Genomic DNA, 140,285 nt, shown 5'->3' with positions numbered 1-140,285 from the left:
TATTTATGGGGTGCATAAGGTGGAAGGCCTGATTCTGTAATTGCTTCTCTGCTGGACATGGATGTTCCTGTTTATTAAGCAATTTGTTCTGCTTTATATCTTACCATCTTTCAGCCACCAAGTTGCAGATGCTACTATGACACCATCCTGACTTCCCTGGGCAGATGACCTCACCAATGTGTCCTGAAGTCTCACCTCTCCAGAGCCCTGCCCCACTAGGGAAAGACAGGAACAGGCTGGGGCGTGGATGCACCTGCCAACGTCCTTGTCCAGTGGAGAAGCAATGACAGAAGCCGGATCTTCCAACTTTTTTCTCTTAAAGAAACTCCCAAATCAACCACTCAACAATCCAAAATAAATAATTCTTCGGGTCTTCACAAATTTTTGGAATTTATATCTAATAACAAGAGATCTGATGTCATTTACTTCTTAGGAAAAAGTGCCACCCAGTGGACATTTTATACAAAGGTAACTTCTTGCTTAATACCTCAATGGAAAAATGTTTGAAGCCATTGATTCCAGACTATCTGAACAGTTATATATTCTAAATGACCTCGGAACCAAGGGCTAGCAAAAAATAGTGTGGTAGTGGGAAAAGAAGCTTAAAAGTGTAATGTATTAAGTAAAAAAACAATTCATAGAAGTGTGTTTTAAGGGGCCAGGTGGTAGCACAGTGGGTTAAGCGCACATGGTATGAAGCGCAAGGACTGGCGTGAGGATCCTGGTTGGAGCCCCCAGCTCCCCACCTGCAGTGGGGTCGCTTCACAAGCAGTGAAGCAGGTCTGTGGGTGTCTATCTTTCTCTCCCCCTCTCTGTCTTCCCCTCCTCTCTCCATTTCTCTCTGTCCTATTCAATAACTACAATAATAACAACGAGGGCAACAAAATGGAAAAAATAGCCCCAGGAGCAGTGGATTTGTAATGCAGGAACCAAGCCCCAGATATAATGCTGAAGGCAAAAAAAAAAAAAAAGTGTGTTTTTATAATTTGGCAAATACTGCAGGGTTAACTGCAAAATGAGTAGTATGTCTCACAAAGTAAAATCTATACCCCATGCCAGCTTTCTAATCCACTATGTGCGCTTAACTGGGTGCACCCAGCCCCTCAGCTTTCTGATCCGCTATGTGCGCTTAACTGGGTGCACCCAGCCCCTCAGCTTTCTGATCCGCTATGTGCGCTTAACTGGGTGCACCCAGCCCTCAGCTTTCTGATCCGCTATGTGGGCTTAACTGGGTGCACCCAGCCCTCAGCTTTCTGATCCGCTATGTGCGCTTAACTGGGTGCACCCAGCCCTCAGCTTTCTGATCCGCTATGTGCGCTTAACTGGGTGCACCCAGCCCTCAGCTTTCTGATCCGCTATGTGCGCTTAACTGGGTGCACCCAGCCCTCAGCTTTCTGATCCGCTATGTGCGCTTAACTGGGTGCATCCAGCCCTCAGCTTTCTGATCCGCTATGTTCGCTTAACTGGGTGCACCCAGCCCCTCAGCTTTCTGATCCGCTATGTGCGCTTAACTGGGTGCACCCAGCCCCTCAGCTTTCTGATCCGCTATGTGCGCTTAACTGGGTGCACCCAGCCCCTCAGCTTTCTGATCCGCTATGTGTGCTTAACTGGGTGCACCCAGCCCTCAGCTTTCTGATCCGCTATGTGCGCTTAACTGGGTGCACCCAGCCCTCAGCTTTCTGATCCGCTATGTGCGCTTAACTGGGTGCACCCAGCCCCTCAGCTTTCTAATCCGCTATGTGCGCTTAACTGGGTGCACCCAGCCCTCAGCTTTCTGATCCGTGAAGTGCAGGCACTATCTGCAGAATCTCCCTCTCTGGGCGACTGTGAGGAACAGATGAGTCAACAGAAAGTGAAGCTCCTGGAACCGCAGTCACACAGACTTGTCCCTGATGTCACTAGTCTTCTAGCAAGAACTCTAGGTTCTACTGAGGGGTGCACGTCCCTCCTCAGGCCCTGTCAGAACAATCCCATTCATTTCCTTCGGGACCCCCAGCCTCACTCTTGTGACCATGCTCCATCTCCCAACCTTCTCACTGATCCCCTCCCAAGCCTCCGACTGGATAGTTTTTATAGGAATGAGTCACTACATGTGTCTCACTGTGACCTGCTTATTCAGAACCCTCGTCTCAGTGATTAAGAAACCAACTCTCCTAACTTGCAGGCACATTCAAATAAAAGGGGACACTAAGTGCTGCCCAAAAGATATGCTCATGTCCCACTGCTACAAGAAGAAGCTACCAGGGACTCGTGAAGGCCAGGAGGTGGCACACCTGGTTAAGAGCACACATTACAGTGTGCAAGGACCCCGGTTCAAGGCCCTGGTCCCCACCTGCAGGGTCAATGCATCATGAGTGGTGAAGCAGGAATGGAGGTGTTTCTCCATCTCTTTCCTTCTCTACCTTCCCCTCCCCTCCCCTCTTTCAATTTATTTCTGTGTCTATTCAATAATAATTAAACATTTTAGAAAGTCTTGAAGAAGAGGGAGGAAGAGAGGGAGGAGGAGGAGGAGGAGAAGGCAGCAACAGCAGCTACCAGTGGCTGAAACAACACAAACTTACTGTCTTGTGCATCTGGTGACCAGAAATCTCTGCAGGGTCTCATGGAGCTAAATTCAAAGTGACCACTAGGATGGATGTTCTAGAGGCTCCAGAAATGAAACAGTTTCCTTGCTTTTTCCAGCTTCCAAAGAGAAGGTGATCTGCATTCCCTGCCTAATGGCCTTTCTCTCCATCTTCAAAGCCACCAATTCCAGCTCCAGGTCTCTGGCTTCTGTATAACTTCTCTCTCTCTCTCTCTCTCTCTCTCTCTCTCTCAACACAAGGACCTTTATGATTATACTCAGTCTGTCCAGATAATCTGTATTTCCTCTCCCAGTCAAGATCCTTAATTTAACTGCAGCTTTCAAAAGGCATCATGCATGTCAGATAACATAGTCACAGGTTCCAGAAATAGACATGGGCACTGAGTGTTTCCTAGCTATGACCTTGGGAGATTTCCTTAAAAACTTCTGCGCTCTTTGTTTTTCTCATGTGTGAAAAAGGATGATTATACTATATGTAGAATAACTACCTAATTACCTGACACCATCGCTATAACAAGTGCCGGCAAGAGTTGAATTCAAAAATCTCCCGAACGTGATTTCCCACTGCCGTAGGTAGAACACCCCTACACAATTCAAGGAGCCGTGGGAGTCAATATTAAAGCCATCATTCTTCCCAGCCGTTCGTTTTGTGTTTTTACTGGGCTTGGTCCCTTGAAGCGTAAGGCAGTGCCACCGGGTAAAGTGAGCCCAGAGTAATTCCCACTGGAAACAAGACTCTTAATAGTGAGCAAACAGCGAGTGCTTCCAATTAGGCCGCGGCACAAACGTCTTAGAGAATCTGAGCTTCACAGCACCTATCTCCGCATACGGTCAGCATCTGTCCAAGTCTGGGCAAGAGCTTTTTCATGCTCTCACTCCTGACTCCTTGGCATGTCACACAAAGCTGATTTTTTGATAAAGGACAAACTTCTGGGTGCAACGAAATACAACTTCAGGAAGTGTCTGGCATCAGAGCTAAGGGCCTGCAGGGTCTGTAAGTCCACTTTTTGCCTCCAGGGTTATCTCTGGGGCTCGGTGCCTGCACCACCACGAATCCACTGCCCGTGGAGGCCATTTTTTTCCCTATTTTTTTTGTTGTTGTTGTTGCCCTTGTTGTTGTTGTTATTGTATTGTTGCCACTGATGTTGTTGTTGGATAGGACAGAGAGAAATGGAGAGAGAAGGGGAAGACAGAGAGAGAGAGAAAGAGAGAGAGAAAGACACCTGAAAACCTGCTTCACTGCCTGTGAAGCGACTCCCCTGCAGGTGAGGAGCCGGGGGCTCGAACCTGGATCACTATGCTGGTCCTTCCGCGTCGCGCCATGTGCGTGCGCTTAACCAGCTGCACTACCGCCCAACTCCCTTTTTTTCTTTTCTTTTTCTTTTTTTTTTTTTATTTACTTATTTTCCCTTTTGTTGCCCTTGTTGTTTAACATTGTTGTGGTTATTGATGTCGTTGTTGTTGGATAGGACAGAGAGACATGGAGAGAGGAGGGGAAGACAGAAAGGGGGAGAGAAAGAGAGACACCTGCAGACCTGCTTCACCGCCTGTGAAGCGACTCCCCTGCAGGTGAGGAGCTGGGGGCTCGAACTGGGATCCTTACACCGGTCTTTCCGTTTCGTGCCATGTGCGCTTAACCAGCTGCTACCACCTGACCCCATCTTTTCTTTTTAACTGTTTAAAAACTGTAACAGGCAGAAGCCCCAGGGCAGTAAGATCAACCTAGACTACAGCCTCCAGAGGCGGGATACGTGTTCAGAGCAGGTTTTATCATCTTTCTGCCCTGAATTTCTCAGGGGCTGCTCTTGTTTGGTAGCCAAAACCTCTTGTGGCTTCTAAATTAGTTTGGGATGGACAGAGACAGCCTGAAGTCAAGAGGGAAGGGGGTGGTAGAGATGGGAGAGAGACAGAGAGACACCTGCAACACTGCTTCACCACTTGCAAAGCTTCCACCCTGCAGCTGGGGAGCAGGGGCTCGAAACCGGCTCCCTACGCATTTTAACATGTACGTTCAAAGCCAGGTGCAACAACACCCGGCCCCACTTCTCAATTAGTTTCTGCACATAGTAAGAAGCGCAAGGACCCGCTCAAGGATCCCGGCTCCCCACCTGTAGGTGGGGTCACTTGACAAACGGTGAAACAAGTCTGCAGGTGTCTCTCTTTCTCTCTCCCTCTCTATATCTCCCCCTCCTTTCTCAATTTCTCTCTGTCCTTCCCCAATAAAAATGGATAAAATGGACTCCAGGAGCAGTGGATTGGTAGTGCAGGCACTGAGCCCCAGTGGTAACCCTGAAGGCAAGAGAAATAAAAAAATAAAAAGAAAGAAAAGAAAATCAGTGTGGTCCAGAAGGTGGTGCAGTGGTTAAGCTTTGGACTCTCAAGCATGAGGTCCGGAGTTCGATCCCTGGCAGCACATGTGCCAGAGTGATGTCTGGTTCTTTCTCTCTCCTCCTATCTTTCTCATAAATAAATAAAATCTTCAAAAAAAGATAAAAAGAAAATCAGTGAAAGAACTATCTGAGTTTCAGGCAGGAGAGTTAATAGACTGGGAGGTTATTAAAGTTTCAGGAAGTGGGAAAACTGAGTGACCTTTAATGTTAAAAACCACTGTGGTATCTGAAACTCTGACCAGAAGGTTGGCTTTCTGGAAAAATGTTAAACTTCCTGAATTCACAGGAACACACTGATAGGCATTCAGTCACCGGTTTTAACTATTCACTGCTGCTGAGCAAAGAACATTTCATCAGGAGGGCCAGGTGGTGGCACACATGGTTAAGAGCACACATTACAATGCACAAGGTCCCAGGTTCAAACCCCTGGTCCCCACCTGCAGAAGAAAAGTTTCACAAGTGGTAAAACAGGACTGCAAGTGTCTCTCTTTCCCTTTCTATTGCTGCCTCCTCTCTTAATTTCTCTCTGTTTCTATCCAATAATAAATGAATACAAATAGTTTTTTTTAAGAATATTTCATTGGACATGAGAAGCTAGACCAGGTATAAGCAACAGGGAAAGGATCTAAAAGGTCCTAAAAGAATAGGCAGTGTAGAGGGTCTATTCCCTGGCTGGAAGGGCTTGACCACTGGCTGCTAAGAGTGAAGGTTGTCAACTAAAAAGTGTAGTCATTTGTTCACCTTATTAATTCAGTACATTTAAAACATAGGAGTCCGGAAGTTGGGCAGTAGCACAGAGGGTTGAGCGCACCAAGCGGTGAAGCAGGTCTGCAGGTGTCTATCTTTCTCTCCCCCTCTGTCTTCCCCTTCTCTCTCCATTTCTCTGTGTCCTATCCAACGACAATAACAACAATAATAATAACAATAATAAAAAAATTTTAATAAAACACAAGAGTCAGGGGGGGCAGATGGTGGTGCACCGGGTTAAGCACACATGGTATGAAGTGCAAGGACCTGCTCAAGGATCCCGGTTCAAGTCCCAGGCTCCCCACCTACATGGCGGTCACTTCACAAGCAGTGAAGCAGGTCTGCAGGTGTCTGTCTTTCTCTCCCCCTCTCTGTCTTCCCCTCTGTTGGTATGCTCTTCTTTGGCTTTTAGCGTTTGCCCTTCTTCCGTAGCCAGTCCACAGCATCAGGTTGAGCCTGATGTAAAGTTTCGAGACCTCCTTTGAATCTGGAGAGGGGGCAGTCGTTGACTATGTGGGTCATAGTCTGTCTGGAGCCGCAGGGGCAGTTCGGGTCGTCTCTGGCTCCCCAGCGATGGAACATAGCGGCGCACCGGCCATGGCCTGTTCGATAGCGATTGAGGAGGGCCCAATCATAACGTGCTAGGTCAAAGCCGGGTTGACGCTTGCAGGGGTCTGTGATGAGGTGTTTGTTCTTTACCTCAGCTGACTGCCAGCTCTGTTTCCAAGAGACTGGAACAGAGAAGTTCAGTGTAGGCGTAGGGGACCAGATTGGGTGACGAGACGTCAAGCGTTGAACAGGGTGGGCGAAGATATCCACGTATATTGGCAGTATACGGTATGCTCTTAAAAACCCCTTCTGTTTCATTTGGTTTAATCCCCCCCTGCATTCTATTTACATAACACTGTATTCTATTTACATAACCTCTGTTAACAAGCACCACCTTCCCTCCAGGGCATTGGTGGTTTAGTGGTAGAATTCTCACCTGCTCTGCCCCCTCTCCTTGTCATACCCTGATTTTCACCAGTCACTTTTCTCTCCACCCTCTCTGTGTCGCATCCTGTTCCCACCCTACTGGGCTAGTATATTTATAAGGACAAGATTGTTTATAGTAGAGAGTTTAGCTTAGCTTGGTATAGATTGCGCTGCGTCCTGCATGAATAAAGAGATACTGCGTACAACCCAGCCATGAGTCCCTAGTCATCTGTTACCCGCCCATGAAGCCAGCCCAGTGAAAACAACACCCCTCCTCTCTCCATTTCTCTCTGTCCTATCAAACACACACACACACGCCAAATGCCTATGGTAAGGAGTAATGGTCATAATTATGATTGTGAGGAAGATGATAATGATTAACACTTGGCTACACAGGACTATAGGGCAGGTATTATCTGAAGTGCTTTTGTAGTTTTTAACTCTCTCAGTGGTTTAAGTTACTCTGAGATGTAACTTAAACCATTAAGAGGTACAGAGAAGTTGAGGAACTGACCCAAGGTCATGAAGCAAGAAAGCATAAGAGCCAGAAATGAACAGGAGACCTCTAGTTGGGGGGAAGTGGGGAGGTGGGCAGATAGAAGGCAAGTGGGGAAGTAAGAGAAGGCCAGTCTCAAAGCCGGACCCTGTACATGGCAAAGCAGGTGGGCTACCCAGTGAGCTATGCTGTCAGCCCTCTGTTCACCTCTCATGCCCATGAATTCTAAGCATCCAAACAACCCAGAAATCCCAGAAAACTTAGAGCTGCCTAGACAGGTAGATGGAGGGTCGGGCAGTGGCACACTGGGTTAAGTGCACATAGTAGGAAAGGCAAGGACCCTCTCAAGGATCTCAGTTCAAGCCCCCGGCTCCCCACCTGTGGAAGGGGAGTCGCTTCATAAGCAGTGAAGCAGGTCTGCAGGTGTCTGTCTTTCTCTCCCCTTCTCTGTTTGCCCCTCCCCTCTCAATTTCTCTCTGTCCTATCCAATAAAACAGGAAAAATGGCTGCCTGGAGCAATGGATTGGTAGTGCAGGCACTGAGCCCCACTGATAAACCTGGGGGGGGGGGGAGAGAAAGAGAGGTGGGGGGGGGAGATGGTATTAGGAAGGTCAAGGGAGAAGCACAGAAAATACTTGGGCTAAATGCCCACCCACCAGGAACCAGAGTTCAGCATTTCAGCAGAAGGCCATTTAATGGTGTCGTGGGAGCCAGTCTGGTTCAATATCCCCTTCTCCTCTCCCCCCCCCAAGTGGAAAGGAGGTCAAGAGACCCCTAGTGTGCACACAAATCTTCGGGGAGAGGAATGTCTCCCCCATTCAACAGACAGACAGTGGAGGGAACCAGAAATATGTATCTTGTAGGCCATGTATGGAATCCTGTTTCCTTTTGAACAACAGCTTATGTCTCTTCACAATAAAAGGTGACTCAGCCGTTAGAACTCCTGTTCTCTTCCCTCTTCCAAATGTTTTGATGGTGGTGGTTTTGGTTTTGTTTATTTTTACCAGAGCACTGCTCAACTCTGCGTATTGGTGGTGGTGGAGTGGGGACTGAACCTGAGACTTCAGAGCCTCTAGGATGAAAAGAATTCTTCATAATCATTATACTCTCACCCCCCCCCCAACAGTTTTCACAGAAGGTTGTTTTAAGCAAGTGTTTTCATTTGTCACTGATAAACAGTTCACGGAAATTTTCAGAATGCAGGTTCCCTCCCTGTGCCCACTCACACCAGGATCCTGATACTCTTTTTGTTTGTTTGTTTTATTTAGGGTTTGTTTGCTTGTTTTCCCCTTTCCAAAGCCCTGCTCAGCGCTGGCTTATGGCAGTGCTGGCAAATTCACTGTGCCAGAAGTTTGGCTGCTGACAGTCTGCACATTCAATCAGCTTCAATACCTTTACTTTGCCGCGACACACTGGGAGACAAGTCAAGTAGGAAGAGTAGCAGATTGAACGTGTGATTCTGAAATCACACAGTAGAATCAACCTCACCCTAAGACAATTATCCACCAGCTTCAACCTGGAGCCACTTTAGCAGAAAAGGAACCTTTCTTTGTTCTCATGTAACAAGCTCAGTGAAAAAAAAAGTTCTAAGTCCTCCTAAAAGAGGCAAAACATGGACTGAAATTAATTCCAAGCAGTAAAACAACCAAGACCAGCTTCTCTGGGGGGAGAGTCACACATTTTGAGGATAACAGGACACTGCAAAAAGAGTTCCAAGGAAGTCCCATAGGAGAGAACAAAAGTGGTTATAAGTCAACTTCTCCTAAATGAGAACAGAAGCGATGACAAACCCCCCCCCCCATTCATCAGATGGGAAGCACAGGCAAAGCCTGGTGGGTGGAGAGCAGGTTTCTCTGTTTCAATCCCCTCATCCAACAAGTAGGTGGGTAACAGTATCCCACAAGGGCTGCTGGTATGGCTGGTGTCACAACAGAAAACTATTTTTCTTCTGAAAGTTGTACCACTGGCTGCCAAGGCTGTGTCAGTTACAGGCGGGGGCTATTTACTGATTAAAAAAAAAGAGAGAGAGAGAGAGATGCTAATCTCACCAGATTGTTCTAGAGCTGGAAAATAATTACTCTGTGTCATGAGACATTTTTAAAGGTTATTTAATGGGATTTATAAATATTGACATATGAATCCTTAAAGAACAGAACTTTTGTCTTTCTCAGATAAGGTTATTTATAATGTCCTTCTATAATTTAGCTAATGCAAATAAAGACTCTACAATTCAATTTTGTGCTGCCTGCATCATTCACTCTGACATTATTGAATGTTCAGAGAAAGTATGAAAATGAATTACTTAGGGAATGAATTCAGAACCACCAGGCTTGGGGAGATGCAAGGGACCTTGGAAACCATCTACGCTTCCATCCAGAGAATACACATTTCTTGGGTGAGATGCATTATCTCCAGGAAGGGAAAACACTACTTCTTACACAGAGCCCTCTTCTCACACACCCAAGCCTGTGTGTCCCCGAGACTCCTTACAGTGTACTCCATAGTACCCAGAAGGGAAAGGTCGCCTCTGGACAAACAAGAAGCCACAACACAATACAAGGAAACGTGTTATACTGCTACTCACCTATGAATCCATTCTTGACCCAACTACGTAGACACTGGCAATACCGCTGCCAAACTACATTATCTTCCACCCTCTCAAATACCTTTCTTTTCCTTTTTCTTTTATTTTTTACTTTTATTTTTATTTACTTATTTATTTTTTGCCTCCAGGGTCATTGCTGGGGTTCGATGCCTGCTCTATGAAACCACTGCTCCTGGAGGCTATTTTTCTCATTTTGTTGCCACCCTTGTTGTTGCCGTTATTATTGTTGTTGTCATTGCTGTTGTTGGATAGGACAGAGAGAAATCAAGAGAGGGGGAGAGAAAGATAGTCACCTGCAGACCTGCTTCACCTCCCATGAAGCAGCCCTCCTGCAGGTGGGGAGCCAGGGACTCGAAACAGGATCCTTACCCTGGTTCTTGCGCTTCGCGCCATGTGCGCTTAACCCTCTGCGCTACTGCCCGACCTCCTTTACTTTTATTTTTATTGCCACTGGGGTTATGTATGGGGCTTGGTACCAAGCACTATGTAACCACCACTCCCGGAGGCCATTTTTTCCCCTTGTTTTTTTCTTAATTTTTGTTTTTTTTAAATATTTTATTTATTTTATTTTTTAGAGAGGTGAGAGAGACAGAGAGGAACACCAGAGCACTGCTCGGCTCTGGCTTATGGTGGTGCGGGGGACTGAACATAGGACTTAGGAGTCTAGGGCATGAGAGTCTGTTTTCATAACCATTATGCTATCACCCCCGCCCTTTTTCTTAATTTTTAATTTGTTTTATTAGATAGGACAGAGAGAAACTGAGAGAGGACAAGGAAATAGAGAGAGGGAAAGAAAGACACCTGCAGACCTGTTTTACTGCTCATGAAGCAGATCCCCTGCTGGTGGGGAGCAGAGGCTCGAACCCCGGTTCTTGGGCTTGGTAATATGTACACTTAACCAGGTGCACCACCGCTTGGCCCCCCCTTCTTTTTCCTTCAAAGCACATGTATGATCGAAAAGCGTTACACTGCCATTATTGTTACCACAGATGGCTGGCATGGTCCCCACCAGCATGTCACTTCAGAACTGCTCGGGCTGTGTGTCCAGTCACATCAAGCCCACAGAACCTTAGTCCACACCTGGTGTGTTTCTGACAATCACGAGCCCCTTCTAGGCCCACATCCCACGGGATGGAGGTAAACAACTTACTCTTAGGTGGTCATGCCTGCACGATGAGATCAGGAATCCTGGAGAAAGAGTCTTTCTCTGGGTCCACAACTTAGATGAATGCTGGGAGCGGGAAGTGGCCTTGCCCACTAGAGTGAGAAGAGCTGGAGGAAGACGCCAAGGGGACACTAAGAGGGCAGCAGTAGCGTAGCAGGTTAAGTGCACATGGCGCAGAGCACAAGGTCACAGAAGGACCCCAGTTGGAGCCCCCAGCTCCCCAGCTGCAGGGGAGTCGCTTCACAGGTGGTGAAGCAGGTCTGCAGGTGTCTTTCTCTTCCCCTCCTCTCTCTATTTCTTTCTGTCCTATCCAACAACAACCACAGCAATGGCAACAGTAACAACAACAAGGGCAACAAAATGAGAAAAAATGCCTCCAGGAGCAGTGGATTCATAGTGCAGGCACCGAGCCCCAGCGATAACCCTGGAGGAGAAAAAAAAAAAAAGAAAAAGAAAAATGAAAGGAAGAAAGAGAAGTAAGTCACTTATTAATGTATTGTGTGGCTAGAGCCTAAACCTAAAGTAGTAACTTGCTTAGAATCCCATCTTATATGGCATCATCACAGCAAAGAACAGTAAGAACAATACCTGTACAGAGAAATGATGTTAGGGGGGAGGCAGTGGCGCACCTAGTTAAGCAGACACATTACAGTGCACTAGGACCAGAGTTCAAACCCCTGCTCCCCACCTGCAGGGGGATAACTCCACAAGTGGTGAAGCAGGGCTGTGGGTCTCTCTCTCTCTCTCTCTCTCTCTCTCTCTCTCTCTTTCTCTCCCTATCTCCCCCTCTCCTGTCAATTGCTGCTTCTATCCAAAAAAAAGAAAAGAAAGAAAGAAAGAAAGAAGAAAGAAATGAAGAAAGTATAGGAGGGGGCAGGTGGTGGTGCACCTTGTTAAACATACACATTACAGTGCACAGGGACCCAGGTTCAAGCCCCTAGTCCCCATCTGCAGGGGGAAAGCTTCTCGAGCAGTGAAGCAGGGGCCAGGTGGTGGTGCACCAGGTTAAGAGCACATAGTACAAAATGCAAGGACCCACTCAAGAATCCTGGTTCCAGTCCCTGGTTCCCCACCTGCGGGGGTAGGGGGCCCACTTGACAAGCTGCAAGTGTCTTTCCCCCCTCTCTATTTTCCCCTCCCCTCTCAATTTCTCTCTGTCCTACCCCCTCCCCCAAAAAAAGTAGTGAAGCATGTGTCATTCACAACCAAAAGAACCTCCACAGTGAAGGTTAGAGAGGGTCAATCACAGCTGTGGTCTGTGCTCTGTGGTCTGTGGTCTGTGGTCTGTGGTCTGTGGTCTGTGGTCTGTGGTCTTGCTATGGCATCTTGGCAGAGGGAGTTTTGAGATGTCACTTGATGGTCGTCAGGTTTTTTTTAATTAAAAAGGAACAAAACCAAAAGAAGGGGGCACTTATTAATCACTGACACAACTTATTTATTACTGAGGCAATGTCTAGAAAAATCAATTTATTGCAAATGTTTCCCGCAGGTTTGCAGATTTGGGGCAATTAACAAAAGCTGCTATAACTCACACAAAAAGAACATCCATGCTGTTGCCAATAACACGTTTTGATAAATTGGACCCGGATGGTATTGGATTTTGTGAAAAGTGGGGATTTAAAATTTCAGGCTTGCACTGTCTGCCACTGTGATCAGCTAGGGAAGCTGACCCCTGTACCGCCTCTGGAGCCTGCCAGGATGGCCAAGATATGTGAGAGCAGTTTGCTTGGGGTTGGGGGTCTTCCTAAAATTGATACTAGATGATAGTGGATAGGCAGTAACAGCATATCATGCAGGAGATATGTCATTAAAATTAAAAAACAGGGCCAGGCGGTGGTACACCTGATGGAGCACATGTTACCATGTATAAGGACAACGGTTGAAGCTCCCAGTGCCCAGAGAGCTAGTTTATTAAGTACTGATGCAGTACTACAGATGTCTCCCCCTCTCCCTCTCCCTCTCCCTCTCCCTCTCCCTCTCCCTCCCTCTCCCCTCCCAATTTCTCCCTGCCCCTATCTAAAAATAAAATAATAATAATTATTCATAAAAGCTTGCCTCTTTTGTGGAAGCAAAGGAACCCTCCTACACTGCTGGTGGGAGTGTCAATTGGTCCAAACCCTGTGGAGAGCAGTCTGGAGAACTCTCAGAAGGCTAAAAGTGGACCTACCCTATGACCCTGCAATTCCTCTCCTGGGGATATATCCTAAGGAACCCAACACACTCACCCTAAAAGATGTGTGGATACCTATGTTCTTAGCAGCACAATTTGTAATCGTCAAAACCTGGAAGCAACCCAGGTGTCTAATGACAGATGAGTGGCTGAGCAAGTTGTGGTCTATATACACAATGGAATACTACCCAGCTATTGAAAATGGTGACTTCACCTTCTCCACCTCATCTTGGAAGGAGCTTGAAGGAATCATCTGAAGTGAGATCAGCCAGAAAGAGAAGGATGAATATGGGCTGATCCCATTCATAGGCAGAAGGTGAAAAATAAGAACAGAAGGGAAAACACAAAGCAGAACTTGGACTGGAGTTGGTGTACTGCAGCAAAGAAAATTGGGGGGGGGGGAATGTGTTCAGGTCTTGGAACATGAAGGCAGAGGAGGACCTAGGAAGAGGGTTAGAGTGTTAAGTACAAAACTGAAATTGAAGTGTTACAGATGTACCGAGGATATTTTACTGTCAACTGTAGACCACTATTCCCCCAATAAAGAAAAAAAAAAAAACTACAATATTAAGAGGCAGGAGGTCTTCCACTTGACTGTATATGATTTTACTCTTCTATTTCTGTGGCATGATGGGTAACCTTGAACTTTGCTCTGGATATTACTACCCTGCAATAACATAGGTTCATTACTACTCAAAAAAAAAAAAATCTGCCTCTCCAGAACCAGACCTGGTTGGTACAGGTACCTCAGCTGGGCTCTCGAACCCCTGCAACATGAGTTACTCCTGGCCCACATGTGCACTTAGAACAACCAGCCTTCACCCCACCACCTGGGGCCCTAGTCGGGGTGACCTGCAATTCCCACACAGACATGATGGGCCTGGTCCCCTAACAGATCCCTCTCGCCGCTGTCACTGGTCATCTCCATCAGGAACAACATAATGAACCCCTTTGTGGGCCCCTATAGGACCCTGTCCTCAATGTGGATCAACAAGGGTAGACAATGTTCCATCCTCCGAAGAGAGGTTGGCTAGCATACTCGTACCTGCCACCCAAGAAAGATGGGTCCTGAAATGAGTGCAGTCTGGAATATTCCTAGCCATGACCACAGAATGCAAACTCAGACCTACAGGGATGCAGACATTACACAGGCTCCTGTGTTGAATATGGGGATCAAATCAATGGGGTTTACCATTAACAATATGTATATACTTGCCCCACATTTGGGAGCTACTCTCTTCCCTGATCCAGCTTTCTAGCCCTTATTTCCAACTATAACATCATCTTCCCAGACAATAACCTGGGTCCAACTGCATATTAGATGTCAGGCTCAGGCAAAAACTAGGAAAGTCATGGGTCCCTTGTAATATACCTAAAATAGACCTACTAGCTTTTCCAAAATGGAGACCCCAAATCTTCATCTGCACTATTCCAGCCTTTAGGTTCATGATTAGTCAACAATTTGTTCTGCTTTATATGTTAACTCTTTTTCAGCCACCAGGTTCCAGATGATACCATGAGGTCAACCGGACTTCCCAGGGCAGACGACCCCACCAATGTGTCCTGGATCCCGGCCTCCCCAGAGCCCTGCCCCACTAGGGAAAGACAGAAACAGGCTGGGAGTATGGATCGACCTGCCAAGGCCCATGTTCTGCGGGGAAGCAATTACAGAAGCCAGACGTTCCACCTTCTGCACCCCATAATGACCCTGGGTCCATACTCCCAGAGGGATAAAGAACAGGGAAGCTATTAGAAGAATAGGGAAGCGGGGGTCGGGCGGTGGCGCAATGGGTTAAGCGCATGTGGCGCAAAGCGCAGGGACCCACGTAAGGATCCCGGTTCGAGGCCCCGACTCCCCACCTGCAGGGGAGTCGCTTCACAGGCGGTGAAGCAGGTCTGCAGGTGTCTATCTTTCTCTCCCCCTCTCTGTCTTCCCCTCCTCTCTCCATTTCTCTCTGTCCTATCCAACAACGAACAACATCAACAATGGCAATAATAATAACAACAACAAGACTACAACAACAAGGGCAACAAAAGGGGGACAAAATGGCCTCCAGGAGCGGTGATTCATGGTGCAGGCACCGAGCCCAGCAATAACCCTGGAGGGAAAAAAAAAAAAGAAGAATAGGGAAGCTAATAGGAAGGGGATTGGATACAGAGTTCTGCGGGGGGTGGGCATTGTGTGGAAATGTACCCTCCCTCTTTTCCTATAGTCTTTTCAATATCTCCATTTTATAAATAAAAATTAAAAAAAAAAAAACAGCCAGCCTGACACCTCACCATAAAGAGTTGTCACTTGAGAGTTGGGCAGTAGCGCAGCGGGTTAAGCGCATGCAGTGCAAAGCGCAAGGACCCGGCGTAAGGATCCAGGTTCGAGCCCCGGGCTCCCCACCTGTAGGGGAGTCGCTTCACAGGCGGTGAAGCAGGTCTGCAGGTGTCTATCTTTCTCTCCCCCTTTCTGTCTTCCCCTCCTCTCTCCATTTCTCTCTGTCCTATCCAACAACGACGACATCAATATCAACAACAATAAAACAACAAGGGCAACAAAAGGAAATAAATAAATTTTTTTAAAAAAAATTTATTAAAAAAAAAAAAAAGAGTTGTCACTTGCCCAGTCATTCTAGTAATGCAGGTATTCCTGACCTTTTTTTTTTTTTTCGGGGTGGGAGGTGATATTCCTAACTGGGTAGGGCTTGAGATCAGGCCTTCACCCCAAACACCTGAGCATCTACCCACCTGCCCCTGCGCAGCCCCACCCTAGTCCCAGCCCGTGGAGCGAGAGAAGGTGGGAGGGCCAACTGCCAGGTCTCCAGGGTGGAAAACAGCCCACCCCCACCCTGTTGCCTCAAGCAACAGCTACCAAAGCGCAGCAATTCAGTCCCCATTTGACGCGCCACTTTATGGGGTCCTAGCTTCCCCAATGACCATTGCTCACTGGGGTCTCCGCTGGGGTCTCCGGCAGGAGGACGCCCCCCACCAAAAGTGGCGCGGTTATAGGATGGGGAGGGGGCTTCCACTACACACTCCCGGTGTCCCTGCAGAGCCGGGTGCTGGGAGCCCACCCTCGCAAGGTCCGAGGCCCAGGTTATCCTGAACCACCAGGTGCAGACATGGCCTCCAGCCACAGGACGGCCTGGACCTGGAGTGGAACCCAAAGCTACCACAGGCGCCCAGGGGGAGGGCGCCACCCCACGGAGGCCACACGGAGATGGCAGTGACCAGCCCGGGTCCCCTGCAACCGCAGGTCCTTACCTGGAGAGGCAGCGGGGCCTCGGGGCTGGTCCTCCAGGGCGCCACGGGCACCTGCCTGAGACAACGCTCCCCACCTGTTGGTGGCTCAGCCCCCAGCCCGGACGCGACTGGGCATGCTCACGTCCAAGCATCTCAGGGCATTGGGGGAACCTTGCAGGTGGAGGGGCCGGGTCAAGGGAGGGGAGTGCAGGGGGGGATGTTCCTAACAGGGTCTCATAAGTCCCACCCCTTTGCAACCTGATGTTGCCATCACCCTGCTGGTCAAGGTGGAGAGACTTGGAAGTCTAGCTGGGGAGGGGGTTCAGGAGAGGCCTGGATTACAGGGGGGTGGGGGAGAGCTTATGGGGTACAAGTGCACATGTGGTTTCTGGACAGCATCCCAAGCGATGAAAATTACCTGACCTTATACCTGGTACCAACCAGTGGGGTTGGGGTGGAGGGGGAGCCCAGCGTCTGCTCATTCCCAAGTCCCACCTGATCCAAGCTTCTTCTTTTTTAAAAAATTGTTTTTATATTTATTTATTTTCCCTTTTTTATTGCTGTTGTAGTTATTATTGTTGTTACTGATGTCAGTCATTGTTGGATAGGACAGAGTGAAATGGAGAGAGATGGGAAGACAGAGAGGGAGAGAGACAGACACCTGCAGACCTGCTTCACCGCCTGTGAAGCGACTCCCCTGCAGGTGGGGAGCCGGGAGCTCGAACCAGGATCCTTCCACCGGTCTTTGCGCTTTGCTCCATACACGCTTAAGCCGCTGCGCTACCGCCCGACTCCCCTGATCCAGGCTTCTATTCATCTGGCAGCCAGGTGTTCCCCCAAAGTCTGAAGCCCTGATTGGGAAGAAAGACGGGGGGGGGGGGGTTGTCCGGGAGTGGCAGACACCTATGCTTTTGAATACTGGGATTCAGGAGAGGACGGTACCATCTCCTTGGCAATATCACAGAGAGATGGAGTTGTAGGGCACCCCCTAATTCCTGAGAATTTGGTTTGGAAGAATTTGGCAATGCTTTTAGGGGTTCGAGGTAGCCATCATCATTACAGAACAAAATGCTGGAGAAGCCAGACCACTGGAGTGGGTTTTCGGGGGACACAGAGTAACAATCTAAATCTTGCTCTACCTAGCCTAGTGGAGGCTATACCCTTGAAGGCAGGACTGAGGGGAGGGGACCCCCAAACTCTAGGAGACCTTTTCATAAGAGAATTTGGCAGGGAAGTAGGGTGGTCACTGGAGAAGCCAGGAACAACAGTTCAGCCAGCCTGACCCTGGGGCCAGGTGGTGCTTGGATCTGGGCTGTTGGACTCTGTTTCCCACTCTTGGGGGACGGAGACCTGTGAGTGATCCTGCCTATCTGTGCTGTTAAGCACACCAACAAAACCGTCTGTGGCAAGGCCTAGTGGGCGTGAAGGCCAGGAATTGGGGACCCTGTGAGAGACTGGTCTCACAGAGACTGAGGTTCTTTTTTTTTTTTTTTTTTTTAATTTTTTATTTAAGAAAGGATTAGTGAACAAAAGCATAAGGTAGGAGGGGTACAACTCCACACAATTCCCAACACCCAATCCCCATAACCCACCCCCTCCCCTGATAGCTTTCCCATTCTCTATCCCTCTGGGAGCATGGACTCAGGGTCGTTGAGGGATGCAGAAGGTAGAAGGTCTGGCTTCTGTAATTGCTTCCCCACTGAACATGGGCGTTGACTGGTCGGTCCATACCCCCAGTCTGCCTCTCTCTTTCCCTAGTAGGGTGTGTCTCTGGGGAAGCTGAGCTCCAGGACACATTGGTGGGGTCTTCAATCCAGGGAAGCCTAGCCAGCATCCTGGTGGCATCTGGAACCTGGTGATTGAAAAGAGAGTTAACATATGAAGCCAAACAATTTGTTGAGCAATCATGGATCCCAAGCTTGGAATAGTGGAGAGGAAGTGTTAGGGAGGTACTCACTGCAAACTCTAGTGTAGTCCTGCTTTCAGGTATATATTTTGCAGTAGTTTATGGATACGTGTGCACATAAGCTCTCTCTCACAGAAACTGGTGTATATCTAGGTTATGGGACTTTGTTGGAAAGTGAACTACCTGAGATGAAATTAGAGTGTACTATTAAAGGAAAGGTCTCACCCGAGTAATGAAGCTGAAGGGTTGTCATTCCACACGTGAAGTCTCTGGATACATTCTGGGGTGAAGCATGTTGAGGTAGCAATCGTTGCTTTGGTTAGTTTGTGATCGGCAGATGCAATGTTATTTGGTTTGGATTGGGAGATGCATACGGGAAAGTGGGCCCTATCCAAGGGTTCCAGGACTGGGGGAAGTAGGGGCTCTATAGTGAAGATGTGAGGTTCCTGCTGTCTTAGGGTTCAAAAAGACAATCGATAGTTAATATTATCATCACATTATTTGTTAATTGGGTTAACTTTGAAAAGTCCCTTTGTTATGGTTTCCTGGACAGTACCCAGTATCTTGTATATAGCTGTGCTATTGGAAGCTTCTAATCTACTTGGTCTAGGCTTTTGAGAGAGTCCGCATATCAAATACATAGCCTATATATTAAAAAGATTCAGTTTGTCTTTTGAGAAACTTTGAGACATACAATTGATTTCCCCCTCTCATATTAATTAACTACTGATTTATATGTCTACATTTTGCTAGGAGTGTACATAAACACCATTCCCACCACCAAAGGACTGTGACCCATCCCTCCCGCCCACTTCCACCCACCACTGGCCCAGGAAGCTACATGCCTACCCCTCACCACTGGGTTTTTACTTTGGTGCCCTACTGAGACTGAGGTTCTTATCACTGAACTGTCAGGAAGCTCCAGGGAAACAGGGAGGCAGAGTCTTCTGTCTCTTCAACTGACAGCATCTACAATGATAGCTGAGGTAAAGGAGATGCTCCAATGATGGCACAGGGCTGCTGCTCACAAGTGCCCGCCCCCTTAGCTGTGTCTCCTCCCCCTCCCCACATACACATTTATCACTGCCCACTGCCTATATTAGCATCCCAAACTGTGGAAGGCCTCACAGCCACCATTTCTGCTGTGTCCCTCGAATGTGCATTTGAAATTACAAAACAAACAGATGAAGATCTAGAATGCCTTTACTGGGGGCTGGTGGTGGCACACCCACTTGAGCACACAGGATACCATGTGCAAGGATCCAGGTTCGAATCCCTGCTCCCCACCAGCAGGGTGGAAGCTTCACCACAAACAATGAAGCAAGTCTACAGGTGTCTACCTTTCCCTTTCACTCTCTCTTTCCCTCCTGTCGCAGTTTCTTTTTATCCTATTCAAGCCGGGGCGGGTGGGGGGGGGAATGTCAGGCCTTAAGCCGGCTCCCCCCTCTATGCTCCATTGCTGATAGTATGGCCTATTTACATAGTCAATGTTTTGCCTGAAAGATCCCCACATTTGATCTATCTTCTTTCTACCTCGAGACCCGCTCTGCCTGCAGGGTATTAATTAATCTCACCAGTTAAAACCTTTGCAACAGTTGCTAAGGGAGTTTCTACCATTAGCTCACTCTTTTTCTCCACCCCCTTTCCTAGCCATTTCCTTTTCCAACTTGCCACTTCCAGTTCTAATATATAAAAGCCTTGTCTCTGATCAATAAAGACACATTGCGTTCTGCTCTGCCATGAGTGCCTGGTCTCTCTCCCTCGTCGCTGAGTAAGCAGCAGCCCAGGTTGGCTCCAGTTGAGTTCTCTCCAACCCAGAGAGCACGTGCCCGGAAAGAAACACCCTCATGCTAGCCCGGCAGAAAAAAAAAAAAAAACACACTGGTGGCATTTTTTTTTTAATAGCTTTATTTACTTTGACAACTGTAGTTTCTTTCTCTCCTTTGTTTACTTTTTAGGTGGTGACAGAGAAGCAGAGAGGGAGAGAGTGAAAGAGACCACAGACCAAAGCTTCTTTTAATGTGCTGGGTGCTTGTCTTGAATCAGAGCCATGTGCATAGCAAAGCAGTGCACTAAGTGAGCTATTCTGCGAGACCACAACTCTAGTTTTTTAAAAAGTTACATATTTATTTATTTATTTATGAGACAGGAGAGAGACAGAGAGAGAGAGAACCAGAACATCACTCTGGCATATGCAATGCAAGGGATCAAACTCAGGGCCTCAAGCTTGAGAGTTCAAGGCTTGATCCACGGGGCCATCTTAGAGGCTGGAATCCACTTTTGAGTTCTGCTCAGGAACACTCGCTGCAGAGCCCTGAGTCCTGGCTCCATACTCCGGGCCCCCAGGCTCCAGATGACTCTTTTCATTAGGAACCCTGGACGGTTGGACCTTTGGTCCATTCCCATCAATTTTCTGGTATGGAGAAAGTTAAAGAAAAGTTAAAAACTCAGTATTTCTTAATGTCCCCTTCTTGCTGTCCCCAACAGGGTGTCACATACCTTGTTTTGTGACCTATAATACTCATTTACCACATACTGGTATTTGGGCTGATCAAGACCAAAGAAGAATGCAAATCGTTCCCCAAGGGATTCGCATGCTAAAAGAAAGAATAAATACTTTAGCAACAATGAACCCTGACCTAATGTTTTGAGTTAGTGGAGGTGTTCTTTTACTCCACTTAAAATACTGAATAAAAGGTTTCAGTTGCTCTGGATTCAAACAATTAGGACACAAAGGAAGTTTGCTCACACTTCTGTTGTTCCATGGGGTCACGTCTACGCTGCACTGTCCAGAGGAGACTATATCAGGAGAGGGCTTCATATTGTTTATGTTAATATAGGCTAGGGAAGTGGACTCAGGGTGTGTGTGTGTGTGCGCACACACGCTACTTGCTGAGTGGCCACCTGGATCCAAGTTTTATTTCTTCTTTCTTTCTTTCTTTTTTGCCTCCAAGGCCATCGCTGGGACTTGGTGCCTGCACACAAATCTACTGCTCCCGGAGGCCATCCTTTCCCTTTTGGTTGCCCTTGTTTAACGTTGTTGTTGTAATTGTGTTGTCACTGCTGTTGTCGTTGTTGGATAGGACAGAGAGAAATGGAGAGAGGAGGGGAAGACAGAGAGGGGGAGAAAATGATAGACACCTGCACACCTGCTTTACCACCTGTGAAGCGCCCCCCCCCGCAGGTGGGGAGCCAGGAGCTCAAACCAGGATCCTTACACGACCCTTACACTTCGTGCCATGTGCGCTTAACCCGCTGAGCCACCACCCAGCCCCCACCAAGTTTTCATTTTTTATTTAGAGAGGAGAGACACCAAAACACTGTTCCACCAACCATGGAACTGCCCGTAATCCTGTTCATGATGAACCCAGGTGGTGCAGGAACTCAAACCCAGGGTTTCCCGGATGCTAAGAATCACTCTTTATTTTTTATTTTTTTAATATTTATTCATTCCCTTTTGTTGCCCTTCTTGTTTTATTGTTGTAACTATTATTGTTGTTGTTGGGTAGGACAGAAAGAAGTGGAAAGAGGAAGGGAAGACAGAGAGGGGAGAGAAAGACAGACACCTGCAGACCTGCTTCACTCCCAATGAAGCGACTCCCCTGCAGGTGGGGAGCCGGGGGCTCAAATCAGGATCCTTCCTCCAGTCCTGGTGCTTTGTGCCACCTGCGCTTAACCCGCTGTGCTACCGCCCGACTCCCCACTCTTTATTTTTTTAATTACCATCAGGGTTGTCTCTGGGATTGGGTGCCAGCACTACAAATTCACTATTCCCAATGGCAGAGAGAAATTGAGAAGGAAGAGGAGATAGAAATGGAGAGAAAGATAGACACCTGCAGACCTGCTTCACCGCTCGTGAAGCACCCCCCCCCCACCCCGCGCAGGTGGGGAGCCGGCACTGAAACCCGAGTTCCTGAACTTGATATGTACGCTTCACTGGGTATGCCACTGCCTGGCCCGGGAAATCACTGTCTACATCTCCAGTCCTCTTGGATTACTTCTTAGCAGGCACAGCATGGGTCCTGAGGGATCAGAATAGATGCCACCTACATCACTGGCCATCAGTGTGCGTCTACTTGAGATTATAAAGTTGCTACCACAAGTTGGAGAACTGTGACAGCATGGGTATGAAGATGTAAGATTCTCTGCCTTTACCAGGGTTCAAGCACAGATCTAAACAAAAGGTGAAGTGACCACCTTTTCCTGGAGGGTTATTCACATCTTTGGATGTTCCATCCGAGGCTATTTTATAGAGTCTATATTTAGGAGGCGGGGGACAAGGAGAGTGGTGGTACTTACCAGACACCGAGCTGCTTGCTAGCTGCCCTGCCCAGAACCACAGGTAGGATCCCCATGAAAGTTGACACTGGAAAACCAACAGAGAAACAGACATGAAATCAAGTTAACCAGTAGCAGGATTGATCACTGTGAAGTCTTTCATGTAGAGTTTTCAAAATGCTTTCCTATGCCTTCCATTTTCTTTCATTTCTTCCTTTTTTTATATTTATTTATTTTCCTTTTTGTTGCCCTTGTTGCTTATTATTGTTGTAGTTATGGGATGCATTGGATCGACCTTCTCGTGGTGCATCCCGTGAGGACCCATTCATTGGGGAAACTGACGATCCTTCCTAGCCGACTGAATCCACATGGATCCCAGTCACTTTCAAAGCCAGCAACAAGCAGCTCCTGACAGCTTTCAACCTGACCTGTTGACTGGCTACGGAAGAAGGGCAAACGCTAGAAGAAGAAGTAGTTGTAGTTATTTGTTGTTGTTATTGAGAGAGAAGGGAAGACAGAGAGGGGGAGAGAAAGACAGACACCAGCAGACTGGCTTCACTGCCTGTGAAGCGACTCCCCTGCAGGTGGGGAGCCAGGGGCTCGAACCGGGATCCTTAGTCGGTCCATGCAGTTAGAGCCACCTGCACTTAACCTATGGCACTACTGCCTGACTCCCCTTTAAAAAAAAAAAACTATGTGTATTGAGATAGAAACAGCCAGAAATTGAGAGGGGAGGGGGAGATAGAGAGGAAGAGAAACAGACACATGGACACATGCAGCACTGCTTCACCACTTGAGAAGCTTTCTCCATGCAGGTGGGGACAAGAGGTTTGAACCCGGGTCCTTGCACATTGTAATATGTGCGTTCAACCAGGTGCACCACCGCCACCCCTGCCTTCTATTGTCTCTCTCCTAGATGAGAGCTTAGGTTGCCAAAAGTATGAATTGACTACACATCGAGCTAGAATGCAAACCAGGGAGAACAAGACATTGGCTTAAAAAGTCTGATCTGCAAACCTTGCTGAGTTAATGCTCACTCACGTGGCCTTCTTGCTCACTAAATAGGTGCTAAACTTACTGGGTCTAGTGCTGGATTCCTCTGCTCTTCCTCTTCCTCCTCTTCAGTGCTGTATTGTTCTTCCAAGGTGTCACCGTTAGCAAAGTGAATAATCTTTTTAGGAGTAGTCCTGGAAGATCCACATTCTTCTTGCTGCTGGGAAATGTCTTTTTCCATAAGGAAACAAGACAACTGCTCATTTAAACACCAGGTGGGTTGTTCAGGGGAGCTGCTGGCCTATGAAGGTGGCTGGTATGGTGAGCAGGGATTTGAACATGGGTCCTTGTGCTTGGTACAGTAGGCCGTCTGGGTCCTTCCTTACTCCTTATGAATCATGACTCCTGCAATGCTGGGAATAAGGACTATCATGCTCAATCATTTCACAAAGTACTGAGTGGCAACATATGCAACGCTTAAGCATACAGGCTTTGCACAAATGCGAGAAGGTTTTTGTCCAAATAAAGGATTTGTTTTCAGATTATGTGAACAGCCGTTGAAATTTAATATGTTTTAAAAAGCTAAATTATAATCTAGACAGCAGTGGAGTTAGGCCAGTGGCATCACACAAGACTTGCATGCAAGAGGTCCCAGGTTCAGTCCACGGCACCACTAATAACCAAAGCTGAAAATTCCTTTATTTCAAAATATACAGACACACACAAAATTTGAATGTTTTATTATTATGGCCATAGATTTACATTATCAAATAAACTCAGGAAAAGATAGTCAGTGTTATTAGTCATTAGGAAAGGCAAATTGAACCATACTAAGATAACTGTACTCACTAGAAGACTAAAATTAAAAAAGACTGATAATACCACGTAATGAGAAAGAAATTAAACTAAAAAAAGGCTACAGGGAATCAATCAGTCAGGAGGGTGGGGGAGACAGCATAATGGTTATGCAAAAGGACTTTCATGCCTGAGGCACCAAAGTCTCAGGTTCAGTCCCAACCCCACTCCCAGGATCACAGTGGTGTCTTTCTCTCTCTCTCTCTCTCTCTGTCTCTCTCTCTCTCTCTCTTTCTCTCTCCCTCTCCCTCCCTCCCTTCCTCCTTCCCTTTCCCTCCCATTCTCCCGCTCTTCCACTCTCATTAATATACACATAAACACATAAACACACCTCAGCGAGGAACAGTTACCATTTCTAACCCCAAAGACCAACACAAAATGAATAAATACTTAAATTTCCTGTTTCCAACACTGGCAATCTAGCATTCATAGCACTTTCACAAAAGTAAAGAGTACTTGTCGTGAGAAATAAAGCACAAGACGGAACCTGTTTTCAAACTGCAACTCACCTACATAATCTCTTCCTTTTTCTCCTCGTGCCTCAGCTGGGGTCGTGTTTGGTTTTAACTGTGGTGCAAAACTTGGTGCTAGAAGGTGTGTGGTAGGCGACTCACTGAAACCAGGCTGAGGCTGCAGAGAGCTGCTGGGTCTGCTGACGTGGAGTATTCTCTTGGGAGCCTTGCATGTTTGAATTGGGACATGTTTGCGTTGTGGGAAGGTCAGTTATAGTTACATATTCAGCCAGAAGTGAGCCCAGCCACTCCCAAACTAGTCTTCCTTTTAGAGTCTTTGGGGGTAGGAGAGGTTTCTAAGAAATTCCCAGACCAGGCTACATTCCAAACGACTTAAGTGACAGCCTTGGAGGACATGGGCATCTGTGTTTTTTCAAAGACCGACTCAATTATTTACTTATCTATGAGAGAGAGAGAGAGAGAGAGAACCAGAACATCACTCTATTACATTCATACTTGACACCTCACCACCTGTGCCACCTCCCAAACTGTATTATTTATTTATTTACTTACTTATTATTGTTGTTAATTTTTTATAATTTTTTGTATCTATTTTCCCTTTTGTTGCCCTTATTTGTTTATTGTTGTTGTACTTATTGTTGTCATCGTTGTTAGATAGGACAGAGAGAAATGGAGAGAGGAGGGGAAGACAGAGAGGGGGAGAGAAAGACAGACACCTGCAGACCTGCTTCACCACCTGTGAAGCAACTGCCCTGCAGGTGGGGAGCCAGAGGCTCGAACCAGGATCCTTACGCTGGTCCTTGCATTTTGCGCCATGTGCACTTAACCCACTGCGCTACCGCCCAACTCCCTGTTGTTAATTTTTATTGCCACCAGGGTTCTCTCTGGGAGAGAAATGCTCCTGGTGGCCATTTATTCCTCCCCCTCCCCTTTCCATTTTATTAGACAAGACAGAATTGAGAGAGGAGGGGGAGATAGATAGATAGATAGATAGATAGATAGAGGACAGGGTTAGATAGCATAATGGCCATGCAAAGAGACTCTCATTCTAAGGTTCCAAAGTCCCAGATTCAATCCTCAGAGCCATCATAAACCAGAACTGAGCAGTGCTCTGTAAAAAATAATAATAATAATGAAAACATGCAGACCTGCTTCAACATTCATGAAGCGTCCCCGCTGCAGGTAGAGAGCAGGGGGCTTGAACCCAGGTCCTTGCACAATATAACATGTGTGCTTAACTGGGTTCACCACTGCCTAGCCCTTTTATTTTTTTAATTTTTAATCTGTCTGGTTAATTCCAATATCCAAGTTTGGGGACCAGGACCCCAAGAAAAGTAGAAAACACACAACTTCTAAATGAAAATGAGTTGTGTGGTTCAGTGACTCTCGGTAATTTGCTGTGTCTCAGGAAGCTGTGTTCTGGTTCGAGCTAGGATGTTGTGTCTGTTGTTTTTCTTTCTTTAAAAAATTTCTTTATTTAAAACTGAGCAAGAGGGGGGAGGGAGTCAGAGAGAGAGAGAAGCAGACTATCATTCTGTTACATGAAGCACTGGAGATCAGCGTGGGAGCTCATGCCTGCAAATTCACTGCTTTAACCATTGTACACTTCCCAGGCTACTTGTCTGGCTTATTTATTATCCCCTCCACCAGTGTTGCTTCTTATTTCGCTTTCTAACCCTCCTCTCTGCCCCACCTCAAGCTAAAAAGTTTAAGTTTCAAATTTAAAATTATGGCTGACAGTCTTGTTATTGTTAATTTATGCATCTGAAAACCATCTCCCAACTTTAACGTTTCCAGATGAAATCAAATACTGAGACACGTACCCCTTCCTCCCTATTTGCTCACCCTATTACACGTTCTGAGTAAAATGCTAATATCAGGGCCAGGCAGTGGAGCACCTGGTTAAGCACACACATTACAGAGCATAAGGAGCCAGGTTCAAGCCCCTGGTCCCCACCTGAGAGATGAGAGCCTCAAGAATAAAAGTTGTTTTTGCATAACCTTAAAAGCTGTCTCCCAGCCCACCGTAGGCTTTTAAAATCGGAGGGTCCTCAGGAAGGGGAAGAAAGTGGGAGACTGGGGATTTAATGTTTTTCCGCCACCTAGTGGACACTTTAGGTTGTGCAACACAAGTTTCATTGCAATGACAATGCCTGGTCATACTGAGGAGCACTCAAGGCAGAACTTTTTTTTTTCTTTTTTTAATGAAAACTGCAGGGCCCCTTTTATGCCTGGGCACCAAAGGTCCCAGGTTCAATCCGCAACACCTCTATAAGCCAGAGCTGAGCAGTGCTCTGGTAAAATAATAAATAAATACAATAAATAGAAAACTCTTCAGGAGCTAGGTGATAGTGTAGTGGATTGAGCAGCCATGGCACGAAGTGCAAGGATCCTGGTTCCAGCCCCCGGCTCCCCACCTGCAGGGTGGTCGCTTCACAAGCAGTGAAGCAGGTCTGCAGGTGTCTGTCTTTCTCTCCCGCTCTCTGTCTTCCCTTCCTCTCTCCATTTCTCTCTGTACTGTCCAACAACAACAGTAGTGGTAACAAGGATAACAGAATAGGGAAAGGTGGCCTCCAGGTGCAGTGGATTCGTAGTGAAGGCACCAAGTCTCAGTGATAACCCAGGAGGCAAAAAAAAAAAAAGGAAGGAAGGAAGGAAGGAAGGAAGGAAGGAAGGAAGGAAGGAAGGAAGGAGGGAAGGAGGGAAGGAGGGAAGGAAGGAAACTGCAGGACTATTGCCACTTCATGCCACATATCTCAGCATTTTGCAGTCAATCTCATAACTTGCTCTGCACTTCAGTTTAGTTCCTGGAAGGCCGTCTACTTTTTCTTTCCCAAGAACCCCAAGACTCTGGGACTGGGCCGTAGAGCACCTGGCTGGGCACACACATTACCATGCTCCAGGGCCTGGGTTCAAGTCTCTGCACCCCACCTACAGAGAGGACCACTTCACAAGTAGTGAAACAGGGCTGCAGGTGTCTCTTTTTGCTCTCTCCCTCTCTATGTCCCCCTCCCCTCTCAATTGCTTTCTCTCTGTCCTATCAAATAAGATAGAAAGAAAAAAGAAGAGGAGAAAGAGAAGAAAATGGCCACCAGAGGTGGTAGATTCATATCATGGGCACTGAGCCCCAGTGATCACCCTGGTGGTAATAAAAATAAAAAATAAAACTCCGTGACTAGGTTATCAAGGGATCAAGAGTCATTCCTAAACAAGTAAATAATGGAATTAACAGACACATAATTTCTCTGACACTTCAGCACTGGAGTAACCCTGGGCTGTACCTTGATCATCTCAAATAGTATCTACACATACTTTAAAATATTTGGTTAATTGTTTTAACCAGAGCACTGCTCAACCCTGGCTTATGGATTGAACCCAGGACCTTGAAGGTTTCAGGTATCAAAATCTGTTGTGCAACTTCGGTCGCTACCTCCCTGGCCCTGTAACATTTCATATCCAGCATTTTTATCTCTGGGTCAGTCTTGACCTCAGCATCTCAGCTCAGCTGTCTTACTTGATGTAGTCTCTGGGACATCTAATTGGATCTTTTTTATTAGTGATTTAATAATGGTTGACAAGATTGTGGGATAAGAGGGGTACAGTTCCATACAGTTCCCACCACCAGAGTTCCATGTCCCACCCCCTCCATTGGAAATTTCCCTATTCTTTGTCCCTCTATGGACCAAAAAATTTTATGGGGTGCAGAAGGTGGGAGGTATGGCTATTGTAATTGCTTCTCTGCTGGATGGGTCTTTAAAAAAAAAAAGACTATTGTTTTTATTTATTTGATAGAGACACAGAGAAACTGAGATGGGAAGTGGGAGATAGAGACAGTTAAATACAGACACCTGCCACACTGCTTCACCACTCATGAAGCTTCCTCCCTCACAGGTGGGGACGAGGGCTTGAACCTGGGTCCTTATGCATGGTAATATGAGTATTCAACCAGGTGTGCCTTTGCCCAGTCCCTCTAATTGGATCTTAGTTTTTTTTAAATTTTCCCTTTTGTTGCCCTTGTTTTTCATTGTTGTGGTGGTGATTATTGTTGTCGTTGTTAGATAGGACAGAGAGAAATGGAGAGAGGAGGGGAAGACAGAGAGGGGGAGAGAAAGACAGACACCTGCAGACCTGCTTCACTGCCTGTGAAGCAATTCCCCTGCAGGTGGGAGCCAGGGGCTTGAACCGGGATCCTTTCGCCGGTCCTTGAGCTTTGTGCCATGTGTGCTTAACCCACTGAGCTACTGCCCGACTCCCCAATTGGATCTTAATCTCTATCTCCCCATCTCTGCTCAGGCTTCAACATACTCTCCTCCTTCCTGTGGCCCCTAACACACACACACACACACACACACACCCATCAGCCACTCTAACAATCTCTCTTTTCAATAAATAAATGGCAACTTCATTCCAAAAAAATACTGCTGTCATTCTTGACGCCTCTTTAATCACATCTCACCTCCAGTCCATTACAAAGTCACTCTCAATATTTCTGGCATCCTCATATTGCCATCCCACTGATGTGCTAGGTCATTATATCTCACCTAGGTTTCTGCTGTGGCCTCACAATTGGCTCCTATGGGCTGTACTCAAAAGCAGCCAGAAGTGTTGGGCAGTGGCGTACCAGGTAGAGTGCCCAGGTTACCAGAAGCAGCTAGAGCTGTTTTATCCCAAATCAGAGCATGTCATCTCTCTGCCTAAAACGACCCCGGAGGGTTCCACCTCCACATAGCAAAAACCTCAGCCCTTGCCATGGCCTGCGAAGGTGTCCATCTGTCTCTGATCTTTTTCTTGCTCTTTGTCCTGACTCCCTAACCACAATGGCTCCTGCTGTCCTTCCCTGAAAAAGCAGCGCTGTCTGCAGGGTCCTTTGTGCAGCCTGGCTTCCAGACTAATTTTTTTTCAGACTTTTTTTTTATTTCTGATTTAATAATGATTAGCAAGATTGTAAGATAACAAGGGTACAATTCCATACAGTTCCCACCATCAGAGTTCTGTATCCCATCCCCTCCACTGGAAACTTCCCTATTCTTTATCCCTCTGGGAGTATGGACCAAAATTCTTCATGGGGTACAGAAGGTGGGAGGTCTGGCTTCTGTAATTACTTCTCTGCTAAGCACTGACAGGTGGATCCATACCCCCAGCCTGTTTCAATCTTTCCCTAGTGGGGCAGGGCTCTGGAGAGGTGGGGTTCCAGGACACATTGATGAGGTCATCTGCCCAGGGAAGTCAGGATGGTGTCGAGGTAGCAGCTGCAACTTGGTGGCTGAAAGGTGACAAGATAAAAAGCAGAACAACAGGCGGTAGCGCAGCAGGTTAAGCACGCGTGGCGCAAAGCTCAAGGACCAGCAAGGATCCTGGTTCGGGCCCCCGGCTCTCCACCTGCAGGGGAGTCACTTCACAGGCAGTGAAGCAGGTCTGCAGGTGTCTGTCTTTCTCTCCCCCTCTCTGTCTTCCCCTCCTCTCTCCATTTCTCTCTGTCCTATCACAACGACAACAACAATAACTACAACAACAATGAAAAACAAGGACAACAAAAGAGAAAATAAATAAAAAATATTTTTTAAAAAAGCAGAACAAATTGTTTAATAAACAGGAAACCAAAGGTAAGATTAGAACAGATGGGGGTAGGGCGGTAGCGCAGCAGGTTAAGCGCACGTGGTACAAAGCGCAAGGACCAGCGTAAGCATCCCAGTTCAAGCCCCCGGTTCCCCACCTGCAGGGGAGTCGCTTCACAGGCGGTAAAGCAGGTCTGCAGGTGTCTGTCTTTCTCTCCCCTCTGTCTTCCCCATCTCTCTCAATTTCTCTCTGTCCTATCCAACAACGAAAAACATCAACAATAATAACCACAACAAGGCTACAACAACAAGGGCGACAAAAGGGGGGAATAAAATGGCCTCCAGGAGCACTGGATTCATGGTGCAGGCACCGAGCCCCAGCAATAACCCTGGAGGCAAAAAGAAAAAGAAAAAACAGAGCAGATGAAATTAGGCGACTTTGTGTGGGAAGAAGCTAGGAAGTCTATGTTAAGTCTAAGTATGTTCTAAGGGGCTCATGACTTTAGTAATTTTTGCCTGAGCCTGATAGTTAACATGCAGGTGGATTAAAAATATTGTCTCAGAAGATGGTGTCAGAGTTGAGACTAGGGCTAGAAGGCTGGATGAGGGAAGAGAGTGGTTTTCAAACATGAGAGACACATATAAATACCACTGACTGTTCATCCCATCAATCAGAGCTCAGGCAAACGTATTCCTATTATTAGGAGCCTGTGTGACCTGTCCCTGCCACCGAGCTCACAGTCCATCGCCACAGCTGGGAACATTCTAGGCTGCGCTCATTTCAGGACCAGTCTTCCTCCAGTGGCTCTTCCCAGAGACTTTGTTCTGTCACCACCTTTAGGCCTTGCAGATGGTCAAGGAGGGCTGAATCCTTAGTGAGTTCACCGAGCATAAAACAGCTGGTGCAAACGTGAAGTCATTTTAAAGGCTCCTGTTAAGAATCCTTATTGTGCTTTTTACTAAATCTGTTGCTGATTTAATCAATGTGAAAATACTTATTAAAATTTAACACCTGTCTGGTTGTGTTACTCTTCTACCAGCGAGAGGCAGGAGCAGATATGGGCCTTTGTTCATCCTAGTTTGCTGCCTGAAATGGTGGCCAGAGCTGGCTCATGCTTGGGGTACATAAAGGTAAAACCCCAGGTGAAGCTAGCAAATAGCTATGCAAAAGGACTTTCATGACTGAAGCTCCCAAGTCTCTGGTTCAATCCCCCACACGTCACGCCATACTGAGCAGTGCTCTGGGTTTTTTTTTTTTTTTTTTATAAAGAAGGTATCTTGTTTCTTATTAGAATAAATTGCTCACCTTCCCTATTACAGACATCTTTTTTAAATTTATAAAATGGAAACACTGACAAGACCATAGGATAAGAGGGCTACAATTCTGACCACTAGAGCTCCGAATCCCATCCCCTCCCCTGACAGCTTTCCTATTCTTTATCCCTCTGGGAGCATGGACCCAGGGTCATTGTGGGATGCAGGTGGAAGGTCTGGCTTCTGTAATTGCTTCCCCGCTGAACATGGCGTTGACAGGCCGGTCCATACTCCCAGTCTGCCTCTCTCTTTCCCTAGTGGGGCAGGGCTCTGGGGAAGCGGGGCTCCAGGACACATTGGTGGAGCCGTCTGTCCAGGGAAGTCTGGTTGGCATCATGGTAGCATCTGGAACCTGGTGGCTGAAAAAGAGTTAACATACAAAGCAGAACAAATTGTTGACTAATCATGAACCTAAAGGCTGGAATATTGCAGATGAAAATTTGGGGTCTCTGTTTTGGAAATAGCTAGTAGGCTTATTTTAGTTATATTCCAAAGGGCCCATGACTTTCCTAGTTTTTGCCTGAGCCTGACATCTGATACGGAGGTGGACCCAGGTTATTGTCTGGGGAGATGATGTCATGGCTGGAAAAAGGGCTAGAAAGCCAGAACAGGGAAAAAGAGTAGCTCCCAAACATGGGAAAAGTGTATAAACATTGTTGACTTTTTTTTTTTTTTTTTTTTTTTACCAGAGCACTGTTCAGCTCTGGCTTATGGTGGTGCGGGAGATTGAACCTAGGACTTTGAAGCCTCAGGCATGGGAGTCTGTTTGCATAACCATTATGCTGTCTACCCCTGCCTTGACTGTAATTTTTTTGAGGCCAGGTGGTGGCGCACCTGGTTAAGCACTCACATTACAATGCATAAGGACGCAGGTTCAAGTCCCTGGCTCCCATCTTCGGGAGGTTAAGCTTCATGAGTAGTCGAACAGTGCAGCAGGCTGTGTCTCTCTTTTCCTATCTCCCTCTTCCCTCTCAGTTTCTTTTTATTTTTTTTTAAATTTTACTTATTTACTGAGAAAGATAGGAGAAAGAACCAGACATCACTCTGGTACATGTGCTGCCAGGGATTGAACTCAGGACCTCCTGCTTGAAAGTCTAGTGCCTTAGCTACTGCGCCACCTCCTGGACCACCCATCTCAATTTCTGTCTCTATCCAATGATAAAAAAGTAAAATGTGTCAAAAATAAAATCCCAAGGCTAGGAGGTGGCACACAAGGTTCAGTGCATGTTAACATGTACAAGGACCCTGGTTCAAGCTCCCAACCCCAGCTGTGGGGGAGAAAGCTTCATGAGTGGTGAGACAGTGCAGCAGACGTCTCTATCTCCCTACTCTTCACCTGTCAATACCCAGTAAATAATAAAGTAGTCCTGTAGGTGGCACAGCAGATAAAGCACTGGACTCTCAAGCAGGAGTTCAATCTCCAGCACACCACAGGGCATGTACCAGTGATAGCTGGTTCTTTTTTTTTTTTTTAACTTTATTCCCTTTTGCTGCCCTTGTTTATCATCGTTGTTATTGCTGTCGTTGTTGAATAGGACAGAGAGAAATGGAGAGGAGGGGAAGACAGAAGGGGAAAGATAGACATCTGCAGACCTGCTTCACCACCTGTGAGGTGACCCCCCTGCAGGTGAGGAGCCTGGGGCTCGAAGCGGGACCCTGATGTCAATCCTTATGCTTTGCGCCATGTGTGCTTAACCCACTGTACCACCGCCCGGCTCCCCTCTCTCTCTCTCTCTTATTTGGATAAGACTGAGAGAAATTGAGAGAGGATGAGATAGGGAGGGAGAAAGACAAGAGACTCCTGCATACCTACTTCAATGATTCAAGCGACCCCTCTGCAGGTGGGGAGCTGGGGGCTTTAACCTGGATCCTTGAGCTTTGAACTGTGTGAGCTTCACACGGTGTGCCACCGCCCAGCCCCCATCTGTTTCTCTCTTCCTATCTCATTAATAAATTAAAAAATATATGAAAACAGTGTTAACATTGAAATCCCAATGCAGTTTTAAGTAAAGTTACTTTTATTTTCATAAATAATTCATTATGCAAACAACAGCAGGATGTTAGTTCATTCCTGATTTAAAATAAACATGGAATGTATGTAGTAACCAGTGACCTTTCTCTAGATTTGTTAACCCCCAATCTCCCAACACCATTTCAAAGATTTTATATATATATATATATATGATATTTTAGTCACAAGAGTCATCTTTGATGAGTCACAGAGTATTTATTATGTGCTTATGTCAAAGCTGTCAATGACTGGTTAAAAGCAATTACCAGTATTGACTGCATATTACAAAGCACTGAGCTTACTGTAAGCTTTCATTCCAGATATGGTAGTGGGAAGTGTAAAAATGTAGAGGTGAAAACTTCTATGTGACCAGGCTCATGGGCACAGGTGCCTAAGGTAGGTAGGTCCCCCAAGTGGACAGAAATAAACAGGCATCAATGCTGTTTAAAGGCTGGTCAGCAGAGGCATACAGCAGACTGAAAGACAGCTCATGTTTTTAGTTATGTATCACACAAAATACAGTGAAATTTAAGACTTTATTTTTCTGTAGACAGCAAAATGTTACCACTCCACTAACTCTGGCAACTGTGGATTAAAATATACTGCAAGCAGTGATTAAATCAACATTTTCATATATTAAAAAAAAAAATCTCACTGATACTATGCAACATTTTTAAAAGTGTCAACGATGACTTGTCATCACCTACTTGATTACAGACTGATTCTGATATGCAGTCTACTTATTCTCCATGATCAAAGCTTACTCCTAGAGTTCAATACTTTATGTAGGTTTTCCTCACAGGGTCGCTGTGTGGATCCAATGATTCATTAAGTGCTCAGCACAGTTAACTCTCAACATAGACTATTATGACTTCTAATAAGTGAACCGACCAGTCAGTCACCTCTAATAGGAAAACTAGTTAATGCCTCAGGAGGTAATCAAAAGATAATCCTACAGTCGTTTTACGTTTGTTAAAGTACTACATAAATCCACTATTCCCCAAGTTTATATATATATGCTAAGCTAAGCTAAGCTTCAAGTATTTCAAGCTATCTTTAAGATCAGACTATGTTTGCTCTCTTAAGTTTTTGCTCTGGAATCTGGCCTCAAACAATACAGCTCTGTGAAGTTATGCCGATGACAAAACTGTATGAAAACAACATATATAGAAGGTTGACAAATGCATTTACTGTAACTTCTGTGACAAAGAAGTCAATTGCCAGTGTAATTCAGGACAACTTATCTCTTTTAGGTTACAGGTATTTTAATTTACATGTGATTCTTTGGTTTCTACAAAAGCATTTCATTCTGTTTATTCTCCTGTAGAAACACCAAGAGCTGTGTCCTTAAAAATAAATAGAAAAGTACTTGTAAAAAAAAAATCTTTGTAGGTTTACTGAGACTGAAATGAAGTGTAGAACTACTAAGAGTAAGTTCTTGAATAGTCTTGATATACCTGTGATTGAGCTTAATTATGTATTCTAACATATCTAAGGGATCTGTTATGAAGATTTTATCTTTCATTGTAAATGCTTTTTTCACCAGAAAAGACAACAAAACATGACAAGTTTGCCACAATCCTGGCATCTAACAAGAAGAAGAATAAATGCCCTTTGTGAAGACAGAAAAACGTAACTGTGGGCTGCGGAGATAGCAGAATGGTTCTGCAAAAGACTTTCATACCTAAGTTCGTTCCTGGGTTCAATCTCACCATCAGCCAGAGCTGAGCAGTGCTCTGGTCTCTTGTTCTCTCTCTAGACCTTTTTTCTCATTAAGATAAATAAGATATTTTAAAAAAGAAAAACAGACTCTATTATCCTAAAGACATTACTATCTAGTGTTTGAAAGGGGAAAAAAAAAAGACAAGTCGCCACCACCCCCAACCCCATGCCAATGCCGATATGCCCTTCAGAGGCCCAATGAACTCTTGCCCGTGTTGTCCTGAATATCTGGAATATCTCCACTATCCAGGAAATGAAGAGTAAGCTGAAGGCAGACTCCCACTGAATGCACCAAGTCACCCCGTAGGCTTCAGAGAGACCATCCAAGAGAGGGCAGGTGGTGTTCCCGGGCCGACGCCGCCATCTCGCCTCTCCCAGCAGAGACAGCAGTGACCATCTAGGAGACGGTGCAGCCAGTGTCCTTCTGAGGTTTGACATCTGGCTCTTTCATAGGTTTCACTGCTTCTTCTGCTTTGGGTTTGGCCTAGAGAGAAAGGGGGGAAAATGCAGTGTGAGTTCATACACTGAGACACAGCAAACTCATACTGGCTTCCTTTCCATTTACTCAGCACTGAGGTTAACAAAGCCGTCAAAAGATTAACAACGCCTTAGGTGCTTGCATCTAAGCCAGGGAAGATAAAAGCCCAGGTGGCAGGGAAGTCAGAGGAATGACTCTTGCTTGCTCTGGGCCAGGAGAGGGATGGAGCTAATATAGAACAGTAAATCTGAAATAACTTACGATAGTCATGAGGCAGCTTATAAGGCATTATTTGAAAGACTAAACAGGATATAAAGACGGTCATGCTAAGAAAAAATGGTTGCAGTGTGGGCTGGAAATTATCTCTTGAAGGGCCGGTTAAGTGCACGCACTACAGTGTGCACAGACCTGGGTTCAAGCCCCTGGTCTCCACCTTCACAAGTGGTGAAGCAGAGCTGCAGGTGTCTCTGTCTCTCTCCTCTCTATCTTCTTTCCTCCTCCTCTCACTTTGTCTCTATCCAATAATAAATAAAAATCTTTAAAAAAAAACTATTAGAAAAAACAAATTATCTTGCTCTTAGATGGTTTCATAAAATGTCGAAATGGTCAAATCCTCAAACATCCTGTATGATGCTAGATCAAAGGAAGAGTAATGCCATAACAATACAAACAATGGTGAACCAGTTTTTGATTCTCTTCCCACACTCTTCTCAAAGGAAAGACTAAGACATTGTCAGAAGGTAAGATAGAATGTTAAAAATATCAGTTAGTTATGTAGAGAACCAGAAGATAACTTAAGGCATAGAGACCTTACCTCTGAGAGTTCTAGAGCAATTAGATAAACATGGTATCTACTTAGATAATTATTAAAGTGCTAGGTCAGAACTATCTTTTTAAATTCCAGAGTTTTATTTTTAATTTACTTATTTTTGATAGGATAAAGAGAAAGTGAGGGGGGTAGAAGGCAAAGGAGAATAAGAGGGAGAGACCTGCAACACTGCTTACCTACTGGTGAAGTCCGTCCTCCCTCTCCCCTCAGCCCTGCAAGTTGGGATCGGGGCCTTGAACCTAGGTTCTTGCTCAGTAACGTGTGTGCTCAACCAGATAGGTACTGCCCAGTCCCTGCATTCTCTTTTTAAACTTCTGTTAACAGAAAAACAACAGACACCCAATCTCATACACTGTCATCCTTGGGTCTTCTGGTGAGATCAAAAGCTGCCAACATCTCTGGTGTCCAGTTTGTACTTGTAGGAGGAAATTCGAAAGGGACAGGTTCTACAAGGCCGTAATTTGCTTTGAGTTCTAGCTGTGGGGCTTCCGCGGGAACTTTTTGGAAGTAACTGCAATTAAAAAAAAAAAAAAAAAGCTGTTCATGTTGTCACTATTGAGTAGCTACTGTGCTCAAAGTCAGTGTAGACCATGACAGTCAGTGCTCAACTCCAGTGCGACCTGACAGAGTCTCCAGGAGCAGAAACTAAGATATTACTGAAACCTACTCAACATTTAAGCTGTGTAGTTATATATATATATATATATATTATTATTATTATCATTATTATGCTGCGGAGTTGGGGCCTTTTGCATGCACAGTGGCACTGCTCTGGGAGGCTTTTTCATTGAGACACACGCACATGCACATGTACACGCGCGCATGCGTGCGCGCGCACACACACACACACACACACACACACTCCCAAGATGCTGCAGCACCTGCCCTGTGGAGCTGGAACCCTGGCTGGCCTGCATGGCAAGGCAAATACCACACCCAGTGAGCTCTCTGCTCAACCCCCTTCCATGAACAATTACCAATTAATACTGAGCTGTACTTACATAAATCCATTTTCTCTCTGACATTTTTCTAGGGTATTTTTCACAAGACTCCCCAGTTTCCTAAAGAACAAGTGTCCTGAGGGTTTGACTGTTGGCCCAGGCCCTTTGGTTTCTCCGTATTCTTTGCATAATGCTTCTGCCTTGGCGAAATCTGCATGTGAAAGGAACATAAAGTTGAGTTGTAATTATTGGTCTCTACTAAAAAGGCTTTATGTAAGAGATGGCAGAAAATCTTACAATGCTTCACCTACTGTGATAGCAATACAAAGGATAATGTAAAGGGAAAGGGGTACTTAGAAAAAAAAACACAACTTTTTTATTGTCACCAGGATTATCGCTGGGGCTAAATGCCTGCCACACAAATCTACTGCTCCGGGCACCCTTTCCCTCCACTACCCTCTGACAGGATAGAGAGAAACTGAGAAGAGACAGGGAGATGGGGAGGGAGACAGAGAGACACCTGCAGTACTTGCCTTAGCGATCATGAAGATTGGCCCCTGCAGGTGGGGAGCCGGGGCTAGAACCGGGATCTTTACGCTGGTCCTTGTGCTTTGCGCCACCTGCACTTAACCCACTGCGCCACTGCCCGACCCCTGAGATGACTATTTCTATAGATCTGAGGTTTCTGAAACATTATTTTTTCTTTTCTCCAATTACCTCATTCATTCCCATTTCATGAAATTAGCTCAAATGTCTTCAAACTTCCTATTCCCTGTTCATGATAAAACATTTCTTTTTGGGGCCACGTGGTGGCACACCTGGTTGAACACACATATTACAGTGCACAAGGACCCAGGTTTGAGCCCCTGGTCCCCACCTGCAGGGGGAAAGCTTTGCAAGTGGTGAAGCAGGGCTGCAGGTGTCTCTCTGTCTCTCTCCCTCTCTGTCTCCCCCTACCCTCTCGATTTCTGTCTCTATCCAATAAATAAAGATAACAATAAACTTTAAAAAATAAAATAAAACAAATAACGTATTCAAAAAAAGCCATTTCTTTTTGAGGTACAGTTAATATTCTGGTAAGAATACTTACATTTTTCTGCTTCTTGGAGAGATCTAACTGCTTCTCCACACTTATCACCTGACAACAGGGTCTGGCCGTGATAGCAGTAAGCCTGATTAAAGAGAAAAAAAAAAAAGTGCTTATTCTCTCAACTGGTTGATGCTTTCAGTACTATTCTACATGTGTGTCAGCCAGTCAAATGCCTGTCCACTACTTGAAATATGGGTACAACCCCTTACATTTCTTCACTTGAATAAGCTTTCTCATACCTGTTAGTATAAAACATGATTTTACATAGTATCCTTGAGTCAATCTCGCCTAATAACCCTGGAGTAAGAACAAGCAGTATTTGATGAAACCTGTTTTTAAAAGTTAGCACATAATGGAAAAAAAAGGAAATTACAGTGCTGAACAGAAAGGGGGGAGAAAAGCGGAGGGGACAGAAAAGTGTTGGGTTTTGAAGTTAAAAAATTAAACAGGGTTTAAAACAAATTTATCAGTCTAAAGCAAGACATGTTCCCTCTTTAAATTATCTCCATCAGGGAGTCGGGCGGTAGCGCAGGGGGTTAAGCGCATGTGGCACAAAGTGCAAGGACCAGCATAAGGATCTGGGTTCAAGCCCCAGGCTCCCCACCTGCTTTACCAGTGGTGAAGCAGATCTGCAGGTGTCTTATCTACCTCTCCCCTTGTCTTCCCCTCCACTCTCCATCCATCCAACAACAATGACATCAATAACAACAATAACTACAACAACAATAAAAAACAGAAGCAACAAAAGGGAAAATAAGCAAATATTTAAAAATAATTATCTACATCAACAGAGAGACTATGTGTAGTATCACATAAGAAATACAAGTATCAGGGGCCAGGCGGTGGTGCACCTAGTTAAGCGCACACAACATCATGTGCAAGGACCCAGGTTTAAGCCCTGGCTCCCCATCTGCAGGGAGAACACTTCACAAGTGGAGAAGAAGTACTGCAGGTGTCTCCCTCCCTCTTTCTCTATTTCTTCTTCCCTTCTCAATTTCTTTCTGTCCTATCAAATAAAAATAAATAAAAAAATTTTTAAAAATTGCCACCAAGAGTGGTGGATTCACCATGCAGGCGTGGATCCCCAGCAATAATCCTGGTGTAAATAAAATTGGGGTGAAAAAGAGAAAGAAAGAAACAAAGAAAGAAAAAGCATCTATACTCAGACCTTAAAAAAAAAAAGGGTTTTTTTGTTGTTGTTGTTGCTGTTTTAATGAGCTTGCACATCTTATGTTTATCTCTGGGTATATCAGATTGATAAGTAGCTTCCTAAAGGCGTTAGTTAATGATCTATCACCATCCCAGGGGACACAGTGTGTCATATTAAGACTGGAATTGATCGCTACCTTTTTTGATGTTCAGGCCAAACAACTGAAAGAACTCGTTCTCAGTAAATGAAAGGTTCTGTCTTGAGAGCAGACCTGAGTCGAGCAGCCCCATTGTTGCAGCCCAGTCTTACAATTGGACCTCGTCCCTTTCCACCCTCTTGAGCTCACAATGGCTGCACTGACAGGAAAGTTTCTGACTGCTGAGTTGTGAATGAACTCCAGCTAACTGACGGGCCTGGTACTCAAGGGGTGGGCAGGACAGTAACTGGCACTGGTTTTGACGACATAAGACACTTACGTAAGCTGTGTAGAAACACATTTTCAGGTGAAGATATTTCCTCCACTTCGCTGAGTATGCAGGGTCCAAACTGGATAAAGTATGATCTAAAGTTACATTTTAAAAAGCAAAATATAATTTCACCTTGATTCACTAAAAGGTTGCTTTAGTTCATGTGTTCAGAAGAAAAAAACATTTGAATCCAAAACTCAAGCATACGTACCTTTAAAACCTTGCTTTATTTACAGTAGCTTGTCTGCCGAAAATGACATTCAACTATATAATAAGACTGGCTGAATAACAGGACAGCTCTGTGGTTTAGTAAGTTTAAGACAAAGATGGGGCTCGAGAGGTGGCACAGTAAGGCACTGAACTAGGAAGCATAAAGTCCTGAATTTGATCATTAAAAAAAAAAAAAAAAAAGACGATAAAAACTTGAAAGGTCAAAGTCAGTTACCATCTCCCTCGCTCCTGAAATGTATAGCCTCGTCACCCGAGTCACACAGGGTGTGGGGGGGGCTCCTCTGCTCCCACATGGAACACGGCCAAACACATACAGGCACACAGCCTGCCAAATCTCTCAACACTCTTCTTTCTCTCTCTTCATATCCTCCTCTGCTGTCTTAGTCAAAACTCTCATCATTTCTTCCATGGACAGTAACAATCATTTCTTCCTCAGTGCTAAGCAAACCAGCCTTCACCTGCCAAATCCATTTCTCATCCAGAGAGGGCCTTCTTAGATTTAAATCTAATCACATCAGACTTCCTTTCCATCAGTTAATGGGTCCCAACTACCCACTGGGTAAAGGTCAGAAATCATCGTTAGGCCCATGCCTGCACAGGACTTTCCCACCCTTTCTCCTATCACTTGCCCTGTGTCAGCTCAAAGTTTCTGTCTAAAGGTCCCAGCCCGTGCAAAGTTCTTTTTTGTCTCTATACATACTACTTAAGTGTTCTCCTCACCCTATGCTTTTTTGGCCTCCAGGGTACATCTGGGGCTTAATGCCTGAACTATGAATCCACTGCTTCTAGCGGCCATTTCACCGTTGTTATTGCTGTCACTGTTGTTGTATATGACAGAGAAATCGAGAGAGGGGAAGATAGAGAAGGGGAGAGAAAAATAAACACCTGCAGACCTACTTCACCGCCTGTGAACCCCCTGCAGGTGGAGAATTGGGGGCTCGAACCGGGATCCTTACGCCGGTCCTTGTGCTTTGCGCTATATGAACTCAGCCAATGCTGTAAAACTCAAGTTCATGTCTCCAGAACATGGTTTCATTGGGGTACACGTCCTTAAACTATCAAACTGTTCTACTGATACCCAGCAGCTAAAATAGCGATCATCCTATATGTAGGAACACAGAGACATTTTTCCTAAGAAGTGAATGAAGAGAAGCATGGTTAATTCAGGAGACCCGAGTTCTAGACCCAGCTTTCCCCTCTAGTAGTTAAATCACAGGCCAGTTATATTCATTAACTCTTTGGATTTTCATTTCTTGTCTAAATAAGATTAGTAACTGTATGTTTGCTATAAAATTTCTAAAACGTTATTACCAGTTAGAAAGTATAGCAGCTTCCTTCCCCTTAGGAGTTATGCAGTTTATTAACTAAACAGCTCAAGGTGTTATTTTTTTAAATGAAATCAGTAAATCAATGCAGAGGATCTATTTTTCAAATCAAATTATCTGGTGTTGATTTTGTTTCATTTTTTTCTTGTGCCAGAAGCAAATAAATCTGAAAACATAAAGATGCTAAAGACAACATGAAGTTCTTTGCTCACCAGCTTTCTGATAGAAATTGGCTGTTTCATGAGCCAGCGCAGCAATTAGTCCTGGGGCGTGTCTGAGTTCGATTGCCCGAGCAATGGTCACTGTGGCCAAAACACAATGAAGTGAGTGCATTCACCTCAAGTTCCTCACAACAGCATCTCAAATTGACTTGGGATTTTAACAAAGTTGGTTAAAACATTTTTTTTTTTTTTTTTAGCAATTTACAGAGCATGCCAACATGAACATTGAGCATATTCAAAACTTTTTTTTTTTTTTAATATTTATTTATTCCCTTTTGGTGCCCTTGTTGTTGTAGCTATTACTTGTAGTTAATGCTATCGTCGTTGTTGGACAGGACAGAGAGAAAATGGAGAGAGGAGGGGAAGCCAGAGGGGGAGAGAAAGATAGATACTTGCAGACCTGCTTCACCACCTGTGAAGCGACTCCCCTGCAGGTGGGAAGCCGGGGGCTCGAACAGGGATCCTTATGCCAGTCCTTGCGCCTTACGCCACTGGCACTTAACCCGCTGTGCTACCGCCTGACTCCCCTTTTTTTTTTTTTAATGTTTTACTATAATTATTTAATTTGACAGCACAAAGAGAAATTGAGAGAGAATGGGGGAAGACAGACAGAAAAACCTGCAATACTGCTTCTCCGCTTGTGAAGCTTTCCCACTGTAGATGGGGATAAGTGGCTTGAACCTGGGTCTTTGTGCATAGTAACCTGTGCACTTAACCTGGTGCGCCACTGCCCAGTCCCTCAGAAACCTATTCTTAAGTGCTCTCATTACAGAAACCTATTTCTTAAATAAGTCACCAGCCACCTGCTAGGTAATCCCATAAATTATGATGGAAGAACAGCAGCAACAACAACAACAAACATACTTTCAGAGCACTGGAATTTAAAGAAAGAAAAAAATGAAATCCTACAAAGTATTTTAGTACTGTTTTTGCTTAAGTCTTCATTTGTATCACACCATTAAAAAGGTGATGATGTCAAGGTGAGTCTTCCACATAGTGGAAGAGGCCAAGAAGTTAAGTGAGGTGCAGAGAGAGAGAGAGAGAGAGAGGAGTTGGGAATAAACTGTTATCAGGAATGGCAGGGAGTCAAAATGCTCATACAGAGTCATTAAACTGCTTTTTTCTTTCTGTTTTTCCAAGCTTTATTTACTTTTCTAATTTAAAAAAAAAAAACAACAACACTTTATTTATTGGCTAGAGACAGCCAGAAACCGAGAGGTTGGGGGAGATAGAGAGGGAGAGATAAGAGACACTTGTAGCCCTGCTTCACCACTCGCAAAGCTTTCCCCCACAAGTGGGGGATGGGGGCTTGAACCTGGGTCCTTGCACACTGTAACAGGTGTGCTCAACCAGTTGCGCCACCACCCAGCCCCACAGAGCCGTTAAACTGTAAGGCCTTTTCTTACTAACTAAAAATGAAGACAAATGCTAGAGGTGAATACTTACTCATGACAAACTTCTCAAAACTTAAAACCCAGCTAATTCTGTTTAAAAGCAGAAAGAATTACATGCCAGCAGCCTTTCTAAAGCAGAGAAATCTTACAATATTTAGAATACCTTCTTGAGCTTCAGCTTGACACTGGACAACATAAGCTTCTATCAGCCGTGCCTCCAAATCTCTCCCCTTCTCTGCAGGCGTGATAAGGCGTGGGATGTGACTTTCCTAAAAGGGGAAAGTTTATGAAGGACTCCCATTTAAAAAAAATTTTATTTATTTTCTCTTTTGTTGCCCTTGTTTTTATTGTTGTTGTCATCGTTAGATAGGACAGAGATAAATGGAGAGAGGAGGGGAAGACAGAGAGGGGGAGAGAAATATAGACACCTGCAGACCTGCTTCACTGCCTGTGAAGCGACCCCCCCTGCAGGTGGGAAGCTGGGGCTTGAACTGGGATCTTTCCGCTGGTCCTTGTACTTCGTGCCACGTGCTCTTAACCCGCTGCACTACCGCCCAACTCCCAGGACTCACATTTTATTTTAACCCAGAAAATGTCACTGGAAGTTACAAGACTTTCAACTTAGAAATTTAGCAAAAATTTAGAGTACAGACAGAACTTGTCTGAGAGGAAGCAGTATTAAATTCACAGCAAACCAAAACTCCCACCAATTTAACACTTAAAGGTTATTATAAGCAGGGGCCGGGCCAAGGCTCACCGAGTTGAGTGCACATACTCCCATGCTGTCTGCTCAAGGACCCGGGTCTCAGTGCCGGCTTACCACCTGCGGGTGTGTGTGTGTGTGTGTGTGTGTGTGTGTGTGTGTGTGTGTGTGTGTGTGTGTGTGTGTGTGTGTGTGTGTGTGTGTGTGTGTGTGTGTGTGTGTGTGTGTGTGTGTGTGTGTGCGCGCGCGCGCGCACGCACACACGCGCGCGCGCTTGAAGTAGGTCTGCAGGTGTCGAAACTTCTCTCTCCTGCTCTATGACCCCTCCCTTGTTGATTATCTGTCTTAGCAATAAAAAGGAAAGGAAAAAAAAAAGGGAAAAGATGGCCACCACCAGGTGTGGTGGACTCAGTGCCAGCAACAAGATTCAATAACACTGGTGGCAATTAAAAAGAAAATACATATTTGTGTGTACACCTGTTATTACTACTTTACCTTTAAATGTTTGAAAATTCCAGCCGCAATTTTGAGGCTGCGATGGACTTCTTTTGCTTCATCTTCTGTTATGCTTAAAGACAGTGATTGCAAGAGTTAGAGGATGAGTCTCATTTCTGGTGTTAAAAATCAACACCAACATTACCGTCAGACCATGATTTAAGCAGTTAGGTTTCACACCATCAATTCTCTTCCTTTTAAAGAAAATCTAAAGGGGCATTTGAGAAAGTAACAAATGTTTGACAACATCCAAAGAGATGAAATGCAAATCAAAAGAGGAAGTAAAAGCTTGGATGGTGCCCAGCGGTGGTGCACCATGTAAATGCACGTGTTGCCATGAACAAGGACCTGGGTTCAAGCCCCCGACCATCATCTGCAGAGAGAAACCTTCGTGAGTGGTGAAGCAGTACTGCAGGTGTCTCTTTCTGTCTCTCTCTTCCTTTTCATCTTCTTAACCTCTCAACTTCTCTATCAAATCAAATAAGTAAAATATAACTACGTGTGTGTGTGTGTGTGTGTATTTATATACTTATATATATATATATGCTCCTACCTAGAAGTATAACCAAAGTTGTCTCTTATTTTTCCTGCCATATCCTCTATGTTAAATAAGCACAAAATTTTGGCACATCTGATTGAGCACACGTCACAGTACGTAAGGACCCAGGTTCAAGGCCCCCAGTTCCCACCTGCAAGGGGAAAGCTTTGCAAGTGGTGAAGAGGTGTTGCAGGAATCTGTCTCTCACCCTATCTCCCCTACCCTCTCAATTTCTGGTTACTTCTATCCAGTAAGTATAATAAAAAATTTTAAAAATAAGCACAAAATTTTATTATTTTTTAGAAATTTATTAATTTTATTATTTTTTAGAAATTTATTAATTGCGCCATGCACGCTTAACCCGCTGCGTTACCTCCCAACTCCCTGCTTATAATACTTTTTAATTTTTTTAATATTTATTTTCCCTTTTGTTGCCCTTGTTTTTCATTGTTGTTGTTATTATTGCTGTCACTGTTGTTGGATAGGACAGAGAAATAGAGAGAGGAGGGGAAGACAGAGAGGGGGAGAAAAATATAGACACCTGCAGAGCTGCTTCACTGCCTGTGAAGTGACTCCCCTGCAGGTGGGGAGGCGGGGGCTCAAACTGAGATCTTAACTCCAGTCCTTGAACTTTGTGCCACCTGCACTTAACCTGCTGCGCTACGCCCGACTCTTGGTACTCTTGTTTAGCCAGCTCTTCAATCTTCTCCTTTGGTTGTAGGTCTTATTTTCCCAAGAGAAGTTATTAAATTTCTTGACACTGGGCTCAGACTTCTGACAGGTGAAATAGCTGAGGCAGCACCTCATTTGTCAGAAGTGATGCTTTTCATCAACAGACTAAATGTCCTGATAATGCAGCTCCACACACTTAACAATTATTTCGTGTGCACAGCCCTTCCCATCTAACTTACTTTTCCTTTCCAGCCAGCCTCGAAGCATATTTGGTGTACCACAAAGCAACATTGAATCCCATGGAAATCAACTCAAAAACAGCATCCTGCTGGGCACTAGAATTAGAAACATTAAATTCAGTCAATGACCGAGCCATCTCTATTAGAATCTTACTACACATCCAAGACAAAACACTGCTGCAAGATCTATGTGAATTCCAAGTCCAAGTCCACAGGCCTTTCCCAGTAAAGCCTGCTCTAGTCTCTTAGCAATCCCCCATCCCCTCATTTACGATTCTGAAGCAAACTGAGAACATATATGAGTCTTGAAATAACCCAATGATGTAAGAAGAAGAGTCACTAAATAAAAATTTGCCACCACTGAACTGTTTCCTGTTATAATTAGATGTCTTGCACTTGCTCAAGTGAATGATGGCACAGTTCTGAGGAGAAGTTTTTAAAAAAAAGCAGAAGCAGTGAAGAAAAACAAGGAAACACACACTGTGAGTCAAAAGAAAATAACAGAGTTGAGGTGAGAAAAGAACAAAGACTTTTGAACTAGCCATCAAAAAAAGAACGGAGGGGAGAAACCAAAATTCTGTCCTGAGTGAAAGAAGCAAGCAAAGACTGAAAACTAGGTTTGGATTCTAAATTCTCAAACCATTCTATAACTTTTAATTATTAAAAGGCAAAACTTTTTAGTTCAAGTTATCATTTACACTTAGTATTTCAAAAACAGATTTGATCCAGAAAAAGCGAATGATATCTTAACAGGATGAAAAATTCAGGTCAAGGGAGCCGGGTGGTAGCGCAGCGGGTTAAGCGCAGGTGGCGCTAAGCGCAAGGACCGGCAACCGGCATGAGGATCCCGGTTTGAGCCCCCGCTCCCCACCTGCAGGGGAGTCGCTTCACAGGCGGTGAAGCAGATCTGCAGGTGTCTGTCTTTCTCTCCTCCTCTCTGTCTTCCCCTCCTCTCTCCATTTCTCTCTGGCCTATCCAACAACGACAACATCAACTACAACAACAATAAAAGGGCAACAAAAGGGAAGATAAATAACAATCACCAAAAAAAAAAAAAAAAGAAAAATTCAGGTCAAATATTTTCAGTTATCTAGAGTTTCCTGATAGGAGAAAATGTTGTCCAGCTTGTATTTTATTCTTCAGATACTGAGGGTAGGAGTCAATCACTATTGGCACTGCTTACCTTGGAACCTGTCCTTGTAATGTATCGGTCCACTTGAAGTTCTGAATATATCTTAATTTGCTTTCTTGGGTAGATTCATCTAACGAATTTATGAAACCTGTAGGATGGTACAAAGTATTTCAGTTTTATAAAAATACAAAGTAGGGCTGGCAAAACAGCTCACAAAGATAGTGCACTGCTCTGCCAGCCGGCCCCCACCACATTCAAGGAAGCTTCAGTGCTGTGGTCTCATTCATTCTGTCCCTCTACTTCTGTCTCTACCTAATTAGAAATAAAATTAAAAAAAAAAAAACCTTCAAAAGAAAAGGGGGTCAGGTGGTAAGCAGGTTAAGCACACATGGTGCGAAGCACAAGGACCAGCATGGGGATCCTGGTTCCAGCCCCCAGCTCCCCACCTGTGTGGGGGGGTTTGCTTCACGGGAGGTGAAGCAGGTCTGCAGGTGTCTGTCTTTCTCCCTTTGTCTCCCCTCCTCTCAATTTTTCACTGTCCTATCCAACAACAACAGCAGCAATGACAACAATAATAATGACAACAACAAGGTCAACAAAATGGGAAAAATGGCCTCAAGGAGCAGTGGATTCATAAGTGTAGGCACCGAGCTCCAGCAGTAAGCCTGGAGGCGAAAAAATAAAAAAAGAAAGAAAAAAAGAAAAATGCAGGATATTATATTTAAATGATTTTTAGATGAGCTTTTACAAGTATCTGAGCTCCAAGTCCCTCTTATTTTATTTTATTTTTTAGATAGAAACAGAGTAGCTGAGAGTTAGAGACCACAGCAGTAAAGCTTCAATGCGGAGGGGCTGGGCTCAAACCTGGGTGGTACACACGACAAAGCAACGCACAGTCCAAGTGCTCAGCAGCCCACCTCTCTCCCTTCTTATAACTCAGCCCCTTCTCCTAGCAGAATATGGTTAATTTTCAAAACTTAAGAAGGTTACACACCACTGTTAAGAGTTGCCAATCACTGAAGCTCGAGCATACCACAGAAAACAGTCTAGAAAAATCAGAGAGTCTATACCTGAGAAATCTACAACTGTTTCTTTCACCAGAGCACTGCTCCGCTCTGGCTGAAGGTGATGCTGGAGACTGAACTTCACTAGGACCTCTGGCATCTCAGGCATCAAAGTCTTTTTGCAGTACCATTAGATTACCTTCCTGGCCAGCCCCAGAACTGAGAATTTCTGTCCTTTTGAAGTTCCTACCATTTATCTAAATGACTAACCTTGTAAAAGTGAAAAATAAGAGTCCGCTGCATTCTTCATGGTTTCTGGGGTACAGTTCAAGTCGGTGAACAGTTCCAGTAATCTTGCTCTGGATGATCTCAAGTCACTTTCAAGAGACAGAAAGCCAGTCAAGTTAATCAGCTGCTAAGGCGGGTTCTGGAGCCCAATCCCCAAACAGAAAGGGGCCATTTTCCCCATGCCAGCAAGCAACTGACACCCACTGGAGGCTCTTTTTCTTTTTAATTGGGAAGGATTCATGACTAATGTACATGCAGTTGTCTGCACATGTATAAAACTTCAGTCTTCTGCCAAACTCTGCTGCAGTCAGCCCTCTCCCGCCATCAAGCACCAGGACCTGAAAGCTGCCTCCCCCACTTGGTGCACCAGCTGCAGATTCTACCACTCAACTCAGTGCTGACAGCGCTGAACAGGGAGAGGGAGAAGGGCCACAACGTGCTCAACAGGATGCCCCTTTCCGCACATGCTCACCAACCAGGAAGCTCTCTAAGACCCTGTGCCTTTGCAGATTTGTTTGGGGCGTCCCCAGGAAGTGGGTCAAACCAGGCCCTGGCTCATGGGAATATGTGCACCCTTGAGGTCTCATTTATGTTTGCACATGGCTCAGCTTCGTGTCCAATCCTAGACTTAGACCACCAGCTCTAAGCCTCGGGCCAATAACTGGACGTATTCCTATTCTACATCTAATTTCAGAAGGGCACTTCGTCAGGGTTCCAGAAGTCACATAACAGGGACAATGACTGTAGACATTCCAAGTGTATGTCAACCCCTCACATGACACCATATAAAAAGTCAAAGGGTAAGGGCTGTTTGTCACAGACTCAGACCCCAAGAGGTCTGACCAGGAGGTAGACCAGGAGGGCTTGAGGGCTCGAGTAATATCTGCTGAGACTGAACAGGACCCACCTGCACATTTTTGAAGCGGAAGGGCCAGTGACCACACCATAGTAGTTAAAGGAGACAGGCGCTGTGGCTTTTAATGGGTTCCTATGAAACCAGTGTGTCATTTTCTCTGGGTATTTTCTAAAAGGAAAAACAAAGTGCACAAAATCTAAGAACATCTAACGGTAACTCATGTAAACAATAAAAAAGCCCACACAGGGTATGTACATTTTCATGTGAAATAGATGAAACATAACAGATGTGGGCACTGGGCGGTGGCACACCTGGTGAAGTGCACAAATTATAGTGCACAAGGACCCGGGTTCAAGCCCCTGGTCCCCAACTGCAGAGGAGAAGCTTCAAGAGTGGTGAAGCAGGGCAGCATGTGTCTTTCTGTCTCTCTCTCTCTCTCCCCCTCTACTTCCTCCCCTCTCAATGGCTCTCTGTCTCTGTTATAATAAAAAACATATAATTATAAAAAGAATTTAAAACAAAATATGCTTCGTTGCTAAAAGTCAAATCTCTTAATCATGTATAACTAGTCTTTAGATTAAGCCTATAAAAAATTAAATCTGGGAGTGGGGCAGTAGCACAGTGGGTTAAGCGCAGGTGGCGCAGAACGCAAGGACCAGTGAAAGGATCCCGGTTCGAGCCCCTGGCTCCCCACCTGCAGGAGAGTAGCTTCACAGGCGGTGAAGCAGGTCTACAGATGTCTGTCTTTCTGTCCCCCTCTGTCTTCCCCATCTCTCTCCATTCCTCTCTGTCCTATCTAACAATGATATAAACAACAACAATAACTACAACAACAGTGAAAAACAAGGGCAACAAGAGAAAATAAATAAATAAATGTAAAAAAAAATTAAATTTTAGGGGGCGGGCGGCGGCACAGTGGGTTAAGTGCACAGGGCGTAAAGCATAAGGACCGGCATAAGGATCCCGGTTCGAGCCCCTGGCTCCCCACATGCAGGGGGTTGCTTTAGAAGCGGTGAAGCAGGTCTGCAGGTGTCTTATCTTTCTCTCCCTCTCTGTCTTCCCTTTCACTCTTCAGTTTTTTTCTATGCAAAAACAATAGCCATGGCAACAATAACAACAAGAAGCACAACAAAATTGGAAAAATGGCTTTCAGGAGCAGTGGATTCATAGTGCAGACACTGAGCTCCAGCAATAACCCTGGAGGCAAAAAAAAAAAAAAATTCAATTAAATTTGAAATTTTGAGGACATGCAGCCAGTTGAGTGCCCATGTTACTAAGCACAAGGACAAGGGTTCAAGCCCAGCTGCAGGAAGGAAACATCGCCAGGGGTGAAGCAGTGCTGCGGGTGCCTCCCTCACACATGCCCCCCTCTATTTCTCTCAGGCCTATCAAATAAAATAAATATAAAAAGTCAACTAAAGGAATTCAACCAGAGTAACTACAATGTTCACTGTACAGACGAAGAATGTCTAAATTTACTGTGTCGAATCATCTCCTGCTGGGAGGCAAGGACTTAGATGGTGATGTGTTGGCCCCATGGAAATTCAAGTTTAAACAAAATCACTTCCACATAGCTTGGTTTTGTTTCCAATGTCACCTGGGGCATCCCCTGTCACTACCTCCCTGAACCAATGTTAGAACAATCCACTGATTATAGACTTGATTTGACAGCGCAAATGAGAAGGGCACAGGACCAAATGACAGTGACTTCCAAAGCAGGCCGAATGCCTACTTGAAAGAAAAATTTAAATGACTTGTGAAAGCTAGTGATAACCAGTATTTTCAAGTAATACTATACTTGATCAACAACCTGACTCTAAAGATCATTTGAAAAACTACCTAAATGAAATGCCAATTTAAAAATTCCCTATGATTTTTCTAAGGTCTATTTCCTATTTTTTTATTATCTTTATTTATTGGATAGACAGCCAGAAATCCAGAGGGTAGGAAGAAACAGTTAAGGAGAGAGCGAGAGAGACAGAGAGACACCTGCAGCCCTGCTTCACCACCCGCAAAGTTTTGCCCCTGCAGGTGGCCAGACAGGAGCCGTGTTCCCTGCCTACTGTACCGTGTGCACCTAAGCAGGTGCGCCACCGCCTGGCCCCAGATTATTTATTTTCCTTTTTGTTACCCTTGTTGGTTTTGTTGTTGTTGTTATTAGTGTTGCTGTCATTCACTGTTGTTGAACAGAACAGAGAAGTGGCGGAGGGGAAGACAGAAAGGGGGAGAGAAAGATACCTGCAGACCTGCTTCACAGTTTGTGAAACTTTCACCCTGCAAGTGGGGTGGGGGCTTGAACCTGGGTCCTCGCTCCCTAGCATTCATGCTCTACCAACAGTGCCACCACCCGGCCTCAACTTTTATTATTGAAAATAAACATAAACCGTGGGCTGCACAGTATACAAAACACTCACTCTAAGCACCTCCCTAACAGCAAAACCAGCTATCAAGATCAACAGCTATTTAAAGGATACAAAACGCACTTTGGATGCATGCAAAAGAAAACCGAGCAGGCTCATTGACGACTCAAAACCTTTACCACTTCACAAGCAGTTTATACATATATTTATTTATTATTGGAGAGACAGTGAGAAATTGAGAGGGGAGGGGGAGGTAAAGAGGGAGACAGAGAGAGACACCATCACCACTCGTGAAGCCCCCCCCCCCCCCGCAGGTGGCTTGAACCTGGGTCCTCAGGCATTGTGATGTGTGCGCCAGCGCCTGGTCCCGCAGCAGCATCTTCTAGCCCTCGCTGGCCCTCAAGTCAACTCGTGCAGCATCGAGAGCCACAGTGACCAGACCTTCTAAGATTCAAGGCACACGAACCACTTGATGCGGTGAAACTTCTTTCTCTAAATACTCTTTTTAAAAATATTCATTTGGGGCCGGGTGGTGGCGCACCTGGTTAAGCGCTTGTAATACAATGCGCAAGGACCTGGGTTCCAGCCCCCGTCCCCACCTGCAGGGGGAAAGCTTTATGAGTGGTGAAGCAGGGCTGCAGGTGTCTCTCTGTCTCTCTCCCTATCATCCCCTTCCCTCTTGATTTCTGGCTGCCTCTGTCCAATAAACAAACATAACACAAAATTTTTTTTAAATATTTACTTATTCCCTTCTGTTTGTTGCCTTTGTTGTTTTATTAGTGTAGTTATTGTTGTTATTGATGTCATTGTTGTTGGATAGGACAGAGAGAAATGGAGAGAGGGGAAGACAGAGAGGGGGAGAGAAAGACAGACAACCTGCAGACCTGCTTCACCGCCTGTGAAGCGACTCCCCTGCAGATGGGGAGCCGGGGGCTCGAACCCGGATCTTTCCAGCGGTCCTTGCGCTCTGCGCCACCTGTGCATAACCCGCTGCGCTACCGCCCGACTCCCCTAAACACTCCTTCTCTTGTCTATTTCCAGGGCACTGCTCGGTTCCGGTTCCCGCTGCTGCCTGGGATTGAACCTGGGACCTCCAGTCATGAGAGTCCTTTACCCTAAACCGTCACCCCCGCCCCTGCAAATACCCTTTCCAGACGGGCTCTCACTTCCGCGTTGACGACAACTCGCCTGTATCTCCTCTGGGCCAGTGCTGCTTCCTCGGCTCCTGCCCCCCTGTCTGCAGCCCACCCCCAGGTCCAGCACCCTCACTTCCCAGGAATTCAAGGGCGTGGAATCAGACACACTCACCCACAGGTTCCGGGGTTGGGGGGCCTTCAGAACCAGACTGAGCCGGACACCTGCCTCGCACCCCGCCTCCAAAGGAGTCTGATCACCAACTAGGGAGTTGCCACCCAGGCGAACCCGGCCCTCTGGCAGATACCACCTACCTGAGCTGCACGCCCAGCTCCAAACATCCATTTCCTGTTTACCTCCAGCCTCTTCCGGCTGCGCCAAGCCCAGGCCAGGGGGTGGCCGTGCTGCGCAGGCGCGGAAGCCACGGCGCGCCTCTTTCCCTCACAGGCATTTTTATGGAATGCCGATGCTATTCACCGGAGCGGAATGCAGAATGGCCCCCCCCTTATCTTACAAGGCCCTGCAGCTGACTGTACGGAGAAGCACAAGAGATCGGGCCGATCTAGTTGTTCTAACGCTAGATTCCGGGAGCAATGATGGGGTTCCTTTTCCCTTTCTCCCAGGGACTTCTGCGGGCGACGACCCCGGAGTGTCTAGCGATGGTGTAAGAGGGGTGTGTGTGTGTGTGGGGGGGGGCTGGCCCTCCGGCTGGGGGCCACGGGGAAACGTTGCCATAACTCACCGGGTTTCCCCGTGTGGGCGGCGGCACTGCGGAGGGGAGCCCGGCGTCGTCCAAGTCCGCAGGCCAGACTGCCAAGGCGCCGCCGAAGCGGGAGGGGAGGGCGGCCGGGAGCGGCCGGAGGGCGGAAGCGCGAGCCGGGTCACGTGGGCGCGGCCGCCATGACGGCTCCCGAGGCGGAAGTGCGCGCCGCTCCGCGCGAGGGCGGCCGCCCAGGCCTCCGGGTCTCTCCGGACGCAGCCCTTGCTCTCGGTCCTCCCCGTGACGAGTCGCCCCTTCGTCACCCCCCCTCCGGCTCGTGCTCGGGGATGGGGCGCCGGCGTGGCGGGTCTCCCCGGCCGCGGCGGGCGCCGGCGTGGGGAGCGATGGCGTCCGCCGCCTAACGGGGCCGGCCGGGGGCGGGGCGTCGGGGGGCGGCCGCTCGGGCGCCGCCAAGTTTGGCTGTGGCGGCAAACGGGCTTGGGCGGCGGCTCCCGGGCGGGCGGCGGCGGGAGTGGGAGCGGCTCCTCCCGGCGCTGTTGATGTCGGGGCCCGGCCCGGGGACCATGGCGCCCTAGAGCGCGGGCAGCCGCCATGGCGGAGGGCACCCGGGGTCTGCTGCAGCGCTGGGGCGCCAGCCTGCGGAGGGGCGCCGACTTCGACTCGTGGGGCCAGCTGGTGGAGGCGATCGACGAGTATCAGATGTGAGTGCCGCGCCCGCCACCCCGCCGCCGGTCGACAGGTCGCGCCGGCTGCCTTTCCGGGCGCCCCCGGCCCCGCCGTCGCTGCCCCTCCCCCGCCGCCCCCTCGCCCCGTCGGCAGAACGGGCTGTCGTCCCCCCTCCGAGGACCCACGTGGCGGTGACCCGGGGTGACCCCCGGGGGGCGCCCCGAGCCCCTGTGGGTGTCCGGGGGGCCGTGAGTCGCCGGGCTGCGCGCCTTTGGGTGGGGCCGGCGCAGGATGCGAGCAGGAGGGGCGACCGTGCTCTCGGGGGGCTCCCCTCCCTCCCCTCCCTCCGGGCCGGGGGGCCGCTGCAGTTTCGGGGTGCAGGCGAGCGCCCGCCCCCGCCGGGGTCCCACCCCCGGGTGCCGTCTGGCTGCCTCCCCGCCGCCGCCGCCCCCCCACGCCCCCAAGTGCTCCTAGGGTGTTTTTGCGATTCAGAGACGGCATCTACGCAGGGTTTGGGTTTTGGTTTTTTTTTGTTTTGTTTTGTTTGTTTTAACAAAAGGAAAGAAAAAAGAAAGGCGTTCTGGGCTGCTGCGCCCCGTGCTGCAAATGCAAAGCCGCGCGGCCATCAAAAAAGCCACGGTCGCCCCCCCCCCCAGTGATGTCGGGGGGGGGGGATGGAGAGCAGGTTACGGGACGGGGGGGGGGGGGCGACAGCGGCCGCGTGTCCCCGACACCCCGCAGATGGTGTCCCGCGTGCGATGCCCGCAGACAGCCGCGGGGCTGGGCCCCTGGCGCCGTGGCCATTATGGTTGGGCCACACGGTTCTGCCGCTGAAATCTGTGTTTGGGGGGGGGGGGGTGTGGGGGGTGTGTGTGTGTGTGTGTGTGTGTGTGTGTGTGTGTGTGTGTAATATATTGATTGATTGATGGGTCTGTTTCCTTTTTATTGCCCTTGTTGTTTTATTGTTGTGGTTATATTGTTGTTATTGATGTCGTTGTTGTTGGGTTTGGGTTTTGTTTTTTAACTCCAAACCCCCACGTGCCTGGCTTCGGGATGTCTGAACCAGGCACTTGAAGGCAGGTGCCTGGCAGAGAGAGAACTGGACGGACACACGACAGACAGACAGACGGGTTGCTCGCTCACTCACTGGCTGATGAACCAGGCTTCTCACCCTGGGCACGACCGTAGCCATGGGGCTGGGCCAGTGCAGACGGGCCGGGCGGGTTTTCTAGCCTCATCCCAGCGGAGCAGCAGGCAGGGGACCTCCTGGCTCGGGGTGGTTCTGAGTCACTGACTGCCAGGACCCTTCAGCTTTGTAGACACACGGGCTGTACGTGAAACCAGCTCGGGTTCGGAGCCATCTGACTGCCTTCAGCTTCAGCACGAAGGCCACTGGTCTGTTGGGGAGTCAAGGGTGCATTTGGGGCTCCGGGAAGGGTGTGAACAAGGACCGACCTGATTCAGCCATCGCCTTCAAGGGCGAAGCAGGAGGAGGCCACTGGGGCAGTTGGCACTTCTTTTTTTTTTTTTGGCCTCCAGGGTTATCGCTGGAGCTCGGTGCCAGCCCTAGGAATCCACTGCTCCTGGAGGCCGTTTTTCCTATTTTGTTGCCCTTGTATTTGTTAGTGTTGTTGTTATAGCTGTTGTTGGATAGGATAGAGAGAAATAGAGGGAAAGACAGAGAGGGGGAGAGAAAAATAGACACCTACAGACCTGCTTCACCACTTGTGAAGCGACCCCCCTGCTCCAACCGGGATCCTGACCCGGGTCCTTGTGCTTTGCACCATGTGCGTTTAACCCGCTGCGCTACCGCCGGGCCCCCATGCAGTTGGCACTCCTAGGTGGGCAGGCAGCAGGGTCTTTGTCGTCAGGCACGCAGGGGCAGATTCCCCCCGGGAATAAACAAGTTCGCCCCCCCTTGGGACTGTGGTGCACCAGGTTAGATGCACATAGTATAAAGGGCAAGGATCCCAGTTCAAGCCCCCGGCTCCCCACCTGCAGGGAGGATGCTTCACAAGTGGTGTAGCAGGTCTGCAGGTCTCTTATCTTTCTCCCTCCTTATCTTCCCCCTCCCCTCTCAATTTCTTTCTATCCCAAAAAATGGAAACACAGGAGTAGTGGATTCATAATGCAGACACCAAGTCCCAGTGATGACTCTGAAGGAAAAGAAATAAAAAATAAGGTCACCCCTTAACAAATAAGAGTTAGGGAGCCATCTGGGTGCTGCTGTTACAGACATACAGGCTTTAAAGAAGCTTGTGGGATGTCCGTTGAACTGTTTTATTGGCTTCTCCGCTTACTGAAGATTGCAGAGCCCACAGCCACTCGCAGTGCCTCAGCCGTCGATGCCTGTCCACCTGCCCAGAGTGTTTAACCCACGTGACTTCAAAGACAGTGTTATTTGTGTATGTCTGTCTGTCCCGTTCTCCCTCTAGAATAGAATGTCAGATGTTTGAGGACATGGTTTCTGAGGGGTTATCTGTTTTGTTCTCTTAACATCAGGACACTGTTCTGTTAACCAGATAGAATTGTAATTGTGGCATTCTGTTGAAATGATTGATTCAGGGCGCATTATGGAACCCAACTCAAAATACCGTCAGAAGGTCTAAGCAAACAATGTCCAAATTAAACCTGTTACCCAGGACACACACAAGATGAGAGAGGAACAGCTCTGTTTAACTGTCACCTTCACCTGCCCAAGAACATGCTGGGGTTTTTCTTTACTTCCCCAGGAGGGATTCTCTCAGGGCTCCACAGAGCTGGGCCCTCAGCCAGAGGCTGCATAGCACCCCCCAAGACACCAAGCTAGTGCGAGCACTAAACCCTGGTCGAGTGAGCGCATGAGTTTGAAGGCTGCGTAGTACCTGCATTTAGTCATCTTTATTAGACTTCTTAGAGCAGCATTGTAAGAAAAAGAAGGGGTTTCCAGTTTTGGGTGGGGGCTTAATGCTTAGGAGAAATTTAAAGTAATGTGGAGGAGCTGTCCTTACTACAATCTTAGGGAAGAGCTTCTTGATGGGGGGCGGGCCCTTCGTAAACTAGAGACGATTAAATAGATTGAATTGTACACCTGATCTTTTTAAGAATTCTTTTACATTATCTGAATTTATTGCATATAGACAGCCAGAAATCCAGAGGGGAAGGGGATAGTAGAGAGGAAGACAGAGAGACACCTGCCACACTGTTTCACCACCTCTAAGAATTTACCTAAAGCCTAGATGCTTTTTTAAAGTGTGAGTTTAATTGAACAGGACAGGGTTTCCATGTCTGGGTGCTGGGGCTGTTCTTTACTTCCCATGGGGGAAAGAGGTTTTCAAAATTATAATTGGTAGCACTTACTTTGTTATATTTTCCAATGTGTACTAATCTTGTCATCAAATTGATGATAGAATGATAAGCTCTCTTTACTACTGTTATTAGGCTGGTTGGAACTGTTAAGTTGAATCTGGACAACAGTTTATTGGCTTATTACTAGGGGGAGAAATCTATGCTTACTGTAGCATTAGATGGAATATGAGAGTCTTTTCAGTTCCAAGGCTGTTTTCATTGCTTAGAGATGAAATTTATTCCAATAAAATAGCATAACTGGTCTGCATCTTACTTTCATTGTCTTGAATAAAGTATTTGACTCTAAAAATAAGGCAGCCTTATACTCAGATGCTTCATAAAAGATTCACAGTGGTTGGGGAAGTGTTAGGGTTGCTGAGGAGTGTTGGGCTTCAAAACACATGAGATCCTGAGTTTGATCCTTGACATTGCAGGTGCTGGGCTGATGCTCTGGTTCATTTTTTTCTCTTTCTCCCCCCCCCCCCCCCCGTGAATAAATGACTAAGTAAGTAAATTTTTAAAAGATGTGTGTGGCCTAGGTCATGGCATAGTTGATAGTGTTGGACTGTCAAGTATGAGGTCCCAAATTTAGTTGCTGGCATTGCATATGCCAGAGGGATGTGGAGACTTTGTGTGTCTCTCTCTCTCTCTTCCTCTGTCCCCCCTCCCTCCCCCCTCTCTCTCCCTCTCTCCCTTTCTCTCTCTCTCATAAATAAATCTATAAAGCCAAAGGCTTGTGAGTCGGACAGTAGCACAGCGGGTTAAGCGCAGGTGGCACAAGGCGCAAGGACCAGTGTAAGGATCCCGGCTCCCCACCTGCAGGGGAGTCGCTTCACAAGTGGTGAGCTTGTTTCTGCAGGTGTGTCTCTCTCTCTCTCTCTCTCCCCCCTCTGTCTTCCCCATCTCTCTCCATTTCTCTCTGTCCTATCCAACAACGACAACATCAATAACTACAATAAAACAAGGGCAACAAAAGGGAATAAATGGATATTTTAAAGAAACACAGGCTTACATTGTTAGGTCAGGGATAAGCTCACCTTGGAATGTGCCTGGTTTGCCATGGGTCAAGCCCTAGACACCACATTGGAACACTCAGCCACTCGGCACCGTGGTGTCTCTGTCTCTCTTCTTCTGGAAAAGTCACAAGAGAGTCTGGTAAAGCTCCAATTACCCCCTTTTTTTTTTCCCACTTGAGAATTAAGTTTCCTTCCTTTCTGAGAATGTGCTTTTCCTTTTTTACAGATTAGCGAGACATCTGCAAAAAGAGGCCCAAGCTCAACACAATCACTCTGAATTCACAGAAGAACAAAAGGTACCATAAATTGTAGATAATATAGCAGATCATAATGGGTGAGATGCCGCGTGGAAAAAGTTCTGGGGGCTGGGTGGTGGCGCACCTGGTTGAGCGCACATTATAATGCGGGAAGACCTGGGTTCAAACCCCCAGTTCCCACCTGCTGGGGGGAAGCTTCACAAGTGGTGAAACAGTGCTCCAGGTGTCTCCCTGTCTCTCTCCCTCTCTGTCTCCCTCTCCCCTTTCAGTTTCTCTGTCTCCAAAATAAATAAATGAATAATTTTTTTTTTAAAAAAAGAAAGTGTTCTGTCATTAGTCCATTGAGACAAAAGTATGACAATTGAGTACAGAGAATGATCCTGTTATACTCTGCCCCAGAAGGTGAGGCGGTTCATTAAGACGGAATGGATCCCTTTACACAGCCACTGAGAGCTTCCCTTGGATCTGAGTGGGGGCCCCAAGGTCAGGGTTTATTATTGTTGTTGTTGTTTATTTTCCCTTTTGTTGCCCTCGTTTAATGTTGTGGTTATTGATGTCCTTGTTGTTGGATAGGACAGAGAGATGGAGAGGGGAGGGGAAGACAGAGAGGGATAGAGAAAGACAGACTCCTACAGACCTGCTTCACCACTTGTGAAGTGATTCCCCTGCAGGTGGGGAGCCGGGGGCTCGAACCGGGATCCTTACTCCGTCCTTGCACTTTGCTCCACGTGCGCTTAACCTGCTGTGCCACCACCCGACCCCCCCAAGACTGGGGTTTGATGGGGTTGCGTTGATACATCATATTCACTCTGTAAAATAGCTCACTTGGATAGTGGACTGCTCTTTTTCTTCCCGCAAGCTGTTTTTTAAGTTTGTCGTTAGTACTGATTTATGAGAGTATCAGATTCCAGGAGATAGTCCACACTGCACCCCCAGAGTTGTGTGCGCTGACCCTGTGATAGCCCACGTGCTGCTCTGCCATGTGGCCCTCACTGCCTTGAAGGACGCTTCTGTGCTCAGCTCTCTCTCAGTCTTTTTCTGCCTGTCTGTCTTAAACAAATAAATAAATAACTTCTATTTAACTCCTCTTTATCTCCTTTCAAGAAAAGACACCAAAAGTCAAAATGGCCATGCATACGAACACCACTGGTTAAAAAAAAAAATTAAGAAAAAAAAAAAATTAAGTCAAAAATTTGGCATAACTGGTCATTAAAGAATAAACTTACAAGGTTTCAAAATGTTTTCATTGGTGCTCTTTCTCCTTGAATTAAAGTTTGATGTGTCACGTTGATATCCTGAACTGTGAGGAGTAATGCGTGCAGGGACCAGATAGAGCTCACACGTTATCATGTGCAGGCACACAGGTTCAGCTCCAGGAAAAGCTAATGCCCATACCGTTATATGTACAAAGTCCTGGGCTCAAGCCCTGGGCACCACATGTGAACAACATGCACAGCACCAGGGAAAGCTCCATGAATGGTAGAACAGTGCTGTGATAATTCCTTTCTATCTCCCTTTCTTCATCTGAAAAATTGAAAAAGGAAAATAGATAAATAAATTCACTGAGAGCAGTAGAATCATGCATGCCATGGCCCCAGTAAGCAAAAGCAAGAAGAATGTGAGAAGAAATGGGAAGAAGTGGTTTTCTTTTTTTGTTTCTAGCTCAGTGTCTAGTATGAAGTCAGATTTGAGCCTCATAAGTAATGAATGAAATGAGTGTGTATTTTCTTTTTTTATATATTTATTTTATTTATTTATTCCCTTTTGTTGCCCTTGTTGTTTTATTGTTGTAGTTATTATTGTTGTTGTTGTTGGATAGGACAGAGAGAAATGGAGAGAGGAGGGGAAGACAGAGAGGGGGAGAGAAAGACAGACACCTGCAGACCTGCTTCACCGCCTGTGAAGCGACTCCCCTGCAGGTGGGGAGCTGGGGTTCGAACCGGGATCCTTACGCCAGTCCTTGTGCTTTGCACCACCTGCGCTTAACCCGCTGCGCTACAGCCCGACTCCCGAGTGTGTATTTTCATCTTGTGGGAAAGCTGTGGTGACATAATCTGCTTTCATTCATTCTTTGCATAAAGGTGACCTCAGGAGTGACTTTTTTTTCTTTTTAATTTTTAAAAAGAAAACAGCATTTCAAACAGTTTTGGTTTAAATGTATTTTTTCTCATGCTAGTATTGGCCCTGGAACACAACTCAGATCATTAAAGCAGCTTTCGAGCAGGCTTAATCTCTGCCCCCCTAGGAAGTAATTAGCACCGAGGGAAATGATTTGTAAGGGCCGAGGAAGACTGCCTATCTTTTACTACCTCTTGTCTATTTGGGACCTGCCCACAGGAATTGGTTAGGAAGCGCCCTTAGGAATTGAGAGGTCAGCACCGATTTCTTTATGTGTTCATTATGTGTTCATTTGCCACCAGGATTGTTACTGTGCGACAGGCCCACTGCTCCTGGTTAGCCGTTTTCCCCTTTGGGTTATGGCAGAAACAGAAAGATGGAGGGAGAGAGAAGGCAACTGCACAGTTTGTGAAGCTGGGCCCCTGCAGGTGGGTGGGGCCTAACCCTCACCCACACCCACCTGCACTTTTCCAGCTGTGCTGCCTCCTGGCCACAGCACCTTAAGTGTTTACAGAAATTAACGGCTAGTGAGGTGTGTTATGGATGTAAAAACTAAAGGAAACCTTAAAATGTTTGTGGCCCGGGAGGTAGAGTGGTCACTAGGGTACTGGACTTGCAAGCCTGAGTTCAGTCCCTGGCATCACATAGGCCAAATTGATGCCCCTGTGTTTTTCTCCCCGTGTTACTGATACATGTATTTGAAAATATAAAGACATTTAATCACCTCATTTTAACTGCCTATTCTCCTTGAACTACTGACATGCTTCATCTTCATCTTGTGTTTAGGTATAGATACACACCTATGAGCAAAATGGCCTGACATCAAGGTGATTTGGCCTAACAGTTCAAGAAGAAACAGCAGGAAAAAATGCATTTGGTAGTAGCACCCCCAGACTTTCATTCCCAGAGGTCCTGGGCACCACTTTTTGCCAGAGCTGAACAGTGCTCTGGTCTCCCTGGGATGAAATATATATATGAAATGTGTCATTCTGTGATGATTAGCTTCATCTGAGTTTTGTTTTTTGTTTTTTAACTTTCTAAGACTGAAGCTGGTGTTTGAGAATACTGTTCTTGGGGCCGGGTAGTGGTGCATCTGGTTGAGCGCACATGTTTAATGCTCAGGGACCCGGGTTCAAGCCCCCAGTCTCCACCTGCAGGGGGAAAGCTTTGCGAGTAGTGAAGCAGGGCTGCAGGTGTCTCTCTCTCACCCTCTCTCCCACCCCCTTCCCTCTTGATTTGATAAAGATAATAAAAAAATTAAATAAAAAATAAGGATACTGTTCCTCGGTGGCATCCTGTGGGTATCTTGTTTTGGTCCACGATTGCTACACACCAAAAGGCCCAGGAAGCAGCGCATGCCTTGGACAAGCCTGAGATCTGGAGTCAGAAGTCAGGATCCGTTTCTGCCTTTGGGTCTTACGTATGCCTGAATGCGTGAACCGATGGATTAGCTAACCTAGAGGATCTTACAAGGTATCCCTGATATATTAATGACTCGCGTCTTTGGAGTGCTCTGCACTCAACCTGGCCCCCAGTCCCCATCTAGTCCTGAGATGTGGTTTTAGAGGTCTTTATTATTCATAGCATCTGCCTGGGGAGCATTTGTGGCTGCTAGTGTGACTGCCTCCAGAAGAGCTTGTGCCTGCCTGTCCAGACCTTGACTCAGAGAAGGGCCTCAAAGTCACTCCACTGCATTAGGAATACAAAACAACTTGTGGGGGGGGGGGGCAGTCTGTGCACCTGGTCAAGTGCGGCTTAAATTACAGTGCAAGAGCTGGGGGTCGGGCGGTGGCGCAGCGGGTTAAGCGCAGGTGGCGCTAAGCACAAGGACCAGCGGAACAATCCCGGTTCGAGCCCCGGCTCCCCACCTGCAGGGGAGTTGCTTCACAAGCGGTGAAGCAGGTCTGCAGGTGTCTGCCTTTCTCTCCCCGTCTCTGTCTTCCCCTCCTCTCTCCATTTCTCTCTATCCTATCCAACAACAATGACATCAATAATAATTACAACAACAAAACAACAAGGGCAACAAAATAAAGAAATAAAGAAAAAAAATAAATAAAATAAAAAGAGCTGGGCTCAAGCTCCTGCCCTCCGCACCCCTGCAGGGGGAAGCGTCCAGAGTGGTGAAGTAGTGCTGAATGCATCTCTCTGTCCCCCTTCCTCTCAATTTCTGTTTTCTATCTAAAGATAAATAAAAAATATTTTTAAAAATCATTAAAGTCAATTAAAAAAACAACTTGTGCACTTACAAATTTAATTTCCTTCCTCTCATTTTTTTTTTTTTTTCCAGAGCACTGCTTAGCTACGGCTTTTGGTGGTGCAGGGGATTAAACCTGGGACCTTGGAGCCTCCTGCATGAAAGTCTTTTGCATAAACATTATGCCGTCTCCCAGGCCCCAAATTTAATTTTCTTTAACAATTCAGGTGAAACTCACACTGAGCCAAGCCAATATAACTCACGTGTAGGCCATATCTGAACTTCACATAGACAGTTGGGGGGCTGGGCAGTGGCGCAGCTGATTGAGCACACGTTTCATGTGCATGTGTGGAAGCTTCCTGAGCGGCGAAACAAGTTCTACAGGTGTCTGTTTCCCCCTCCTCTGTCAGTTTCTCTCTGTCCTCTCGAAGGAGGGAGCAGTGGATTTGCCATGCAAACACTGTCCCAGTGACAAACCTGGTGTCAATATAAAGGGGAAAAAAGCGTAAGTCTCCAAGTTGAAAAAAAGAAAAGTGATTAGCAAACATCGGGTGGTGGCACACCTGATTGAGCGCACATGTTATAATGCTCAAGGACCCAGGTTCAAGTCTCCGATCCCCACCTGCAGGGGGAAAGCTTCACAAATGGTGAAGCAATGCTGCAGATGTCTCTCTCCCTCTTTATTCCCCCACCCCTGCCCTCCCACTTGATTTCTGGCTATCTCTATCCAATAAATAAAAAGAAAACATTAATTTTTTTCTGGGTGTGTTCTGTGAACAGTGACCCTGAAAAACTAAATTGTTACTTGAACAAAGAATTTGGCTTCCCATCGCTGACAATGTACTACTGTGAGTGTTGGATTCTTGGAGATTTGGTGTGTTGAGGAAGTGTTCAGTTTGTTTTCTTTTGGCAGTCCTCTGCTGCTTACACTTGATGAGTCTGATGTTGCAAAGACCCCATTGACGAGAGTTTGATTCCACGTGTCAGGGCTACAGAGCAGGTAGAATGCTAGACCTGGTGGAGAAGTTCAAGAAGTTGAGTGTGTCTTCCAGGAAAGAATGTGACGGAAGCTTCTGATATTATTCTAAGCAAATTTGTTCTTTGTCTTGTACCATATTCTTTTTTTTTCTTTTTTTCTTTTTTATCCAGAGCACTGCTCAGCTCTGGCTTACGGCAGTGTGGGGGAATAGAACCTGGGACTTGAGAGCCTCAGGCATAAAAGTGTGCATAACCATTATGCTATACCCCCACCCCGTACCATATTCTTTATGCCTTTCCTAATTTTTGTAGCAGTGACAAATTTTAGGTTTATGCCAGCCATTCAGGAGATTATAGAACTCAGAAAGAAAATTTTTAAGAACCAATTATAGTTCTGCGATATTTTTTAAAAGAGACTTTTTAATGCCTGGCTTATAGTAAACTTTCAGAAATTTTAATGAGTAAATGCTTTGCTGGATCTTTGGTTACTGATAGATTTACTCATTTGTAACTACTTTCCTAAGTTTTGATGAACTAACACACATCTTCATAAAATTCCATATTGAAAGAGCTCTGAAGTAGTATACTGATCTCTCTGAACTTTATTAGTGATAGCAAGCATTAAGTGTTCCTCTGAATTTTTTCATAATGCATCTAAAGATTTCTGGTGGTAAAAAAGAAAGTTTTGGGGCCGGGTGGTGGCGCACCTGGTTTAAGTGCACGTTACAGTGCACAAAGACCCAGGTTTGAGCCCCAGGTCCCCTCCTGCAGGAGGAAAGCTTCACAAGTGGTGAAACAGTGCTACTAAAAGTATCCTTCTCTCTCCCTCTCTAGCACCCCCTTCACTCTTTGATTTCTGACCGTCTCTATCCAATAAATAAAGCTAATCATAATTTTTAAAAACCTGCGTGGCAAGAAAAAAATTCTTATTCTTATTTTATTAAACTCCCTCCCTCACGACTGTCTGACTTTGCTTTCATTCTGCGGTTCTCAATCGTTTTTCATTGTAACACCCGTGCTTTGTAGCCAAGGAATCCAAAAAGTTTTTGTTCCATGAGATCCTCTGCTTTGGTGTAGTAGATTTTTCATCTAAGATTCTGGACAGAATAAAACATCCTGTCTCATGATGCTTAGAACGTTTTTCCCTGTTTTGAATTCAATTTGGTGCTGATGAGAATTCCAGAACTATATGCTTGTCGTATATTTTCTAGAATCCCCCTCCTGCCACTCCTTTGCCTCTTCCTGCGCCCCACCACCATTACTAGAGAGGAGCCGGCGGTTTAAATGAGAAATTGTCTGGATAGAGACTGGATTAAGGGCGGGGGTGGATAGCATAGTGGTTATGCAAAGAGATTCTCATGCCTGAGGCTCCAAAGTCTCAGGTACAGTCCTCTGCATCACCATAAGCCAGAGCTGATAAATGGTAAATGGTAAATAATAAACAAATAGTAAATAAATAAGAGACTGGATCAGTCTGTATTTTTGCCTTATATAAATTGGAGATGCTTTAGCAAAATTAACATCGCTTTTAACTGTCTCCCCCCAACCCTCCCTTTTTTTATTCTTTTAACTGCTCATTTGGAGTTGAAGAGTTGAAATCTTTGTAAAAACCAAATTTCAGTTGCCTTCAGCCCTTGGTCCTTTTGTATTGTAGAAATACATTGAATTAATAAAGAATCCATCCATTAATCCTAGTGTACATTGGTTAGTAACCAGTGCTTTACTTGGGCGCAAGTGGCCTTGAGCCTGTGTTTCTTCTGAAGACTTTGTTTTCAAGAAAGATGAGACTGTTACAGTTAGCAGGCTCTTGATTTTTGACAGGAATAAATGCTACATCTTTTAAGTCACTGCAACAGCTGAAAGTGATAGTATTTCACTTTTTTTTTAAAAGCTGATGTTGGGTGTGGCCCCTTAAAATAGTTATGAATAATTCCTGTTGGTATTTTGCCATGGCCCAGTAGATTCTGCGTAGAGAGCTATTGCTTCTGCCCTTGAAGACATGCTTAAATAAAAAATGGGCTACTAAGGGGCTCAAAGATGTTAAAATACATTTTATGTTAAGTGACAGAAGCTTCAAATCAAAAAACATGAAGGCTAAGGCTAGGGAGATGGTTATGCAGAAGGCTTTCATGGCTGAGACGCTGATGTCCCAAGTTCAGTTCCCAGCACCACTGTAAGTCAGAGCTGATCAATGTAAAATATTTTATAAAAGGTGGTCAAATGCTATTTAAAAATTTTATTGATCCAGAGCACTGTTCAGGTCTGTTTGTCAGTGGTGCAGGGGATTTAACTCGAGACCTTAAGTAGTATATCGTCGATGCGATTTGTGTGTGGTGTTATATAAGAGGCATTCATTCCAGGGCAAGTTATCAACTTCTTTTTTATTTATTTATTTAGTTAGTTAGTTTTTAATATTTATTTATTTTCCCTTTTGTTGCCCTTGTTTTTTATTGTTGTAGTAGTTATTATTGTTGTTATTGATGTCATTGTTGGATAGGACAGAGAGAAATGGAGAGAGGAGGGGAAGACAGAAAGGAGAAGAGAAAGACAGACACCTGCAGACCTGCTTCACCGCCTGTGAAGGGACTCCCCTGCAGGTGGGGGGCCGGGGGCTCGAACCAGAAACCTTAGGCCAGTTCTTGGCGCTTCGTGCCACGTGCGCTTAACCCGCTGCACTACCGCCTGACTCCAAGTTATCAGCTTCTGTGAAATGATCACATCTGACTCAGGATGATAGTGCAGCTCCCATGAGTCAGTGGGTGTCAGTCACTCGGGTGGACCTCAGCTGATTAGTGCTCAGTGGCTGTTGGCCATGCTGCCTGTCGCACTACTTATGTGTAAGGTTGTTTACTGATTGTGTCAATGTCCAGTGCTCTGAGCAGTAGTTCTTTGGGGATGTTGGGCTGTCAGTAAAAAACGCTGCTGCCAGTCCCTGTGCAACAGCTGTTTGTTGAAAATGTCAGGGGCCAGGTGGTGGCGCACCTGGTTGAGCACACGTACTACAATGCGCAAGGACCCAAGTTTGAGCCCCTAGTCCCCACCTGCAGGGGGAAAGCTTTGCAAGTGGTGGGTAAGGCTGCAGGTGTCTCTCTTTCTCTCTTCCTCTTTATCTCCCCCTACCCTCTCGATTTCTGACTGTCTCTATCCAATAAATAAAGATAATAATAAATAAATCAGACTGTCTTATCTTAGATGCTTCTGTTGCCACTATGTTTAAAGGCTATCTCTAAATGTAAAATTTCAGAATGCAGTTGGGCTTTTTGTAAACTCTCATATTGAGATTAAAAAGAATTTTTTTAAGGTCTTGGAGTTAAATATTGTTACGGACTTGGCCCAGAGTCAGCTGCTGCTCGTTATTGGTTTACTGTGTGAGTTGTTATACTGTAAATTGCCCATTCTCTTGAGATTTTTATTGATTTAATGACAGAGAGAGTTACTCACAGAAAGACCAGAGCATAGCTCAGCTCTGGCTAATGGTGGTGCTGGTGATTGAACCTGGGACCTCATAGCCTCAAGCCTGAATGTCTTTCGTGTAACCATTATGCTAAACCCCCAACCCTACCCACTGTTAATTTCTAGCCTCCTTTACTCCTTTTCCACAGGAACTTGACAAGAGAAAACACTACCAAATTCAGTGTACTAGACGTCTACAAGTCATCAAGACATTCAGTAAAGCATGTCTCCTTTTACTTTGACCACAGTCATTCACACTCCCGATCTGAGTCACTGTTGACCTGCACTGTTGAAGATGAGCCTGGTCTTTTGTCTTCTCTCTCCTCTACTTCAGGCTACAATACACAGACTATTGTCACAACGGTGGATCTGATGGTCATCTGGTCAAAAACAGCTTCCTCAGCTCCTCATTCAAATTCCCCTTCAGAATTGACTCTCTCCGCTTTGGTCCTATTTCATGTTTTAAACCTATCTCCCCTGCTTCGGCATGGGACTTTAGACAGCTGAACCACGATGGGTCTTAGGACTTGATTCCTAATACACACAGGTGCTTGTCCTGTTTCTTCAGGACAGACAGTACTTTATACTGACCTTACAGCATCAAAGTCCTTATTTCTAAGGGAACATGAACTTATTAACAGCAAGGACCATTTTATAGCTTTTATTCAAAACACCTATGACTAAGATTTGCCATTATACATCACAAGATTGCTTTATGATTTTCTTTATTTTTAAAAATATTTATTATAGTTATTTATGTTAGGGACATTGAGGGGTAAGTGGGAGTAAAAGAGAGAGACCTATAGCACAATTTGTCTTATTAAAAACTATCTCTTACCATAAAAAGTAATCTGGTTTTTTATTGACATTTTAGCTTTTTCGTTTTTTTTTTTTTTTCCTGCAGAAAACCATAGGCAAGATTGCAACATGCTTGGAGTTGCGAAGTGCAGCTTTACAGGTAAATAATCTTTTTCCACTCTCTAATACAAAGGAAGGAGATTAAACTGTTGTTCAGGACAGTAGGAATTTATGCTAATACAAGTATTGCCTTGAGAAAGATTCTATAGCAAAAATGACTCAAGGGCCAAACTCAAAAGATTTAGTACTTGTTTTCATAAACATAAAGTGAGATTCAGTGTTTCTTTCTATAGCCCAGTTTCTTCCAAAAGTACAAAGTTATTTAATAAAAATAAATTTGGAACTTGTCATTTTTGTCTCCCCTGAGGACAGATTTATTTCCCATGATTCCTGCTTTGATTCTTTACTTGTCGCCACTTCAAAGGCAGATATAGGGTGCAGGGACATCTTTGTAATAAAATTATGTAATCTGCATATTTTAAATTCAGTCCACACAGTCCCAAGAAGAATTTAAACTGGAGGATCTGAAAAAGCTAGAACCAAGTAAGTTTAATTTCATATTTTAAGTGATGCTTGGAAAACTAAATACTGGATTTTCATGGGTTTTTTTTTTTTTTTTTTCTTAATTCATCATTGATGTACAGTATGGTGAAATGTCTGTCAGCGATATGAATTTACCTAATCTGCTGTAGCTACTAAGATTATTTGTCATTGATGTGGGCTTGATTTCATTTGTTTTGTGCTTTTATAATTCCTATAGTGTTTATAATAGCTGTCGCTTGGTTTACCCTCGCTGAGAATATGAAAGGTTATTTGGTTCTGTATTCCACCTCATATGTATTTTTCAGCCTTTGTATAGTTCTGGTCACGTTACAAACAAGATGGCAGCTACCTTGGTAGACAGAGAACTGAGAGCTGTAGCCACTGATCCGACGTCCGACATATGCTGCGTGCTCTTAGAAACTGGTCCAACCATTTGGGTCTCTCTACAACATATTTCCTTGTCTCCATTTTTCTTTTCCTTCCTGAAAACTTTCTTGAACAGTTACCCTAGATGTCTTGCTGGGTAGAGTACTCCTTACAGAAAATTTTTTTGGTGTTTCACTTGAATATTTTCTGAGAGGAAATGTTTGCAATATAGGCAATGGCTCAAGTGTTAAATGTCACATTTTAGGAAGTGTTCCTCACCTCAGAACGAAGTCCCAGTCTTCAGGCATTCCCTCCCGGCAGCTAGCTGTAGGAACTACTAATCTACTTTCTATCTTAAGGCTTTTTCCTATTTTTGGATACTTCAAACATGTAAATGGACTCATGTAATATGTGGTTTGGAGAGCTGGAAGGTGTTGTGCCCGGTTAAGCACACACATTACCATGCAGAGGGAAGTGGTACAGCAGACCAGCAGATGTTTCTCTTTCTCCCTACTTCCCCCATCCCTCCTAATTTCTTTTTTGTTTTAATTCTTTTAAAAAATTTTAATTTACTTTCCCTTTTGTTGCCCTTGTTTTTTTATTGTTGTAGTACTTATTGTTGTTGTTATTGATGTCGTTAAGACACAGAGAATGGAGAGAGGAGGGGAAGACAGAGGGGGGAGAGAAAGACAGACACCTGCAGACCTGCTTCTCCGCCTGTGAAGCGCCTCCCCTGCAGGGGCTCAAACCCGGGATCCTTAGGCCGGTCCTTGCGCTTTGCACCACGTGCGCTTAACCTGCTGCGCTAGCGCCTGACTTCCCACCCCTCTTAATTTCTATCTGTTCTGTCCAATAAAGAAAGAAAGGAAAAAAATAAAAAAGGAAAAACTGGCCACTGGAAACAGTGGATTTGTTCTGCAGGCACTGAGACCCCAGAAATAACCCTGGTAGCACTTTTAAAAATACAAATATATCTCTCTCTTATTTTATAATGGATGACAATGACAGCCCAGTCTGCAATTATTTTGAATGAGAAAAGAGTGGGTTTTTCCCCCCAAAATTATTCCCAAACTAAATGCCTACTCGTAATCATAAAGTAGTGAGAGAGTATGCCAACAGTTTTCTTTTCATGGCATTGACTCTTAGAAAAGAAGTCACTCTTGCCGTGGGCATTTTTCTTCTTTATTTCTTTGTTGTTATTGTTGTTCTTGCCACCAGGCTTATCTCTGGGTGTTGGTGTCCATTTTTTCTCTTTTTAATAGAGAAAGTGATAGTTGAGAGGAAAGGAGGGCATAGAGAGGGAGAGAAAGGGAGACAGCTGCAGCCCTGTTCCACCGCTGTGAAGCTTCTCTCCTGTAGTTGGGGACCAGAGGCTTGGCCCTGGGTCTTGAGCCCATGCTTAATGTGTGAGCTCTGCCAGGGGGCCAGCATTCATCTCCTGAGTTTGTGAGTGTGTTTGTTTGCTTTTCTTACATTAATAATGTTCTATACATCTTTGAAGAGTTCTTTCCCCCTTTTAGCTATTTCAAAATGAGATTGGATTTTTTTTTTTTTTCCTCCAGGGTTATTGCTGGGCTCGGTGCCTGCACCATGAATCCACCGCTCCTGGAGGCCATTTTTCCCCCTTTTTGTTGCCCTTGTTGTTGTAGCCTCGTTGTGGTTATTATTATTGCCATTATTGATGTTGTTCGTTGTTGGATAGGACAGAGAGAAATGGAGAGAGGGAGGGGAAGACAGAGAGGGGGAGAGAAAGACAGACACCTGCAGACCTGCTTCACCGCCTGTGAAGCGACTCCCCTGCAGGTGGGGAGCCGGGGGCTCAAACCAGGATCCTTACGCTGGTCCTTGCGCTTTGCGCCACATTCGTTTAACCCACGGCACCACCGCCCGACCCCCGAGATTGGATTTTTGGTGTGAGTGATACATGGTCCGTGTTTTTGGTTTTTGTCATCCACTCCCCCATTCTCAGGGTGTAGCTCAGCACTGTGAAAATGACTGTTATTTATTGAGTTGAGTTAATAATTAATTAACCCCTCACAATGCACAGTCTTGCACCTGCTTTCAGAAGAATCCTCTTATCATTTTAAAACTAGTAGTGCTTTTTAACTGAGACCTGAAATGCCAAGATTCTAGTCACAGTTGCCTGGGAAGGCTAGTAACAGGGTGAGCGGCCCTAGAGCACTGTGGGCCTGTCATGCGCATATGGAACTTTGGATTTTACCAGGCAACTTCACGCACCATATTTGCTGTGTGTACCAAGTGCTGTCCCTGTTAGTGGATATGGGAAACTAAAATCTATAATGCTTAAGTGATGCTCCAGTTACTGGTAGAACTGTAGGGCTAGTTCTAATTTCTCTATCTTCTAACTTTCATCTTTGACCATTTCCTCCTTGCTTATCAAACTGTCAGCCACATGGCTCATTCTGTACCTTAAACGAGCTGAACTAGTTCTCACCTTAGAGCCTCTGAAGTTGCTCTGCCAGTTCTCGAATACTTGGGGAACCCTTGCCCCAGACCTGCTCGTGGAAGGATGCTCTTATCACTCACGTTCAGCTGCCTTCAGACAGTGGAGTTCTGGAAGGCCTGCCCTGCCCAGCTCACATTAGCTGGTGGTCTCCATCCCCTCCACTAGAATAATCATCTTGTTTCTGCTTCTCCTAACACTGACTATAGTTCTACAGTATCTTTCTTACTTAAATGTTGACTCATTTTCGAGCTGAGGTGAAAGAGAATTAGAGTAAATGAGAAACTCCACCCAGGTCTCAGAGTTCTCTCACTGAAGAACTTTAGAACATCTCTGATCGCCCGAGGACTCTGCTGCTGAGTAAGTCATGGTAGTTGAGCCTGTGCACTGGGAAGACAGTGTCACATCTGCCTTAGTTCTGACCCTCAGGATTGAAATCAGAGAGGCTGAATAAGCTGTGCACAAGATCACAGGAGCCTCCTCAACTGCCCGGATAACGCCATCACATCGCCTTCACCTAATTGCAGATAGTTACTGCGGACCCGAGAGGCCAGATGATGAAACAGGATCACTGCTCAGACCGCCACCCCCAGGGGATTGTACGTCATCTCCCTTACGTTTCCATGTCAGACTGTGATCAGCTGCGAGACGTGTTGGCATCCTGGTGCCCTTCTTTTCACTGGAGCTCTCCAGGGAGAATATTTTCCCTCTCGTTGCTGCCACATGCCTCACCTAGGCCCTTGCAATAGGGCTACTTTAGGGTCGGCTTTCTGCGAGGTCTCGGAGACTCTCAGACTCACCTTTCTTGGAGATCTGACATTGTTCCGAAATTACTGGCACTTGGGTATTTTCACTTTACAAAACCCCCCAGTTAATAAATGGGTTTTGTCTCTAGGTGATGATAAGATTTGGGAATTTTAAATATATATAAAACAGTTATGGAAGGGTGATTAACAGTGTCAATATGCATAGTACAATTGAGTCACTTACTATAAAAACTTTTAGTTTCTGTGTCGTGGGAGAATTCACGTGTCTTTCTCTTTTCATTCTAGTCCTAAAGAATATTCTTACGTATAACAAAGAATTCCCATTTGATGTTCAGCCTGTCCCCTTAAGGTAAAAAAACAAGTACTAGTGTTTGTCTTAACATTTGATTTTGTTCCCATTTTATGTTTATTAAAAGGGGGTTACAGTATTTTAATTTTAATATTCCACACCCACCACCGAGGTTCTGTGACCCCAAATCCCGTCTCCCAGAGATAAGTTCTCGTAAGTTTTAGAAATTATTTGCCTGCTTCTTTTTTTTTTTTTTTTTTTGCCTTCTTTTTTGGACTGCTGATTCCTTATATCAGCACTGGTGTCATAGATATCCGTGGCGTCTTTAGGGTCCACATTAATGTCAGTCAGGGAACCAACAATTGGATAAGTTGTGATCTTACATGGGAAATGAGGCTTCATTGGCATATTTCATTCTGTAAGTCACCATTCTGTCTGTCTTTTTCTTTTCTCTCTCTCGTTTTACCTTTTTTTCATGTAGAAGAATTTTAGCTCCTGGAGAAGAAGAAAACTTGGAGCTTGAGGAAGATGAAGAAGAGGGTGGTGCCGGAGCAGGCTCTCCTGACTCCTTTCCTGCTAGAGTCCCAGGTAGGCCTTGCTCAGCGTGGGTCCCAGTCAGAGTTTTCAGAAATGATTTAGGTGTTTGCTAGTCGAAAGCCCTCTCCAGAGCCCATGCCAATCCTAGCATAAATCCAAGCAGATTTTTATGACCGTTATTGGCAGCAGTGTCTTTATAAGTATAGCCTAAAGGCCTTAGACACTGAAGATCACGCTTGGCGTTTGGTGATCCAGGAGGACTCTTGGGCTCGGCAAGTTGTGCTCACTGTACTTGGTCCCAGCAGAGGCTGACCACAGACTCAGTAAAGGGAAGAGGCGCCGGGCAGAGTAGAGAAAGCTGTCTCACGGGGTCCTCTCCCAGCAGAGTCACAGAGATAGTGTTTCATTCCTCCAGCAGCAAATCATAACAACACATGAAATGTCTCCAGGGGAAGCTCTTTAGAGACTCGGTGCCTCGAGCCATTTTGGGGGGCTGACCACATCAACGCTGTTTTCTGAGCCCTGCCCAACACTTTGCACAGCCAGGAGGAAAGCCCATCTCCTGCATGGGCCACTTTATTTCTGGGGTGGAGGCTATCTTACCTTCTGGGCACTCCCCTTACCACGCTCAAAGACCTGGTACAGGTCCTGGCGCCAGTGAATGCAGGAAGGGGCAGAGTAGAGGGGCCAGCTCCAAGGCTAGAGCATGCCATGGTTTCTCCACCTCTCTCTCTCTCTCTCTCTCTCTCTCTCTCTCTCTGGGGCAAAAGGAATGCAGATGTTGGCTGGAGGTGGTGAACTTGCACATGCGCAAATTGGGCACCACTAAGTAAATAAACCATATTGTTTGCCGTTTGGGCAAAGTGGCCATTCTTATCAGGAGATGTTGGGAACCCTCCCCAATCCAAGGTCTCAGGCTAATCTGGGGCTGACCTTGCAGGCAAGTCTCTAAAAACCAGAGGCTTGTGCCTGCTTTGGGAACTCGGTGTTAAACAGTTGGCTTAAGTTGCTCCTTTAAATCCAGAATTAGATTTAGTCGTTTAAAGGCAACTTTAGTAGATTTCTTTTAAATAAGGGATATAGAGTTACAACTTGTTGTTTGTCTTCAGACTGGCAAAAAGCTTACTGAGCTTTTCTGGTTCCTGCATTTCTCTTCTCTAAAAGTAAGTGTATGTGATTGAATTAGCCTGGTGTTACTCCAGTGTGGACTTGGAGCCTTTCTGGTAGCCAAAGTTGTCCTGTTCTCACCATCACCAGCATTTATAGACTTTATGAGCACTGCAGTGTGACTTTTACTGACAAAATGTATAGACTCATTAGAGAAACTGTTCTTATAATCACAAAAACCTTTTTTAGCGTTACAAAATATCGAAATAGTGGCAAACGCTAGAAGAAGAATCGAAATAGCAACTTACTTTGTAGTTTGAGAGTGGAAACTTGTCAGTCTGTTTTTTACTTTATTTCTGTGGAGTCAGAGAGAGCCTCAGGCACGTGAAGTCGCACCTCTCTGCCTTTTCATTGGAGACACAGGAGAGAGAACATCACACCAGAAATCCCCCCTGGTGCCGTGGCGTCTCCACCGTGGTGCCGACTCCACTTGGAACCAGACGCATGGCAAGGCATATGCCCTCCTGCGGATTAGCTCGCTAGCTCTCCACTTCATATAGGACATTTTATTCAAAATACCTGCTGGCAGAGGAGAAAATGTAGAATATGAATGTTGTAGGAAACGTCGTGGGCCAACATTAGGAGTCTCTCGCTGACTGGTTATTTTTGACAGGGGCATCAACTCTGCTACTGATTTACTTTCTAAACCTTTTAAACTAAGTTGAATTTATACATAGATATATTTTTTAATATTTTATTTCTTTTTAATGAGAGGGATACAGTGAGACCAGAGCACTGCTCAACTCTGGCTTCTGGTGATGCTAGAGACTGAAGCTGAGACCTCGGAGCCTCAAGCATGAAATTCTTTTTGCAGAGCCCTTAGCTGTCTCCCCAGCCCCACTTTTTAAGAAGAAAAAAAAATTAAAAAAAAAAAAAATATATATATATATATATATGACTATTAGAATCTGAAAATCACCAGCCCAAAGACTTAACGGTGGCTGTGATTTGTGCTTAAGTGAACTTCCAGTGTTTCTGCCTCCACGGGTGCATTTGTAAACCATTTCCCAGGACGATGCACCGCGGAGTGGGACAGCTAGGTCGGCAGCAGCCTGTGTGCGGTCTACCGGTGGTGGCCGTCAGCAAGATGAACTTCTGCGCGAGAGCAGTGAAGGGGCTGGAGCCTCCCAGCCAGTGTCACCTTATCACCGCACACCGTGGACTGGGACACCGAGTCTGCTGGTGCACTGGGGAGGTGGGCGGGGAGGTGAGAGGAGGCCGAGCCCGAGCTCAGGGCCACTTGGTGCATGCAGGGCGTGGCTCAGCAGCCAGGAACCTGCCTTAAGGTGACCGACCTCCAACCTGGGCCTCCTGCCCACGGGCACGAGAGACTCCGCCCCCGGCGTGCCGTGGACACGCCCTCTCGGTGCGCACAGCTCCACAACTCCGCCCCACGGCTCAGGCATGCTCACAGGAGTCTCCAGAGCCCTGCTTGGGGAATCCTGGTCTCGACAGTTTGCCGCAAGACGGGCCAGGTGGTGGCACACCTGGTTGAGCGCATGTTACCATGCACAAGGGCCCAGGTTCAAGCCCTACCTACAGAGGGGAAGCTTCATGAGTGGTGAAGCAGGGCTGCAGGTCTCTCTGTCTTCCTATCTTCCCTCTTAATTTCTTTCCTATCAAGTAAAATAAAATGAAAATAAAGATAAGAAATGTACTGTAAGTACGTGTAAAGTCCATAGTATGCATCATTAACTATGTCTTATTTTGTCAGTGGACTTCCTGAGTTAAAGTGATGTCTTTTCTTCTTTATTATTGGATAGAGACAGAAATTGAGTGGGGAGGGAATAGTAGAGAAGGAAAGAGACAGAGAGACACCTGCAGTCACCACTCGTGAAGCTTTCCCCTTGCATGGAGGAGCTGGGGGCTTGAACCTGGGTCCTTGCCCACTGTAATGTGCGCACTTAACCAGGTGCGCCACAGCCCAGCCCCTGTGAGTTGAAGTTTTAGCAACCTCGAAGCAAACACAGTTATTTCTGCTCTGGGGGCAGATGCAGCTATGAGGGCAGGTGTATCTTGCAGTGTTGGGGAGTTGGGATACCACAGTAAGGCCTGGCTGGGGCTGAGCAAGGCCGTACAGCTTCTGATCTCTGTGAGGCCATTAGCGCTGCAGTCAGTGGAGCTCAGGCTTCCTGCTGTCGTGCTGTCACCAGGCACTTTGTTACCACGCTTGCCCTCGGAGCCTGGGATGACCTTGCTCACTATCAGAATCGAGAGAATTGGCCTGAAGGATGCCGGCCAGTGCATCGACCCCTACATCACAGTGAGCGTGAAGGGTAAGTCTGTGTGTGTCCCTCTGGGGACTTTCAGCTTGTGGTCTCGCACTTGGGACGGTTTGCAGAGTGGGGCGGAACAGTTGTATCTGTGGTGATTCCTTTCAGTCCTCCCCTGAGTGGGCAGCATCCCTGGGAAGGGGAGAGTCTTCTTCCTCCCAGCATGGCGCAAGGATTCACCAGTGACTCTCCTGTGTAGAGTTTACGCCCACATCTGAGTGTTTTCTGTATGTCTGTGTTCTTCAGTTCTGTCCATCAGTGTGCTGACAAGGCAGTCACACTGTCTTTAGCGGCAGGCCAAGCCTTCACAAAACAGGTTGAAAATGTCCCGCACTAACTAGGGGGTGGGGGCTCCTCTCCACCCCTGCTGGCCCTCTCCCTCCTGTGGAAAAGAGAAGCTTCTCTAGGAGAGGCCTGCAGAGGCGGCTGAGTGCCAGGCCCTTGCTGAGGCAAGAAAGCAGCTATTCCAAGTTTGTTTTTGATTTGATAGAACAGAAAGAAATTGGGGGGGGGGGGGGGCTTCACTACTTCAGCACTCATGAAGCTTCCCCCCCATAGGTGGGGACTGGGGACTTGAACTGGGACCCTTGAGCATGGTAACAAGTGCACTGAGCCAGGAGCAAAACCCTGAGCACTTCAAGTTTGTCTTGTCTGCCACCCAGTGAACCACAGCATTCACTCCTTGCAAGTGACTTTTTCCGACTTTCAAGAGGGACCACAGTGTATAGATTCTTTTGTTGTTGCCTAACATGTCACAAAGCAGTTTGTCTGAAGAGTTAAAAATTAATTGAGTTTAAAAAAAAAATAACAGTAGAAAGGTAATTGAAACATAATCGGGTGACTAGGAATGGAGTTGTCATACTATTTATTCAGAACTAAGTTACAATTAATGTGGCCTATACTTAGTCTGCAGTTTGAGGCAAATCAAATAAACGAATGTGAGTGGAAGACACAGATTGCAGTTAAGGAACTTTTGACAAGTCAAAGAAGTGAAGTCCGACCCTCTGGTTTATGAGCAGCAAATTTTAAAAGAGAGCAGATGTGCAAGGATCCAGGTTCGAGCCCCCAGTCCCCACCTGCAGGGGGAAAGCATTGTGAGTGGTGAAGCAGGGCTGCAGGTCTCTCTCTCTCTCTCTCTGTCTCTCTCTCTGTCTCTCTCCCCCTTGCTGTCACCCCCTTCCTTCTCGATTTCTGGCTCTCTATCCAATAAATAAATAAAGATAATAGAAGAGAGCAGGAAGGACTCAACCACAGAGGAAATGCTGGGATAGTGCAGTGCCTGCCTAGCCTGTTCTCTCTGTTGCGTTGCAGTTGAACTGCGGCACTTACCTCTAGGAGCTGCGAATTAAATGTACTAAATGGTTTCAGGTTCCACCAGATGGGTCTATTGAATAGTAAAGACGATCATTAAATGAGTCCATGTTGAATTTGATTAAACTGAAGATTCTTGATTTCAGGAGATTAAAACCATTTACTAGTGTCCCATCTGTAACTCAGGTTAAGTGAGTTTGTTATAAAGCAAATACAACCAGAATTTAGGTAATTTGAATTTTTCTGTGATAGAGTTGGGTTATTGTGGTGTGAGGGACTACACCTGGGACTTGAAACACCGGAGCCTTGACATGGGAGTCTTGTATAATAACCATTATGCTGTCTCCCTCCCTGGAAGAGCTTTCTTGGAAGCATTTATACATTGGTTCTCTGACTTGATTGCATCAACAGAGGAATTCTGAATTAAATGTGTTGGTACTTGAGCAAGGCTGGAAGGGGGGGGGTGTCATATTACCCACATTCCAAATGCTTAAAAATATCCCAAGAAAGAGAAGATGTTGTCTTCTCTCAACATCCAGGGTCCCATTTTATCGTAGTCATACGACCTAGCAAAGCTGCCTCCCCCAGCTCCCACTAGACTCCTCAGCCCCCCACCCCCTCTGGAGCCAGAACACCTCCTGGTCCTGCCCACGCACGGGGCACAGGATTTCCCTCAGCCTGAGCCTCTCCTGCAGCGCTGTCTCCTCAGGAAGCACAGCCCTCTGAAGCTGGTGTGTTGTGTCTGTGTATTTGAAAGTTCCTACGTGCACAGTTACTTCTCTCCTCTCTAGATCTGAATGGCATAGATTTAACTCCTGTGCAAGATACCCCCGTGGCTTCAAGGAAAGAAGATACCTATGTTCATTTTAATGTGGACATTGAGCTCCAAAAGCATGTTGAAAAGTTAACCAAAGGTTTGTGATCATGACTGATGAGTGGCCTCTGGCCAGAGTCCTTGCCTTACGCGCGCACACGTGTGTGTGTGTGTGTGTGTGTGTCCAGTTGACTGAGTACAGTGCACAGAAGCGAGTATTACCGCAGTAGACCACAGCAGATGTCACATGAAACTTACCGAGTCAAGCAAAATAGTCCAGTTTCTCAGAATCACTTCAGACTCACAGCCCCAGTGTGCCCTGGCTAACTTTAATGTAGTCTTTTTGTTGTAGGAATTAGGAAGCCTGCCATCTAGCTATGTAATCAGTGACTTGTAGAATCTGATGTTGTTTGTATAAAATATGTGCATACCTTTGAAGGAATGCCACAGTCTCTAGAATATTTGCTTTGGGGGGAGGTGTTTTGGCCAGAGAGATGCTCAGCTCCGGCTTAGGGCGGAGCCAGGGATTGACCCTGGCCCCTCTGAGCATCAGGCATGCAAAGACTGCTCTCTGAGGTGCTGTGCCATCTCCCCAGGACAGTGTTTGCTATTCTCCCTCAAAGAGAACCGGGCTCCTCTGCCCTGCTCTAAGCCAGTGTGGGGATGCTTCTGAGAGCAGTGGTGCTCAGCGTCTGAGCAGCCGACCTGCAGAGACACGGAGTCGGCTCACTGTGCTCCGCTTTTATCCCCTAGGTGCAGCTATATTCTTTGAGTTCAAACACTACAAGCCTAAAAAGAGGTTCACCAGCACCAAGTGCTTCGCTTTCATGGAGATGGACGAAATCAAACCCGGGCCGATCGTCATTGAGCTGTAAGTGCTGCGCGCACAGGGTCAGCGCCAGCCTCCCGCGCCTGCTGTTTCTTCCTGGTGTGTGTGTGTGACCTTAGGCCTTGTAAACAGCGGTTTTCCTGTTGTGTTTTCAGATACAAGAAGCCCACGGACTTTAAAAGAAAGAAATTGCAATTATTGACCAAGAAGCCACTTTACCTTCATCTACATCAGATGTTGCACAAGGAATGATCCCAGCACGGACAACCTGGAACTTAGGTGACTCGTACCCCTCGGTAGAGACCAGCCCAGCTGTGTAGCACGTCTGTCAGGCAGGAAGCCGGCGAGCCAAGGCACGAGCCCGTCGCAGAGCTGTACCACGGGATCACATCTGGCACGTCACCAGCGTATAAGGCTCATCTGGAGACAGGCTTATTGTAGATTTTGAGATGTTTTTTAGCCTTTTTTTTTTCTTTCAGTTATTAATTGTGCAACTAATAGCCTCTCATCTAAGTTACCACTACGTCTGCCTGCGTCCTGGACCAAGGCCACAGAGGGTGGGATGTGGTCATCTCCAGGCTTCACACAGCAATAAGAATGTGCTAGAGTTTACAGACCTCTCACCTCGGCTCCAGCAGGCTCTTGCCGTGTCTCGCTCCTGTCAGACGTTGGCTTGGCTGAAGTGGGTGTGGGAGAGAGTGCAAGTGTGTTGAGAGAAACTGGACCAGTTCTGCTGCCCCAGGAGGTCGGTGTGAAGCGTTGTGCTGCTCCTGCGCCAGGGTGGCCCGACTTCATGCCGACCTGTGGTCTGCCTGCGTAGAAACGGTGCCTCGGCCAGGGCGGGAGCCCGCACGCGCACGTTCCCAGATGGCAGCTGCCATTTTTCCAGATGACCAGATTGTTTTTCTGAAAGTGAGTTTGTGTTGTTTTTTTTTTTAGTTGTGGTGATTGGCTGTGCCTTCTACATCACATTGTTCCTTCTGATAGTGGTCCTGAGGGTGACGGTGGAGCCATCTCAGAATAATCACATTTTTCTGTGGGTTTAGGATGACTTATTAAATTGTGTACTCTAAAGGTGTTGTGGGTCAGATGCTAATGAGACCTTGCAGGGGCTAACTGCTGTTTTTCTGACAACTGATTGTGAATCCTGAAAACCTGCATACATACCTCTTCTGAGCACGATGAGTATGCACAACCTGGAGATACTCTATTTTTTATATAGATAAAGGTAGACAGAACTACCATTTATTTCCTACTTAGATATTCTGATCTCCGTGTGGATATATGCAGGTCATTAGCTTGACTCTTCTCATTACTTTTGACTTACGAATAGGGCATAAATAAGGTTTTCATAGTACACACAGGTGGGTGTTTGATACATTCATTAAGATCTGGTGTAGGCTCGCTCTCTGGGATGGAGATAGTGCCCACGTGATATTTAATGTCCATTATTTTAAATGGCCGGTGCCGGCATGAGGGGAACGCGACGCCAGAGTCCAGCCCTTTTTTTAAGCTAGCACAGTAATTCCAGTCATACAGCTCAGTGTTTTTGCTTTTTCGAGTAACCACAATGAAGTCGTTCTAGCCCCTGCACATCAAGAGGCCTAGTCTTTACTCCCACTCGTCTGCTACTGAGCTAGATGCTAAAAAAGTGACGTGTGCCTGAAAGAGTTGTCAAGCAAGGTCTTGATTTGATGAGTTCCAAGTGATTCAGTTCAGTGGAGGTGATGGGGAATTTGCCTTACGTTTCTCCCTGGTTCACCAGCTCTAAGACTGGAGGATATCTGCCTTCCCCTGCCCCCTAGCCTGTAATTAATCTCCATGGGGCGAGAACCCTCTTCTCTGTCATGTAAATTTCTCAGGTGCTTGGCAGCCCTCTGCACCCTGTGGAGTACTCAGTATCTTTTGCTTGATGTTGCTGACAAGACTTTTAAAAAAAAAATCCTTTTAAAAAAACTATTAAAATGTAGCAAACCGATACTGTTCTTCTTTCTTGGGCCATAAATGTGTCAGTTAGAATTTGCAGCGGCATGGCATCTGCTACCATGCACCTCAGCTACCAGCTCCTTTTCAGTCTTCTAAAGCTCAGGTTGCACCTGGTGTGATTGGCTTAATTCAGAATGGCAGGTAGTCGCCTGCCTTCAAATGCTAGACGCACAACACTCACCACCCCCCAGATTTACTTCCCAGTGTGGGAGGGAAAAATAACCAGCCGTGGAACAGTGTTTTCAGGCTGAGGTGTTGCTGCTTTCATAGATGTGATGGCTTAACTACCGAGCATACAGCCAGGGCTAACTTTCCCATCAGATCCCTTTTTTTTTTTTTAACCAGAGCACTGGTATGGTATGTGGCAGAGCCAGGGACTGAGCCTGGGTCCTCAGTGCCAGGCAGGAAAGTGTTTTTGAATAACTATATGTTCTCTCTCAGGTCCCAGATGTCACCTTTGAGATGGTGAGTCTGATGAAGCAGGAACGGTACACACTTTCCATACGTTACTTCCTGTGTATTGATTGGCAGTGCCTATGTCTCTGGAGTGGTCCAGCAAGGGGGTTCTGGAGGTGTTTGTGGCAGGTGCACAACTGCTGAGATCAGCAGAGCTGCTGTTCCTCCACAACTCATGGGTTTTCCAAGAGTAGACAACACATACAACGCATGAAAAAAAAATATCGAGAGAGACCCTTGCTTTTATTTGAAAGATACAGTTCCCTTTCTTACCTGGTTATCTCTGTACTTGTTATGTGTATTTAAATGTTGTTTAAAATTAGAAATTGTTAACTCCATTTGTATTATCAAGAGATTGATATATTCAAAACTTGTGACTTAGCCTTATTTCACACAGTTAAAAAATAACTTAATGCTAAGTTTGGAGTCTTCCTCAAATTTTCTTCTATTCTTGATGTTGAGGAAGAGGACAACAAGATGGACGTCTCTTTGTGAAGAACTCCTTACATAGGCTCTGCTTTTCACTAATGAGAGAACCAGAGCACCACTCTTGGTACCTGCTGTGCTAGAGATCCAACTTGGGGACCTCACACGAGTCCTGTGTCCCCTGCTTTATGGATTTCGGAAGAACTGCCTTCTAGCAAAGTAGCCTATAGAGTGAGCCCTTTTCAGAGGAAACAGTTTGCCTCACAGTGAAGCCTTGACTCTCTTCACTTTGCCTCCACTTGTTGGGGCTCGGTGCTGGCACTGCAAATCCATTGTTCCTGGTGGCTATACCCCCCACCCCCTTTATTTGCTAGGACAGAGAAGAGAGGATGGGGAGACAGAGAAAGACACCTACAGACCTGCTTCACTGCTCATGAAGCTTCCCCGCTGCAGGTGGGGAGCAGGGCCTCGAACCCAAGATCTTAATGAATTAAATACAAGTCACAAGTCATGGCCTGGGTTTTAGTAATATCACCTAGGATTTCAGAAACTAGGACAGAATAGCAGTTAAAATAGCAGCCTTTTATAATTTTAACTTTATCTAATTCTTGAAATTAAAATGTGTTATAAAACACTATTAAGATGTCTGAAGAAACTGTTTAAAAGTTATGGTAATGGAGCTGTGACTAAGTATCTTAAGATACTCTGAAAGATCTTTTTTTTCTCCTCTTGCATCCAAGGTTATTGCTGGGGCTCAGTGCCACACTACCAATCCACAGCTCCTGGCCACCATTTTATTTGATAGGACAGAGAAATTGAGAGGGGAGAGGGAGATAGAAATAGAAAAGGACACCTGTGGGGGCCGGGCAGTAGCGCAACAGGTTAAGCGCACATGGCACAAAGTTCAAGGACTGCTGTAAGGATCCCGGTTCAAGCCCTGGATCCCCACCTGCAGGAGGGTCGCGATTCACAAGCGGTGAAGCAGGTCTGCAGGTGTCTTATCTTTCTCTCCCCATCTTCCCCTCCTCTATTTCTCTCTGTCCTACCCAACAACAATGACAGCATTAACAGTAATAACAGCAACAATGAACAAGGGCAACAAAAGGGTAAAATTTTAAAAAAAGATTTTTTTAAAAGGCCTCCAGGAGCAGTGGATTTGCAGTGCAGGCACCGGAGCTCCAGCGATAACCCTGGAGGCAAAATAAATAAGACACCTGCTTCACCACTTGTGAAGCTTCCCTGCTGCAGGTGTGGGGCAGGAGCTCCAACCCAGGTCCTTGTGCACAGTACTGTGTGGACATGCCAACTTCTTGGAATAGACAGACATGCTCTTACCCAGTAGAGCACACATTAGTTACCACGTCTGAGTTGGCCGCCACTGGGAGCCGGCTGAAGGGTAGGCTGCACTAATGAACACGCAGTGGGTGGTGCTGTGGTCTCTGACCCTCTGCTTGAGGGGAGGGAAACACCTGCTAGAAGAGGGGCTACTTATATACCAGCGTTGAAGCTGCTAGTTCTGGAGAGGCATGAACCAACAGAAAGAACGAGTGCAGCCAGGCTGCTAACCTACAGCCTCAGATGATGCTTTGAACAGTGACACTTTTTTGCCACATTCCTTCAACATCAGTGGCAACTGTGCAGCCAGGCCGCCCTCTGTCTTCGGTTCTGCAAACCTGAGCTGCCGCTCTCCAAGGTGGCACAAGGCTCATGAGAAAACAAGGACTCAAGAGACACTTGGGAAATATTAATAACCAGGTTTTTATCAACTATTACTACAAAGAACTTCAGCAAGAGGGGCGTTCAAGTTTAGTGGTCTTTTAGTAAACATATGTAGCGTAACAGTCTTTGAGACCAGATTTTTAAAAAAACAAGCTTATAAACACCATTGCTGTGCATCTGACTGGTACACACCAAAAATAGGCTGGTAAATGGAAATAAGCATTCTTAACAAGCATTTCCACAGGAAATGTTCATAGTTTGCATAATATTCTAGATCATTTAGCGGTTACTAGTGCTACATGAACACACAGGTATTTTTTTATTGCACATTTCAAAGTTGTAAGAAGGCTCAAGCTTGGGAGGTGATTTTTATTCAAAGGAGAAAATGAAAGTTTTGAATGGTTGGGCTCAAAAATGCACATTTCTGGTACAGCTTGTTTCTAAAAGTGAACCTCTTAAATTGAACTTCTCAGATTTTTAAAGCCAGTGAGAACTTTAACACACAGTCCAGGCCGTCTCCGCAGTCTGGGGTCACAGTTAAGGGCTCTGTTTGAAAGTCGGCGGGGAGTCCTGGTTGCCGCTCTGAGCAGCCGCAGGGGGCTCTGGTCTGGAGCCAGGTGGTGGCAAGTCTCTGGCAGCAGGTAACGGTGGGTGATCCTGGGGGCCGTGGGGAGGAAGCAAGAAATCCTGGGGGCTGTGTGGTGGAGGTGGTAGCCGGGGACCAGGAAAATAGTACTCTCTTGGGCCAAGAGGGCCTAAGGGCCTAAAAGGCGCGTGTCCCGGTATAAATTCTCGAGGGTCAATCGGCACGTCCCGCTTTCCGGGTGGCATACGTGGTGCGTACTCTCTCATGCCCAGTGGGGGGCGCAAGGCAGGGCCTGGGAGAGGAGGAAAGCAGCTGTTAAGACGGGTGCATAGCAACATGACTTCACAGGGGCACGGACGGGTGTGTTCCGCCTGACTCAACCCTGCAGGTCGCATGAGGGCCCCACTTCACTGCAGTGTGCGGAGGCTGGGCGGGGGCTGCAGTCACGTGCCAGGGCCGCCAGCCAGAAAGCACCTGCATCCTCCCCACTACCATACGCTTCTGCCGTCTTGCTCACAGGAACTTGGGTTGCCCTTGGGAATACTGAGTATCCTACCATGAAAAGAGGACGGAATCAGAGTTGCACCACAACGAGGATGTTCAGCTTCTAGCAGCCGTGACCACCGTTAACGGTCACCCAGCACGTTCACTAGGGAGCATCAAGTCCTGCTCTCACTGTAACCTTACTTCAGTTAACTCCCAGGGCCGCAGCCCACTTCCCTCTGTTGCTCTTGTGGCCCACTGGCTGGGTTTCCACTGTGATGATCACAATGTGCGTGTCCTGGGAACCTCAAGCTCTTGCTCATTCTGTCTGCAAGAGCCGGGGTTGGAGCGCCCCATCTTCAGTAAACAGTCCTGTTGGGGGCTTCCTGTAAGTATTTTTCTTGGCCTACCAGAGAGAAATGCTGCCCATCCTTAAGTGTAAGGACTTTACACGAGGAAAAGTCCAAGGGAACTCAGCCAACTTTGCCCTTTCACTGCACAGAGAAAAGATACTCAAATTTCACTGCTCAGTCATCATACCAAATGGTGGTGGAATCGGTGGCGGAAGCGGAGGCCCAAAAGGTCTGCAGAGTTGAGGTGGAGGTCCGTATCGGATGGGCGGTGGCAGAGGGCCCCCCATGTGGGAGCTCATGAGAGGCGCCCCTGGGAAAGGAGGGGGCCCTTTCACAGCCAGAGGAACCTGCAGGGCAGAGGCGAATATGGTTGGCGAACACCTGACGAGATGACACACTCGACAGGATGAAAGCACCGACACCAAGGGACGCTGGAACTCACGAAGCAGATGTCAGATGCTTGTCAAACAGCAGCACCACAGCAACAAAGCACCACCTCGCACAGTCCCACCGACAGCTTAGGCGGGTTAGAAACACAGGAGGGACCAGCGCCACCGGAAGGGTATGGCCCGTATGTACAAACGGAAGGGACAGCAAGAGGGCTGTCTAAGGATGTCAACAGGTGGTGCTTAACCCACCCGGGCCGCTCACCACTGTAAGAGCTCGTCATTTCCACACGGATGGAGAGCAGGGAAGGGGGTGGGAAACCCATTCCCCTACACGTGACAACTACAATTCCAAGTATTTTTGTTAGGTTTTTCACTCGAATCTCTAAATCATGAAGTACGGCCATCTTTTTTTTCCCTCCTTTTTGCAATACAAAGAAACGGGCACAGAGTTGCTAAGAGACCTCCTGAAGACTGCTCAGCACATGAAGCCGAGCTAGAACTCAACCTCCGGTCTGACTCCCAGTCCACACTGCCGCAAAGCAGCCTCCGCACTGACAAGGGAGTCCCTGCTCCGAAACCTTCTAACTGAAAGGGGTCCTAGGTCTTCTCCAAGCTGTGAAACAAGGACGTGCTTCCCAGTCACACACAGGCACAGCTCTGAGTTGATTTCCCGCGCCAGTAACACTGCAGGATACTGACTGGTCCTGCTCTCTGGAAACCCGAGCTAGTCTCAATAAGGAAATACACGTTTCAATCTAGAAAAGCACTGTGAGTGTGAGGCCTCAGCAGCTTTAACGCCTATGCAGGCGGCAAGACGGTGCTTTCATGTGGACATGATTTCAGGTGACTGACTGATTACCTCTTCACTGCTCAGGGGTTCTCACTCTCAGCAAACCGTCTTATTGCTGACAATCTGTGATTTCAGATTATTCCAAAGAGTCTGCCTGGCGTACAACTGGAGATATTCTAAAACGGCACACTTTGAGCCAGCCAAATAATTGAGTTCTGCTCTATGTTATTTTGCTTCAGAGCACACACACATTAAAGCACCAAAGACAGTGAGGACTTCCCACGTGCTTTAACCAGTCACAACTGATGCTCCAGCTAGTCAGTCACCTGACCTTCACAAAACAAGAAGAAAACAGCAGCCGGCCCACCAACCAGTCAGATCGCAGCACCCAGTGGCACTCTCCCGTGTCAAAGCAAGGGGAAGTCAGTGCTGCTTGTGCGGCTCAGCCGAGCGGGTCAGTGTTGACCTCTCCTTTCCAGAAGCAAGGCAAGGAGAAGCCCGGGGAGCCTGCCACCTCCCAGTACTTACTGCTGCTGGGGGCTCAGCCAAAGCTGGAATGCTGGCAACTGAAGGGTCTTCAGACTCTTGGGGAACAGTTTGCTTTTTAAAAACAAATAAATGAGACAGGACCGATATAACGTAACCCACACACACGGGATGGACGAAGCAAAGAGGACATGGTCCAGAGACGTGTGGAAGGAGCCAGGTCCAGGTGTGAAGGGTGGGAGAGCTTACCTTGGCCTCGTCCAGCCCCTTGCTGGGGGAAGCACTTCCGGAGTTGTTCATGGGAGCTGCACCGGATCCTGGATCTGCTGAAGGCCAGAGGACGGCTTTAGAGTTACGCTCACGTCTCTCCTTGAGGAAGAATTAAAATCCCTCTGCCTACGGCCCTCGAGAGTTTACACTCTGGACATACTCAGGACCCTGCCAGGGGCACAGTGTTTCCAAGACCCGTCAGATGAGCACTGGGCAGAAGGCCCTCAGGAAGAAGTAACAGGTCTTCTGAGGAGTCTTTTCAGAAGAAATAATCCAGTTGTGGCCAGGTCAGAACTCAACTATACCCAGGCAGGAACATTAAAAATGGGTATCCCATTGGAGTCAGGCGGCAGCGCAGCGGGGTAAGCGCGCGTGGCGCAAAACGCAAGGGCTGGCCTAAGGATCCCGGTTCAAGCCCCCTAGCTCCCCGACCTGCAGGGGAGTCGCTTCACAAGCAGTGAAGCAGGTCTGCAGGTGTCTATCATTCTTTCCCCCTCTCTGTCTTCCCCTCCTCTCTCCATTTCTCTCTGTCCTATCCAACAATGAGGACATAAATAACAAAAACAGTAACTACAATGACAATAAAACAAGGGCAACAAAAGGAAAAATAAATAAAAATATTAAAAAAGGAGGGTCGGGTGGTGGCGCGGTGGGTTAAGTGCATGTGGTGCAGAGCGCAGAGACCGGCATGAGGATCCCCACCTGCAGGGGAGTCACTTCACAGGCAGTGAAGCAGGTCTGCAGGTGTCTGTCTTTCTCTCCCCCTCTCTGTCTTCCCCTCCTCTCTCCATTTCTCTCTGTCCTATCCAACAACGAACAACATCAACAATGTTAATAATAATGACCACAATGAGGCTACAAGGGCAACAAAAAGGGGGAAAAAATGGCCTCCAGGATCAGTGGGTTCATGGTGCAGGCACCGAGCCCAGCAATAACCCTGGAGGGGAAAAAAAAAAGATTAAAAAAATGGGTATCCCAATACCCCGGTATCACTAGCAAACTGTAGCGGCTTAGGGCAGGAAAGTAAGTGCTGGGCTGAAAGGGCAGCTGTACCCCCACGTGCTGCCAGTGCTCAGTCGTCGGGGCACTGCAAAGCCTGCTAGACTTCTAGAGGCAATTTTTTTTTAATTCTTTTTTAACATTTTTTTTTAAAAAAAACTTCAATATTTTATTTATTTTCCTTTTGGTTGCCCTGGTTGTTTTTATCATTGTGGTTATTATTATTATTGTTGTTACTGATGTCATTGTTGCCAGATAGGACAGTGAGGAGGGGAAGACAGAGAGGGGGAGAGAAAGACAGACACCTGCAGACCTGCTTCACCGCCTGTGAAGCGACTCCCCTGCAGGTGGGGAGCCAGGGGCTCGAACCGGAAACCTTGCGCTTTGCACCATGTGCACTTAACCTGCTGCGTTACCACCTGACCCCCTTAAAGTCTATTTTCATGAGTGGAAGAGACAGACACCCTAGAGCACTGCCCAGCCTTGGCTTACAGAGGTGCTGGGGGATCAATGAACTTGGGACCTTCAGGCAGGAAAGTCTTTGCACATAACCAGTATGCCATCTCCCCAGCTCGATATGGTTTTCAATTTATGTAATGATGTGTAACCACACAGTCCAACTCTCACCCAGTTTTACAAGCACATCTGTGACTAGAAACAGACACAGCATTTGGTGCTCTGCTGATGAGAGTGAATGTGTGCGCGCCAAGCTGTGGGTTTTTGTTTCTTTGCAAGGCTCGGGCCTGTGCACATGCAAGTCACAGCTTTTTCATTCAGAGAAAGACACAGAGGGAGAGACCCCACATCACTCTACTGCCAGGGCAACTCCGACGCCGTTCCAGGATTCAAGCCTGGGCTGTGCACACTGCAAGACAGGCACCCTACCCAGTGAATTATTTATCAGGCCCAAGTGGCAAAATGTTACTTTTACAATATTCATGGTGGCACAACTGGTCTAGTACATACATTACCACATGCGCAGTCCTACATATAAGGTCCTGGCCCAGTGCTATACAGATCAAATGTAAAGGCGTCTGTGACCCAGTCAGTGGCTAGAACACTGGGGTTTCTAAGCATGAGGCCCCAAGTTCAACCCCTGGTATCAGATGTGCCAACGTGATGATCTGGTTCATTAATAAGCAAACAAATCAGGAGTCAGGCAGTAGCACAGTGGGTTATGTGCACGTGGCGCCAAGCGCAAGGACCAGCAGCGTTAAGGATCCCAGTCCGAGTCTCCGGCTCCCCACCTGCAGGGGAGTCATTTCACAGGGCGGTGAAGCAGGTCTGCAGGTGTCTCTCTTTCTCTCTCCCCGTCTTCCCCTCCTCTCTCCATTTCTCTCTGTCCCATCTAACGATGACATCAATAACAACAACAATAATAACTACAACAACAATAAAATAAGGGCAACAAAAGGGACAATCAGTAAATATATACATAAAAGTAAACAGATCATTAAAAAAAGTAAAGGTAAAGACTCAGGACCAAGAGATAGCGCAACAACTAGAGTACCTGGCTTCCTGCGTGTGAAGCCCTCGCTTCAATCCCAGACCCACAAAAGAACAGGACACACAGCAGCAAGGGAATGCCGTGGCTGGTACTCCTCCTTCTCTCCTCTGTCTGTCTAGCTCTCCCTTGCACACGCTCCATCCCTTCCTCCCTCCCACCGCCAATATCTACCTCCTCCTTTTTTTTTTTTTTTTTAAGCATGCAGAATTAAAAGATTAGGTCAGGAGGGTGCTCAGCAGAACTGCACACGTGAGGGGCCCCGTGGTCACGAACAGGTCTGTATACTTGTTTCATCTGCGTCTCAGTGCTGTGGGTGATAATGCTTTCTGTTCTAAAACAAAACGTGCAGCAGACTTTTCAAGATCAGCTAAGGAATTCTCTTGTGTGCACTGGACAGACTCAAATCCTAAAACACAGTTTGCGACGGAGTTCTCCCGTAAAAGGGGTTTACTGCCGGGTCCGTGAGTGCTCACCAAATTCGCTCCTGGGCGTCTCTCTCCGGCCGAGCGTGGCGGACAGCGGCCTGGCCGGCGGCGGGTCGGCGCCCAGTGGAGGAGAGCACTCGCCGCTCACGGGAGACGGACCGAAAGAGCCGTTCTGGCTCAGCGGGCCTGAGGAAGGAAGACAGTGATGTGTGAAACCGCAAGGCAAGCTTCTCGTTCTTCTTCTCTTCTTTGCAGCATGTTAGGGCTTCGGAAACTAGTACATGCAGACTCTAACAAGTACATTTCTACTCCCGAAACTAGACCGTTGCCCTGAGAACCGCCCTCTACCTCTTCGGGGAAGGTTCTGTGAGCTGGGTCTTCCCGGCATCGGCTTGACGATCACAGGTTCCTCCTGCAGCATCGCCATCTTCTGCGTCAGCTCCAGCAGCCTGCGACCCAGAGGGAGGTGGACGTGAGTATGAGACAGAAAAGCGACTCCTTACTGGGCGCCAGCAAAACCAGCTGACTCGGGCGTCAGGGTCACCCACTTGTGTCTCAGGTTGGCTGCCTCCCTCTTCTCCTCAGCCATGGCTCTCTCGGCCGCACGCGCTTTGAGCTGTTAGGGAGAAAAAGAGCCACATGTAGCTGTGGGGGATCTCTCTCTCTTACACACACACACACACACACACACACACAGAGAGAGAGAGAAGAAAGGAGAGAAAAACGAATTCCTACCCAGTTTTCATGAGCTTTCTTCTCATGAGTAGCAATCTGAAGAAGAAAACAGATGAAGAGGTAAATATCTGCAGGGATCCGCTCTACTAGCATAGCTCGTGCGAGGTAGCAAAAAGGCTTCTGCAGTAGCCCGTACCTGGTTTTTAAAGGAGCGTTCTGTTTTCAGGAGCTCTTCTTCCATTTCTTCAATTCTCCGCCTGGGATCATACTCGCTTTCATTAGTTAAAGCCCCCTAATGGCACCTTAAACAACCGTACCAACGACCTGCTCCCGAGTCAGCATCATTTCCTCACTGTGCTTCCGCGTGCTCTCAAGTGGTCTGATCTCGGGCTTTCCCTCCGTGGGGGAGGTTCCCCAGAGCTCTGACTGCTGCTTCTACCAAGTGGAGGAATCCCGGGGTGTTGGATACGTAACATAACAAACTTCCCGAGAGAGCGCGCACGCAGAGCTGCTGCCGTGAATCCCACGCCCTCAGTCTGGCCAGGCAGGCAGCGCTGCGTGTAGTGGACCTTTTGCTAATACTTTTTCTTTTCTACATTTATTGTTTCTCCTCTCTGAACTGTCTCATCTCCTCTATTCATATTTCTGTGCTATCTTGTTCTATAAAAAGTAAAAAAAAAAAATCAGTGCACGAAGGCAGCCTGGCTGCAGCAGAGACCCGCTCTCCTGACAGCTGAACTCACTTGTAGGTTCTCACTTCCTCTGCAGCCAAAACCGCCTTCTCATCTGCCGCCGTCAGCCGCTGTTCTCTTTCTTGACGCTCGTACTCTTCTTGACTGAGCTTCCTAAGAGTAGAACCGGTTGTCAAGTGAAAGGTGTTTCCCTTGCTCCCCAGCACTTTGAATATTCTTTTTATCAAGATGTTATTTCCCTGGCCGGGCCGTGGCCCACCTGACTAAGTGCCCTTGTCACAGTGTGCAAGGACCAGGGTTCAAGCCCCTGCCCACCTGCAGGGGGAAAGCTTCAAGTGGTCGAGCACTGCTGCAAGTGCCTCTCTTTTTTCTGTTATCTCTCACTTCCCTCTTGATTTCTTTCTGTTTCTATCAAATTAACTAATTAATTACCTAAAAATGTTATTTCCCATGGACTGGGGAGAAAGCGTCATTAGACAGAAAGATTTTGATGCCAGAGACACCAAAAGTCCCAGGTTCAATCTCCAGTACCACCATAAGCCAGACTTGAACAGTGTCTGGTAAAAAATTAATTAACTAATATAAAATCTTATTTCCAGGAGTCGGGTGGTAGCATAGCGGGTTAAGCACACATGGTGTGAAATGCAAGAACTGGCCTAAGGATCCTGGTGCAAGTCCCCGGCTCCCCACCAGCAGGGGGTCACTTCACAGGCGGTGAAGCAGGTCTGCAGGTGTCTGGCTTCCTCTCGTCTCTGCCTTCCCCTCCTCTCTCCATTTCTCTCCGTCCTATCCAACAACAACGATATCAGTAACAACAACAATAATAACCACAACAAAAATAAAACAAAGGCAACAAAAGGGGAAAAAATAGTCTCCAGCAGTAGTGGATTCGTGGTGCAGGCACCGAGCCCCAGGAATAACCCTGGAGGTAAAAATAAAATGAAGTAAAATAAAATCTTATTTCCCACCCTCTCTAAAATACATATTCTACAAGGAGAGTCACAGAGAGGATCGCACATATGCCATGGAGGACTGAAAATCAATTTCTGACTTGAGGCCAAGTCACCTACATTTCCTAACTTCTCATTATTCCCTGGTTGCCAGTATAAGAAGTCAACATTTTACACACACACACACACACACACACACACACACACACACACACACACACACACACACACGAGCAGTGTCATTTGAATCTTGAAGCTGAACAACAAAATTCCAATATGGGAAGTCATCAATGATCAACCTAATATAAGTAAGATAACTGGGACAAAATAGGGCACTGCTTCTCTTAAAATCAATTATTTATAAGAGGGAAATGGGGGTGGAAAAAAAGAGAAAATCAGTCTGGCATCCTGTGATGTTAGTGATCAAACTCAGGTCCCAGACTTGAGAGTCCAACAATTTATCCACTGTGCCACCTCCTCCCAGGCTGCTCATTCCTTCTCTCCTTTCTACCACTGGGAGACCTATAATCACTTCGCTTCCATCATGGAATACTGTTTCTCAACCCAAGATTGGTATTCCATGACAATCATAGTCAGCCAAAGAGTTTTGTGGGGGCAGCATGGAACGTTCCTACTCATGACCACAGAATGTGAGCTCAGATCTACAGGGATGCAGAGGTCACATAGGCTCCTAAGCTGAATATGGGCCCCAGATCACATCAAACCAATGGGGTTTACAGTCAACAATATTTATACCCCTTTTCCATATTAGGGAGCAACTCTCTTCCCTGACCCAGCTTTCTGGTCCTTTTCCCAGCCATGACATCATCTCCCCAGACATTAACTTGGATCTACCTGCATATCAGATTTCAGGCTCAGGGGAGAAAAAAAAACTAGTATAGCCACAAACTCTTTGGAATATAACTAAAATATGCCTACTTGCTATCTACAAAATGGAGGACTACCCCCCAACTCTTCATCTGCACTATTCCAGCCTTTAGGTCCATGACTGGTCAACAATTTGTTTGGCTTTGTATGTTAACTCTCTTTTCAACCACCAGGTTCCAGATGCTAGCATGATGCCGACCAGACTTCCCTGGACAGACAACCCCACCAATGTGTCCTGGAGCTCCGCTTCCCCAGAGCCCTGCCCCACTAGGGAAAAAGAGAGGCAGATGGGGAGTATGGATCGACCTGTCAACACCCATGTTCAGCGGGGAAGCAACTACAGAAGCAGACCTTCCACCTTCTGCACCCCACAATGACCCTGGGTCCATGCTCCCAGAGGGATAAAGAATAGGAAGCTATCAGGGGAGGGGAGGGGATACAGACATATGGTGGTGGGAACTGTGTGGAGTTGTACCCCTCTTCTCCTATGGTTTAGTCAATGTTTCCTTTTTATAAATAAAAAATTTTAAAAAGTCTTTTGTGACTTATCTTCTAACTGCGCAGTTAACCACAGAACATTTCCACACAACATCTAGAGAACCAATCATGCTTACTTCCATAGAATGGTAAACATCAAAGAGGAAAACCTCAGAATTGGCAATTTCTACCAAAAAGAAAAATAATCCAACTTTCATACTCAGGGAATTACACTCTACTAGAAGCTGTCTTCCCATAACCTTCAAGCCCATGATACCAAGCCAAGCCAGAAAAACAGATTACAATGCCCTAAAAATACGACTCTGATATTACCCCTATACCTCTCTGCCTGTACAGATCACTCATGATGTACTTAACCTGAAACTCAGCCAAGCAGGACTTCAGCAGACGCTTTACGAGTGGTCATGATACGTAAGAGGAAAGCTCAAGATAAAGTCCGGGCAAAGTACCATCCACGCTACCAGAGTCCACAGTTTAATGTATCAAAGATGAAGATGACAACGAACAAACTCTGACTTGGGCTTAGGAACAGATGTAAGAAAATTGGGTCCTGAACAAAGACCAGAGACCTGGCCAACTCTCCACAAAAAAAAAAAAAAAAAAAAAGATTGGGGGATTTTCAAGGGAGAGCAAGATTAGGAAGGGACACAGAGTAACCACGGTGGAATATTATAACTCAACTATCAACTGGCAAAATGGTGCTGAAAAGTACAATCGGAGCAGGTGCCACCAAGTTGCAGACCCTACCCTAATGCCAACCCGACCTCCCTGGACAGACGACCTCATCAATGCATCCTGGAACCCTCCTCCTCAGGGCCCTGCCCCACTAGGGTAAGACAGAAACAGGCTGGGGTTGTGGATCCACCTGCCAACTCCATGTCCAGTGGAGAAGCAGTTACAGAAGCCAGACCTCCCACCTTCTGCAACCCATAATGGCCCTGGGTCCATATTCCCAGAGGGATAAAGAATAGGGAAGTGGGGCCAGGCAGAGGCACCTGGTTGAGCGCACATATTACAGTGTGCAAGAACCCGGCTTTGCGTCCTCAGTCCCCACATGCAGGGGGAAAGCTTTGTGAGTGGTGAAGCAGTGCCACAGGTGTCTCTCTCTGCCTCTCTATTCCCCCTCCCCTCTAGATGTCTGGCTGTCTCTATCCAATAAATAAAGTTAATAAAAAAAAAAAAATCCCAAGAAAATTTTGAATCCGGTAGTGAATGAGTTAGTCTCTGAGCACTTAGAACATTGCACAAGAATATAAAAGAAGGTGCATCAAGGTACCAGGGAGCTCGGCTATTATTAACTGAAGCTCAGTAGAAAAAGGAATCTCAGAATTTTAAGTCTGGCCCCTGAAGCTACTTTGCCCCACAGTTCATCCACACACTGAAGGTAATGAAGAGAGACAGAGCTTCCAACAGACTCCTGGGTCCTAGGAAAACCTGAGCGGAACTCAGGGCCGCCAATGAGTGGCGCCTAACCTCTGGGAGGAAACTACGAATGGCTGTGCCTGTGGAGGCCCCAAAGGCAAGAAAGACGGTGTTCTCCGAAGGGACTGTAGTACTCTCAGTAGTCGTAATGGCTGGCCACTGGCTAGAGGTGAAGCCACATATTTTCTATGGGCTAAAAACACCACCCTAGGCCTTTAACTGCCCCACAGGCGTCACATAGGACACCTGCCATTCGGTCAAGATGGCGGCATCACTCTCAACAGCAAGGGGGCAGCCTTACTTCTGCAGCACCATCTCCTTCTGCTGGTAGAGCTCATTCAGGATCTCCACCTTCTGCCTCAGGGTGTTGCACTCATCCTCCAGCCCCGCCTTGGCAGACTGCAGTGAGTTTCGATCGTCTTCCAACTTCTTTATCTGGTCTGTAAAGGGTAAAACATGAGGGGTGTGTGCGCGTGCGTGTGTGTGGTGGGTGTGTGCGCGGTGTGTGTGTGTGTGCGTGCATGTGCGTGTGCACGTGCGCGTGTGCATGTGTGGTGTGTGTGCGCGCGGGGTGTGTGTGTGTGCGGTGTGTGTGTGCACGTACAAGAACCTGAGAATGTGCTGGAAAGGGAGGGGCTCAGAGGGAGAAACAAGAAAGAGAAGCCACACTCTGTCTTTCCAAAGGATTCCTCAGGGTAAGCAACCTACCTTCTAGGCTACACTTGGTGGACATGGTGGCTCGGAGTTTAGCCTGTAAAAGCTTTAGATCCTCCTCAACGACAGACATCGCGGTTTGTGTCTACAAGTTACAGAAGAGAAAAGTCTTCTTACAAGTGAGCCTGCTAAGAACCCACGAGCACTTGTGGTACCTTATGAAACAAAGGCTTGTACCCGAGAGATATCCATCATCTGCTTGATTTTATTTTTCATCTTCTCACTCTGGTTACCTGAAAAAACAAAGGGGGTTCCGGTGACTTTTTTCTCTGCCTTCTCTAAGATTTTGAATTTATCAATGATAAGAGCCAGAGCAAGCACAGCGCCGACACAGGTGATGTCGGTTATGAAACCTGGGGCCTTCCCACGGTGTCACCAGCCAGGCACCTGCACCTCCGTGTTTAACTCTGATTTTCTTGCATTTGCAAAAACTAGACAATTGTCCCACTCAAATACTCAAAAGAAAAAGAAAAAAAATTAACCAACAGGAGTGATATGGACACTTCTACAAAAATTACACTTTTTTAAAACAGACTGATTCATGTGTTACACAGGAAAGACACAGCTTCTCACGAGTCAGAGCAGCCAGAGCACCACCTTGGTAAATGCAGCCCTGGTTTGAACCCCAAACCCCAGGATTACAAGCCTGATGCTCTACCAATTGAGCTATATTCCCCCCAGCCACAAGAACTGCACTTTAATTCAAACAGTGAATTCCCAGCTTATGCAATAAAAGCATTTGCCGTGTCATCATTGAACCATGAGGTAAAGGTGATTCTTTGCTCTCAGACCTAGTCCAGCTGGCCAACTACTTGATTTAGCAAGAGAAGGGCTCCCCCTTCGCTCTCCCACGCCTGCAAGTACAAGCGGTCCAGCACACAAGGGAAGCAACATCCACCTTGGGAAAGGGCTTTTCTGCATCCCTGAGCACTGCTCCCCTCCAGTCTCTCCAGCTCATGGTCCCACACCTCGAGGCTCTAGAAGTCGGCTGAAGGTCAGTACCCACAGAGCTACAGAGGTGAGCATTAAATTCCGATGTCACCTCCAGGAAACACACACCGAGAAACAACTTTCTCCCACTGAATAGCGTTCAGGTATTAGGATGTAGTGGATGCTGCAGCGTTTGAGTGCACACGTCCTGCCATCAACAGGACAGGAAAGCAGAGTCAGCGCTCAACACAGCTCTCTCAGCCTAGCGGGCACCTCTGCCTCGTGCGCACGCACACCTATCTACAAGTGCCCACATTCTGGGAAACTGCATCCACTGGACGGTGGTGTGGGTTCACTAAAGATGGGGGAGCAGAAAGAGGTCCTCCCTCTGGAAGGCGGCTCTTACCTCCGACTTGGCCATTTGCTAGTTCATCCGACTCTTTTCCTCCAGTATTCTCAGTCCCAGGATCAGACTCACAGTCTAGCCGATTCAGCTGGGTAATGCAATTGTTCAAAGCCTAGAAAATAAGCCAGTGGGTTTTATTACAAAGGACCTCTTAATTTTAACCAAGCAGGTTTCACAAGAATCCATAAAACACTAAGCAAACATGCAAGAGAATTAACTTACATCAATATTATCATCTTTGTGAGTGAGAGTTGTTTCCAAATCTTTCTGAGACTTCTCAAATAATTTGATTTGCTCACTGAGCTTTGAATGTGATTTGCTCCAGTCTTTGATTTCTTGCTGCAACTGAAAAGACACTAAATTGTCAAAAGTTCGGTGCCTTGTACTAGGACATAAGAATGATATAAATGAGACAGAGAAGTAAGGAGATATTCTCTTTGACTGCACTTGGCTGAGGGAGACAGGACAGTGTTTGCTACTCTCAGAGTAGCAGTAAAAACAGGAAATCTCTCGAGCAAGTGGACCTGGTTTTCTCAACTTAAGGAAACCCCAGTAAATTCAAATCATTCACTTCTAATAGAAACAAAAAGAAGGGCACAGCTCACTACTCATACGTCTAGATTCCAAATCAGGTAACATTCCCTTGATGAGCGAAGCATAACTATCCAAAGAAAAGACTATATAGACCTGATTCTTAGATTTAAGTAGCCACAGAATGCCCCTGGGAGTTATTTAATAATTGTTCAGTGTCTCACATGAGAAAGCTGTAGCACTGGTAGCTACAAGAAACTGTACAGAAGGGAAGAAACCATTGAATAAATGGGGAACATACAGATGCCTCCAATCTTATATAATCTCAACTCTGCTGTGTTAAGAACAGAATCCTGGATACATTTTTCCTTAACCTTTAAAAAAAAAAAAAATCTCAATTACAGAAGCCAGACCTTCTACCTTCTGCAACCCTCAATGACCCTGGGTCCATGCTCCCAGAGGGATAGAGAATGGGAAAGCTATCGGGGGAGGGGGTGGGATATGGAGATTGGGCGGTGGGAATTGTGTGGAGTTGTACCCCTCCTACCCTATGGTTTTGTTAATTAATCCTTTCTTAAATAAAAAAAATAAATAAATTAAAAAAAAAAAAATCTCAGAGAAGGACATAAATAGAGCACAGACGTTACTGTGTCTAAGGAAAGGGGTTTATGGGAGCACCTGCGTGGTAGAGCCCGAACAAGCAGTCGAGCAGCAGAACAATGCTGTGGCGTCTCTCCTATGTCTCTCTTTCTGTGTCTTTCTCCTTCTACACACACACACACACACACACACACACACAAACACAAACACATACACACACTCCCAGAAGAGTGAAATCACAGGCACAGAACCCCAAGAGATACCCCTAGTGGCAAACAAGGAAAAAAACAACCCAGGTCTCAGAAGATCTTTAAGAGGCTAATGACACTGGGTCATCTCTCGTTCATATGATCTGTAACATTAACTGTTTCTTACCTGTTCTTTCTTCTTCTTCAGCTTTGCATTTTCTTCTTGAACCCGTTGACATTCAGACTTCACCTTCTCTTCACTAAGTTTAGCCTCATTCAGGGCAATTTGAACCTATGCAAAACAATCCTACTAGTTAATTCAAAGAAAAGCAAATATATTTTCACAATTAGACAACCCTAAGTATTTATTAGTCTTTGTATATATTTTAGCATGCATCAAAAGTTTGTTCCTCAATAAAAACAATGTTGATATTGTATCAATTATAAAAAACTTTACCTCTGATAATTCTGAAGCATTCATTAAAATAACATCTTTTAACTTTTCTATGGATTTCTTATTTTCCAGTATCTGGTCATGTGGAAAGAGAACACAAAATTTTGTTAGGATTTTAACAGAAGTACTGGGACATACTCAAAAAAGTAGTGGTGATAGTTAGGGAGGTGGCACAGTGGATTAAGTACTGGATTCTTTAGCATGATGCCCCCAGTTTGACCCCAGGCATCACACATACCAGAGTGAGGCTCTCTTTCTTAAGTAAATAGATTTAAAGGGAAAAAAAAACGATGAAGGAACATTAACAAAAGATACCCTAAATCCATTCCCTTTGTGCCAGGTAAGAGGAGGCAATCTTGTTTTGGTCTAGGAGAAAAGTTCAAAATTTAAAGTGAAAACAGAATTAACTGAAAAATATTTCATAGCACCCATAACCTTCCTGGCTGTGGCCAAAAAAAAAAAAGTGGCAGAGATAACCAGACAAAAGGTGTAGAGGGAATGAGTAAACTTTCGAGTGAGTGGAAAAAAGTCCCTGAGATCACGTCAAAATCTCTCTTACCCAAGTTGAAAATGGACAGACTTGAAAGTCAATAGATAATTCCCACATACATAGAAATCCCAGTATTTATGAAGCAATGCCGTCCTCAAGGAGGTGGAGGACAGTCTCCACCCCTGGACTGTGAGCTGTGCTCAGTGCCTCCCTCCCGAAGAGCACAGCAGCCAGAGGGTGGGGGAGTGCGAGGAGAGAGCCCCTCCCACCTCTGCACCATTTATGCCCATTCTGAAACTGCCCTGTAGCCCTCTAAAAAACAAAGAAAACTAGGCAAAATCAAACAAAATCAATACTCTGTGTAACTGGGCTATATATATATGTCTTCTCAGTTGCTCTATGAAGTTCCAAAGGGCAGAATAAAGCAATCAAGAAATTCCCCAGGGCTGAAGACAGAAATACCTTTATTACTATAAAATCAGTAACTTACGGTACTAACATTTAAAATTCTACAAAAATGAGCATAGGTTAGGGTCTGATTCTGATTCTCAATCAGACTCTAGTTGTAGCATGGAAACAATACAGAGTTCACATCATTTCAATCTCCTAAAGTCAGGTAACAGTTATAGTCAACAGCAAAATTATCATTACTATTATTAGTATCCTTTGTTTACTAGTATGGAAAGAGAGAATCAAGGCATCACTCTGCCACATGTGATGGTCGGGCTTGAACTTGGGACCTTGTATCTGAGAGCCTAACGCCACAATCACCACACCACCTATAGGGCTGCACTGTTTTAACAACAAAATTCTTACCAACTCCTGATTCTTTGCATTCTGTTCTCTCTCAGATGCTAACATATCACGCAGTTTCTTAGTCGTGTCACCCAGGGCTTCATTACATTCTTCAAGCTTTTTCATTTTATCCTACAGAGAGATATTGATTACTCATTGCTCTTCTTTGCCTCTAGAACATGATCTCAAAATGTGAGTTTTTTTTTTTTTTTTTTTTTCCTGTACCTTAGAATGTACTGCGCTATCAGAAAGAATCAAGTTTTGCTTCTTGGCTTCTTGGATGTGCTTCTTTGACTCCTTCATCTATGTGAAATACAGTATTTGAGAATTAGAAGCATAAGCTGCGGTGCATCAGACCTCTCTGAAGAGGTGAGTCCTTAAAGATGAAAACTTCTCTGCTATTTACACATATGATGACTGCTGTAGAATGGTGGGTTTACAAGAAATGAACGTTTAAAGGTATTTCTTAAAAAACACTATCATGACTCAACTCTAAGAAGAAAATGTAAGTCAAATGAGGGAACTGAAAGAGTAACTATACCTTCTGTTCATAATTTAACAATTTTTTCTGAAGTTCAGCATTTTCTTTCATGATATTCTTGACCTTCTCGGAAATTTGCTGTTCAGTGACTAAAAAAAGGGGAAAATCCTTAATGTTAGTTAGCCACTAAATAAAATAAAATAAGAATCATTCAATATACTAGTAGCACAGGTATGTTTGGTATTGTGTGTTTGGTATTGTGGGGAAAAATATACTAGTAGCACAGGTATGTTTGGTATTGTGGGGAAAAAGAACTCAAATGTAATTATTATTGTATCTTTAAAAACCAATCTAGTGGGTTGGGAAGACAGCATTGTGGTCATGTAAAGAGCCTCTCATGTCTGAGGCTTGGAGGTCCCAGGTTCATCACCATAAGCCAGAGCTGGTCAGTGCTCTAGGAGGAAAAGTAACAAAAACAAAAAACAAAAACAAAAACACTTTGACAATGTGCTGCTTTGTCATGTTTGCTTTGACCCAAGTTCAAGACTGGCACCCACAACACTGAAGGACGTTTGTGTGCTATGGTTTCTCTTTACCTTTCTCTCTGTTTCTGTCTGAAAAACTCATCCGTAACAGTGAAGCCCCAAAAATAAACAAAAGAGATAAAGATCAGTCTATAGTTGGTAGCAATAAAGTATAAAATGCAATAAAATTTTATGAAAAATTTAACCTCTTTCTTATTTTTATATTTTATTTACTTATTTTTAATTGAGGGGGGGAGAAGGAGATACTGACCAGAGCACTATTCATCTCTGGCTTGTGGTGGTGCTGGGATGAAACCTGGGGAACTGGGACCTCAGAACGTCAGGCATGAAAATCTTTCACAGAACCATCATGCTATCTCCTCAGCCCCCCCCAAACATGACTTCTTACTGTGAGATCCCAATTTGTCTTCTTTCATTTTACTTTTTTTTCTTTTTCTTTTTATTCTCATTTCTTTTTTTTAAGATAGAGATACAGAGGCAGAGAGAGAGAGGAAGAGGAAGAGACCACAGCACTGACAGTGCAGTGGGGCTGGGCTCCAGCCTGGGTCCTGCACATGGCAAAGCAGTGCGCTACCCAAGTGAACTATTCCACCAGGCCTCCAATCAATAGCAGAGACAGGAAGTCTAACAGAATATTTTAGCTCAATGTTCCCTCCCTCGCTCCCTCCGTTCCTTCCTGTTTTATTGGGGAGTAAAGGGCTTACTTGACATGGGTGCAGCTTCTTGTCTCCCTGGAGCAGGTATTTGCAGAACACTCACTCCCAACTTCGGATCTTTTCCATCACCATAAATGAAGATGCCAAGACACTTCTCACCCCTCTCAACCCCTCCCTCCCAGAGTCTTTTACTTTGGTGCAATACACCTTACTCATCCCAAGTGTCACCTTGTGTCCCCCTTTCTAGCCCTGTGTTCTTCAAGTTCCACCTGTAAGTGAGCAAAGACCCAGGCTCAAGCACCTAGCCCATGTGCACAGGGGGAATGCTTCATGAACTGGCCAACAGTGTTGCAAGTGTGTCTCTTTCGCTTTCAATGTCTGTCTGTCTCAACCGAAAACAAATAAATTTAAAAAATTATAAAAACAGTTTTTGAGAGAGAAACAGAACTTTCTCTGATACATGTGGTGCTAGGGATTGAACTCGGGCCTCATCTTTCATTTCATTCTTACCAAATACGATCACTTCAAAAGTCATTTACAAAGATAAACAACTGGGAAGATGCAGGTACACTGACTTACATCTCTCTTCTGTAAGCCATCTATTTAAATATTTACTGTATTGATAAAGTTATTAGACTACGCTACTTATACGCAACATCAGCATTCAAAGTCAATCTGCCCCAAGTTAAGGGAACTATCTTCTCCCAACACCCACAATCCCTCTGACCAAAGCTCTGTTTTGTCACCTGAGAAGCAGCAAAACATTTGGGAGTTCACAAGCCCACAAGACTGTCAGAAGTCAATATCCCTACTATTGAGTTTACACAAAACTTATATCCAACACCAATACTGAGGGAATAGTAGAAATAACAAAATGTTTACCTTGATATATTTTACTCTTTACCTAAAAGAAGAAAAAAATAAATCTAATGTCAAAATATTTTATTAACAGAAGTATTACAGATGTAAACACAACAAATAGTACTATGGAATACTGGTCTGACACAATTTAATGTTATCAGTGATTTACTATGGATTTACAACATTATGAGATAGCAGGGGTATAACTCCACACCATTTCTACCACCACAGTCTGTGTCCTCATCCCCTTCACTGGGAAATGCAGTGGTTCTCCCAAGGTCACAGAGATGAGCTGACTATTATCTCTATAACTGTCTGCTATCTATCTTTTGGCCCATTTTTTTCTTAAGTCCTGCCTTCTCTTCCTTCCTTCCTAAGTCACACCACCTACTGCTACACCTATTGCTGTTTCTGAATATCCTTCCTCTCTCTCTGGGTCCTGATGGCATTGGAAGTTTGCAGCCCTCTGGTTATCTTTCCCTAACATTAACCCATCTGAACATATGGATCAAAATTATTCATGGGGTACAGAAGGATCTGGCATGGTTTAACAGTCCATAAATTAAAAAAAAAAAAAAAGCCTAAAACACAACTCAAGGGGGCCACATGGTGGCACAGCTGGCAGGGCACACACATTACCACGTGCAAGGACCTGGGTTCAATCAAGTTCCAGGTCCCACTTGCAGGGCAGAAGCTTCAGGAGCAGTAAAGCAGTGCTACAGGTATCTTGTTTTTGTTTTTGTTTTTTTTTACTATTTATTTATTCCCTTTTGTTGCCCTTGTTGTACTGTTGTAGTTATTATTGTTGTGGTCGTTGTTGGATAGGACAGAGAGAAATGGGAGAGAGGAGGGGAAGACAGAGAGGGGGAGAGAAAGCTAGACACCTGCAGACCTGCTTCACCGCCTGTGAAGCGACTCCCCTGCAGGTGGGGAGGCAGGAGCTCGAACCAGGATCCTTATGCCGGTCCTTGCGCTTTGCGCCACGTGCACTTCATCTGGTGCGCTTCATCTGGTGCGCTACCGCCCAACTCCCTACAGGTATCTTTTTCTCTTCTCTTCTCTTTCTCTCCCTCTCTCTCTCTCTCCCATCTCTCCCATTCAACTTCTGTCTCTATCATAAAAAAGAAAGAAGAGGGGGGAGGAATTGACTGATGAGAACAGTGACATCATCGTGCAGGTACTAAGCCCCAGTGTCACTAAACCTCAGTGGTAACCTTGGTGGGCAAACAAAACAAAACAGAATACACAAATATACAACACTCCCTCAAACTTAGGGTGGGGGGAAGATAGCAAAGTGGCAGAGCACTAGACTTTCATGCCTGAGGCCCAGAGGTGAAAGGTTCAATCCCAAGCACCACCATATGCAGAGCTCTGCTATCTCCTCTCTCACAGAAGTAAAAATCTTAAAAAAGAAAAAAATTAAAGAAAGAAAGGAAGAGGACCAGCACATAGCTCACTTGGCTCCCTGGTATCTATGTACCCCAGGTTCAAGCCCTGCCCCCACCACACTAAGGGAAGCTGAGGTGCTGAAGGTTCACATGACAGAGCTGAGTCGTGGTCTATTAAAAAAAAAAAAAAAGATTTATACTCACTCATTTGTGTGAGAAAACACTACTAGCAATTTGTTTCATAAAATTAAAAAATCAGGGGAAAAAAATCACAGTTACAGAAAACTACATCTAACCCTTCTGGACACTTTAACTGTTTTACTTCAAATGAAACCATAAATGTTTCATCTGCAAAGTTCATTTGCACACACTAATTTATGTAACATATCACATACAATTATGTTACTTACCTATGAAACAAAGACATGCAGTATCACTACAAGCAACTACAGGTACACACAACAGACAAAAAAAAAAAAAAAACCACAGGGTGTCTTTACATATTATATAAGCTGGATTTGCAATAGGGGAAAAGACTGAAAAAAATCCCCACGAACAAATGCTTTTCCCACTCTGTCTACTTTTTAGCAGCGTTGCTTCTGTGCGGATGTACATACATTACTTATAACATACTCAGTTTCTCTACACTCTAAAGTCCAAGTTTCTGTTTTTGGAACTGACATTGTACTATGAGCAGTTTCTCTGTCTCAACATCTTTGAAATATGTAGATTTTAGAAACTGTCAACCTTTTTTACAAGTCTTTTTAAAAAAGATTTTACTAATTTATTCTGGATGGAGACAGAAGATGAGGGGAAGGGCGAGGCAAGGAGAGAAACACATTCGGTCACAGCACTGTTCCACTGCCCGTGAAGCTTCCCACCGTAGTCCCGGCGCACAGTGACATACGCCATCGACTGGGTGAGCCACCGCCCAGCCCCTTGTCAAGAACCCATTCTGGGGGTCGGTGGTAGCGCAGTGGTTAAGCACATGTGGCGTCAAGCTCAAGAACCAGTAACGATCCCAGTTCGAGCCCCCAGCTCCCCACCTGCAGGGGGGTCGCTTCTTTTTTTTTTTCTTTTTTTTTAATATTTATTTATTTTCCCTTTTGTTGCCCTTGTTGTTTAACATTGCTGTGGTTATTGATGTCATCATTGTTGTTGGCTAGGAGAGAGAGAAATGGAGAGAGGAGGGGAAGACAGAGAGGGGGAGAGAAAGATAGACACCTACAGACCTGCATCACCGCCTGTGAAGCAACTCCCTTGCAGGTGGGGAGCCGGGGGTTCGAACCGGGAACCTTACGCCAGTCCTTGCGTTTTGCGCCACGTGCGCTTAACCCGCTGCGCTACCGCCCGACTCCGGGGGGGGGGCTTCTTAAGCGGTGAAGCAGGTCTGCAGGTGTCTGTCTTTCTCTCCCCTTCTCTGTCTTCCCCTCCTCTCTCCATTTCTCTCTGTCCTATTCAACAATGACATCAATAATAACTACAACAATAAAACAACAAGGGCAATAAAAGGGAACAAATAAATATTAAAAAGTCAGCTACAAGTGCAATGCCATATTTAAAAAAAAAAAAAAAAAGGATCCATTCCATAACTTCAGAGTTCCCTAGCTTGTGACATTTCTCAGCTCTTATAAAAACTGCTCCAATGAATAACCTAGTGAAATATTTTTACACATAATTGGCTACTTAGCATAGATCACAAGATGTGGTAATACAGCATAGAAAGATATGGCATTTTTAGGGAGTGGGAGGTGCTGCACCTGTTTGAGTGCACAGGTTACCAAGCACAAGGACCAAGGTTCAAGGTGCCGGTCCCCACCTGCATGAGTGCTGCTTCCCTCCCCCTACCTATATCCCCCTCCTCTCTCCATTTCTATCCTATTTTAAAAAAGAAGAAGAAAAAGCAAATAAAGAGAAAAGATGTAGCCATTCTGATACAGGTTAAGCTGCTGTTCAGGATAGCTCTAAGGAGACAGGCAATGGATCAGCTGGTTGAGCGCACACGTTACGACACACAGGCACCAGCTTGAAGCCCCCAGCCCCCAGCTGCAGGGAAGAAGCTTCACTAGTGATGCAGCCGTGCTACAGGTCTCTTTCTCTCCCCCTACCACCTCTCCTTAATTTCTCTGATCCTATCAAATAAATACTTAAAAAAAAAAAAAAAAAAACCAACTTTCTTAAAGAACTGCCAATTATACCAGCAGTAATGTTTAGGTTCTGGCATAAATGATCTACACGTTGAAGTTTTTCCAACTGAGACTATACATGTGTTGTCCTGTTTACTTAAGCTTTTCATCATCAAAGTTTAAAATGAATCTCACAAGGTTAGCGTGGATCACGAACACTAACTTGTGTTCGTGTTAGTAGCTGACAAAGAGGCAACATGTCTACTGGTGATAAAATACCCCTTAGAGCCACGAATCAAGGTATAACCTGGTTTACTCACAGCAAGAATAGTTTTCCAGAAGAAAATGACAAATGAAGCAATCCCCAAGAAAGCAGTGATAAACACAGGTTTCCACGGCAGTCCATAAATGTCAGGTCCAAGCTGGTCGTCGTCAGACAAGGTAGCCATTAGCTAAAATGTAAATATTAGAAATCATCAGAAGGCTTAAAAGAACTCTAACTTCAAGCAGTAGAAACAGCCCATTGGGGGGTGGGGGGGGCCGGGGCTTCACAGCGGTGGAGCAGGGCTGCAGGTGTCTGTCTCTTTCCCTATCCCCCCTCCCTGTGTCTCTATACAATTAATAAGTTTTAAAAAATAGACCATCCACAAGTGTTTTTTTTTAATATTTATTTATTCCCTTTTGTTGTCCTTGTTGTAGTTGTATTATTGTTGTTGTGATTGGACAGGACTGAAAGGAATGGAGAGAGGCGGGGAAGACAGAGAGGGGGAGAGAAAGACAGTCACCTGCAGACCTGCTTCACCGCTTGTAAAGCGGCTCCGAGCCGGGGGCTCAACTAGGATCCTTAAGCTGGTCCTTGCGCTTTGCCCCACGTGCACTTAAGCCGCTGTGCTACCAGTAGCCCGACTGCCAGAAGTTCTAAATTAACCATCAGCAACCAGCTCCTCAAGAATCTCAAGTTTTCACTGCCTCAGTAAACACTGAATACTGGCAGCTTCCTATTTCATGATCTGGAGTGTTTTCAAGCTTTATGGGTTTACCTGTCTTTAAGCCTACTTCCGCTTTGCACTGAGCCCTACCACATTTCGTGCTGTTCCCTCTGGACCCGACTTGGCTTAGGTAACAAGGTGACCACAGACAACAGGTGGTAGGTGGCGCGTGTCCTGAGGAAATGTCAAACTGCACCCCTTGGGGTGGGTGGGGGAAAGAGTACAGGTCCAAAAAGGATGACAGAGGACCTAGTGGGGGTTGCATTGTTATGTGGAAAACTGAGAAATATTATGCATGTATAAATTATTATATTTACTGTTGAATGTAAAACATTAATCCCCCAATAAGGAAATTAAAAAGAAAAAAAACTGCACCCCTATGACAGCGATGGTTTTGTGAACCAGCATCTCCTTAATTCAGTGGGGAATGCAGAAAGAAAAAGTCACCCAGGGCGGGCGGTAGCTCAGCGGGTTAAGCGCACGTGGCACAAAGCCAAGGACCCACGTGAAGATCCCCCACCGGCAGGTGAAGCAGGTCTGCAGGTGTCTTGTCTTTCTCTCCCCGTCTTCCCCTCCTCTCTCCATTGCTCTCTGTCCTATCCAACAACGACAGCAACAACAATAACAACAACAATAAGCCAGGGCAACAAAATGGAAAAGATAGCCTCCAGGAGCAGTGGATTCGACCCCGGCAATAAGCCTGGAGGCAAAAAAAAAAAAAAAAAAAAAGTGGGAGGGAAAGGGGTGGGTGGTGGCGCGCCTGGGTGAGCGCACATGTTACCCTGCGCAAGGAGCCAGGTTCGAGTACCAGGCCCCCACCTGCAGGGGGAAAGCTTCACGAGTGCACGAGTGGTGAAGCAGGGCTGCGGGAGTCTCTCTGTCTCTCTCTCTCTCTCTCTCTCTCTCTCCCTCTCTATAATCACCTCCCCTCTCAATGTCTGGCTGTGTTTATCCAATAAGTAAATAAAGATTTTTTTAAAAACTAAAAATAATAATAATAATAATAATAAAAGACTGAGGTAGCCCCAGCAATGACCAAAGAAAAAAGAAAAAGCCGCAGAGATGCGATGCGCTCCCCTGCCCGGGTTCTCTGCTCCGCTTCAGCCGATGCCGGGGAGGAGGGGGTCGCACAGCTGGGGCCGCTGGCCTGGGCCGGGGGCTCGGGGCCCTGCAGCGCTCCCCGAAGTAGGAGGTGGCGGCACCCGCAAGGTGCCCAGGCACCGTCACCCGGGACCCTCGGGTGCTCAGGGGGGCGAGCGGGAGCTGCCATGGGCGACTGCGCGCCCCGTCCCGACCCGAGGCCCGCCGTCACCTCCAGCAGGCGGCCCAGCAGCGCCGCGAACAGCACCGACACGGGCCCCAGCAGCTCCGGGTCCCCGCCGGCGGCGACGCCGGGGACCGAGGACACGGTCGCCGGCACCGAGTTCATGGCGAGGGGTCCGCGGAGTGAAGGCTGCGCTTCCTGGGGGGGGGGGGGGGGGCGGAGGCCGGGCGCTCATCCACCACTTCCTGGTGCCGAGGGAGGGCGGGCGGCCGGCGCGGCGCGGCGCGGCGGTTACTGGCGGTGAACTTCACCTCCGCCGCGGCCTCCGCCTCCCGGGCGACGCGTCACCAGGTGACGCCTCCAGCCTCCGCAAGCTCCTCCCCCGAGGCGGCGGGAGTAGCCAATGGTCGCGCGGCACGGGGGGGGGCTGCGCGCGAGAAACCAATCAGCGCGCGCCGCGGAGGAGGCGGGTCAATACACCTGCAGGGGAGAAACCAAAGGCAGAGGGGCCCGGGGAGATGAGTCAATAGACCAGCGTGGAAGAAACCAAATCGAGAGAGACGGGGTGGAAGAGGTGCACCTGCTCCGGAAGAGAGAGGGAAGGCGTTTTAAAAGCCCAGAGCTGGGACCTGGCGGTAGCACACGGGCTTAACGATCTGGGTTCAAACCCCCAGATCCCAACTGCAGGGGGATGGTTTCATGAGGAGTGAAGCAGTGCTGCAGGTGTCTGTCTCCCTCTCTATCCCCTTTCCCTCTCAATATCTCTGTTTTATCAGATAGAATAGTAGGGGGGAAAGAAGAAATAAAAATAAATGACCAGAGATGAGACCTAGACGGTGGTGCAGTGGCAGAGAACTGGACTTGGAGGCATGAGGTCTGAGTTCAATTCCCAGCAATGTATATTTTGGAATGCTGCTCTGACTCGCTCCATCTGTCTGTCTCATAAAGCAAGTCTTACAAGGCCAAAGCTAAGAAAAGCAGGAGAATATGCATGAACTAGGAGCAAGGGAGAGTCTGGAAGAACTACGATAGACTCTGAATTGTTGCAGGAACCTAATGCCAGCACAGGAGACCATGGCTCACTCCCTCTCGACTCCCCTGCTTACTTTCCCCCTTGCTCAACCCCAGAGCCTCCCCCTGTCTAACTCATTCTTGCTAGGACCTCTTTAAAAATCGTTGTTCTAAGGCTCCCGGTCATCATCACACCTTTGCCAGGGGGCTGATCCAGGTTCCCTAGTGGATGGTAATGTGATCTGCAAGATGAATAAACTGGGGACATTTATTCTGGTGTGTGTGTCTGGTGTGTGTGTGGGGGGGGAGGGGGCAACAGTTGTAGATCTCTGAGGTTGAAGATGGAGTCGATGCAGAAGCACAGTCAAGAAGCAGCAAGGAAATCCTGAACCAGAAGAGCAATGGAGGATGGCTACGGCCAAAGGGAAGGTGCGGGCTGCTCTTCAGGAAAATGGTAGCAGTATGATGCGGGCCCCCAAATACAGAGAGGCCACGGAGTTGAACAGAAAACCCAGAAGCAGACCCAACTAGCACTGGAAATCTGTGATGTGAGAACAGTCAGCTGGGAGAGACCAAAGTAGTTTTGTTTTTGACTAGTGTCTGCATAATTAGATGACCATATGGAAGACGGTAAAGACTGGGTCTTTTTCTCATTGTTCACAGGGATGGCCTTACAGATGAATAAGAAACTGAAATGTCAGAAATGAAAATAAATCATGTACTAGAAAATATATGGCTGAGTTCCTCAGCCATATATTTTGAATAGCCAAAACCTTATTAATGTGCCTCATTTTCCAAGGGGGAGAGAAGTGTCAGATGTATTACTTAACAATAAATTTCCCCACACATACACACACAAAAGCACAAAATAACAAGTGTTACAATGACTACTGGAGAAAAAAAAATACTTGTAACCTTACTATATACAGAAAATTAATCTTTCTAGAGTATAGTTTTACATAAATAAGAGAAGAACTAGCACATCTCTATAAATGGAATTTAAAAAATGAGCAGACAGTTCTCAGCAAAAAGAAATAGGAATAGGTCACAGGCATGAAAACAAATTAAACCTTCACTGAGATGTCACTGTCCACTTACACTGGCAGATAAAACCACTGGAATGATGCAACCACTATGTACAGGAATTTGGCAACGTGCCCCAAAATTACCTGTGTATTTACTTCCTGATGCAACAACCCCACTTCTCGAGATCTATCTCAGGGATACTGGAGATAATGTTGAACAGAAAAATGACAAAACTACTCTATTCCGGCACTGTTCATTATAACCAAAGACTGGAATACCACAATGGCAGCAAAAAAGGAAACCAAATAATTCTATATATTGCCCCCACCTGCAGGGAGGAAGATTCACCAGTGGGGAGCTTGATAAGCTTTAAGTGTCTGTGAAACCATGATACTCAAAAATTAAACCTATTTTTACTCCAAAAGTACCCTTACCCTCTTCTAACCCTACATTCTACGTCGTTGTCAATTTTCATTCCCCCTAAGTGGAATTTCTATCATTACAGACTAGTTTACGTTTCTGAAAAGGGACAAGGACATACAATAATAAACTAGGTTTCTGGGGCCGAGTGGTAGAGCAGCGGGTTATGCTCAGGTGCCGCAAAGTGCAAAGACCGGCACAAGGATCCCGGTTCAAGTCCCCGGTTCCCCACCTGCAGGGGGATCGCTTCATAAGCAGTGAAGCAGATCTGCAGGTGTCTATCTTTCTCTCCCCCTCTCTATCTTCCCCTCTTCTCTCCATTTCTCTCTGTCCTATCCAACAACAACGACGATAAACAAGGGCAACAAAAAAGGGGGAGGGGATGGCCTCCAGGAGCAGTGGATTCGCAGTGCAGGCACTGAGCCCCAGCAATAACCTTGGAGGCAAAATAAATAAACTAGGTCTTCAGTTTCTGTGACTTCCTTTACTCAATATAGCTGGAGAGTCATCATTTTTGCTGTAGGTATCAACAGCTAACTCTTTTCCAAAGCTGAGTAGCATTTCACTGTGTGAATATGTCACAAACTGTATGGTTACTCACATGTTGAGTGTCACTCCCTTTCCCCCCACTCCTCTTGCTTTCTGGCTTTTACATACAGGGCTGCCATGAACACTGATGGACAAATTCTTGGCTCAGTGTTGACCATTTTCTCTTGGGTAAATATTTGGCCAAGGGGTGGCTGGATGCTTTGACAGATGTATACACCTATCCTTCCAAGATAGGAATAAACTGTTGTCCAACGCAGTCAGACCACTTTATACCTTCCCAAACAGTATATGGGACTCCCAGTTTCTCTACACACTCCTAGACTAAGTCATGATACTGTTAGTCTTCTAAACTATAATCATTCCAGTAAGTGTGAAGTGTTAACTGCATTTCCCCGTAAGCGATGATGTCAAGCGATTTTTCATGTACTTATTTGGGAATGTGCAACCAGACTGACCTGGCTCAAAACCTATGTGAATCAAAACAAAAACACTCCTTTCCTACACACCAGTCTGGAAGTAACAGGACTGAGAGGAGTGTTTTGCCTCCAGCTTTGCAAAGTTCAGTCATCCCTCAAATTTAGCAAAATAAAAAGATGTACAATTTCAGCCATACCACAAGGGGGAGCTAAGTCCTAAAGTGCTTCAGGAGACAGAATGAGTATCTCATATAGATTATGTTGCCTTTTGGAAAGACACATCTGAATAAATATTCTCCCAAAAGAAGACTCTTTCTAAGAAGCTAACCTCATCATGTTCCTTTCCTGCTGAAATCTTTCAAAGGAGCTCACTTCTAATGGCTACATGCCACTTGTAGAGCCATGCAATTTACCTTTACCTTTGGCCCCGCTCTCTTGCAAAGACCAGCTTTGCTAACTCTTATGCTTGAACAAGCACCGAAGTTTCCTTGGCTTCCCCTCAGTAACCTTTATTTTCTGTCTCCGTCTCACTGAGTGTGTGCTCTCTCTGTGACTGGACATGGCCCCGCCATGTATAAGGCTGCTGAGAACGTGGCTCAGAGAGCTCTGATAATTCTCTGTGTCATTTATACAAGGTGCTTTTCTACCATCAGGTAAATACTTCTCCTGGTCTGCTACATCAGGTATCAAGTCTCCCTGCTGGACCCTAAAATCCTTGATGGAGAGAACAGTGCAGGTACAGCTAGTTTCTGGCAAATTCCCTTCAAGAGTTGGACTGAGTTAAGGTCCCATCAAAAATCACCCCCAACAAACCAGAGTTCCGTGACTCATTTCAGAGGCCAAATTCAAAGATTTCAGTAAAACCTTTTCATTTCTTCACCTTATTTTGAGTTCTGCATTTCGTGCTCAAAACCAACTTAAAAACCGTAACAGAGAGCCCAGGAGGTGGCTGAGTAGATCAGAGTGCTGGGGATCGGTCCCTGGCACCTCCTCCTATGTCAGAGACGCCCTGGTTCTCTCTCCCTCCTTCTTCCTCATTGACAACAACAGTAATAGTAAAATCCTAACAATCAAACGTCCGTCTGAAGTAACTACATGTGCCCAGACTCACCGGAAAGCAGGAGCGGATATAGGACAGGAAGGAGGTCATGGAGAGCACTGTGCTTTCCAACGGTGCGGACAGCTCTTCGGCTCTGATCTCCGTTTGCTTCTGTCCATCAACAGCGTTGACGGGCGGGCTTTGCGTTGTGATCAGCCCTGGATCGAAAAGGAAGATGAACAGTCTGTGCTTTATGCCGGGACTCAGCCCACTTCATTTTGAATGATTACTGAGTGTCCGTTAGGTTTTGGTCACTGTGCCAGCAAAGGGCGTTCTCTCAAACACAAATATTTATCTCAGAGTCTCCAGCAGAGCCATCAGCTCCTTAAAGTGTAAAATCAAAGTCTCTTTGTTTTCGTGACTGGGGAGGTGACTTGGCAGAGCACGGGACTTGTATGTCCGGGGCTCCAGATGTGATCCCAGGCACTGAGTACGTGGAGAGAAGTGCTCTTGCTTTGCTCTCTCTCTCATTACATAAAATAAAGCAATTGATCTTGTCGAGGTAGGTAGATGGTACAGTGCACACCTTACCATGCCTGAGGCCCTGGATTTGATCTCCAGCACCACATGGGAGTACCAAGGACAGCACCAAAGGATGATGGAGCAGTGCTTTGGTCCATCTCTCTATCTCTCTCTCTCTCCCTCTCCCTCTCTCCTTCCCTATATGCATACAGAATTTTAATAATGGGCTGCGGAAGTCACTCAGGAAAACTCCATGTGAGCAAGGCCTCTGGGTCATTCTCTGACGCAGGCCCACCTGGCCAGCATTTGCTTAGTGCAGGTGACGACCGACAGGAGAGCTCAGGTTCCAGTGAGTGAAGCAGGGTCAGTGTGCAGGCCTGCAGGTGGGCGGCATCATGCCCAGCAGGGTCTGTGCCTGCCAGGCAGTGGGCCACTGCTTGCTGGATGAAAAAAGGCTACGCAAGCGAGGATATAAGGCTGGGAGGCAGCTCACTAAGGAAAGTGCAAGCCTTAGCGTGCATAAGGTCCTTGGCTCAAATCCCAGCACCGCAACACTGGAAGAAGCTCCATTGGGGGGGGGGGGGTGAGCCAGTGTTGTGGTATTTCTACCTTCGCCTTTCTCTTCTCTAAAATAAAATGAGTGTGTGGTGGTAGTGGTGGTGGTGGTGTTGGGAGGGTGGGGGAGAAGGTCTGGCTAGCCTGGGAGCAATAGAATCATCCATGTGCCAAGACCCCAACACTATAAACCAGAGAGACAAAGAGGGTGACCAACACCAGGGGCAATTACAGGGATCTGCCCGCGAAATGGGGGTCTGGCAGGTGCCCTGGGAAAGCGGATCCCAGCAACCCCTCAAAAGATGCCCACGTGTGAGGGTAGGGGGAATTCAGGATGAGTTATGAGTCCCAGGGACATCTGGGAAACTGCTACGAGTCCAGTGAGCACTTCAGGAAGCACAACAAGCTGCAGCTGGGGTCTCTCGCCACCAGGAGTCTCTTCACCAGCGAGCTCTAAACCTGGCCGCCAGCAGTTCTCAATGAGGTTAGCACTCAGTCTGACATTCAGAAAATGTCTGCAAGGGCGATGCCTGTCACTTCGAGGACGGGGTGAAAGATGGGCCCGTCAACCTGCAAGCAGAATTTTCTCACCCGTAGTCCGGGAGGTGGTGCAGTGGAGAAAGCATTAGACTCTCAAGCATGAGGTTCTGAGTTCAATCCCTGGCAGCAGATGTACCAGAATGATGTCTGGTTCTTTCTTTCTCTCTCTCTCCTCCTATCTTTCTCATAAATAAATGAACTCTTAAAAAAAAAAAAAAAAAAAAAGAATTTCCTCCTCACCTTGAAAAGATTCAGAGCACAAGAAAAACAAGTCTTATTGGTGGATGACTCATTCTGAACAGAGGCTCTGGGAGGTAAGAGGGGAGAGGCAGAAACTGTTATGTGCGCACACAAAGCCCTCTGAGCGGGAGGAGGCCTCTCAGACGTGTTATTTCTTCTCTCCCTGCTGGGACAGCAGCTCTGCTCTGGGGTAGGAGTCCACTGCGGCCAGGTCTGCCAATGGAGACCTCGGCTGGTGTACCTGAAGTGGTGGCTGGGCCAAGGACCTATTCCTCATTCTGTGAGCAGAATTCCTCCTGGGCCTGAGTCAGAGCACAAGAGAAATGAGTCTCAGTGGTGGAACATCACAGCCTGAGGCCCGGACCAGACACTCACACATGGTCCTGACATCATGTGTTGGATAAAGCAGCACAGTCGCCTGCTCTGATGTGCTAGTGGCTGAGTGTGCCCCGCAAACACTAGAAGGCTGGTGAGCTGTTACTGCAGCCCGTTAGCAGTCATGAACAGCAGCACCACTCCGCTATCCACAGTGCTCCCGCATGGTGCAGGGTATCAGACCCAGGGCCTCGCCACTACAAGCCGTGTACTCCACTGGGTGGGACAGCTCCTGGGCCCTGACACGCACCCATGCTGTGGAGAAAACCCAGCAAGTTTACCTGGGTCAGCACTCGGCTGTGGGGGCACTTCAGACAGGCCCGTGTCCCAGGTCACAGGCTGGTCCAGGTGGCGGGGCTCCTCCTCAGGAGTCTGCGTGGTGACCGTTTCAATGTGAACGTGTGGGAGGTTTTCCTTAAGGGGTGGTGATGTCTCTAAAGGGCAGAAGAAGGCACAGGGTTGGCGACAATGGAGGGGCGCTCCCCACTCAGCCACACCCACGAGCAGCTCTCCCTCACAACCAGGGATTCAAGCGGCAGCTCATCCTGTGGTCTGGGAGGTAGCCCAGTGGCTAAAGCGTTGGACCCTCAAGCGTTAGGTTCACAGTTTGATCCCTGGCAGTGCGTTTGCCAGAGTGACGCTCTGCTTCCCTCCCCTCCTTTCTCATTAATGGATTAAATGAATCTGAGGGCAGGGGTCCTGGTGGTGGTGTCCCTGGTCGGGCACACACTGCGACGTGCAAGGACCTAGGTGTAAGCCCCCGTTTCCCACCTGCAAGGGGGAAGATTCACAAGCCATGAAGCAGTGCTGAAGGTGCCTCTATCTCCCCTCCCTTCTCAATTTCTGTCTCTATCCTAAATGAATTCATTAAAAAAAATTTTTTTTAATAAAACAAACAAATCTGGTAGTTGGCACGGTGGATAAAGTTCTGGATTCTCCAGCATGAAATACTGAGTTGGAGCCCTGGTGTCAGACCTGCCAAAGTCAGATTCTGGCTCGGGATCCTTTTCTCCCTTCTTGCTCTCACCGATAATAAATACTTCCACATGTATAAATCACAGACATGGCTACTCTGTGTGACAAGACTTTCACAGCTGTCCCTATTCCAAAGTGCTTCATAAGTAACTGTAATATATTTACAGGATTCAACAGAATACATACGAGTGGTAAAATAAATAAAACAATCAGGGCTGGGAAGACAGCATAATAGTTATGCGAAATGACTATCAGTCTTGAGACTCAGAATTCCCAGGTTCAACCTCCAGCACCACCACACGTCAGAGTTGAGCAGTGCTCTGGTGAAAAATAATATATACATATATATATATGTGTGTGTGTGTATATATATATATATATGTGTGTGTGTGTGTGTGTGTATATATATGTGTGTGTGTATATATATATATATGCTCTGATTGGATGCAAACATGGTCCTCTTCCTCCCCAAATCCTCATGAAAAACTAGTGTTGGAGGAGTCGGGCGGTAGCACAGCGGGTTAAGCACACATGGCGCAAAGCGCAAGGACCGACATAAGGATCCCGGTTCGAGCCCCCCGGCTCCCCACCTACAGGGGAGTCGCTTCACAGGTGGTGAAGCAGGTCTGCAGGTGTCTATCTTTCTCTCCCCCCTCTGTCTACCCCTCCTCTCTCCATTTCTCTCTGTCCTATCCAACAATGACGACATCCATAACAACAATAAATTTAAAAAAATAAAAATAAAATCTAGTGTCTACTCCATGGGTTCAAGCCCCCCTGATACACTCTCCTCTACTCTTCATTCGAGCATCTCAGCTTGAAAGTACAGAAAAAGGAGCAGGGAGCCAGGGACGGGCTGCTATCAGGACACAGACTCCCGTGCAGTCAGTGGCCACTGGATTACTTCTCTGAGGCAGGTGCCGGGCTAGGTCATGCCGCAGCCCGGGTCCCTCCTTGATTACTCTGGATGCAGGAAACCAAGGTCCCGTGGAATCTCACTCAATTGAGTGAGTGGATCCACAGAAGATCAAAGCTGAGGCTCAACCAGGCGTCGATTCCACTTATGCCAGTCAGCCCGTGGTCAGCCAGCAGTTATTTTAGGCAGAAGAAGAAATTGTGCCAAAGGGCTGGGGAAGTGGCTCAACAGATGAGCACGGGTTCACGCACTGGGTTCCCAGTTTGAGGCCTGGCTCTGCACAGTCCGGAGCGGTACCCTGGCTTGTGCGTGTCTCTCTCCTCTCTGCCTCGTGTGAACCTCTCAACATTAATTTAAAAAAAAAAAAAATCAAGCTACAGTTCAGGGAGATATTTCGCGAGGTACGTGTGTGCCCTGCCATCAGTGTGGTCCAGAGTTGAGCTCTGCTATCACACGAGTGGCAGGGCACTGGCTGAAACTTGAGTCTTGGGATGTCTCTCTGTCTCTCTCTAGCTGTCTACATCATCAAGCAGCCCAGGAGCACCGAGATAAGGCATGTGCAAAATCCTTGCAGAGGAAGGGAGGAAGGAAAAGGGGGGGGGAGGGGAGGTATGAAGTAAAATGAGATGAGGGATGGACATAAAAAGAAATTATGTTTAATAAAGGCCTTTCACAGTTTTACAGGAAACATGTACTTCGACTCATTGGTTTATGGAGACAGAATGAGAGAGAGAGAGAGAGAGAGAGAGGAAGGATAGAGAGGAGGAGAGAGAGAGAGAGAGAGAGAAACCACAACTGGAGACCATGCGTTTGCAAGTCAGGGACTCCACCTGCTGCTCTAGCTCCTGGGGTACTGCATATAGGCACTAAACAGATACACTCTGTGCATCATTTTCTCCTTTATAGCTTTCCCCCCCTTTTATAAAGATCCCTATGAAAAATGCTGCCAGTCTCGCAGCCCGGACGGTGGCACAGCGGTAGGAATATGGACGTGCAGGCATTTAGTCCTGAGTGCGGCTGTTGCTTCTGCGTGTGCCGGCTGAGTGCCGGCCGCTGGTCTCTCGTTAAATGGAGTGAATTTCAAAGATATGTTATCTGGTAGCACTCTAGTCTCTGTATATGTATCTTTTTTTTTAATATTTTGTTTTATTTATTTATTCCCTTTTGTTGCCCTTGTTGTCTTATTGTTGTAGTTATTATTGTTGTTGTCGTCGTTGTTGGATAGGACAGAGAGAAATGGAGAGAGGAGGGGAAGACAGAGAGGAGGAGAGAAAGACAGACACCTGCAGACCTGCTTCACTACCTGTGAAGCGACTCCCCTGCAGGTGGGGAGCCGGGGTTCGAACCGGGATCCTTATGCCGGTCCTTGTGCTCTGTATATGTATCTTTAAAGAAAGAAAAGAAATTCTTTTCTTTTTGATTTTAAGGATGTTTTTAAAGGTTTTTTTTTTTTAAAAAAAAAACAAAACATTTTTTATCTTTATTTATTAGATAGAGACAGCCATAAGTCAAGAGAGACAGGGTAGACAGAGAAGGAGGGAGACAGAGAAACATCTGCAGCCCTTCTTCACCAATCACAAAGCTTTCCCCCTGCAGATGGGGTCTGGGGCTTGAACCCGGGTCCTTGTGCACTATGACATGTGTGCTCAACCAGGTGCACCACTGCCCAGCCCCCAAGAAAAGAAACTCTTCAAGTTAAGAAAAAAAAAAAAACCAAACAGTTGGATGTATTAAGAGACAAAATTAGGGAAAAACATAGACATTACAAGGTTAACCCGCTGGGCTGGGTAAGATAGCAAATTGGTTCCACAAAGAGACCTTTATGTCTGACCCTCTAAGGTCTCAGGTTCAATCCTCAACACCACCTCATTCCTATTCTCTCTCTCTCTCTCTCTCTCTCTCTCTCTCTCTCTACCAAATTTTTTTTTTTTTTTGCCTCCAGGATTATCACTGGGGCTCAGTGTATGCACTATGAATCCACTGCTCCCAGAGGCTATTTTTCCCTTGTTGTCTATTGTTGTTGTTATTGCTGTCATTATTATTGGATAAGACAGAGAAATGGAGAGAGGAGGGGAAGACGGGGGAGAGAAAGATAAGACACCTGCAGACCTGCTTCACTGCTTGGGAAGCGACTCCCCTGTAGGTGGGGAGCGGGGGGCTCGAACTGGGATCCTTCGCCGGTCCGTGTGTTTTGTGCCACCTGCGCTTAACCCGCTGCGCTACCGCCTAGCCCCCCACCCTAACCCCCCCCCCCGCAAAATGTATTTTTTAAATGCTACCACTCCTCCTTATCCACCCTGCAGCCTAGAAGTGGACTGTCATCAGCTGTGAGCGGAGCTACAGAAGCAAGTCAGTCCGGCAGCATGTCTCTCCCTCCACGCACGCCCTCTGGGCCCAGCGGCTGCCTTACCTTCCAGTGTTTGGTCCCAGCCTTCCTCTGGAAGCTGAACCACTGCTGGGGCTGCACTGCCCTCTGCCAAGGAGTGCTGGTACCTGACGAAGTAGATCAGGTCTTGGATGTCCTCCAGCACCGCCGCCTCTTCAAAGATGTCGCTGTCTTTCGCCCCCAGGTCTCTCTTTTGGGTCACGCGCGCGTCGAGCATCTTCTCTGCCTCGATCAGGATGTGCGACTCGGAGGCCCGGAAGACCTTGTCCAGGGCCTTCTCCACGTTGGAGGGCAGGCTGTCCCTCTGGGTGGCCTGCAGCTTCGACGACATTTCTTGGAGCAGGGCCTCCAGCCTGGGCACGTCAAAGTACTTCTGGAAGCGCTGGCGAGACTGGAGGTTCTGGAAGAAGCTGCTGATGATGGGCGAGTCCTTCGGGCTGGCCAACGGGGGTGTCCGGTGCCGCTGTTCGTCCTCCTGCTCCTCCGAAGTGGACCCCTGGCTCTCTGTGTCCGTGAGCTTCTGCTGGCTCTCCTTTAAGAGTTCTCTGAGCCCAGGTTTCTGGGTGAGCCCTGGGGCCTTCAGGGGCTCCTGGGGGCCGAGTCCTTGAGGAGGCTCCCGGTCTTTACTGGGAGACGCCTCACCTTCCTCGGGCACCTGACTGGTTTTCTTGTCAGGAGAGCTGCTGACTTCAGGTGGCCTTGGTGCTTCCTTCGCTGCGAGAGGGCCGTCTTCATCTGTGAGCACCCTGTGGCCCACTTGCTTGCCCTGTGGGTCGGCCTCTCCGGCCCCCGTTTCACCTTTTCTCTCAGTGCCCGAGGGCACACTGGCTTCTATTCCTGAGGCAGGATGACTGGCACCCAGAGCCGCCCTCTCAGGAGTCTGCAGGATGGCCCCCAGCGGGCTGCCCTGGGCCTCGGGGCTGTTGGCTTGGGCCTGTTGGGCACTGACGGCGTTCTCATCCTCCAGCAGCTCTTCAGGGACGTACTCTTCCTCTTCACTCTGCAAGTCCGGTACCTCAGTATCCTCAGCTTGGCCCGTGGCTCCCACTTCGTGTGTGTCAGAAACGGGCCTTCCGGAGTCCAGCTCCTCCTCTGAGGAATCTTCTTCTCCCAACAGCCGCTTCCCCTCCACCTGCTTATTCACCCCAGTGGCCTCTCCTCTCTCTTGGTGACGGGATACATTTCTCCCCACTCCAGGGCTATCTTCTTCCGATTCCCTCTGCCAATGGAGTCCATCTGGGGACGAGAACCGCGGCTGATTCTGAGCCCGGTAAAGCCATTCCTCTTCTGAGTCCTCGCTGGGCTGCTCCTCTGAGGGCCTGTGTGGTTCTGCTCCACTTTCCGCAGCCTCTTTGCCCTCCAGGATGTCTCTGGAGGCGTTGCGCTGGTTATCTGCAGGACCTGCGGGCTCCCGTGCTGGCTTCCCTTCCTTGGCTGGACTCCCCTCACCTCTACCGGCCGAGCCGGTCCCTGCATCCTCTTCGGGAGGCTGCATGGCAGGCTTTTCTTTATCAAGTGTTTCTTTGGAGACGTGAACCACTGTTCCATCGGGGTCATCCTCTGTGTTGCCAGGGCCCGACTGCAACGCAGGCTGCTCCCTCGCAGAAGTGGGCGAAGACCTGAGCTTCGTGCTTTGCGCCGAGCCTGGCGTGAGCGTGCTTTCCAGCTCTGTGTCCTCTAGTCCTGCCCCGTTCTGGACCAGGTCCTTCTTGGGCGGCTCGGCTGTTTTTCCTTCTCGGGGGGGACTTTGTGTGTCCACCTTGGGGTCTTTGCCCTCATTCCTTTCAGGGACCTGGGCACCCTCAGGAGCGGCGCTGACCTTGTCAGAGTCGAGAACGTCATAGGGAGCTGGCTGGGGCTTTGACAGTTTGCTGCCGGGGGCTAAGGCGTCCCCACCTTCCTTTGCTCCCCCCGAGTCAGAACTCTCCCACTCCACGCCTGTTGGGTCAAGAGGGTCCTCCCAGGCTGTGAGCGTGTCCTTCTCAGCTTTCTGGATGCCCAGGGGAGGAGCTACTTGAACCAGAAGCTCTTCCTTTAAAGTCCGCTCTTGCTCTGCTAGGAACTTCTCCACTCCTGATCCCGCGGGAGTCTTCCCGTCTTCTCCGTCTGTGAAGGTCAGGAGCGGCGGCTCCTCAGAGCTGTCCTGACCATCATCCTCTTCTTCCTGCGCCATCACATGGTACTCGGCCTCCGACTCCTCATCGAGATCGTCTTCCAGGGAGGTGACCAGGCTGGTGGTCTCGTCGTCGGAGACAAGGACATCTGCGGTGGAGCCGAATTTGGTTTTCAGGTCCAGGGTCATGTCCTTCTTCAGCCTCGTGTAGGCGTCCATCTTCTGCTCATCGGAGGCCTGGGACACACTGCCTGTTTTGTTCTCGCTTTCCGGGACTCTCAGTTTCTCCTGCAGCATGTCTTTGAAAGACTCAAATGGAGGACGTTCTCCCTGGGCAGGATCTGCCTGACCGTTTTCAAGGGGGCGGTTTTTCTGAGCCTCCTGTCTGTCCTTGGGCTCCTGGGTGTCCTCTGAGAATTCGCTTTCCTCAGAGTTAGTGGATTCCAGGAGCTCAGTCTCAGGGTCGCCTTCCTCAGACGCTTCTGGTTCCTCCGTCTCATGCTGACCATCTCCTAGGGTTTTCTCAAGATTCAAATATCCTAAAAGTTCCTCTAGGTCGTAACTGTCGAAATCATCTCTTCCCCCGTCGAAACAAACGAAGTCTGTCTCCTGAAAGGGAAGAAAGCATGTCAGTGGGTCACTAAGCAAGGTCTGATGGGAGGGGACCGTTGCCGCTGCTCAGATCTGTGACTGCTGGCCGTGAGCCGTCGGGACAGGGGCGGGGTACAAGCCTGGACCCCATTTGGTCCTGGTTTCTTGTCCACAAGGAAGGGCTGATTCTACCCCTGGCCACTTCACTGAGTCCCCTAACTTCTTTTTTACTTGTTAGTATTCATTTATTTTTGAACAGAGACACAGAAACCCAGAAAGGAGGAAAAGCCAGAGAGGTAGAGAGAGTAAGGTACCCACAGCACTGTTTCACAGCTTGTGAAGTCTCCCCTGCAGGTGGGGACTAGGAGTTTAAACCCAGATCCTTGCGCCCTACAATTCAGGGCTTCCGACGGCTCTCTCCCTCCCCTCTCAATTTTTCTCTTTCCTACCCAATAAAAAAAAGGAAAAATCACTGCCAGGAGTGGTGGATTCATCACATGGGTCCTGAGTTCCACTAACAACTCCTGTGGCAATTAGCAACAGCAACCAAAATGAGTGTGCTTTTAGGGGCCAAGAGATAGCTTAGTAGGTAGAGCAGGGATGCTACTGTACACACGGCCCTGGGTTTGACCCCAGCACCACACAGGAGCACCAGGGACAGCACCAAAGGAACTCCATAGAAGATGGAGCGGAGCTTTGGAATTTCTCCCTCAAATAGACTGGGAGGCCACTGGACACCAGCTGTAACTTCCTAATAAAAGAAAATAGGGGGGCCAGGAGGTGGCACACCTGGTTGAGCACACATGTCAGAATGCGCAAGGACCCAGGTTCAAGCCCCTGGTCCCCACCTGTAGGGGGAAAGCTTTGCGAGTGGTGAAGCAGTGCTGCAGGTGTCTCTCTGTCTTTCTCCCTCTCTATCACCCCCTTCCCTTTCGATTTCTGTCTCTATCCAATAAATAAATAAATAAAATTTAAAAATAAAAAATAGGATTTAAATAAATAAATGAATGAATGAATGAATAAATAATCTGTTTTCAGGACTGCCTGTAAAACAGTGTTTTTCTTTTTTTTCTCTTTTTTTTAATTTTATTTATTCCCTTTTGTTGCCCTTGTTGTTTTATTGTTGTAGTTATTATTGTTGTTGTCGTTGTTGGATAGGACAGAGAGAAATGGAGAGAGGAGGGGAAGACAGAGAGGAGGAGAGAAAGATAGACACCTGCTGACCTGCTTCACCACCTGTGAAGCGACTCCCCTGCAGGTGGGGAGCCGGGGTTCGAACCGGGATCCTTATGCCGGTCCTTGTGCTTTGCGCCACCTGCGCTTAACCCGCTGCACTACAGCCCAACTCCCAAAACAGTGTTTTTCTTTCCTCCACTAAGAAGCAAACTGACCACATGGCGTAAAGCACAAGGACCGGCTCAAGGAACCCGGTTCGAGCCCCCGGCTCCCCACTTGGACGGGGGTCACTTCACAAGCGGTGAAGCAGGTCTGCAGGCGTCTGTCTTTCTCTCCCCTTCTCTGTCTTCCCTTCCTCTCTCCATTTCTCTCTGTCCTATCCAACAACGACAATAATAATAACTACAACAGTAAAAAACAAGGGCAACCAAAGGGAATAAGTAAACAAATATTTTAAAAATAAATTTTAAAAAAGTCTTCTGTAATACAGTTGTCCCTCACAACTTTGTGCCGACTTTTGAGATTTCACTCTATCACAGTTTTTTCAAATATATTCATTCATTAAGAAGTTGATCGAGACCGTGAAAATGATACAGCGCATGTTCCGCTGTCCGAGTCAATTATACGCCCCTGCATTGCTATTACAATTAAAGTGACTGCCCGTACGGACTGCAGGCCTCGGTCTTCCATCACCCCTGCAAATGCTTCAACGCCAGGTGCAGCCGCTTGACGGCTCCTTGTGTGTGTGAAATGGGCTGTGGGGAAACCCAGCCCGTCAGAGCGTGTTTCTCTCCTACGTGCTTCTGCATCGCTAGGCATCGGAAGCATCTTTGCTCTTGGAAGTGTTTGCGATTTCTGAGAATCGTGTATCTAAGCCCCACGATGGCTTCTAACCATGCTGCTTCTTCTAAGCCTTCTGACAATGAAGCTGAGTGCCGGAGGAAGATGCTCACCAACCAGGAGGTGAAACTCTTGAGTATGATCAAAGATGGCAAGAAAAATGGTTGCCCGCCATTACGACTTGAGTGAGTCTACTGTTTGCTCCATCCGTAAAGATGAAAAGAACATCTATAGCACCTTCTGCACCCCATAATGACCCTGGGTCCATACTCCCAGAGGGATAAAGAATAGGAGATCTAGCAGGGGAGGAGAAGGGATACAGAGTTCTGGTGGTGGGAATTGTGTGGAGTTGTACCCTTTATCCTATGGTTTTTGTCAGTGTTTCCTTTTTACAAATAAATTTTTTTAAAAAGACTCAGTGATCAAAAAAAAAAAAAAAATCCATGCAAAGGCTCCTGTCTCAACAAGTAAGCAAAGCTAAAGGGGTGTTATTTTATGTCTAGAGGCTCTAATCATGTTAAAAACCATATTTAGAAGGTCATAAACAGGTTTTCTATGCTCTATGAAAATATTCGATTTATAAATAAAGAATCCTACTTTGTGGAAATTCACTTACTGCAGTAGAGTCTGGAACTGATTAACTGTGATAGACGAGGGACAACTATTTTCTTCAAATGTTTCTATTTTGTTTAAATATTTATTTATTCCCTTTTGTTACCCTTGCTGTTTTATTGATGTAGTTGTTGTTGTTATTGATGTCGTTGTTGTTAGATAGGACAGAGAGAAATTGAGAGAGGAGGGGGAGATAAAGATAAGACACCTGCAGACCTGCAGGTGGGAAGCCAGGGGCTCAAACCACCGGGATCCTTATGCCAGTTCTTGCACTTTGCGCCACCTGCACTTAGCCCGCTGCGCTACTGCCAGACTCCCAAATGTTTCTATTTTTAAAGGATATTGTGATTCAAAATTAAAATCTAACACACAAATATTAACCTGTCTTTTATTACCAAACAAAATATATCAAAGACTTTAAAAAAAAAAAAAAAAGCTACAAGAGTGTCACTGTGGGAGTAGAGAGTATAGTGGTCATGCAGAGAGACTTTCATTCCTGAGACTCCAAGGACCAGGCTGAATGCCCTACACCACCATAAAGCAGAGCTGAGCTGTGCTTTGGGGGTGCGGAGAGGTCATGTCATTGAGGAGTTTATTAGTCAATTTGTCACTTAGAAACAAAATAAAATCCCACAACTTACATCTGCTGGAACCTTTAACTCTTCCGTAGTGTACTGAGAGGCGACATGGATTAGACTCCTTGGGAAATATCCAAAACTGCGTCCAACCTATGTGAAAGGACAAATGAGAGAGAGGTGAATGAACGTTCTAAGCAAGAAATACAGCTGAGGGGGCCGGGAGGTGGCTCAGCAGTAAAACCACATGCTTTCCATACACGAGGCCGTGGGTTCGATCCCTGGCACCACCCTAAAACACCACAAACAGCACCATGGACCAAAATGGATGGTGAGTGTCTACTGTATGAAGAATTTAGTCCCTGGCACTGCACGTGCCACTGTGATGTTCTGGTTTGTTCTCTCTCTCTCTCAGTCTTTCTCTCCTTCACTAATAAATATTAGGTTGTCAGAAAACTCGTGACTCATTTTTGCATACAAAACCATAGAAAGATACATCCTGACTTCTCCGACAACCCAAGAGATAGACCTTTTTTTAAAAATAAATTTAAAAAATTATATATATATTTTTTAATAAATATATATTTTTATATTTATTTATTTTCCTTTGTGGTGTCCTTGTTTTCTTTTTTTTTTTAAAGATTTATTTTATTTATTTATTCCCTTTTGTTGCCCTTGTTGTTTTATTGTTGTAGTTATTATTGTTGTTGTCGGATAGGACAGAGAGAAATGGAGAGAGGAGGGGAAGACAGAGAGGGGGAGAGAAAGACACCTGCAGACCTGCTTCACCGCCTGTGAAGCGACTCCCCTGCAGGTGGGGAGCCGGGGATCGAACCGGGATCCTTATGCCGGTCCTTGTGCTTTGCGCCACCTGCGCTTAGCCCGCTGCACTACAGCCCGACTCCCCGTGTCCCTGTTTTCTATTGTTGCTGTAGTTACTGCTGTTATTGATGTTGCCATGGTTAGATAGGACAGACAGAAATAGAGAGGTGGAGAAGACAGAGAAGGGGAGAGAAAGACAGACACCTGCTTTACCGCTTGTGACGTGACTCCCCTGCAGGTGGGGAACTGGGGGCTCGAACCAGGATCCTTATGCCAATCCTTGCACCTTGTGCCACGTGTACTTAACCCACTGCGCTACCGCCCGACTCCCAAGATAGACCTTTCAAAAACAAAGGGAGCTCCAGGGATGGTGGTGCTTTGATGTTGTTGCCTCTTTCTTCATCCCCTCAGTCCCTTTCCTCTCCATCTTCTTTCTTTCTTTTTTTTTAAATTTTTTATTTTATATTTATTTATTTTCCCTTTTGTTGCCCTTGCTGTTTTATTGTTGTTGTTGTTGTTACTATTGTTGTTGTTGAAATCATCGTTGTTGGATAGGACAGAGAGAAATGGAGAGAGGAGGGGAAGACAGAGAGGGGGAGAGAAAGACAGACACCTGCAGATCTGCTTCACCGCTTGTGAAGTGACTCCCCTGCAGGTGGGGAGCCGGGGGCTCGAACCGGGAACCTTACGCCTGTCCTTGCGCCTTGCACCACCTGCCCTTAACCCACTGCACTACCGTCCAACTCCCTATCTTTTTTCTTTCTCCCCATCTCTAAAAACAAAAACAAAAAGAAAAACTGGGCAGGAGAGATAGTTTTGAAATACTGTGTTTGCATGTGGACAAGTTTATACTTAGTACAATTGAGGTGGGGGGAGCAGGAGTACCCGTGTCCCGATGCATAGTGGTGAATAGAGACCTAGGTTGGGGGGTAAGGATCTTGCAGAAACCTGTCATGGGGAACTGTGAGGCTGAACCTATGTGTCAGCTATCCTATAAACCATTAACTACCCAGTAACGTGGAAAAAGAGAAAGCAATGAAGATAAATACAAAATTGAGGAAGATGAAAATCATGAGTGATAGAAAGTTGCTACTGAAGTCACAGATTATTATTATTGCAATAAAAATTAAGTATGGAATATTATAAAGTCAGCGTCCCTAAAAGCCACTGACATTTACCTTGAATATTCAGCTTAGTTCTAAACATGGAACACACAAACTTAAGATTCCTTTTTCTAAGATTTATGTCTTCCATAAGCAAAAAAGAACAGAACAATACTAAGACATAGTGTTAAGAGTCAAACCCAAGGCCTCACACATGAAGTCCTGTACTCTACCCACAGAGCAACCTCTCCAGCTCTAAAGATAGAGTTTTGAAGCAGATAAAGGATCTGCATAGGGAAGTTTATTTTATAGTGCATGGTTAAAACCTGTGAATCAAAGTTGGCTAGAAACACAATTCCAAATAACCTCCAGGTGAATTTCCCTGCACACTTTCTAGCAGTGTTCAGAAGCCGGCACTTCTAGTTCAGGCTTCACTAAGTCGACAGGCAACCAAAAAATTAAAAATGACGTGACCTTTCTCAAATATATGACTTGTACAACAAGAGGAAAGTAGTAAGCTGACATGCTAGTCTGTGTGATGCTTTCAAATAATAAATTTTTAAGGATTTGAAAACAAAATTAAAATTTCAAACATCTACACACTGATTTATTATTATTATTATTATTATTATTATTATTATTATTAGCATGCAAGGTCAGCCTCTAAGGAGAGCAATCACTTTTACCCACAGCACTCACAGCCAAGGGGCGTGTAGAGTGTCCTCTTGAGACAGGTGCACCAGCCTTATTAGCTACAGTCTCCAAGGGAGATTCTCTTCCCAATCAGAGAAAGAAGAAGCTGACTGCAGAGCGAGTGCACAAAGGGGAGACAGGCCATCTTATTGCTAACTCCTAAAATATCCTCATTATGGAAGCTCCTGATGTTTCGGCCAACTATCTGAAAGCCAGTGTTAGTAGCAAAAAACTGCCTTGAAGATGAGATAAGACAGGGAGGGCAATAAAAACTGCCACTCTGGCAGTTAAAGTCTGAAACCCAAGGAAACCAAAAAGAAAAAGCCGTAGGACCTTGTCCTCAATGTGGATCAAGAACGGTAGAGAATGTTCCATCCTCCAAAGGGAGGCTGGACAACATACTCTATGTTCCACCTGAGGAAGATGGGTTCTGAAATCGGGGCAGCTTGGAACGTTGCTACTCATGCCCACAGAATGTGAGCTCAGACCTACAGGGATGCAGAAGTTACATAGGCTCCTGAGCTGAATATGGGCCCCAGATCACATCAAATCAATGGGGTTTACAGTCAACAATATTTATACCCCTTTCCCATATTAGGGAGCTACTTTCTTCCCTGATCCAGCTTTCTGGTCCTTTTGCCAGCCATGACATCATCTCCCCAGACAATGGCTTGGATCCACCTGCACATCAGATTTCAGGCTCAGGAAAAACAAACAAACAAACAAACAAAAAACTAGTATAGACATGGGCCCTTTGGAATATAACTAAAATAGGACTACTAACTGTCTACAAAATGGAGACTCCCAACTCTTCATCTGAACTATTCCAGCCTTTAGATTCATGATTGGTCAACAATGTGTTTGGCTTTATATGTTAACTCTTTTTCAGCCACCAGATTCCAGATGCTAACATGATGCCAACCAAACTTCCCTGGGCAGACAATTAGGGAAAGAGAGAGACAGGCTGGGAGTAGGGATCAACCTGACAACTCCCATGTTCAGTAGGGAAGCAATTACAGAAGCCAGACCTTCCACCTTCTGCACCCCATAATGACCCTGGGTCCATGCTCCCAGAGGGATAAAGAATAGGGAAGTTAGCAGGGGAGGGGATGGGATATGGAGTTCTGATGGTGGAATTATGTGGAGTTGTACCCCTCTTATCCTATAGTTTTTGTCAGTGTTTCCTTTTTATAAATAAAAATTAAAATTAAAAAAGAAAGAAAGAGAAAAAAAAGATGAGAGGAGACTGAGAACTGGAAACAGGGTCACTTGGGAAGCTGAGGAGAGACTGCTTAATCCCCTCGGTGTAAAGCTCATGAGATGAAAGAAGAGATTGGAGGATCAAATTATCTTTTTCTCCTTGGGAAAATTTGATGAAGAGGGAATCTGGAAAAGGGAGAGAAATCAGGTCTATAAAAAGAAAGGAGGGAGCCGGGTGGTGGCATAGCAGGTTAAGCACACATGGTGCAAAACTCAAGGACCAAGGGGCCAGGCGGTGGTGCACCTGGTTAAGTGCACACATGACAATGCACAAGGACCTGGGGTCAAGCCCCTGACCCCGACCTGCAGGGGAGGGGAAAGCTTCATGAGTGGTGAAGTAGGGCTGCAGGTGTCTCTCTGTTTCTCTCCTTCTCTATCTCCCCCTCTCCTCTCAATTTCTCTCTGTCTCTGTCCAATTAAAAAAAAAAAAAAAACAATCAAACTCAAGGACCAGCATTAAGGAGTCACTTCACAAGTAGTGAAGCAGGTCTGCAGGTGTCTATCTTTCTCTCCCCTTCCTCTCTCCATTTCTCTCTGTCCTATCCAACAACAACAACCACAACAAGGGCCACAAAATGGGAAAAATAGCTTCCAGGAGCAGTGGATTCATAGTGCAGACACCAAGCCCCAGCAATAACCCTGGAGGCAAATAAATAAATAAATAAATAAATAAATGAAACACAATTATCTTTATCAATTGAGACCATAGGTCATAAAGAGCTCTAAGTCTCTATACTGGCTGGCGGCCCACTGTTTTTATAAAAATGATGCAGAATCATCGGCTTTCATTGCTGACTACAAGCAGTGCCTCTCTCTCCCTCTCCCTCTCTTTCTCCCTCTCTCTCTCAGATAAAGACAGAGGCAGAGATAGTGATAGATACCACAGCACCAAAGCTTCCTTCCATGCACAGGGGACCAGGCTCAGTCCTGGGTCGTTCACAAGGCAAAACAGTGCACTATTCAGGTGAGCTATTTGCCAGCCTAGTTACCTTCGAATCTAATGCTGCTTCTGTCCATTGTCCCTATCAAGAGCTGTTTGACTAGGGGAGAATAACCTGTCATCAGGACAAGTATCGCTATCATCGCCATGAGAGGAAATATTCCAAAGGAGGCAGGTAAGACATGGGGTTATCACTGGGGCTCAGTAGATGACAAGTCCACTGCTCCCAGCAGCCATCTGATGATGATGATGATGATGATCGGGACAGAGAAATTGAGGGGGAAGGGAGAGAAAGATATCTTCTACCTGTTCCACCACTCATGAAGCTTCTCCCTGCAGGTAAGGACTAAGGGCTTGAACCCAGGTCCTAGCACAAGGTGACTTGTGCGCTTGACTCACTGCACCACCACCCAGGCCTCAAGAGCTTCTGACCTGACAGGAGCTAAGACGGTGCACAGGTTGCCTGCGGTGCTGAGCGGGTAGAGGGAGGCTACAAAGTGGCATCCACTCAGTTATCAGGCAGCCAAGCCTTCCGGCGGGCTGCTCAGAAAACACACAGTGCTTCCCTGAGAAGGGAGAAGGGGAGAGGGAGGAGGAAGAGAGACGGGTAGGCTTCCCATTGGTGAATCTGGGCCTGAGCAGAAGTGTGGAGGTGAGGAAGTTCAAGCCGAGTTCACTTGTGCAAATGCTCAAACAAAACTAATTTAAGGGAAATGCAGGAGCAGGGAGCATGGACTTGTAGGCAAGAGGTTCTAGAACTACGAAGAGTCAGAGCTGAGTGGAGAAAGAAAGAAAGAAAGAAAGAAAGAAAGAAAGAAAGAAAGAAAGAAAGAAAGAAAGAAAGAAAGGAAGGAAGGAAGGAAGGAAGGAAGGAAGAAAGGGGAAGAGAGGGAGGAAGGAAGGAAGGAATGGAGGAAGGGACTGAGGGAAGGAGACAGGGGAAAACGCCACCTAGGTATAAAGGAATAAAGAAAGATCATCAGGAAATTTCACTGGTAATGTAAGACTTCTAAGAATTTTGGTGGATATCTTTGGGAGGTGAGAGGGTGGGATACAGGACTTTGCTGGTAAGTGTGGTGTGGAGCTATACATGGTCATCTTACAATCTTGTGATGAACTATTAAAACAAATAAAAATTGTTTAACTCAGTTTCTCTGTATAGAATGACTCAATGGGTACTCTCCCTAAACCACGGTGTTTTTACTGGACCAGCTGGCTTTTGGAGATTCTGTCCTAGACATCTGCAATGCCAGCAAATGAATCTCTTTTTCCCCAAGGTCTGTTTCTCCAGTCTTATTTTTTTTTTTTAGTAATTTGATTGCTATCTCATTGCAAATGAAAACATTCACAGTTGGGGCTGGGTATTTCTCCAAGTCTGAAGAGTCCTAAAGACATCAGAGACTCTTACTACTTCCCGTAAATAAGTAGCCCACGTACACTTTCTAAAATGGAAGAGACAGTAACTCAGTAGGTTGTTCCTACAGAGCCTCCTCGTTATAAAAACTAAAGAGACCAAATGTCCGTCATATCAAAGCCTGATGCGCTCAGTGACTCCCAAGTCTGCTCCCAGGGACCCAGAGAAGCACAGCTCTGGGGTCGGGTGGTAGCGCAGCGGGTTAAGCGCACATGGTGCAAAGCTCAAGGACCGGCATAAGGACCCCAGTTTGAGCCCCCAGCTCCCCGACTGCAGGGGGGGTCACTTCACAAGTGGTGAAGCAGGTCTGCAGGTGTCTTTCTCTCCTCTTCTCTGTCTCCCCCCTTCTCTCGATTTCTCTCTGTCCTATCCAACAACAGCAGCATCAGCAGCTATAACAACAAGGACAACTACAAGGACAACAAAATGGGAAAAAACAGCCTCCAGGAACATTAGATTCATAGTGCAGGCACCGAACCCCAGCGATAACGCTGCAGGAAAAAAGAAAAAGGAAGAAAAGGTGCACATCCCTCTAGGAGCTGGGCTCCAAAGTGCAGGAAAAGGATGGCACAGAAACTGCCGACAGAGGAGCTGGGCGGCAGTGCACTTGGCTGACTGCACCCATTACAGTCCCCAGGGACCCAGGTTCAAGCTTCCAGTTCCCATCGGCAGGGAGAAAGTTTCACAAATGGTGCCACAGTGCAATTAAGTGCCTCTCTTTCTCCTTCCCTTTCTATCCCCCCCACCACTAATGTTTCCCTGTCCTATCAAATTAATCAAATAAACAAATATGAAAAAAAATTTAAAAAGAAATTGCTAACAGAATAGAAGAGGCACATCCGGAAACACAGAAGTGAAACTGACAATTTTGCTCACTGCAACTCAATAATTGCAGACGTAGTTGGATGACTGTCCCCAGAGGTGGCAGTTTTCAAATCTACATCATATTAGGGCAAGAAAAATAACTAAACACTCAAGAGTTCCACTTGGGCGCCTGAAAAATGACCTTGCACACAATTCACAAGACTGAGTCCAAACATGCAGTATCCTTTTTTATGAAGCTAAGTCAAGCGCTTCTGGTTGTCACCATGTCAGCCTTGACGCCCGGTGCAGCCATGGCTGGTGGTATCTGAAGCAGACCCTGAAGACCAGCCAATTCTTCAGGGTCAGACACAGCTCAGCTCCGTTTAAGATGCCTCTGCCGAGCCCCTGCGGCATCTTCTCGTTTGTTCTATCAGAAAGAATAGCTTGACGTCATCAAAGAGCCCATCAAAACAGTTACTGGAATCTACAGTGCAGAGGTCACGAGACAGTAAAACGTAGGCCCCGCCACGCCACAGCAAGATACAGGAGAGCAGGGGGAAGTTTCATGACAGCGGAGTGGTGTTGTGGCATCTCTCCCCCTCGTTCTCTCCTCCCACAAACATGAAACTGAAATAAAGGGCTGGGGAGACCCACATAATGGTTGTGCAGAAGACTTGAAAGCATGCCTGAGGTGCAGGAAATTCCCAGGTTCAATCCCCAGCACCACCAAAAGCCAAAGCTGAACAGTGCAGTGGTCTCTATCTCTCTCATGAAAATAAAATAAAATAGGGGCTGGGCGGTAGTGCAGAGGGTTAAGCACACATGGTGCAAAGTGCAAGAACCAGCATAAGGATCCTGATTCGGGCCCCCAGCTTCCCACCTGCAGTGGGGGGGGGGGGGGTCGCTTCACAAGTGGTGAAGCAGGTGTCTGTCTTTCTCTCCCCCTCTCTGTCTTCCCCTCTACTCTACATTTCTCTGTCCTATCCAACAACAACAACAACACCAATGGCAATAATAACGACAACAATAAGAGCAACAAAATGGGAAAAATGGTCTCCAGGAGCAGTGGATTCGTAGTGCAGGCAACCCAGCCCCAGCAATAACCCTGGAGGCAAAAATAAAATAAAATAATATTTTTAAAGAAATTGAAGAGAGAAAGGGGGAAAAAAAAAAAAAGAGTTTGCCAGAAGTGGTGGTTAAACGGCACAGGTGCAAAATCTCTCAGAGTCAGTATACAGCAAAAGCAAGGGAAGCAACTGTTAAGGGTGAGCATGCCAGCTCTGGAAAGCTGGCACACATAGGTAGTCAGGAGGTGGTGCAGTGGATAAAACACTGGACTCTCAAGCATGAGGTCCCGAATTCAATCGCTGGCGGCACCTATACCAGAGTGATGTCTGGCTCTTTCTCTCTCTCCTCCTATCTTTCACGTTAGCAACAAAATAAAACATTAAAAAGACAGGAAGGGAGGAAGGAAGGGAGGGAGGGAGGGAGGGAGGGAGGGAGGGAGGGAAGGAGAAATGAAGGGAGGGAGGGAGGAAGGAAGGGAGGGAGGAAGGAAAAGAGAAAACTAGCATAGTGGTTATGCAGGAGACTCTCATGCCTAAGGCTCTGAGGTTCCAGGTTCAGTCCCTGGCGGCACCACCATTAAGGCAGAACTGATCAGTGCACTGGTATTAAAAGGAGGAGGAGGAAGAAAAGAAAAAGAAAAAGAAAAAGAGAAAACATTAATCCCTCAATAAAGGGAAAAGATAATAAAAAACAAATAAACAACTAAATAAAATAAAACTAAAAAAGAAAAAAGAGAAAGAAGAAGAAAGAACCTTTTGAGTGGGAGGGAAAAATATCTAGACATCATACAGGTAACAAGGAGTTAATAGTCAAAATAAATAAAGAGCTTACGCAACCCAACAACCAACAAAATCAGGCAGAAGAGCTGAAACACACTTCAAAGAAGACAAGCAGGTGGCCAACAGGTATGTGGACATAGTGCTCATCATCAGTGATCATCAGAGAAATGCCAACTAAAGCCACAGAGCGACTGTAACGGCCCCCAGCTGAAACAACAAGGGGGGGTGGGCGCGACTGCGGGGAGGGGAACGGACCCAGCCTCTGTGGAACATGACTCACAGGTGAAGACGGGGGGGTAGGGTGGGGAGGCCAGGTGGTGGCACATCTGGCTGAGTGCACATGTTATAAGGCACAAGGACCCAGGTTTCAAGCCCCCGGTCCCCACCTGTAGGGGGAAAGCTTTGCGAGTGGTGAAGCAGTGTTGCAGGTGTCTCTCTGTCTCTCTACCTCTTTATCATCCCCTCCCCTCTTGATTTCTGGCTGTCTCTATCCAATAAATAAATAAATAAAGATAACTTAAAAAAATAGTGAAGACATATCTGCTGCATGATCCCATCACTGCTCTCCTGTGTTTCTAACCCAAGAACAGATAAATACTAATTGGAAAGCATACACACACTCCTATGCTCACTGAAGCATTGTTGACAATAGCCAGGGTGGAAAAGAGCCTAAGTGCCACAAGATAGAGGGGCAGACAAAAAGATGTGACCTACCAGCACAAGGGGACAGAAAGAAAGAGAGGACATCTTCTCTTGCCCTTTGCTACAGCACGGCTGGAACTGGGGGTGGAAGGGAGTATGCTAAGCAAACCATGTCAGGAGGAGCTAGGAGATGGAAAAAGCCCTGGACTCTCATGCAGGAGGTTCTGAGTTCGATCCCCAGAATCATATGTATCAGGGTGAAGCTCTGGTTGTCTCCTCAGACAACACCAGCCCCTATTAATAAATATTCAAAAGACAAAAAAGCCAGAAGGAGAAAAACAAACACCAGATGATTTCATGCACGTGTGGGGTATTACGAGGCTGAGGAAGGGGGAATACAAAACCAATCCCTTCAGCTCTTACTGCAGAACTGGGGCCAACAGGCAGGGAAGAGGTGGGACTAAGGGGCGTCAGGGCCCAGCAGGCTGTGATGAATGGACCCTGGTGCCGGGTGGTGGGTGTGGAGGGACAGCACACATCTGAGGAGGTGTGGACCTGTGGCCCCTAGAACACAGTATCACAAACCAATGCTTCTTCAGTTAAAAAAAAAAAAAATCTACCGATGAATAAGAAATGTCTACTTACACTTCCTGCCCAAACTTCAGGCGATCTCCCAGCCAGCTTGTGGTAGACATATATGGGGTCTCCTTTCTTAAAATTCACAAAACGGCAATCTGGCCCTGTAAAATCTTCCAAAGCTTCCCCACGGTACATCAGCACTGTAGGAAGAGAGGATAAAACCATCAGGCAAAAATCAGCGTTCACCCTCTAAACTGATTTGCTGGCAACAGAAGAACCCACTGTGAACAAAGCCAAACAAAGCCAAAATCAAGTTTCTTTAGACATTCTAGAATATTTCTTGCTACTGCTGTTGTTACGTCTTGTTTTTGGATGGTGTCAGGGGTGGGGTCCAGGGCATCACGCACACAAATCATGCACTCCACCACTCAGCTCCATGCCTGGCCTCAGCTACCAAGTCTTTTTTTTTTTTTTTTTTGCCTCCAGGGTTATTGCTGCTGCTCATAGCCCGCACTATGCATCCACTGTTCCTGGTGGCCATTTTTTCCCATATTATTGCCTAGGACAGGGAGAAACTGACAGAGGAGGGGGAGGGAGAAAGGGAGAAAGATAAAGACACCTGCAGACCTGTTTCACTGCTTGTGAAACGTCCCCCGCCCCTTCCAGGTGGGGATGTCGGGGGCTTGAACCTGGACCCTTGTGCAGGTCCTTGCACTTAGTACTATGTGCGCCTAGCCAAGTGCGCCACCACCCAGCCCCCTCACTTTCAATTCAGATACTCAGAGAATCTATAACCCTACAAACTTTATTGTTATAAATCAAGACAAGCAGTGAAGGAAAACTTTCCCTGTTCTTCCCTATGGATAATCTTGGTAAATAAAAGCAGTGTGAGTACACATGCGCGCGCGCACACACACACACACACACACACACACAACTGGTCTTAGGAGAAAGTCTTATTTCCCTCAATAACCTTCTCATAATCACAAAGGGCTGCATTACAGCAGGGATCGATGCAAGCTGAGGTGCAAGATTACATGCAGAGGTAACAGGGAACCAGGAAGAACATCCAGCAACCCTCACGGGGTCAATTAACTCAGAACTAAAAGTGACCGTGGTTAAATGGCTGTAATGGCTATTGGGCAGCGGTAAACGCTGTCCATTGCACTTGTGGTCAATTTGTCCCTCTGTTTCCTATTAGAAGTCACTGCTTTCTCAAAATAAATACTGGGGTTGGGTAGTGGTTCACCCAGGTGAGTGCAAATGTTACAGTGCACAAGGACCTGGGTTCAATCCTCACCTCCCTCCTCGTAGGAGGGAAGCTTTCCAAGTGGTGAAGCAGTGCTGCACGCGTCTTGGTCTTCCTCTCTATTCCTCTCTAAGAACCCTCCCTCCCCCCTCAATTTCTCTGTCTCTATCCAATAATAAAGAAAGGAAGAAATAAGAATTGCTTTGTAAGTCAGACTTAAATAACAATGGCTCCAACAACTGGTAGAAATAGTGCTTTCTGTTTCCTCTTTGCTGGTCAAAATACAGTTCTTGATGTATAAGATACAATGTACAACATATGCAATTAAACAGCAGAGAAAAAGGATGAAATGGAAGTGACACTTTTCCTAAAAGCCAACTGGCAAACTGTACAATCAAACGTACCTTTAAACATTACTACAGGTACAAATAGACAGCTCTGTAGGGGGTGACCTGGATTTCAAAAGCTAAAACTTGATGCTATTCATACCTGCGGCCAGTATCCTAATTCAGATACAACTGGATGGGAGGGACAGTTGAAAGAGCAGGCAGTTAAAGATGGTAGAGTCTCTGAGGACTGGGCACGACAATATTTATCCTGTTTCTCAGAAGATCACTAAGGCAGGGCCAGCGAAACAGATCCCTTAGAGCGTGTGCTGCTTTGCCACGTGCACAACCCAGGGTCAAGCCCGGCCCCCACCACGTTGAAAGAGGCTTAAGTGCTGTGACCTCTTTCACTCTCCCTCTCATTGATTTTTTGAAAATAAATAAATAAATAAAGCAGCCTGGTATGATGGCACAGGGAGCAGAGCACTGGATTTGCATATATGAGGCCAAGAGTTCAATCCCTGGCACTATATATGCCAGAGCAATGCGGTGGTTCTCTCTCAAAAATAAATGTATCCTTAAAAAAAGAAATCACTGAGGACTGGCAAAAATGTTACCAGATAACAACATAATACACACTATGGAACACTTACCTGACACACACACACACACACACACACACACACGCACCTTACAAAACACAGCTAACGCAAACCGGCTCCAACAGGGGCTGTCTGCTTGGTTCCATCACTTTGGACACATCACTTCGCAAGTGATGTGACAACCTAGGGTCCTTCAAGCACCCACGTATCCTACTGAGGCAGCACCAGGGAAGTGATGGGGAGTGTGTGAGTGTGTGTGGGGGGGGTGGCTTTTGAGGAGCCCAGGCTGAGTGGGGCTTGAAAGCAAAGAACAGCACACAAGCAGTTTGCAGCCCAGCCCTGCTAGCCAGTCACCCGGATCTGCTGGAGAGCAATTAAAGGGCTTCAGCTGGGGAGCGCCTGCAGGTCCCATGTCTGCAGTGTGTGTACATCAGCCGATCACTCACCTCCTGGAAGGACTCCAAGCAAACTCCAATCATCTCCTTTCTCTCCTCGACCTGACACACTGTGCACAGTGAAATTTGCTTTGGAATTCAGGCCTTCTCAGAAGGCACCTTTCCCTATCTGTGCTGGCTAACGTTTAGAAATCACTAGCTCTGGAGGCCAGTCTCAGCAAGCGACAAAGGTTATCTGAGCCCAGCGCAGCAGCTAGAAGAGTGACCCAAACAGAAAGAGATTTCAACAAAACAAGTGATGAAGGTCTGCGCCTGGTCTGGCTTCCACACCCTTCGGGAGTACTGATTCCTTCCATCATCATCATCATCATCATCTCTCTCCTTCTGAAGCTGGAGCTCTCTGGCCCCCGCACCGCCCCCAGCCTGGAATTGGGGACCTTTCGGCTTCCAGTGCGCAGGAAAGGAGGCTGCCGGTCCCCTGTGGCCACTGCAGATCCTCGGCCTCGGCGAGAGCCAAAGTGCGTGGCCTGGTGCATTGCAAGAAGCCTTCCAAGCCAGAAATGACAGGATGGAGGCACAGCCGGGGCGGCGGCCTCGGCGCTCACTGCGCCCCTGCGGTCCCCAAACCTCAACTCCAACCGGGGGGCTCCACAAGCCCCGAGCCCCAGGGAGGCAGAGCCGCCCCCCGCCCCGCCGGCCCCCCGCGCCCGGGACCGAGCCCCGCGCGCCCTGGGCGCATCAGCCGCGGGCGGGACTGAGCCCCGGGGCGGCGTGGGGGGCGCCCGGAGGCCACGCGGGAAGCGGGGCGCGCACGCCGGCTCTGCTCCCCTCGCGCGGGGGCAACGGCCGCGGGCAACCACCCCCGGGGGCCCCGGGACCCCCAGCCCCAAGGGCGGAGAAATGAGGCGCTGGCAACAAGTGGGAGCGCGGCCCCGGCCCTCCCGCCCGCACTCACTGCTGCACTCCGCGTCGGCGCACAGCTTGGACTCGGAGAAGCGGCGGCCCAGGCCCGGCGCCCGGGAGGCCCGCAGGCGCCCCGGAGGCCCGAGCAGCGACAGCAGGCAGAGCAGCAGCGCGGCCGCCGCAGCCATGTTTGGCCGCTGGGAGCCGGCGACGCGGAGGCGGCGGCGGGGCGGGCAGCGCCGGGGGCGGGGCGCGGCGGGCGGCGGGCGGGGCGGACACGTCAGCGCGGCTCGGGGGCCCCGGGGACCCGCGAGCCACCGCCCTCCCGCGCGCTGCCCGGGCAACAGCGGCTCCTGGCCCCGCCCCGCCGGCTGCGCCCCTCGAGTCCCGACTGCAGGCCCCCTCTGGAGCCTTCTCCAGGCTCTGATTTCCGAGGAGCCCCCCCC

The 140,285-nt window shown here is 46.7% G+C and overlaps 5 protein-coding genes and 1 long non-coding RNA gene across 10 annotated transcripts; 1 reads left to right on the top strand and 5 right to left on the bottom strand.

Moving 5' to 3' along the window:
* Window positions 1–20,529: 20,529 nt before the first annotated feature.
* Window positions 20,530–23,852, bottom strand: FAM177B (family with sequence similarity 177 member B). The gene is made up of 4 exons (XM_007521321.2): window positions 23,626–23,852; window positions 22,569–22,635; window positions 20,769–20,866; window positions 20,530–20,682 (listed from the first exon to the last, which is right to left on the bottom strand). Exons 1-4 carry the CDS (start codon window positions 23,779–23,781, stop codon window positions 20,530–20,532), a joined length of 474 nt encoding a protein of 157 aa, XP_007521383.1. The 5' UTR covers window positions 23,782–23,852.
* Window positions 23,853–34,265: 10,413 nt separating this feature from the next.
* Window positions 34,266–54,331, bottom strand: BROX (BRO1 domain and CAAX motif containing). 3 transcript variants are annotated; one of them, XM_007521307.3, is made up of 13 exons: window positions 53,760–54,331; window positions 49,575–49,691; window positions 48,650–48,756; window positions 47,427–47,523; window positions 46,244–46,339; window positions 44,795–44,867; window positions 43,760–43,865; window positions 42,194–42,283; window positions 40,435–40,520; window positions 38,809–38,890; window positions 37,779–37,929; window positions 37,129–37,288; window positions 34,266–35,954 (listed from the first exon to the last, which is right to left on the bottom strand). In XM_007521307.3, exons 1-13 carry the CDS (start codon window positions 54,329–54,331, stop codon window positions 35,868–35,870), a joined length of 1,824 nt encoding a protein of 607 aa, XP_007521369.2. In that variant the 3' UTR covers window positions 34,266–35,867. The 3 variants fall into 3 exon arrangements, with proteins under 3 accessions (XP_007521369.2, XP_060034456.1, XP_060034455.1); XM_060178473.1 differs by lacking the exon at window positions 53,760–54,331 and adding an exon at window positions 53,029–53,049; XM_060178472.1 differs by lacking the exon at window positions 53,760–54,331 and adding an exon at window positions 50,512–50,666.
* AIDA (axin interactor, dorsalization associated) lies at window positions 54,304–94,581 on the top strand. Of its 2 annotated transcripts, XR_009546299.1 has the most exons (12): window positions 54,304–54,439; window positions 58,974–59,043; window positions 68,652–68,705; window positions 69,094–69,148; window positions 73,031–73,094; window positions 73,516–73,622; window positions 76,892–77,014; window positions 79,114–79,236; window positions 79,890–80,007; window positions 80,121–80,877; window positions 91,162–91,312; window positions 94,219–94,581. XR_009546299.1 is itself a non-coding variant. In XM_007521310.3 (10 exons), the coding sequence occupies exons 1-10, from the start codon at window positions 54,330–54,332 to the stop codon at window positions 80,215–80,217; spliced, it is 921 nt and encodes a 306-aa protein (XP_007521372.1). In that variant the 5' UTR covers window positions 54,304–54,329; the 3' UTR covers window positions 80,218–81,943. The 2 variants fall into 2 exon arrangements, 1 of the variants encoding a protein (XP_007521372.1); XM_007521310.3 differs by lacking the exons at window positions 91,162–91,312; window positions 94,219–94,581 and having other exon boundaries at window positions 80,121–81,943.
* Window positions 82,636–83,675, bottom strand: LOC132534595 (uncharacterized). Its single transcript, XR_009546300.1, has 2 exons — window positions 82,882–83,675; window positions 82,636–82,849 (listed from the first exon to the last, which is right to left on the bottom strand). It is a non-coding gene; the product is annotated as an uncharacterized LOC132534595 (long non-coding RNA).
* On the bottom strand, window positions 84,573–109,600 carry LOC103111974 (MIA SH3 domain ER export factor 3). Of its 2 annotated transcripts, XM_060178470.1 has the most exons (23): window positions 109,432–109,600; window positions 107,451–107,582; window positions 103,638–103,659; window positions 101,615–101,703; window positions 101,299–101,376; window positions 101,095–101,205; window positions 99,792–99,863; window positions 99,522–99,626; window positions 98,238–98,360; window positions 98,016–98,127; window positions 96,857–96,912; window positions 96,674–96,764; window positions 96,267–96,405; window positions 92,259–92,360; window positions 91,712–91,772; window positions 91,576–91,611; window positions 91,389–91,456; window positions 91,189–91,289; window positions 90,889–91,026; window positions 87,889–87,965; window positions 87,682–87,753; window positions 86,162–86,321; window positions 84,573–85,430 (listed from the first exon to the last, which is right to left on the bottom strand). In XM_060178470.1, the coding sequence occupies exons 1-23, from the start codon at window positions 109,546–109,548 to the stop codon at window positions 85,090–85,092; spliced, it is 2,403 nt and encodes an 800-aa protein (XP_060034453.1). In that variant the 5' UTR covers window positions 109,549–109,600; the 3' UTR covers window positions 84,573–85,089. The 2 variants fall into 2 exon arrangements, with proteins under 2 accessions (XP_060034453.1, XP_060034454.1); XM_060178471.1 differs by lacking the exon at window positions 87,682–87,753.
* Window positions 109,601–115,392: 5,792 nt separating this feature from the next.
* LOC132534594 (transport and Golgi organization protein 1 homolog) lies at window positions 115,393–140,061 on the bottom strand. The gene is made up of 6 exons (XM_060178469.1): window positions 139,892–140,061; window positions 136,431–136,564; window positions 126,327–126,413; window positions 120,378–123,075; window positions 116,358–116,510; window positions 115,393–116,003 (listed from the first exon to the last, which is right to left on the bottom strand). Exons 1-6 carry the CDS (start codon window positions 140,025–140,027, stop codon window positions 115,975–115,977), a joined length of 3,237 nt encoding a protein of 1,078 aa, XP_060034452.1. The 5' UTR covers window positions 140,028–140,061; the 3' UTR covers window positions 115,393–115,974.
* Window positions 140,062–140,285: the final 224 nt, after the last annotated feature.

Source organism: Erinaceus europaeus, chromosome 19, assembly GCF_950295315.1.
Source record: "Erinaceus europaeus chromosome 19, mEriEur2.1, whole genome shotgun sequence".
In the NCBI taxonomy this organism is placed as follows: domain Eukaryota; kingdom Metazoa; phylum Chordata; class Mammalia; order Eulipotyphla; family Erinaceidae; genus Erinaceus; species Erinaceus europaeus.
The sequence above is the reverse complement of the archived record's forward strand: the minus strand, read 5'-3'. Positions and strand labels throughout refer to the sequence as shown.

Excerpts from the sequence above, each read along its gene's own strand:
- FAM177B (XM_007521321.2), bottom strand. The coding sequence starts at position 23,781 with ATGGAAAAAGACATTTCCCAGCAGCAAGAAGAATGTGGATCTTCCAGG. Across the intron at positions 22,636-23,625 it reads GGAATCCAGCACTAGACCCA|TGTCAACTTTCATGGGGATC; the intron begins GTAAGTTTAGCA and ends TTGGTTTTCCAG. Across the intron at positions 20,867-22,568 it reads AGCAAGCAGCTCGGTGTCTG|CATGCGAATCCCTTGGGGAA; the intron begins GTAAGTACCACC and ends TCTTTCTTTTAG.
- AIDA (XM_007521310.3), top strand. The coding sequence starts at position 54,330 with ATGGCGGAGGGCACCCGGGGTCTGCTGCAGCGCTGGGGCGCCAGCCTG. Across the intron at positions 59,044-68,651 it reads AATTCACAGAAGAACAAAAG|AAAACCATAGGCAAGATTGC; the intron begins GTACCATAAATT and ends TTTTTCCTGCAG. Across the intron at positions 73,095-73,515 it reads GTTCAGCCTGTCCCCTTAAG|AAGAATTTTAGCTCCTGGAG; the intron begins GTAAAAAAACAA and ends TTTTTCATGTAG.
- BROX (XM_007521307.3), bottom strand. The coding sequence starts at position 54,331 with ATGGCGGCTGCCCGCGCTCTAGGGCGCCATGGTCCCCGGGCCGGGCCC. Across the intron at positions 46,340-47,426 it reads TTACAAGGACAGGTTCCAAG|TGCCCAGCAGGATGCTGTTT; the intron begins GTAAGCAGTGCC and ends TTCTAATTCTAG. Across the intron at positions 43,866-44,794 it reads GAATTTTCAAACATTTAAAG|GAAAGTCACATCCCACGCCT; the intron begins GTAAAGTAGTAA and ends TTCCCCTTTTAG.
- LOC103111974 (XM_060178470.1), bottom strand. The coding sequence starts at position 109,548 with ATGAACTCGGTGCCGGCGACCGTGTCCTCGGTCCCCGGCGTCGCCGCC. Across the intron at positions 103,660-107,450 it reads TCTGGAAAACTATTCTTGCT|GTAAAGAGTAAAATATATCA; the intron begins GTGAGTAAACCA and ends TTCTTCTTTTAG. Across the intron at positions 96,406-96,673 it reads CACCAAGTGTAGCCTAGAAG|ACCAGATAAAGAAGTTGGAA; the intron begins GTAGGTTGCTTA and ends TACCCTTTACAG.
- LOC132534594 (XM_060178469.1), bottom strand. The coding sequence starts at position 140,027 with ATGGCTGCGGCGGCCGCGCTGCTGCTCTGCCTGCTGTCGCTGCTCGGG. Across the intron at positions 126,414-136,430 it reads CTGAAGTTTGGGCAGGAAGT|GTTGGACGCAGTTTTGGATA; the intron begins GTAAGTAGACAT and ends CCTTTCACATAG. Across the intron at positions 123,076-126,326 it reads AGTTAAAGGTTCCAGCAGAT|GAGACAGACTTCGTTTGTTT; the intron begins GTAAGTTGTGGG and ends CTTCCCTTTCAG.